Raw genomic sequence first — 114,201 nt, forward strand, 5'->3', positions numbered from 1 at the left:
TGTAGGTCTGGATGCTAACTTTAAACACAGAAGAGTCCACTTGTAGGTGGTGCAGCATGGTGGTTAGAAGTGCTGGTTCTGGAGCCTGACTGGCTAGATTAAGTCCCAGCTTTTGAATTTGGGTAACTTGTTTGTTAACTTGGTGCCTCAGTGTCTTCGGGAAGTTAAGGTGGTCATTGCACCTACCTCATAAGATTGAGGTGAGGAATAAATTAGTTAATGCATGTAAAGTGCTTAAAACAGTGTCTGGGACACTGTTTTGTCCCAATCATAAGTGCTCAGCCCTTAGCTATAATTGTCAGGATGATGATGATGCACAGGTGCAGAGATGGGGAAAAAGAAGAAAAGTAACTTAGGAATGCTAACAGTGCCATGTACTCACATGATCTCCCCATTTGCTCTCTCTGAGTTAGATACTGTCATCATTCCCTTTTTATGCAGACGAGGAATCTAAAATTCAGGGAGGTTACATATGGAAGCAGAATGAATTATTAGACTCATTTCAAGGACTAAGAACAAAATAAATATTGAAAGCCACTGGCCAGGAGATAGCAAAATACTGAGGAGTGAGATGAAAAATAGGCCTGCAGAATCCTACCACCCTTTAGGACCAAAGGAGCAGTGTTCGTGTGTGTGTGTGTGTGTGTGTGTGTGTGTTCACTTTAATCCTCAGCCGAGGATATTTTTTCCATTGCTTTTTAGAGAGAGTTAAAGGGGAAGAGAGAGAAACACCGATGTGAGAGAGGACATCAATTGGTTGCCACCCACACGCCCCAACCGGGTCGGGGAATGCAGCCTGCAATCAAAGTACATCGCCTTGGCCAGAATCAAACCTGGCACCCTTCAGTCTGCAGGCCGAAGCTCTTAACCACTGAGGAAAACCAGCTAAGGCCAGGGGGCAGTGTTTTAACGATCAGGGCTGGTGGTGTGCCCAACCTGGTATCAGGAAACTGTGCTTTGGGAATCCAACTTTTTATGCTAGTGTATTTTCAGTAAACATTTTCTGTTTTCCCTAGTCTATACAACAACTATTTCTGAATTATCAGTCTATTTGATTTGTACTTTGAGAGAGCAAAAAGGAGCCCTGGCCAGGTGACTTGGTTGGAGAGTTGTCCCCTACCCCAAAAAATGTTGCGGGTTCAATTCCCAGTCAGGGCACATACCTAGGTTTCAGTTTCGATCCCTGGTTGGGCATGTACGAGAGGCAACCGGTTGATGCTTCTCTGTCTCTCACCCTTCTACCTCTCTCTCTAAAATCATTAAGTATATCCTCGGATGAAGATAAAAATTTTAAAAAAGGAAAACGGAATCTGTGGCCATCTTCTTCTGGAGCTTTCAGGATGAACATGTCAGTTAGACACCAGGTGAATTGGGCATCAAATGTCAGAAGCCCAAGAGGGAGAAGAAACACGGAGGAAAAGCCTCTTCCCCAAGAGGCTTTTGGAGTATTCTCTGCTCTAACCTTGGAGGGCTTTAAACAGTGTTTCCTGGAGGATGGCCTTTCACTTACTCATCTGTCCAGCATGACTCATCCCCAAGAGTGTTGAGTAAGTGGAATTTTATGGTATTTATGTTTTTGTGACTTTTGTAAACATGGTGATGTGGAAAGAGCATGGACTTTGGAGTCAGACAGACCTGAGATAAACTCCCGGCTTTGTCACTTAGTGGTTGTGTAATTTTGAGCTAGTTCATAACTTCTCTGGGCGTCTTCATCTATAAATTAGAAAGAGTAAATTGTACTTCACAGAATTGGTATGAAAATGAGATGAGGCAGCAAAAATGAAAGTGGACAATATAAACTCTGACACACTTTCCCTGCCGTTCCTTTCTCTGTCAGATTGTGGGTTTGCATGAGCATTTGGCCATGTCTTATATTGATTTTTGTACTTTTCTATTGTTTCCAGTGCAGTGGTTTGTTTTCAGTGAGCATCCTGTAAGTACTGACTGATGGTAGTGCTCATATACAGAAATTGAACAATGGGTAAACAATTTTGTGTTTTTAAATTTAAAAATTTTCAGTTACAGTTGACATTCAATATTATACTAGTTTCAGGTGTATGCATAGTGGTTATACATTTATATAACTTACAAAGTGATCACCTGATAAGCCTAGTACCCACCTGACACCATACATAGTTACTACAATGTTATTGACTATGTTCCCTGTGCTGTACTTTACATTCCTGTGACTGCCAATTTGTACTTCTTAATCCTTTTACCTTTTTCAACCAGCTCCTTTCCCTTTTATGTGTATTTTAATGTTTATTAATCTATTTACCCTGTCACAGAAAAACTGCCAAATATAGATAAATAAGATGTGGAGTCAGGGCTAAGAAATTAGACAGGTTGTTCCCTGCACCAGGCCACCAGCTACTGGGGCGAGTGAGGACTAGCCCTCAGCCCATTCTGCTTGCAGAGGCCTTGAGAGCACTTTGTTTCAGTTTACTCAAAGCAGCCTTGTATGGATAAATCACAGTTTTATCTCTTGACACTAGGGGTTCCTCTTATCAATGATTTTCTGTGTTTTCCTGCTTGTTGTGGCTCAGTTGGTTGAGCATCTTCTGGTGCACCAAAGAAGGGTCATGGGTTTGATTCCAGCCAAGGAACATACCCAGGTTGTGGGTTCGATCCCCAGTTGGGGCATGTACTGGAGGTAACCAATTGATATTTCTCTCTTACATCAATGTTTCTCTCTCTGTCCCTCTTCCTTTCTCTGTCTTTAGAATCAATGAAGAATATATCCTCAGGTGAGGATTAAAAAAAAAAGATTTGCTGTGCTTGATTAAAATTTTTTCTTTTCACCTTTTAATTATGAAATACTTAAAATGTAAAGAAAATAATGTAACACTTGTTTACCCATAAATTAAGATTGCCATAATTGCATTAACTTTTTAAAATTTTTACTTAATTTCAGGGTTTTAAAAAAATTGGAAAAAAAAATATTACAAAGAATTCCCATACACCCTTCACAGTTTCCCAAGTATCAATATTTTACCACATTGCAGCCCTGGCTGGGCAGCTGCATTGGTTAGAGCATCATCCTGATGCACCAAGTTTGAAGGTTCGATCCCCCATCAGGGCACATACAAGAATCAACCAATAAATGCATAAATAAGTGGAACAACAAATTGATCTTTCCCTCTCTCCCCCTTCTTCTCTTTTCTCTAAAATCAATCAATAAAAAAAGTATTTTACCACATTTGCTTATCCTTGTCTCTCTGTACTACATATGCAGACTATTTTTTCTGGACCATGTAAGAGAATTTATTTCCTTCCTCCCTCCTTCCTTTCTCTCAAATAAAATATTTAAATAAAAAATTTTAGACAAGTGTATTAAAAACTCCTTGTGATTGTGGATATATACATATTTGCATGTATTCTGCCAACTTGTGCTCCCTGGCATGGAAGTGAGAGATCCTGGTCAGTCATCTGGACTCCACCCCCTGCTCCCTCCCATTGGTGAGGACTGTGCTTCATGGCACAGCAAAGGACTAGGACAGAAGTCAGGACGCTGACCGAGTGGAAAAGGCGTCATAGAGAAATGGAAGTTCATGAGTTCAAACACACCAAGAATCACGGCGGGTTGACTCCTTTTTGTAAGATTTGCCCTGCAACCTAATCATCACTTGCTATGCTCTGGTATTCCTCCTCTCAAATGCCCTCTACTCCCCCAACCGTAATTCCTCTGAAGTATAAGCCAACTTTTTGGATAACATTCACCAAATTCCTTTTTCCCAGTATTTCAAAACTAAATTTCAATATTCATTTGATACTTATGGGACTGAAAGGTTGGGAAGATATTTCTTAACTGATTCAATAAAAATTGAATATTAGCTGTGCAGTGGTAAACAGAATACACACATGGAGAAGAGTGGAAAAAATAGACACGAGACAAACCCAAATAAATTGTGAAAGTTGCTAAAAGAGGAAAGAACTATTTCTGTAAGGGAGAAAACAATGGGTGGGGGAGTGTGCTGTGAAGAAGTGATGGGGAGGGTGTTCCAAGAGGAGTGACCAGCTCAAGGAAGGTCATGGGCCAGGGCAGACCTTCAGGCCACTGAAGGACTGAAAGAAGCCAGTGAGGTGGGATCATAGTGGCCCAGAGGAGGCGGGAGAGACTGGGGCTACCTCACACAGGGCTGTATGAGCCGTGTTAGAGCTTTTTATTGGAAATGACTGGAGGTATGTTTTTAAATATAACTCCAGCTAGTAGGTGGAGAATGACTAGAGAAGATCAAGCATGGAAGCAGGGGTGCCATTCAGAGGAGCTCTGGCAAATGGAGGTTTGTGATGACTTCAGAGCATGTTTCCCTCTTGTCAAAGAGTTTACTGAAACCAACAGACTTAAACTAACTTCATCTGTAAAGAATTGTTTATACAGTTCATGCTGACCATAACAGGCTAGACTTCACAGGTCTAGAAGGTCTAGAGTTATAACAATAACCCCACCCCCAATTTAAATTTGAATATTTTGTAAAAAAAAAAAAATTTTAATTAAACTTCCATTAAAAAGAGTATAGCAAATTCCCATTACTTTGGAAATTACTCAATTACCCAATGACTGTTAAGTTTGCTGACATTTACTTTATCTGTCACTTTAATTCCTTTGCTGAAATATTGAAAAGCAAATCCCAAATATATAATTTTGTCCCTTCAAATAGTAAGGATCCATCTTTAAAAAATGAGCATTTTCTTACATACCACAAAACCATATTCACAAAACTTATTGCTAACATCTAATACCAATTCTATAACCAAATTTCTTCATTACCTCAAAAATGTCTTTTTATTGTTGGTTTGTTCAAATCAGAATCTGAGTAAGATCCACACAGTGCTTTTCATTATTAGATCTTTTAGATCTCTTTTAACTCAGGGCACTGTTAGCTTCATTTTTCTCCTGTTTTTCTTTTTTTAAAAAAATAATGTCATTGACTTGTAGATTTCTTTTCCTGTAAAATGTCTATTTTGTAATAAAGCTTTAAAAAAAAAATTTAAAAGACAAAATATGGGGTTTGAGCCTTTAAACTTCCAGTAAGTCAGACCATCTCTCTGGAATGTTCTTTGGAGTGTCAGGCATACACCACAGTCCAGTGAACCATAAACATTCACCACACTTGGCACATATATGCAATCTGTTAAATAAGAGTGCTTGTGCTTAATGTTTTAATTTTATCATTAAGTCTTCTCAGGTTCCTGACCTGCTTACTCACTGTGAATTGTCTACTATTATTAAATTAACAGAATCTGAAAATAGCACAGTTTCTCAAATGTTTTTAAAAACAATTAAAATAATGCTTCGATTTGCTAATCTCAGCCCTCTTCACCTCAGAAATTAGAAAATTAAAAATAGTTGAACTGGAGGTAGCATCAGTAAATGCCAAATTCGGTTCCACTTTAAGGATGTGCAAAAGAAGCAGTGACCAAACGATGCATGTTTTTTCACCTCAATGTCTGTCTCTGAGAAGGAACAACTTTGATTTCTTTGCTATCATTAGCCTCTGTTGCCAGTGGAGCAGAGAGTCTAGTCACCTGCAGTATCTAGAATTAGATCATTCGTTCTTTCTGCTTTGTTGTTTCAATATTATAGCATGAATATTGCCAATTTAAAGTAAAAGGATTTAAAAATATCCATCTAATGTTAATCATTTTGAATTATTTATTAGCTTGATGATTCAAATGCAGGGTATAATTCCAAATCAAGCATAAACCATATTTACAAAAAAAAAAAAAAAAATGGATATTTAATGTTATTTCATTTCTACCAAAAAAAAAAAAAGTATCTTCATTGAACCCCCCACATTTGGGACTTAACCTTGGTTCTACTACTTACAAGCTAGAGAAACCATTTAACTTTTCTGAGCCATAGTTTTCCCCTGTAAGACTGACATATCCAACTTAACTTATAGGGACTTAGGGATAATAAATGAGACTGATTTTAAAGCATACCTTGAGTAATTCTGGCTGTGTCTATTAGATCAGGCCCTAAAGTAGGGACATTTGACAGATACAGATTCATTATTTTGAGATGAAAGTGACAGAGGGTTGGGATCCAGGATCCTTGAACCCTCAAGCTACTGTGGCTTCAGCTGCCCTCTCTTAGTCCCTATAACAGATAAGTGTATAGCGGACCAGACCAGAAAGACACCAGCCATAGATATGGGCTGGAGCCTCAAGACAGTGTCTGGAATGAACTGGCCTAAAATTGGAAGAGTCAGAAGAGATTTGAAGAGTCATCTAATCTAATCTCTCAGCCATTTGAGGAAATTCTATCATGTACCATAACTTATTTACCCACTCCCCTAATGGTTGACAGATGCAGATTTGTCAATTTGCCCAACAACAGACATTTATACTCCCAAGCCCACGTTCTGAACAACAGACTGTCCAGCCCTTCATTGTGTTTATGTGAAATAATCACCACAAGTCTAGTTAACATCCATCACCATGCATAATTATTGTATTAAGGGGGAAAAATCCTTCCATACCAATTTATTTTCTATTTATTTTTTTAGTTGTTTAAAATGAATGACTTTTTAAAATTTGAGGTATTATTGACATAGCATATGTCAGGTGTACAACATAATGGCTCTGTATTTGTATATATTGTGACATGATCGCTACAATAAGTCTGGTTAACATCCATCACCCTATATAGTTACAAATTTTTCATGCCATTTCTTAAAGGCTTTAAATCAAAGAGATTTTATTTTATCTTTTAAGCACTTAGAACTTTGACATCTCTCCTGTCTACCCTGGGCATTGCCACTCTGGCCTCCAGGGGGCACTGTTTTGCTTTTAATGCTGTGGAATAAGCGTTACAGATATGACCAGGGAAATATTTAAACAAAAGTTTACCAAGGGCTCCAGATGAACAGAATGCAGATGAGTACAGGGAGAAATATACAACTATATAATGTGGTTTACTAAATGCAGTATAGGCATTTCAACGTTTAACACTGTAAAAGGATTCCTGCCTACCTTGCTTCCCTCTGCATGCACAAAGCACAAGCCATTTTTTTCTACCTGCACTATGTCCTCAGGCAAACAAAATTCTTCAAAAACTAGCCCTAAGCCCTAGCTGTTTTGGCTCAGTGGTTAGAGCATCAGCCCAGGGACCGAAGGGTCTCAGGCTCGATTCCGGTCAAGGGCATGTACCTTGGTTATAGGCTCGACTCCCCCCACCCCCACTCCCCATCTCTCTCACATCAATGTTTCTCTCTCTCCTTCCCCCCTCTCTTCTACTCTTTCTAAAAGGAATGGGAAAAATATCCTCAGGTGAGGATTTAAAAAAAAAAAAATAGCCCCAAGATTGGTAAAGCTAGTTCCAGCTAAGGGCTTGCTTCCAAATTCTAGTTTCCAATCTCATTTTCTGCCTCTTTCTTAGATACTAGACACTAAGCATGTGAGCCCTCATCTAGGTAGATGGCATTGCCTACCCCTTTACAGAGGTTATAGCTTTACCCCCTTGGGAGATACTTATCTATGGGTGTCTTACGCTCCTGCATGTCATGCTCAGCATGCCAAGAATGCAAGGCCCTGATCACTTGTATTATCTATTATTGCATAACAGATTACTCCAAAGCAAAGATTTAAAACAATAAACATTTATTTTCTGACAGTTAGTGTTGATTAGGAATGTGGGCACAGCTTGGCTGTGTGCCCCTGGCTCAGGGTCTGTGACAAGGCTACAGTCAAGGTGTTGGCCAGGGCTGCAGTCATCTCCAAGCTCTAATGGGGGAGATTCTGCCTCAGGCTTTTGCTGGCTATTGGCCAAAGACTTCCTTTCCTTGCCGAGCAGGTCTCTCCATATAGCAGCTCACCACAGGACAGCTATTTTCCCCCAGAGTGAGCCAGGGAGAGGGTGCCCAAGACAGAAGCCATAGTTCTTTTATAACCTCATCTCAAAAGCAAAATCCTGTCACTGTGCTTTATTCAATTAATTAGAACTGAGTCAGTAAGTCCAGGCCACAGTCCACGAGTCAATTACGCAAAGGAGTGAATGCCAGAAGGCAAGAACAATTATGGGCCATATTAGAGGCTTTCTACCACATCACTCTTAACCTAAGTCATTTCTCATGGTTGTATTTTCCAGCAAGCAATTTTGAGGGAATAAGTAACATCTCCCTCTGGGACAGGGCAGGCTTAGGTTGCCTACTAGAAAAGCACTGGTTTCCCCCAAGCTCAGTTTTACCACTGCATGTGTGGCATCTATTTGGCCCCTTCACGTCACCCCCATGGAACTTGGGGGCAAGAGGGATTGATGCAAGCATTCTGATATGCATGCTTCTTATGTTGTACTATGAGTAACAAAGTTATTTTTCTCTGACTCAGATTGTCTCTTTTCTTCCAACATCTGTGAAAAAGTTAACAGGCTTGTAAGTAGGAAAAAAATGAATTAGTAGACCTGATCAGAATTGTGCGCAGGCCTGTGCTAACAGCATTCACATAAGAGATCCATGTACACAATATTCATTTTATTTGACAAACACTTATGTGCCAGGTATTATTCTAAGAGTTTATGGATATAAACTCGGTTAATCCAGGAGGTAAGCACTATTAAAAATCCCTATTTTGCCCGGCCGGCATAGCTCAGTGGTTGAGTGTCAATCTAGGATCCAGGAGATCAAGGTTCAATTCCCAGTCAGAGTACATGCCCAGGTTGCCGGCTCCATCCCAGTGGGGGGGGGGGGGGTGCAGGAGGCAGCCGATCAATGACTCTCTCATCATTGATGTTCCTATCTCTCTCTCTCTCCCTCTCCCTTCCTCTCTCTGAAATCAGTAAAGATATATTTTAAAAAATAAATAAATATCCCTATTATACAGATGAGGAAGAAGAGACACAAAGATGTTAAATAACTTGCTTTAAGTCATGGAGCGCGTGTCAGAGCCTCACATTCAAACAGAAACAAACATAAACCGCCTGGCTGCAGCATCCATTGATCTGCTATATTACGCTGTCTTAAGGGTTGAGGAGGGGTGGGGAAGATTGGGAGAAATGACAAAATAAGAGCTAATTCCTCAAAATAATAGTAGAAATAACAATTTAGAGTCTTTTATTCCTAATATCATAATGTTTTAGCTTTTATTGTTGCATTGTGTATTTGAAGGATAAACTCCCAATCACATTGATAAGTGCTTTGATTTGGTGTGCTGTATTTGGCTTGTTCGGATGCAGTTTTTAAAATATGCTCTATATTCACACTGTGAAGGTAAAAACGCATTGCCACATAAAAACCTGCACGTGGAGTTTATAGCAGCTTTATTTACAAGAGCCAACACTTGGAAGCAACCAAGATATCTTTCGGTAGGTGAATGGATAAACTATGATACACCCATACAATAGAAGATTATTCAATGCTAAAAATAAATGAGCTTTTAAGCCATGAAAAGGTGTGGGGGTCTTAAATGCATATTACTAATGAAAGTCAGTCTGAAAAGGTTATATATACTGTATGATTCCAATTACGTGACATTCTGGAAAAGGCAAAACTTTGGATACAGTAAAAAGATCAGTGGTCGCCAGGGGTTATCAGGATGGGAGGGAAGAACAGACAGAGCACAGAGGATTTTTAGGGCAGTGACACTATTCTGTATGATGCTATAATGGATGCATGTCATTAAAGTCTAAACCCATAGAATATACAGTGCTAAGAGTTAACTCTAATGTAAACTATGGTCTTTGGATGATAATGATGTATCAATGTAGATTCACTAATTGTAACAAATATACCACTATGATGGGAGATGTCAGTAGTAGGGGAGGTTGTGCATGCATGAGGACCGGGGTATATGGGAACTCTGTATTTCTGCTCAAATTTTCTGTGAACCTAAAACTGCTCTAAAAAATAAAGTGTACCTTTTGACCTAGTGATCCCACTTCTAGGAATATATCCTAAGACTCTTGAAACACTAATCAGAAAGAATATGTGCACCCCTATATTCATAGCTGCACAATTTGCAATAGCTAAGATCTGGGAACAGCCCAAGTGCCCATCAGTAGATGAGTGGATAAAAAAGTTGTGGGACATTTATACCAGGGAATACTATGCAGCTGTGAAGAAGAAGAATCTCTTACCCTTTGGGACAATATGGATGGACTTGGAGAGTGTTATGCTAAGTGAAATAAGCCAGTCAGAGAAAGACAAACATCACATGATCTCACTTATATGTGGATTCTAAAGAACATAATAAACTGATGAACAAAATAGATTCAGTGACACTGGAGCATGGAACAGACTGATGAATCTCAGAGAGAAGGCAGGGATGGGTGGGTGGGGAGAGATTAACCAAAGGATTTATATGCATAACCCATAGACACAGACAATAGTGTGATGCAGGCCTGGGGCTGACCGTGAGTGTGGGGTAGAAGGGGTCAATGGGGAAAAAAGGGGACATCTGTAATACTTTCAACAATAAAGATAAATAAAAAAACAACAACAAAGTGTACCTTTTAAAATGCTTTGAAAATTCTAATATACTTTAAAATGTAAAATATTATAATAGCATATGTAGTAACTTTTTGTTAACCTCACTTTATAACTGTTTAAGTCCCCCGTGCCCTTGACCTTGACTTTCTGCCTGTCACCTCCTCCTTTCCTTATCAAGTGTAAATGTCACGGCCTTCCCTCAGGTTCTCTTCCTCTGCTCCACTGTCATTCTCTTGAGCCTTCCCAACCCAGGTTCAGTCCAGCTGTCTGCCTCCATGGCTGTACCAGGGCTGCCGAGCTCTGATGGGAGAAAGTCACAATCGTGAAGATGATGTCTACTATTTAACTTGCAGTCTCCTACATCAGCACATCCCTTGGTGTTTCCTGCAACTGTGTTCTCAGATCAGAGCTTTCTACTTCAGATGCGTATCAGTAAGTTTTAACTGAAGTTTTCTGATTTTGATATTATATTATTTTGAATAAATGTATTCACAGTTTTATACCATTTCTTCTGACTCTACAGAACAGCCACATGCTGCTTAACACAAGGATACATTCTGAGAAATGTGTCGATAGGCCATTTCGTTGTTGTGTGAATGTCATGGAGTACATGTACACAAACCTAGATGGTATAGTCTACTATTGTAATTGTATGTGCTGTACTTTTACACGACTGACAGCGCAGTAGGTTTGTTTACACGAGCATCACTACAAACACGTGAGTAATGTTATAATGGCTACTATGTCACTAGGTGATAATTATGGACACCAGCTCCATTATGATCTTATGGGATCACCATGGTATATGTGGTCCATCTTGGACCAAAATGTCGTTATTTGGGACATGACTATAGTTAACTTATACATATCATTGAATTCACATTATTAACTAAGCTGTTTTCTATTAAAATAACTAACATAATCTGGCTACTAATTATTGCATATAGGAATATGGCAGATAAGCATATCTATCAATAAAGTGCTTATGCATTAGCAAAGAGGAAAGGGAAAAATGACACGTGGGTTAATATGTTTATTTATTTTTTTAATATTAATTTTATTTTTTCCATCACCATTTACCCCCTCTATGCCCTCTTCTGCTTCCACCCCCTCCCCATGGATTAATGTGTGTAGAATTGCTTTGATTATTGGTTATCCAGGTCTCTTTAATAAGCTTCTGTGAAAAAGTTGAGTCATATTCCCTCTCTGATGTGCCTCAATGCCCTAGAACAAGCCTCCCTTGTTCAAAATTAGGGCACCTCTTCACTCAAGGAGCTCAATCAAAATCCAGTCCAATCCACCCACGACTTCTCTTTTCCCATGACTACGGACCTCTCCCTGGGTCAGTATTGATCCTTAGGGTCTCAAACTGGCAGCCCATGGGGCAGGTTTACCTGATAGCTATGGCTTATTTAGCCTGCAGTGTTTTAAGAAAATCTGGATTTGTTCCTAGCATTTTGAAATTATGCCATTTCACATTAAAATGTATATTGCCAGCTTGTATTGAAAAATTAATATACCAACATCGGGCCCATGATCTTACACAGCAACAATCAGCTGATAGCAGCTGTCAGGAGTTCCCTTTAGAGAGATCACACACCTCTTGCCACTCATGAAGACTAATTGTCATTTGCCATTTATCATCTCACTTTCACCTGCTCTGACACTCAGTATCTGTGGTGCCTCCCTGGTACTTCAGGCATTTGAATTTGTAAACTCTTCTACAGCTGGCTTTTGATGCCTTTCACCCAGCACCACCCATTGACATTGGAGATGCTCTGTGGTGCTCTAGGAAGATCATAGGTTTCAAATCCTATGGACGCAGCTCTGTCACTTTCCTGCTGTGTGACCTGGGTAGGGTTATTTTTAGTTGTACAACAAATGATTCCATATCTGTGTATTTTGTGAGGTGATCACCACAATAAGTCCAGTTAACATCCATCACCGCGCATAATTATAAATTTTTTTCTTGCAATGAGAAATTTTAAGATCTACTCTCCTAGCAAATTTCAAATATACAGTACAGTATTGTTAACTACAGTCACCATGCTGAACATTACATCTCATGACTTACTTACTTTGTAACTGAAAGTTTGTACCTTTTGACCCCTTTCACCCATTTCATACTCCCCCCCCCATGGCAATCACTAACCTGCTCTCTGTATCTATGACGTGATTTTTGCTTTGATTTTTTTTTTTTTAATTTCACATAAGGTATTTGTCTTTCTCTGCCTTACATTTTACTTAGCATAATGCCCTCAAGGTTCACCCATGTTGTCCATGCAACCCTAGTTCTTTACCATGTAATGTAACTATTCACAGGTTCTAAGGACTAGAATGTGTACTTCTTTGGGGGACCATCATTCTGCCTATCATAATGAGCATGTTCTTTATATATGTAATTTATAGATATTATGTATATATAATTTAAATTTTACCATATATTGTGTTCTTACTGTGTGATTATCTCACTTAATACTCAGCAGTCCTATGAGGCAGGAGCTACTTTTACAAATGAGAAAACTGAGGCTGGGGAGTTAGGAAATATGCCTGGGTCCAGAGCTGGTCAGCAACGGAGCAAGATTCAAACCCAGGGCTGTCTTCCTCTAAAGCCACGCTCTCAATCACTACACTATACTGAAATTTGTTCAAAGTGTATTTTTCTTTTGATTTTCTAAGGAAATGATTATCATAGTAAAATTGGATTTTTCTGTGGGAGGGATAGCCCGAGAAGTATGTATCAGTTCAAATAAAGATACCGGTTTTTTGTTGCCTTAATGTGCTGCTTATGTTTTTCTGAATTGAATTTTATATTATCACTAACTGTTGTAACTAATTTTGACTTTTCTTACTATGCCCCACACTTCTGAACTGTTAGTACTGATTTTGAAAAGTCAAAGGGATATAGTTTCCTCCAAAGACTGTGAGCTTTAACTTTGCTTATTTGCAGAGTGTAAAAGTAAATGGGACCCCAGGAAGTCACGTGGTCTTGGGTCTTGCCTTGAATACCTTAAATCACCAAGTTTTCTTGCTATTTAGGGAAATTGTATATAATTCTATTTTAGGCAGGCAGGGAATTTTAATTTCTATGAGCTTGGTTTCCAGTAGTACTTTCCTCTACCTGTTCTTCATGTGATGGTTATCCTATGCAAGTAAGTAGCAATTAAAAATAATTTATCCCAGTCATGGGTTGAAATTACAAGTGACGAGGTGAAATTTGACAGAGGTGGTTGAAGCCAAATAAATATGCCTGTAAAACTTTCAAATAGTATGATGCAAAGCTTGAAGAAACACAGTACAAGACAAACGGGGTAAGATAGTTGAAAAGGCAATGTACTGAGGAATACATTCAGTACTGAAAGCAAGCCACATAGCATAAGGAGAAAATTAAGGTGTTTTTCTCATTTCTCATTTTCTCGTGTTCTGGCATGGATACAAAATCTCCTCGGAAGCGCAGTACATCTTTGTGCCTTGAACCTTCCCTCTGTCTTAACTCAGTGCTTTGCAGAGGAAATGTTTGTCGAAGTAGAAATATTTATATCCACGAATTACATTAAAAGCATCTTGCAGATATCTAGAGGAGAAAATAGTAATAAATGGTTTGTTTAAACTACATGAAACTAAGTGGGTGTTCAAATGACCAGTTTCAAATTCAAATCCCAGTCCACAGCAGATCATTATCTGTGTAAAGGCCTGGGAGTGGAGGTAGGGGGAAGAAGCTGAGAGCAGGTGATTCTGTGGCGTTCAGTCCTGGGAATAGTTCCTTATTATATGTTTCATAAACGATGTAGACTACTGTTTGTGGGTGGAGAGTATATTTTTAATTTCCCTCTCTCTGAGCCTAGCCCAATACCTGGGACACACTCGGTACTCAACAAATACTTATTGAATGAAGGGGAAAGAGAACAAAAGCCATTAAATTCTTAGATGACACCACACCAAGGAATAGAAATAGTAGAAGTTTACTAACATCTTGCTTTTTGAATATGTACCCCATCCTTAAAAATGTTTCAGCATGCACACCCACATATAAATTATGTATTTGCGACAGCTGATACTAATATATGTATGTATTGTACAATAGAAACCCCAAATTAAAAATATGAAATAACCAATATATTTAAAATAATTTAATGAGATATTTTATTAATAGTATAAGAGCCTTTTAGCTTTCACTTGATGCTTTATTACCTGGTACATTATAACTTTTTAAAAATCTTTGTTTATCATAGTAATTCAAAGATCGCATTCTAAGTTTAGTTTATTCTTAGGCTACATTTTAATAGCTGTCATAGCTGGAGAAGATATTTCAAAAAGATAGTTATTTTAAATTGAAGGAACGCATTGTTGGCTATAGCTATTCAGGTGCTCATTTTCTTTTTCAATCCCATCAACCAGTTCGGCAAAGGTTTTTGTTGAAATTTGACTAGTAAATTTCCATATTCTGTGCTGTCTATCAAAGATTCTTGCAAATTAATGTAAAGGCATTGCATTTTTAACCTTTTCAACAGGTTAGTTTAAGACACACTGAAATTTATTACTTGGAGAATATTTAAACAAATAGAAAATTGTGTTTCCAAAATGTTTAAGTGTGTATGCATTAGAGTTTTAATAGCGCACACACACATTTTTGTGCAACAAAATTACATACTGATGGAAATATTTCCAAACATCCTTTTCAAAACATTCTGTCCAAAAGCATTTCTTTCAAAACACACATATACTTAAAGGGGAGGGTGAATGGAGTTACTTTCTCATTCATTGCTAAAGCTCTACCTTGAAAGGAAAGTACTGCTCACAGGAAAGGTAGGGAAAGTTAGATCCCTTGTATTTCTGTCAGAGGAAAATGCATCATTTCTCTTGATATTTAAGTATTCTTTTAAGTAGTAATAACAAGTGCTTATATAGTGCTTATTTTGGTGGTAATTTTTATATATTAACTCACTCCGTCCTCAGAACAACACAGCGTAGTAGATATAATTATGCTTTTCATTTTACAGATGAGGAAACTGAACCACAGAGATGTTAAATAATTTGCCCAGGGTTACATGGCTGATGATGGCAGAACCAGGCAGTGTGTATCCAGGAACAATGCTTTTAAGCCTAAATATCTTGAATATTTTGATAGAAGGTAAAGAGTTTCCATGATTTACTCCTCATGCCAGTACAAAGTATTATATAGATTCTATTGAAAGGATTTGTTTTGACAAAATTAACCACATCAATGACCCCCTATACTGCATAAAACTGCAATACACTGATGTTCGATGAAGGCGAGCAAGCAGAAAGCACAGCCTTCTCAGGACAACTCACACAGCATATGGATGACTGACTACATGTATGATGTATGAAGACAAAGGGCTATAGAAGCAGAGAAGTGTCAATATGAATGTTAGACAATAGAGCTTAATTTCTTTCTTTCTAGGTAAAACAAATAGACTTTGGGATCTTTTCTTTCTGAACTATAGTAGGTTGTTTTGAGCACCACTAGTATGTGCACACCTCCACTTTGCATGGTTTTTGTCTTAACAAATATGATGAAATTCAAAGTCACCAAGGAAAAATGCAGTTTCTATAAAATAGGTGCAGAGGCAATAGGATAATCAAAGCCATCTCTTAAATATAATTCAAGGAACATAAGTAGGCTAAACAAGCATTTAGAGTTTACATTTTAAAATCGAATAATGATGAAATACAATTTTAAATGTAAGAATAATTCTAAGTTGCAGTGTAGGAGTTCAAATAGAAGAGCTGCGAGAGAATGCTCTCACTATTCTAAGCACATGATCCTTTATAGAGTTCCAGGTTTCATTGTGGACATCTTATCTAACAAAAAAGTGGAGAATTTGGAAAGAATTGTATGAGAGTCATAAAACATTAAAAAAGAGGTGTGAGAAATATTTAAAGAACTGAGGTTGTTTATTCTAGAAAACCTAGGGAATGTAAGGGTCTTCCGGTATGTAAAGAGCTATAATCCCTTAAAGTCTATTTAAGTCTTTGACACATCTGGTTGAGCCAGACACAGATTCCTTAGAGATTTAGTTGAGGAAATAACAGCAACAAACCTCTTTAAGCCAGAGCCTTTGCATTTGAAATGGGTTTAATCATTAATTGCACATAATTGACAGTAAATAACTGAGTCATCAAATGACTAGTGTTTAAGAAAAGCTATTATTTCCTACTGATAAGCAACAAAAATAATTATTATCTTCAAAGTTCACCTTGTAGGTTTGAGCTCAGAGGCCTAATATGATTCTCTGAGGAACACAGTAACTGCTGACATGACTTATGTAAATGTTATTGTCACCTATTAAAAGATATAGTTTATATATGTAATAGACTATCCAAACAAGAGGCAGAAAAAAAGGGGGAGGGATTTTTATTTTGTTCTCAATACTCATAACAACTAGATTGGATTTCCTTAATAGAGAAGGATAATAGTTTTACTTCAGATAATTAATGATCTTAACAAAACTTAAAGTAATTTCTAGCGATTTTTTTTAAAATCAAAAAGCTGATGCTAGCAGTTTGAGAGTTCTGACCTAACACTTCCCCTTGGTTTTTTTCATGAGTCTAATATAGAAAGTGAGAAAGGCCTGTGATATGAAATGCCTTATATTTGACCCTAGTGTAGTCTTGCTTTAAAATAGTTTTCCCTTTATTACAGAACACACTTGAACTTCAGGCATTTCAGTTTTGAGTTTGAACATGGTTAGTTTGGCCCAAAAAAGATGCTGAACTTTGGGCTACTCCCACCCCAAACACACAAAATGAGCACTCTCTGAACCATTTTCTAGATCAAGCAAACAAGTTAATTCTGCTCTGTGCTAAGGCAGAATAAACTGCCTCAGTTTCAGTTCCTGTGACTGTCTGACTTTTTCTAACTATACCTTGGGTTGCTTTGTGTTTTATTAAATTGTTTTTGTTCAGAAAATTCAATAAATTGGACAGTTTAATTCTCCTATTCTTACTTATTTTACAGCAGCTTTTTCTTGTTATTTTTCTGAGCCAATTCATGGCTAGGACTGTGCCTTAAAGTACCTTCCCAATAAAAATGGTTTTCTTCTTTTTTTAAAAAAGAATTTTTATTGCTTTTTAGAAAAAGGGAGAGGGAGAGAGAGAGAGAAAAACATCGATGTGAGAGTGAAACATTGATAGCTAGCTGCCTCCTGCACGTGCCCCCACTGGGGATCCAACCAGAAAACCCAGGCATGTGCCTTGACTGGGAATCGAAGCAGTGAACTTTTGTGCATGGGACGCCTAAAAATGGTTTTCTTCTTTTTGAAGTTGTGAGATGCTGCAATTGTTATATCAACGGATAAACATAGCTGGAAACTATAGCAACAACTCTTCATGTCTGACCCACTTACGTAGATAAGTCTTTAGTAGAGTGAAGGAAGAGAGGCTGTAAAAGCAGTGCAAATAGTATGAATCAAAAACATCTTTACTTTTGTAATCACGTAATTGGTAGCGTTACTCTTACCTCTCTAGTCTTAGCGATTTATCTGCTGTAAAACAAATATTCTAATGAATACCAGCCCTCACTTCCACTACCAGCTGACTTATATGAATAGATCATTCAGGTGCTGCAATTGCCGTTTTATCAATTTTTCTCCCTTAAGGAAGTGATATTTCTTGTATTGTGATGCCCTTCAACTCTTCCAAAGCTATAATAAAGGAACTACAAACAACAGAGGACTTTGTTATGATATAAAAAAGTCTTGATGGTTCTATATTGGGCACCATTTTAGAGAGATTTTCCGTTTTGAAAAGAGGGTGGAAAAACCAAGTACTCATCTAATTGTGATATATCATCTTTAGAAAAAACACTGTATTACCTGGGTGGGTAGGTTTTCTGCGTGTGTGTGTTTTTAATGCTTGGGTAAACAGTATTGCCAGTCCAATTTTCTAAAATTCTGAACATAACTGTATCTTAATATTTCTTTTATGATTTTTCCTGTTAGTTTTAGAACTTCTACAAAAACACACACACAAAACTCTAAAATTTGACCATTCTTTATACTAGTACAGATGAAATATAAAATATTAGCATTTATATATCTGTGTTAGAGCTAATAATGGTGGTGATAATAGCAGTCAATTGTTGTTATGTTCCATGTATTCTGCTAAGGTCATTTGGTCCTCATAGCGATTTCATGAGACAAGCACTATTATTACCTCTGTGTTACTGAGGAGATAAAAGTACTATTATCATCCTCATATTACTGATAAAATGAATGCTCATAGAGGTGAAATAATTTGCCCAGAGAAGAAAGTGATAGAGCCAGAACATAAACCTGAGCCTGTCCAATTTCAAAACTTGTGCTCATAGTCTCTGCATTATAGATAAAATAGATGAACAAAATGTTTGCTTTACCTGCATGGACAGAACCATATTTCCAAACAAAATATTGGATCCCATAGTCTAGCAAAAAACTTTATTTTAAAATTTTATTTTCACAAAATCTTATGACGGCATAAACATCAACTAGACGTTTAGGTGAACATTCAACAACTTTTACAGTATCAACTTGAATTGGAAACATAATGGAAAATAGAGATATGATCTGTATCTATAGGTATGATTAATCAAGGTGGTCAGCCTTAAAATGCTCCTTTAAAATGAATCCTAAGTGAAAAGGCCCTTTAATAGTTTGTGAATATGTTTACACCCTCTAGTATTCTGAGAAGTCAAGCTAGTAAATTGCAGCTCGCAGATTATAAAGGCAAAATACCCAAATGTGTACCAGCTGAACGTAGTTCATCCACTTTGTTTTCAAATATTCGTGGTGGCAGTGTTGTGTTTTCTTCACAGCAGGACAAGTTTATCATGGAAATATAATGGTTCCCAGATGTTTGTTCTTCAAAAAGAAACAAAGAAAAAAGAAAATAATAAATGTGGTGATAGCCAGGTATTTGTCTCTAAAACAAGAATGATGTCATTTTGTTTGGACTTTATTGACACAAAACGTCCTTTTGGCTGAGGAAGTTTTCAGCACTGTGAATATGGCTTTAATTAAGAGACACACCGATCATTTGTTTTGTTACAAGGGAGGAACTTCTTTAGCTTCTCTGTGTATTGTGTGGATTGCTTTGTGTATGGATCACAGTGAAAATGGAAGAAGGACCACCAGCAATATGTTGATTTGTATCTACTGTACTTTATATCCGTTTCCGTATGCCACTGAACATCCTTGTTTAGCAAGTTCTGTAGGTTTATGATATTTTGAAGTATAAAAGTATTGGATTCACATCCCTTTCTTCTTTTTTTAAGAAGGCCAAGCAGTGCTAACTGATATTAAAAATGAATGTTCTGGCACTGGTGGAGTGGCTCAGTGGTTGAGCATCAACCCATAAACCAGGAGGTCATAGTTCAATTCCCAGTGGGGGCACATGCCCAGTTTGCAGGCTGGATCCCCAGTAGGGGGCGTGCAGGAGGCAGCTGATCAATGACTTGCCCTCATCATTGATGTTTCTACCTCTCTCTCCCTCTCCCTTCCTCTCTCTGAAATCAATAAAAACACATTTAAAACAAAAAAAAAGAATATTCGAACGTTTACCCGTGGGGCAAATTTTTAATTTGTATTTTTTTAATCCTCACCTGAGGATATGTCTATTTATTTTAGAGAGAGAGGACAATGGGGAGAGAAAACAACATTAATGTGAGAAACATCGATTGGTTGCCTCCTGTACATGCCCCCACCTGGGACTGAACCCGAAACCTATTCCCCAAAACCTTTTGGTGCACTGGCGCACGCTCCAACTAAACCACCTGGGCCAGGGCTGCAGGGCAAAATTTTTAAATATCACTTTGAGATATAAGAAAACGTCCCCTGAATTTTGGAAAGGCACAATAAATCGCACTTCCTCTAATGACCTTTGGAAGTTTACTTGTTCATAGATTTGTGGAAAATTCTCTAGAATCATATAATCTGAAGTATAGATCACGGCCTCAAAATCTGAAGCATGATATGCGCATGGGAATCTTTAAATAGTTGAGTCTATCTTCAAGTGATATCTGATAAAACTTGAATTGCAGTAGTGTTTCCAGGCCAAAATCCCCTCAACTTCAAAATCCTAACCACTTTACTCCACATCCATTGAATCATGCAATTCTTAGTACTCCATTCACCTTCTGTACCTCTCTCTCCCTTTTATTTTTAAACTATGTTTTTATTGATTTCAGAGAGAGGGAGAGAGAGAAAAACAATGAGGAGACAGTCATTGACCAGCTGCCTCCCGCACGCCCCCTACTGGGGATGGAGCCTGCCACCCGGACGTGCGCGGCCACCCGAATGGAACCGTGACCTCCTGGTTCACAGGCCGAAGCTCAGCCACTGCGGGCTGGACCTCCTTTATTATATCTGGAAAAAAGGAAAAAGAGACAAATTAAGTGGCCCTAAAATGCAACTTCTATATTTAAAGAATAAGAGTTAAATAGGAGTTGTAATGTGTGCCCTCCTCTGATTAATGGGAGATGAATGGGAATGAAAAAGCAGAGTTAGTAGAAAGAAAAAGAAGAGTGGAAAGGGAATTTCTCTGCACGCAGGGTCTGCCAATTTGTGGCCACTGTATTAACACATAGGCCGAAACTTGGTTGATGATAAAGTAGAAAACTTGAAATAACGCTAAATGAAGCCTAGTCGTTGGATACTTACTGGACTTCCCCGAGTTGCCGGTGTACACCAAGCCACAGGCCCACCCGGCCAGCCCCGGGGGTCCAGCGGTCCCGCTCCCCGCACACGGGGAGTCACCTTCACGACCCGGCCCAGGTCCCACGGCCCACGCGGCTCCCGAGCCCAGGGCAGCGGCCCGACCGCCTGAGCAGCGGGAAACACCTGAGAGTCCGAGCCTCCAGACGGGACCCACCGGCGACCCCGGAACTTGGCGCACACGCGGGGGGACCCGGGGCTTTCGCGGGCGTCCTCGGGGCAGAGGAGCAGAGCTGGGTTCCGCCGAGGGGCGCGGCGAGCCTGAGCGGGGCCACCCGCCCTGCGGCTCGGCCCCGCGCCCTGCGCTCGGAGCGGGCGCCTTCCCGGCGCGCTGCGGGCCGCCCACTCGGCTCTCCCCGGCCGCCCCGCGCGCTCCGCGGGAGGAGCCGCCGGCCGCGGTGACGCGTCAGGGAGGAAGCGCGGCGCCCGGCCGCCCTGCCGGGAAGGAGGAAGCGGGAGTGCGCTCGGCTCCGCGCCCGGCGCGCGGGGAGGCAGCGCCGCGAAGCCGGGGAGGTGCGGGACCGCCGGCCCCCGAGGAGGGTGAGTGGGCGCAGGGGCCGCGCGCGTGCGGCGCGGTCGGAGGCCCCGGGCGGGAGAGACGGGGCGGGGCGAGGGGTGCCCGGGCCTCGACCGTTGCCTCTCGGTGGAGCAGACGCGCCTGTCCCGGGTCTCCCGGCAGCTCCCCCGCCCCGAGCCCGCAATCCTCCAAGTAGGTCGGGAGGGAAAAGTACTCCCGCCCAGCCCCCGACTCGGAGAGTTCGCGCGCTTTGTTCCCTGGAGGTGAATTCAGACCGTGCTTTTCGATCCCTGCGCTCCCGGGCGGTGGCGTCGGACCGACATTGTTAATTAAGCCGTGCGCAGCTTCGGGCGCGGAGGCTGGGGCACCCCGCCCAGGTGGGAGGTGGGTGCGGGTCACCTGCGCGCGGGGGAGGCCTGGGGGGAGCGTGGACGGAGGAGGCCTGGGGGGAGCTCTGACCTGTGGTCAGCGGACCTGCGGTCTGACACTTGAGTGCGTTGCTGCCCTTTTAAGTTCTCTGTGACTTGAACCCCCTCCGTCTCTTTTCAAGTGAATCTGACTGTTGATTCCCGGTATGTACCATCTAGAAGTGCTTTGCGATTTTTAGATTTGGTACTTTTTCGTGGTGGTTACTTGGGAAGAGAAAAGAGAAAGAATTCGTCTCTTGAGACTTAAACCCTTTCATTATTGACTTTTGCACAGTGATTTCTGAGCCAGGAGTAGAATTTTGATTCTGCACAAGAGACGGTATAGGGGACACTTGAGATGCAGGAAAAAATACAGAGAACTGCAGTTTCTAAATCTTTATCAAGGTAAAAAAATACGAGACTGTTGTACTTTTTCATTAGGTTGAGGTGTCACCCAGCCAATCTGAAAAGTGCCTCACTTATTTAACAAACACTTTGATAGTCCTTACTGTGTGCTGGGCTCTTTCTAAGTGTTTTATAAATATTAACTCAAATTGTTAACTCAAAATACTAAATTATAGCGGTTCTAGCAATGAAGAGGCTGTGCACACATCAGATCCCCAATGTCACTGCAAGAGCTGGAAACATGAGAGGAAGTTTTAGGCTTTTTTTTTTTTTTTTTTTTAGGATTGTGTGTGCCTTCTGGACCCCTTGTAAGACAGCCACCACCCTTCCATTCCCTGGGGGAGGGGAGTCTGGAACTACCCCTCCTCTGTACCTCTTCCTTGCAGATCTCAGCCAGCCAGATCCCTAGTATCTTCTACAAGGCAGCCTTTCTTATCCTACATCATGCCCCTGTTAGCTAACTCTGGAGAGACCAGAACTTCCCCCTTTCTTCAACGGCTACTACTTGGAGCCTAATTTTGTTTTTAAAAGGAACTTTTGTTCCTAATCTGTTTGAGAATTGATATGACTGCAGTTTAGATTTAAGGGTCAAGTTGAAAGTGAAATGCACTCCAAGAGAGAACCTTGTAGATGTCCACTTTGTGGTTTGCAGATATATAGAGAAAATATTTTTCCAGAATAAAGTGCCCTCTTTAAAGGCATGCCTTGGCCTGATGATCAGATTAGTGAATAAAACAGACATGGTTCTTGTCATTATGGTGATTATGAGTCTAATGTGAAGATCTGAACGTCATACGAGCCCTCTCTCTCTTTCTCTCTCTCTCTCTCTCTCTCTCTCTCTCTCATATATTTAAATTTCCAGGGAGATTATTAAATGAGACCCTAAGCCTTATTTAATAGGATTATGAAGTGTCCTGGAAGCAGGAAGGCTCACTTTCCCTGATATAATTTATGGCACAACAGACATTAGTGGATTTCATGAATTCACTTAAGTCAAATGACAACTAACACTTTCATGGTTTACAAGATGCTTTCAGACATACTTATTTGCTCTTCAGAGAGACCTTATGAGGTTGGCAGCCGTTTTTGTTCTGGAAACTGAGGCATAGAAATGTTAGAAAGCTTTACCCTGGATTGCACAGCTGGTAAGAGGCAGAGCTTGAATAGAGAGCAGGTATGTGGACAGTGCCTGCACGTGCCAACCTGTAATAGACATCTGTGGAATGAATGACTCCAAATGACTTCATATTTCTTGCTCTTTCAAAACATATTCCTCTCAGGTACCATAATTGACTTGAACCTAAAAAGATTTCCAGGCCTGCCCTACTGAAGGGTCCCGGGTTCCACTCCAGCGGCCAAGGGCAGGTACCTTGGTTTCAGGCTCGATCCCCAGCCCTAGTTGGGGTGTGTGTGGGAGGCAACCAATAGATGTGCCTCTCTCACATTGATGTTTTTCTCTCTCTCTCCTCTTTGTCCCTTCCACTCTGAAAAGCAATGGAAAAAAATATCCTTGAGTGAGGATTTTCTAAAAAAGAAAAAAAATTTCCAGGCCTAACCCAATGTCTCTCTGTTATTTCAAACAGTATCTGTCTGATACACAGGTTTTCTTCAAAAGGATGACAGTGCCCTTTGGACTCATTTCTTAGGATTAATCCTCTCTGGTTTTTTTAAAAAGCAAATAGGTTGGTTATTCTTTCTCCCAAACATTCTTTCCTCCTCTGATTTGGAGAGAGTTTAGACTGGACACATGGTTTTAGGGTTTGTGTTGACAGCTTTCTTATCTCTCCCTGCTCAGTTAAGGTCGTTTTTAAGGACAACAAATCACTATAGGTTTTCCATGTCAGTGAACTCAATTAAGCTACTTAGAATTATGATCAGGTTCAAATACAGTGATCCTAGGTATTGTAATTTTTTGAAGTGTCTGACATTACTAATGTGTTTCTCAAAATGTTGCAATTACTTTAGTATAGATCTGTCTTTTTTTAAAAAAAACAACACCTCAACTATTTTTTTCTCTTTTTGTAATCCTCACCTGAGGATATTTTTTCCATTGGTTTTTCAGAGCGAAAAAGTAAAGGAAGGGAGGGAAGGGGAGAGAGAGAGAGAGAAACATCGATGTGAGTGAGCCACATTGACTGGTGGCCTCCCACACGTACCCCAACAGGGAGCAGGGAGTTGAACCTGCGACCCAGGTTCTTGCCCTTGACCGGAATCGAACCCAAGACCCCTTGGTGTGCAGGCCGACACTCCAACCACTGAGCCACACCTCCCAGAGCCCTCAACTATTTATATCCTTTAAGCATAACTCTGTATTCTAAAGTATGTGACCTCCAGATGGAAAACCTTCAATTAGAGAGGAAACTATGGCCATTACCTGGTGGGAGAAATTGAGAAGAGAAAAATGGGAGATGGGATGGCCTTTCCCATGATGCGTATTAGGTGGTAAGAAACCCTTAAAAAGCCATACTGAGTCATCTGCCTGTCAGTGTTCTTCTGTGTGTGGGTGGAATAAAATACTTTTGAAACCTGCCTTGTCTCAGAAACCACTTTACCTTTTCCAGTCCTCATGTTTTCTCTCTTTTTAAATTCATGTAAATTACTGACTAAACTGCTGATTCATGAAACTCAAATTATGTAACATGTTGTTTCTGACAGAAACAGCTCTCCCATTATTTTAAGGGACTGAATGTCTGTTTTCCTTTATCTGTTCCATTCCTTACGATGGCATCTTTGTTCTCATTTCACCATTTTTCTTTCTTCTATTTCATGGAGGAAAGTAGTAAATGTAAGAGGTGCCGATTCCACAACTTGTAGTTCATGGCAAAGTCATTTTAACTCAGTACTAACTTTTAGTTAATTATCATTGTGGAGGAAGACAACAGGGAAATCAGATGTTTAAGGCTGATTCAGAAGAGTACAATTTTATTGCCTGTCTGAAGCTGAGCCAGGGAGTTTTCAAAGGGAACAGTGTACCATTGCCTTTCCTGTTTCCCACGGGTCCTGAAAACCTGCCTTAGTTTACCTCCTTTTAGCCACTATTTCTTCTATTATTCAAAACCCAAGTCTGTTTGCCTTGGGTGGGGGTGACAGGTGAGCTAAAGAAGGGTGATTATATTAAGGGAATTGTAGGATGAGAAATTGTTAATATGTAAGTATGATGGAAGGTGAAGCAAGAGTTATTAATGAGATCTCATGGTGGAGTATTCATGCAGATTGCTGCTCTGCCTCTCCCAATGGGATCAGAAATATAGGGAAGACCTATATGGGATCAAAGAAAATCTGAATTATAAACATCTTATCAGCATATGATATTGGAAGGCAGAGTTCCTTTGTACCACCAAGTGCAGAAGTGTCATTATAGGTAGCTGTTTCTTCAGAAAACAAAATGCATTTGTTTGCAGATAATTAAAATGTGGAGAGCTGGTTTCCAGGCTTTAAACTGAGAGTAAGGGGATTTAACAGGCTTTTGGTTGAGTAAAGTCCTGGATTTTTTACCTTTTTAAAGCCTTACTCTTTTCTGTCTGCCTGTAATGCTGAAGAGAATGTCATTCTTTCAATGTTTTATGAGTTTAAATAACTGACATTGTATTTCCATAGCATATAATAATGAATATGATTCAAGTTTATTGCTGTTATTCAAGTTCCTGATACATTTGCTGTGCCAGTCAGTATCAAAGATTGTTTTCCTATAGGTAAAATAGACTTAATATATATTCACACACAAAATTGGACTCACTGATGGACTAGCCAGTCTGGATGAAACATCCTCAAGTAAAGTGGAGCTTCCCTAGGACTTGACTAATTGTTTGCTTGAGTTCAAAAATGAGAAAAAACTTTATTACTCTAGTTATTTACCTCCCTGTTTTTAAAATAAAATAGATTAAAGTTAACTTACAATGATCCTGTTTCCAACTCAGCATCCACACATGCAGGCAAACATATATATAGGATCTGTAGATAGACATGATATAATGCACATGTATATTATATATATGGCCAGCTAAAAGGGACTATAGGGATCGTATCCTCAGTTCCCCAAGAAAACACTGTATGTCTGTCACCTTTTCCCCCCATTTTTATTTTAGTTTTGTTTCTTAAATATTCTAAACATTATTTTTAATTACAAAGGCATGTATGCTCTTAAATTCAAGAGGTTGAGAAGCATGGGAAGTGAGAAGGAAAACGAAATCGTCTCCATTTCGATCTTAACCATGAAAGATAACCATTGCTAAGTTTTTATAGCCGTCTAGTCTTTTCCCCATGTGTATATAAACCTGTGTATCTGTAAACATACAGAGTTTGTGGTGGGTTTTTTTTGAAACATATTATACACAATATGTTCTTTTGTTTCTTATTTAACACTTTATCAGGGGCATCGATAAATGTACACCATTAGTTTTGACAGCTGCATAGTAGTCCACTTTATAGTTAATAAATTATCAATTTTCTATTTCTATTATTTATATGTTCACTCTTTTGTACCTTTTAAAATATGTTTAAATCACCACAGTAATACATTTTTAAAGAAAAATTAAAAGAAAAAGAGAAAATAAGAATCACCAGTAAACCTACCAGTCAATAATTACTATCAGCATTTTAGAGTATATCTTTCTAAACTTTAATTTGTGTGTGCATATCCATATTTTCAATACCATTTTAAACAATTTCTTATGAAGGCTTGCTTTGTTGGTTGAAGAATCATGTTTTATATAGCCAACAAACGTCACTGATTCCATGCACTTTTAAACCAGTTATGTTGCTGTGTTTCCTGGCCACCTGCCATACCCCAAGCCTGGATAACACTTGGGAATTTATACTACTGCTCATAAAGGGGATGAAGTGAGGGTGTGTGGATGGACTGACAGATTCATCCAAATCAGCATAAAGCATATCTCCTAATGGAGGTCAGTCAATATTTGTATTTTAAGTGTATCTAAGATAAAAGATATTTAAGAAGAGAAATAACAGAATATTCACACATAATTTAGTGATCACATAAGTGATCACTAAAGAAGCAGAAATAGACGTGAACCAAGAAAAAAGTGTTGAGTTTAGTTAAAAATCAGAACAGCTGATCTTTACAAGTTGTGAAATAGTCTCCTAATAAGTACTTTAAAAAAAATAATTGGTCTAACAAAGCTCCCATCAATGGTAGAAATAGGTGACTTTGAAGTCTGTTGTGATCCTAATATATTATAGGCTCTCAGAGTTAGTAACACTTGACTTCGTATAATTTCATGTATACAACTCCCTAGTTATAATACCACCAGATTTTCCAGGCAGCATCTGTCTGGGCTAACACCTCCCCACCCCCTTTTTCTTCTTCTACTTCGAATGTGCACAAGTTGTTACCCACACTTGGCTCCTATATCTTTTTGTGTCCTCCCCGCCCCCTAACTTTCTGAGAGTTTAGTACTTTTTTCCCTTTTCTTCCAGCTTTTGCTTTTTTAAAAATAATTATTGGGTTTTTTTCATTGTTGTTGTTGTTTTTTTTTTTAAGAGAGAGTGAGGGAAGGAGAGGGAGAGAATGAAACATGGATGTGAGAGAGAAATATTGATTGGTTTCCTCCCATACCTGCCCCAACCGGCAATCGAACACACAGCCTGGGTATGTGCCCTGACTGGGAATTGAACCCACTACCCTTCGGCACACAGGATGATGCTCCAACCAACTGAGCCACACTGGCCAGGGCAACTTTTGCTTTAAGAAAATTTCTCTGTCCTTTTTCTACTCTACTCCTTCATTTTGATCTTGAGCAAAAAAAGATACTAATCATGGTGGTATAGTTAAGAACAGGCCTTTAATAAGGAAAAGGAAAGCTTTCAGTTTGGGAGGAAAGGTAGACATTATAAAAAACCAGTGGTTTCAACCTTCAAAGCCCTTGAGAATACCCAGTAATTCCTCTCAAAATTTCCACAGAAGTCTCCACCCACCTCCTCTTCTCTAAATAAGCTGTGTGTTTTTTTAAAGCACTGGCATGTACAATAAAATCTAAAACTATTTATAATTTTTTTGTTCATGTCATTGCAATAGCATTGCTTTGTGTTATTTTTTTTCCCTACTGAAGATGTTAGCCATATTATGGATTGACTAGAGAGTGTTTTAGTCTTAAAGCTAACTCCTAATTAAGACCACTGCTCCCTTCAGAGAATACATCCAAAATTCTGGATATCTGGTTTAAAAGCAACATCTTTGTTTTGAAGTTGCAGAAGAAGTCTATCTTAAACCAAAGATTAGCAATCTGAGAAGTGGTGTATCAGGATTCCAAACCCTTCCAAAATCTTCCTAGATTTTCATCAGCAGAGCTATGCGTTGGTGGGAAGCATAAATCAGTTATCCATTCTTGGGAGTTAGCGAAGAAGCAATACTGTTTGCAGGAATGTTCCACTGCTTTGTAGACTCTCATGAGAGGTAGAAGGGGCTGACTTCATACCAATTTCAGCTCACCTGTAAAGGTGCTTTGGCCAGATATGAGGAGCTCCATACCGAGACAATAGCTACTTAAACTGAACGGAGACCAAAGGCCTATTTTTTCATAAACATGAATGAAAAAGGTTTTGAAAAGACATTCAGCCTCCAAACAACAGGGCGCTAAAATTCATGATGGCTTAAACATGAATGTTCTTATTATCTGCTTATTTGAACTGGGACCATTGTAAATAAATATTCAGAAGTTAAGACTTTGGTATAATTTTTTTAAATGGTTCTTGGTTTTGTAGTTCTAAGTGTACATAGTTGTGCATAGGTGACATTTTTTAGTCCATTCCAACGCAAGTACCTTTCTCTTTTTTCTAATTGTTCTTTTACCCTCACTCTTTCTTCTCGTGAATATTTGGTTTAAATTTTTTTTTTGGCTGTAAGGGAATGATTTTTTTTAATTCATGAAAGATAAGACACATGAATGTTTTAGCAGACAAGAATTTTTAAGAAATTTATAAAACTCTGTTCCCCTTTCCCCTTGAATTTTGTTTCCCCTTTAGATTTCCTTTATTTCTGATTTTCATTAACAATTATTTCTGTTTCTCTTTTAAAAATCCACTCAAATGTGAACAGAAGTCCCTATCCCACTGAATTTATTTGTTACTTTCACTGGACATTTTAAGATTAGGAATTTGCTTTGGAGATGCAGAATATGTATAAATTGCTACCTCTGTGTAGAAAAACAAGGGAAAAAATAAGAATATGTTTTTGCTTTTTTTGTCTAAGCTTAAAAAGGCTCTGAAGGACACATAAGAAATTAAGTGTTTATTTATTTGGGATTGGGTGGTGAGAACTGGGTGGTTAGAGACAGGGGTGGGAAGCAGACTTTTTATTGAATCTCTTTTATATATTCTTGGTTCTTGAACCATTTGAATATGTAACTCATTGTAAAAGCAGTTTTAAAAATCATGTCTGCAGGTTCCTTGACTTAAAAAAATGTAGGTCTGTGTATTTCCGCAGTACCTTTTCCATATGTCTATAAGTAAAGTTGTTACAAATCTTTTTTTTAAAGAATGCATGTGTGAGGAGGAGGGTTGGGGAATGGTGGAAAAGGTGAAGGGATTAAGCAGTACAGATTGGTAGTTACAAAATAGTCACGGGATGTAAAATACAGCAAAGGAAATATAGTCAATAATATTATAATAACTATGTATGGTTCCAGGTGGGTACTGGAAATATTGGGGGAACACTTTGTAAAGTATATGATTGTCTAACCACTGTGCTATACACCTGAAACTAATTGAATGTAAACTGTAATTGAAAAATAAAAAAATTTTTTAAGTATCTAAAAAATAAAAAGAATGCATGTGTAGTCTTGTCTCAAAGGACTAGTAGTATTTTGCAGGCATCTTAACCTGGCTCCTCAAGTGTTATGACTAAGATTTATTATGAATCCTTCCCTTAGGAAATTATGATGCTGCAAATGAGGCCAAGCCTTAAGTTATTGTTGGCTTATTCAAAGAACCATTTAACTGAAATTATCTGCTGTATTCTGCCAACTGGATACTCAATCATTTCCTAATGAAGCTGTGAGACAATACCAACATAGTCAGTGCAAAGTTAGTTGATTTTTTCCCCTATGTTATCTTGTATCTTATCACCATGGTTATAATTTACCTATTTAATATTATATTAGTTTGGTTCTTTTAGAAAATAAAGGTTGGTTTACTTTTAGTAGTTAAATAATTCTGCTCTTTTTGGTACAGGCTAAGCCAAATAGTCTCTTCCATCAGTATTTTTGTCATTTTTTACCTGTGTTTTACACTGAGGAGAGCAAAGAGAAAGGAACTAATATTGAGTACCTACCATGTGCTGGGTGTTTTAGTGACACTGTTTTATTAAATAATCATACTAACTGTGGGGTAAGTGGGTAGTTTTATTTTACAGATGAGCAAATTGAGGCTTAGTAAGGTTTCGAAGGTAGCCATGCCTGGCCAACACAGGAGAGCTGTTCCGAATAGGTCTACTTGTCTTTACCAGGAGGGCCCCTAAGCCTTTGAGAAGAGGTAAAGGTTGACTCCTTTCCAAGCCCCTCATCAGAAAGAACAGGCAGAACTGATTTAGAGATTACTCAGATTACCATCTGCTGATGAGGCAGTCATTAAATGAGTTTGAAAACTGGCTTTTCATTTTTACTTTATCAATCTGTGATTATATCAATGTTGTAATCTAGAAACTGCTGCCAGACTTCAGGTAGAAAACTGACTGAAAATGTTTTAAATATTATATATGCCTGCTTAATAGAAAAGGGCTTAAAATTCTAAATTTAATTGCTAAATGTGTTCAATTTTGAACCCACAGAATTTGAAGATCTTATATTATCTGCTGACCTGTTACACTCCTGTTACCCAATGGCCAGTGAACTTCTCCAACTCTAACAAATGCCGTTGTCATGTTCTAAAATTCCTTAATGATGATAGCCAGCACCACTTATATTAATCCTTGGAAATAGAGCAATCAGCATACCAAGTAAGAATATAAGATACCAAGTAAGAATAAAAGAACATTTTAGGTCTGAAATCCTATGATTCTTTTACCTAATAAAATCTTTTTATGTTCTGGGCAAAGATGGTGAGAAAGGTTCTGAAGAAATTGAAATGATTAGAATAGTTTATAAAGGTCACAGATAGTGAAAGAAGACAATAAACCCATAGCATACACGGAAGTTCCTTACACTTAATACTTTAAATAAAAGCTTTATTGGGGCTTAATTTATATGCCAGTAAATTCACCTTTTTAAAGTATACAGTTCCGTAGATCAGTCACAAGGTAGAGCAGTCATCATCACTATCTAATTCCAGACCATTTTTATCATTCCCAGAAGAAACCCTGGACCCAGTAGCAGTAACTCCCACCCTCCAGTCTTTTCTTCCCCCAGCCCCGGCAGCTAGGAATCGACTTTCTCTAAATATAGATTTGCATATTCTGGATATTTCATAAAAAATGAAACCATGCAGTATGTGGTCTTCTGTGACTGGTTTATTTCACTTAGCGTACTGTTTTTAAGGTTCATGCATGTTGTAAAATGTAGTATTTCATTTCTTGTTATCACTGAAAACAATTGCATCAGTGTACCATATTTTGCTTATTTACTAATCTGTTAATGGAAATAATCCGAATGGGTTATTTCCATTTTTTAGCAATTATGAATAATACTGCTATAAATATTCAGCTGAAGTTTTGTGTAGACATATGTTTTCATTTCTCTTGGGTGATAACTAAGAGCAGAATTGCTGGGTCCTCTGGTAACTCTGTTTAACTTTTTGAGGAATTGCCAAACTTTTCAGTATCTGCACTATTTTACAACCCCACCAGTAATGTATGAGGGTTCAGATTTCTCCACTCCAACATCTTTTGTCTGTCTTTTTTACTTTAGTCATTTTAGTGGATGTGACATGGTATCTCACTGAAGTTTTGATTTGCGTTTTCCTAATGACTAATGATGCTGAGCACCTTTCAAGTGCTTATTGACCATTTGTATATCTTCTCTGGAGAAATGTCTATTCAAGTCCTTTGCTGTTTTTAAATTGGGATATTTGTCTTTTTTTGTTGATTGTAAAAGTTTTTTTGTATGTGCTAGATGCATATTACTTATCAGATATATGATTTACAAATATTTCTTCCATTCTGTAGGAGAATGGAAATTCTTCCATTTCTTTTTTCACTTTCTTTATGGTTTCCCTTGAGACACAAAAGGTTTTAATTTTGAGGGAGTCTAATATATTTCTTTTTTCATTTGTCATTTGTGCTTTGGTGTCATATCATCTCAGAAATTATTGCCTAACTCAAGGTCACAGAGATTTAATACTATTTTCTTCTAAGAACGTTATAGTTTTAGCTCTTACTTTAGATGTATGATCTATTTTAAGTTAACTTTTATTTATGGTGTGAGGTAGGGATCCAACTTCATTCTTTTGCATGCAGACATCCAGTTGTCTCAGCACTGGTTGTTGAAAAGCCTGTTCTTTCCCCATTGAATTATCTTGGCATCCATGTGAAAAATCAGTTGATCATAAATATAAGGGTTTATTTCTGTACTCTCAAATCTAGTCTATTGATCTATCTGTCCTAATGCCAGTGCCACCCTGTCTTAATTAGCTTAGTGTGTCTTTATAATAAGTTTTGAAATTGGGAAAGTCAAGTCCTCCAACTTTGTTCTTCTTTTTCCAGAATGCTCTATTTTGCGTCCATTGCATTTTCATAAGAATTTATAGTCAGCATGTCAATTTATGAAAGAATGGCAACTGGGATTTTGATAGGAATTGCACTGAATCTATAGATCAATTTGGAGAGTATTGTCATCTTAACTATATTTAGTCTTTAGATACATGAACATGGATTGTGTTTTCATTTATTAAGGTCTTCTATAATTTCAACAAAAGCAAAATACATTTCTCTTCATGTACAAATGAAATATTCTCTAGGATAGCCCATATAATGGGACATAAAAAGGCCTCATTAACTTTAAAGGACAGAAATCATAAAAAGTATGCTCAAGATGGCATATAAGCCTCACCTGCACACCTTGACCTTGACCTTGGGCCCCCATGTTCTTATGGGACCCCCACCCCGTATGTGCATACATAATTAAATTTGGCTAGTTTTTTACTGTTAATGTGTCTCAAATCAATTTCTTAGACTAGCCAGAAGAACCTAAAATGTTGGAGAAAAATTTCTTCCTCCCCAACAGTATGAATACCAGTAAATTCTTTTTCTCAACTAAAAATTCTCTGACAATTTAGCACCATGTATTTGTGAAGACAATATAATTTGACTTTGCCTTGCAGCACATATAGAAATTATTCACTATTTTAAAAGTAAATTATTGCTTTGAAATTATAAAAAAGCAAATACCCACATTTTAGTATTTTTTTTTAAAAAAACCCTACTGTATTTGTAGTTAGAGTTCTCTCTCATTTTTTTTTTTTTAATTTGTTTTTATTGATTTCAGAGAGAGGAAGGCAGAGGGAGAGAGACAGAAACATCAGTGATGAGAGAGAGTCATTGATTGGCCACCTCCTGCACACCCCACACTGGGGATCCAGCCCATAACCTGGCTGACTGGGAATCGAACTGTGACCTCCTGGTTTATAGGTCAACACTTAACCACTGAGCCATGCTGGCCAGGAAGAGTTATCTCTCATTTAATGAATTCTGTCATCTAACAGTGACTGTTTTGGAAGGCCATTGGCCTGGGTAGATAAAAGGTATAGGTCAGAATGTAGAGGAGAAGTTCTACATCATTTCTAGATTACCTAGATTTCTAGATTATCGGAGGGGATGGCAGTTCAGAAGAAACCATATACTGGAGAACAAACAGCAGCTACAGTAGAATAAAAAAGAATGGTAGTAGAAAAAAATATAGAATTGGATGAAGGAGGAGGAAGTAGCTGCAGAAGCCTTTATAGGCCTTGGCAAAGAGGACAGTACCCAGACATGCATTGAGACTTTCTAATCTATATCTACCTCTGGGAGGGAAATTACTGAGAGTGAGTGTGTTGTTGGAACACATCCTCTTCAGTAATGTAGTTAGTGCAGTAATTGAATTACCTCTTTCCATTTGGATCATGTGGCAATATTCTCTGTTGGCAACACTGGATGTCCAAAGGAGTGAATGTGATTGTTTCATTAAGTCTTTTTCAATCTTATGAATTCTCTTAGTTAAGAGATGATAGATGTGAAAATGCTTGGCATAGTGAAAGGCACAAAGTAGGCACTTGATAAATTGCCTGCTTAAAAATTGGCTGATATTACCCTGTCCATAATATTCTATAATATTTAATAGCCTCAGCTAAGGAATTTAGAAGGCCGAGGCTATAGTGTTAGATCTGCCACTAACTTCTTAAGTGATCCTTAGCAAATGACTTGATTTTCTCTGACTGTAAATTACTCAAAATTCCTTCCACCTCTAAAATGCAATGTTTCTATTAAATTCATGTTGGGGGGGGGGCGGGAAACTTTAAATAAAGATTATTCTTTGAACAGAGGTGGAAGTTTTTGTTTTTCTCAACTTTTACAATTTTAACTAGGGTACATTAGATGAATAAGACTCTTTATTGCATCATCTAAAGCCAACCACTGATTTATTTGAAAACAAAGAGTTTCTTTGCAGTGTCATTTAGCCTGGCATTATCATGAATCCAAGAATTATTCTACATTAATCAGAGAACAGTAATGCAGTTGTACTTAAATTTAGAGTTCCACGCAGCCGTTCACCAGAGATGAATTGAGGTGAACAAGTACTTCCAACTTAATTTGCAAAAGTTCTAAGACGCTGGCGGAATTCACTGCAGGAATCACAGCTGAAAACAGGTTGCAAGTGTGGCTCAGATCATGCAAAGCTGTCAGAGAAACTATTGCTGCTTTTTGTTGTATTTGGTTTTTGGATCTGTGTGATTTCTGGTAAAATTTAATGATAATGTAAATTTTAGGAGCATTTCTACCATTTTGCAGTGTTGATGTGTGGTGTGACTGTTAGAGAATGAATCAGTATGGTTGGTCATCTTTGTTTTTCTTTGTCTTTTTTTAAACTAATGATTTTATTTTTTGTTGTTGGTAATCCTCATCTGAGGATATTTTTCCCCATTGATTTTTTAGAGAGAGTGGAAGGGAGGGGGAGAGAGAGAGAAAAAACATCAATGTGAAAGAGGCACATTGATTGGCTGCCTCCTGCAGGCACCCTGATCAACTGAGGTCGTGCCCTTGACCTGCTGTTGACTGGAATCAAACCTGGGACCCTTCAGTCTGTGAGCAGACGCTCTAACCACTGAGCCAGAATGGCTAGGGTGTCATCTTTGTTTTTAAAGGAAGCCAATCCCTGGCTTCAAATAATGCTCTGTGGAATCATATTCTTACAGTTGTAAAGGGAGGAAATTCTCTTTTGTTTCCCTTTACGCTACAAGCAACACTCTGAACATTTTTCTGTAATCTTGTCACCAAATACCAGCCGGGTATTTTACAATTTAACCCAATTCTGACACCCTGCCTGGAGATTCCACAGGTTAAGGGCTTAGTTCCCTATCACTGCCCCTCCTCCACCTTCAACCACCAGTCAAAAGTCCAGGTTGTTACCTGTTCTGACCAACAGGCTATAAATCAGTTTCCCACCACTCCCTCCTCTGGTCCAATTAATTTGCTAGAGCAGCTCACTGAACTTGGGAAAATAGTTCACTTACCAGGTAACTGGTTTATTATAACAGGATATTACTCAGGAATATCCAGATGGAAGAGATGCATAGGGCAAGGTATGTGAGAAGAGACAAGGAAGTTTTCATGCCCTCTATCACGGAACATCACTCTCCCCACACCTCCATGTGCACCAACGCAGAAGCTCCCTGAACTCCATCCTTTTGGGGTTTTATGGAGGCTTTGTTATACAGGCATGGTGGATTAAATCATTGGCAATTGGTGGATGATTCAACCTCTAGCCTCTCTCCTTCCCTAGAGGAGAGAAAATTCCAACCCTCTAATCTAATCAGATTGGTTTCCCTGGCAGCCAGTACCCATCCTTAAATTACCTAGAAGCTTTCCAAAAACTCATTAATATTAACTCAGGTGTGATTGAAAGAGGCTTGTTATATGAATAACAAAAGACACTTATTTCACCTTAGCCAATCTTATCACTTGGAAAATTCCAAAGGTTTTAGGAGCTCTGTGCCATAAACAAACAAAGACCAAATGTATATATTGCTTAATATAAATCACAATATCACAGTAGTATACCTTGTTTAAGTAAAAGCTGCTAAAATTATGAGAACCAAAACAATTTTTTCCACCTCTATTAAAAGAATACACTTTAAATACCTGTTTGAGGTTTCATGGAAAAACTAGGAGGCAAGCCATCCAAATGTACTGTGGGTTTTTGTTTTTTTTATATTTTACACTCTTACTATTAAAGTTCATTTATCATAATTCTCTGTACATTTCCTTAAGTTCAGTTTTAAAAGGAGGAAAAAGTGGAAAACAAGTTGTGAAATACTCACTTAGGTAATGGATGGCGGTTATGAGTCATTATGGTTTATTGTGTAAGTATGTACAGAAGTAGAAGGGCTTCTCTTAAAATGATAGGTTTCCCAAATCTTTAATGAAATAGATGGATGGTGTGTATATTTAATGAAGTCTCGTCTCATGTACTTCCTAATCGTTAAAATATAAAGCTTGGGTCACATGGAAGTTTCTAGGTAAGTGATTGTGTTGGAGACTGTATGTTTGTTGGGCAATTCTATACTACCCTGGTCAGCATTTGCTTGTAAACATTTCTAGGACCCACCAGATGTAGCCCTGTCCTATTGACTTTCAGACTTATTTTTGCAGGTAAAAAAGCAAGGAGCATTTTCTCATGTAATCTGAAATAGTTAGCTAGAGACTTAACATTTTGAGCTTAAAGGGCAATTTTCTTTTATTTTAATGTCATTAAAGTTTACCACTTAGATTTCAGGGTTTTTGTTTGTTTATTTGGTTGGTAATCCTCATCTGAAGATATTTTTTCTATAGATTTTTTTTTTAGAGAGAGTGGAAGGGAGGGGAATGGGAAGAGAGGGGGGGGGAGAGAGAAATTGATGTGAGAGAGACACATTCTGCCCCAATTGGGAATCGAACCCACAGCCCTTCAGTATGCAGGCTGATGCTCCAACCATTGAACCATACCAGCCAGGACAGGTTTCAGTTTTAATGTTTCTTTCTTATAATTAGAACAAAATGAGTCTTTGGACTATGGCATTTAATAGAACCTTGTTCATACTTTAGTGTAATCATATGTAAAAACAGAATACTTCTTTAAAATGTATATGTTATAAAATGGTTACAAGTGGAATAAATGTCATTGATAGGCATTGTTACCTATGGAGGAGCAGATTGCCTTTGTGACTCATTAGCTGTTTTTCGCTCCTGTGAGAGATTATGCTTACAGTAGTTAAGACTGGGGGTCTGGACCTCCCCAGACCATAGTTCAAATAGTGATTCATCCATCACTTAAAAATTAGTTTTTTTCACCTGTAGAATAGGCATAGGCATAGTAATAGGACATAACTCCTAGGGTTGTTATTAAGTTTAAAATAAATAATACTTGTAAAGCACTTAGTGCTTGAGGTACAGTAGGTGTTCAATAAATGTCAGTAGATAATAGTATTCTTAGTGGATAAAATTTTATGGCCTTAACTTTGTTTCTCTTTTGTTAATTACTTCAAAGAAAGGCATATACCACAACTTTTTCTGCATTTAGCCCAAACAAGCTATAAGGGAGAAGATCTGGAAAATAGCAAAGACAGAGTTCTTTGGAGATGACTTCTGACAAAGCATTAAGATGATATCCCCATTGCGCCTAATGTTGTGTCCCCAGGTGTCTTACTTCATCCCATTGCCTTTTGGGGGCTGCACTAGCTGTCTGGACTATTGAAGTTGCTTTTCTGGTTTACAAGCATCTTGTGCTGATGACTCTTACATCCATGGTTCCTATCCTGACCTTTATCCTTTGCCCTTCAAACATATGTCCAGCTGGCTACTACCAGATAACTAGCTTTCCATGGTGCTACCCTACAGGTAGTTCTAAGTCAACATGTATAAAGCAAAATATATCTTCTTTACCTTCTTCCTGATACCTTACATCCACTTTTCACCAATTTCATTTTCCTTTTATTGTCCCTATTCAACTTATGGAACTGGAGAGCATCTAGACTTTGTCCCCCTATCATTTACAAAGTCCTCCTGATTTTACCTCCTAAATACTTCTCAAGCCTGTCCCATCTGTTCTATGTCTACTGTAGTCTCTTGAGGCTCTCATCATCTTTGGCCTTTTTCAGTGGCCCCTTTTAAGAGAGTTTTCTACCGCCACCTTGATCTCTCCCTTTCTCCACCCATTCTCCATATTGCTTTCAAAGTGATCTAAAGCAAAGACCTGACCCTTGTCATTCCTACATGTAAGTACATTCTTCATTTTTGTAATATCAAGCCCAAGGTCCTTAGCATGGCTTGACAGGCTCTTGTGATCCTCTGACCTCTCTTTATCTATTGTCTTTTCTAGGCATAGAACACAGTAGAACCTCAAAAAATGTTTGTTGAGTTAATGACTATAGGTTCCATCTATGCAAACTAAGCCTTTGTGGTTCATTGCTCATGTTAGTCTGGTCATCTGCTCACACTTTAAAAAATGGGTAAAAAAAAAAAAAAAAGGAGGAAAAAAATTCCCCATTCTTTCCTGCATACCAGAAGAGGCTAATCTTCTCAAAGCCCTATTTTAATTGCATGCCTACCTTTCTTAACCTACAATAGCTCTTTATTAGTTCAAGTCCAAACTCCTCACCCCATCTCACGTATTCAAACTAATTGGGGCAGCACTTCTACAGAATCAGCCTGCACAGCTAGACTGATTAATAAGCAGCGTAGGAAGGGAGTATGGATTGATTGTTCTTACTTGGAGCAGCATTTTTTTTTGAGAGAGAAAAAGAGAAACATTGATTTTTGTTCCACTTATTCGTGCATCCATTGGTTACTTCTTGTATGTGCCCTGACCTGGGATCAAACCCGAAACCTTGACTTAGAGGTAGGATACTTGAACCAACTGAGTACCTGGCCAGGGTGGAGCAGCTTCTGGCTTTTCAAATCTAGGCTTTAGTATCAGAGTATAGACTTTTATATGTTGATACACAAAACAAAAACTTTGTATTCATCAAATATTTATTGAGTGCCCACCACAGGGTAGGCACTGTACCAATGGATGGGGCTTTGCTGATAATCAAAATCAGCATAACCTCTGCCTTCATGGAGATTCTGGCCTAATTGTGAAGAGAAACCATCATAACCCAGGGTAAAAAGTGCTAGCATGGGGGAAGTACCCCAGGAACCCACAGCAAGGGCACCTAATCCAGCTGCAGGATCAGAGAAGGCTTCTGAAGATGTCTTGAAACACTAAAGATGTCTCCCCAGAGCAGAGCAGAGCAGACCAGCACAGGCCAGAGCAGACCAGCACAGGCCAGAGCAGACTGGCACAGAAAGGAGCAGACCAGAGCAGACTGGTGTGGACCAGAGTGGGCTAAAGCAGACCTGCATGGAGCAGAGCAGAGCTGTCTAGCCCGAGAGGTGCCTGGCCACAGGGCCCCCTCACAACCATGCTGTTTTCACTGCCGTGCTGTATCACAATTGAGCTGTTTGCAGTTTCCTTCTTCACAATACCCCAAATTGGGGATTCTTATTGGCATTGAATTGGCACCAGTGTTCATCTGTTGATAGTACTCAATACATTTTTAACTTGAAATTTATGTTGTTCGTGTCTCGGAAAAATTCTCTGATAATGTCACCCTATTTCCTCTTTCTAGATCTTCAATAAGTTTTGTGTTTGATTTTTTGGATTCAGTTCTCTAATTTGCCTACTGGTTTTTCCTGTTGTCCATGTTTTGGTATTTTTGTTGTACTTTTTACAAAAATCTCTCAAGTTTATCTTCCAGCCTTTCTATTAAATTTTTTGTTTTAGCTGTCATTATTACTTTCCAAGAGCTCTTCCTTTTTCTCTGATTATGCTTTTTTATTATTTTAATTTGTTAAAACATTTTGTTCTTGTTTTATGCACAGCAGGTCTTCTATCTCTATGAGGGCTTTTCTTTTTATTTTTATAGATAAAAACCTTTTCTCTATTTCTGGTATTCTATTTCCTATTTTTATGTATTCTAGTTTCTTTTTTTTTTTACTTTGGTCATTGTTAGAGGTTTTTCTTAAGTGCTTGATGATTATTTAAGAGTGAGACACTAATAGGGTACATTAAAAACTGAATAAAAGTTCTGTGTTCTGGGTGACACTTATTAAAGTTGAGCCAGCTTTTTTGATGGGGATTGCCACAGATTTCATCATCAGCCGTTTTCTACAGGATCATTCAGTTTTTCTAGATAACAAGTCCTTCATCTCTTGCCTATTGTACCAAATCCTGAAACTCTTTGCCAAATCTGCAGGTTAGGTCTGCTCGCCCCTTCCAGGTGTCCCCTCTGCAAGCCCTCAGGTTTCACCTTCTACCGCTCTGCCCCCTTCCTGCTTCTCCATAGACTTTCTGTCTTCATATTGTATGGAGTTTGTGTTGTGTTGTGTCTTCCCTATTGTTTTAAGGTGACTTCTGTGAGAAAGGGGTGAAACATTTCAAAGTCCTTCCCTGAACTTTTCAATTCACAAGTTTCTCCATAAATAACATTTAAAATGGAGGGAATATGCTAATGTGTCTCCTACACAGGGATGTTGAGACCTAATTAATCAATGTTAATGCATTTATGAAGATGAAACCCTTGTGTTAGTATTAATTACATGCTGTTTTTCAGAGAGCATAGAAAGACTGCTATATAGATTTTAAATTACCTTTTATGATTTACCGTTTCAAAAAAACAGGTTTTTTATTGATTTTGGAGAGAGGGAGGGAGAGAGAAAGAGAAACATCAATGGTGAGAGAGAATCATTAATTGGCTGCCTCCTGCATGCCTGCTACTGGGGATTGAGCCCGAAACCCGGCCTCAACCTGGAATCGAATTGTGACCTCCTGGTTCATAGGTTGATGCTCAACCACTGAGCCATGCTGGCCGGGTGTAACTTTAGATTTTGAGAGGCCAGTGTTTGTTGGTCTCCCATGGCCAGTTTGGATATCTAGAGTATGGCATCAGGAGACAGTTCATAATGTAAAGGATGCTGAATGTGACTTTGTGCAAGTTCTTAGTTCTCATGATATTAAGGTGTGAAGTTTACTTTTAAAATAGACTGTTTTATTCTGTAACCTCATTGAATGCCCTTTTTTTTTTGAGCATATGACCATCATTTCCCATCTCAGTAACTTCAGTAAAATTACTTACAGAGTAGTATCTTACAGATAAAAGAGTATCTTCAAGTAGTTTAAAGAGTCATACAGTTTTTTGAGTAAATAGTACAGAATGCCTGTTTTAGAAAGTCCAAGTCTAAACAAGTAAGACAACTAGAAAAGACTGACATCTGGTATGGTGCCATGTTATGGAGTACGTGTTATTTTAAAATCCTTTGGCATATGTGCCATTTTTGTATAAAGCTAAAAGGCCTCTTATCTTTTAAACTTTTAGCCACTTAGCAATTTACTTTTTAAAAAATCTGTTTAATTTGCTAAGTCTTTATTAAAAAAATTAATGTAACATATTTACAGCATAGCATGGCACTTAGAACACAGGCGTTATTGTTGGACAGGTCTAGGCTTGAATCCCAGCACTGTGGATTGCTGTGTGAATTTGAACAATTACTTAATGTTCCATTTTCCACATCTGTAATAAGGTTTTCTATAGGATTACATGAGAGAATGCATGTGAAGTCCTTAGCACGGGTTTGGCTCCATAAATATTAACTGGTTTGAGGTATGTAAAGCATCCAGCACAGTGCCTTTTCCTCCCACTTTCCTCCTACATACTTAGGATGTTCTGCTGAGTCGAAACTACCAGTAGGAATTATATAATATGGATCTTTTCTTCTAATACTTAGATTTAATTTGGAGATAGTTTTGGTAACTTCAAGAAAAATACTAGTAAAGTAATGTTGATGCCCCGAGCTTCCAAGAGTTGATCCTGTCTGTGCTGAATTAGCACCCTATAAAAACAGCAGTGAGTTGATTTAGGGAATTCCAGATTCTTGAAATGTATTTGCGAAGCTATTCAGGCTTTAGGAATTACCTAGGAGAATTTATAAATATGTCAAGCCTTGATAGATTCTTCCTCTTTATGTTAATGTCCTGTATGTAAATATGCTAGGCTCTCCCTGCCTGTGGGGTATGTTTTGTCTGGGCTGTTACTGGCATCACCAGCATTGGGTTCCTCCAGGACCTGACTTACTGCCCATTCACGCTAGGGACCCACAGGACTAGTCCAGTCCTGCCCGACTTGCATTTCCCTCTAACAACACTGATTTTGAGGTCAATAAACTCTATGCTCTGACAAGTAGAAGGAGCAGGCTCATCAATTTTAATTTTGAAAACTGCCTCCTTACTTTTGTCATCAATCTGACTGGATTACTTTTAGGAAGATGGGGAACTCATCAGTTTGAAACCCAGCATGTCAAAGTTAGCCATTAGGGACTTCAGACTTTGCTATCAAATTATTTCCAGTGAAATTTCGCTAGATATTCTGGTTGAATGAATGCTCATATGAGAGTATGGTGAAGAACATATAGAGTAAGGGATGGATCCATGTTTTACTGTTATTCATAAAATTATTATTAATGCACTTTTTAAATTTAACTACCTTTGATCAGCATATAATGAAATGACTTATTTCATCTGATAAAAAAATTATTATTTTATGGCTGGGATGTTTTTTGCATTTGGAAGACATTCTAAACTTGAAGGTAAATATTATGTAGCTGTATGGATACCTTTTTTTACTCAACTAAAACTCTCCACTTACACTTTTTTACTTAAAATTAAAAGGTTTAACATTCTAGGGACATAGTGGGCTTAGATTTGAATTGTTTAAAATATTTTTTCTAAACTGTTCACTCCTTTTTAAAACATATTATTAAACACATGTAATATTCATAGTAAATGTGCCTGGTATAAAAATAACAATAAATCAAACACCCATATATCTACCACCCAGTTTAAGAAACAGAATATTAGCAATACATTAGATTTCCCATGTTCCCTTCCCCATCAGTTCACCTCCTTCCATCCCCCAAGTAACCATGACAAAACTTTGTACTATTCTCTTGATTTCTTGTAAAACTAGTTTTGCAACATTTGTATTTATCCCTAAACAATAAATTGTGGATTTTTTTTGTTGTTTTTGAAACTTATATAAATGGAAAAATTTCTTCTGATACATACTTACTTTTAACATTGTGTTGCTAACATTTACCCATGTTTATATGTACAGATGTGGTTCATTCATTTTCACTTCTGTATAACATTACGCTATCCCACAGTTTAGTTATCTGTTCTTCTTTTGATGGACATTTGGGTCATTGCTAATTTTTTGGCTAGTACAAACATTGACTTTTTATACATGTCCCTTGTTACACATAAACGAAAGTGGAATTACTAGACCAATTGCATAATTTCTGAATTTTATGAAAAATGTAGTTTGCTTTTCTTTGAATTTAGGGTGGATTTGATATTGAGGTAATTTATTTCAAATCAGTGGTTAGATAATTTTGTATCAATTTTAGCAATTCTTCTAGAGAAAAATAGATTGCTTTTTAAATTTCTCAGAAATAACTGATTTGTTCAGATCAGAAAGTGAGGAATTCCAGATTATTTAGATATGTTTATATAGAGATATAGAGATACAGATATATAGATATGAAATAAAGATATAGTCAATTTCAAGAATCAGAATATCATATAAGAATGGCTAACTTTTATAGACTATATACAAAACTGGACGATTGTCCTGGCATATGCCAATTGAATAATCGAATAACAACCACTGCCTGGAGGTAGTTTTTCGTGTGTGTGCATGTGTGTGTATAAATCTCTGAATATGGGAAGTGAAAAAATTGCCCCCGATTTCTTGATTTTGGGACAAAAAAAGTAATTTTCTGTTCATTCAGCCTGCTTTGATTTCCCAGTACACCTTCTATTGTCTGGAAGAAAGATGAATTGTAATATACTGAATTAATTTTTCACTTTGATATTGGAAATTCTACAAATTCAAGAAAAGATGAGTCAATGAAAAGACAATTTTTTGGCTAGTAATGAAAATTTAAAAAGATGAGTCAGCATGGCCATTATAACTGTCAACTTTACAATTAGTGTTTACTGCCAATACTTTCCTTTGTATATATCTGGAAATGTTTTACATATGAAATTTATGTGAATTTCTGATTTAATTCCCTCTCTTCTGAAAAATCCTTGTTTTACAGCTATCTAAAATTCTCTCACTTTTTAGATTTTCTCTTTTCCTCCCTACCTCCCTATTTAACATATTTATTTTTGGCCCTGCCTGAGCCAAGCACCTATTTATCTAAGTGCTAGAGATGGAGCAAGAAACAAGGTCCAATCCTCTAAGAGAATTTAGAGTGTATTAGGAGAGAGGGATATGTAAGCAGGCAATTCCCAGACATTTTCCTTTGATAAAGGTTGGTTCAGACTTAGTCTAAAGAAGGGGTAAGGGAAAGTCTCCACTATTAAGATATTTTTTATTGTATTTTTATTTTTTATTGATTTTTAGAGAGAGAGGAAGGGAGAGGGGAAAAAACATCGATGTGTGAGAATGAAACATTGATCAGCTACCTCCTGTATGCCTCCTACCAGGGATCAAGCACACAACCCGAGCATGTGGCCTGACTGGGAATCGAACCTGCAACCAGCCAGGGCAATTAAGTATTTCTTTTTAAGCCTTGGCCAGTGTGGCTCAGTTGGTTGGGTGTCGTTGGTGCACTGAAAGGTTGCAGGTTAGATTCCTGGCCAGCGTACATGCCCACGTTACAGCTTGATCCCTAGTAGGGGGCATGCAGGAGGCAGCTGATCCATGTTTCACTCTCACATAGATGTTTCTCTCTCCCTCTCTCCCTTCCTCAATCAATAAAAATATTTTAAAAAAGAAATACTCAATAAATTTAAATTATTGTTTACTTATTTATTTTTATAGATCGTTTTTATACATCTATTTTCAGAACTTAAAAGAAAAATCATTTATTATGAGCTTCCTAAAATACCACTCTGTTTTCTTGTTTGGATTTCAGGAAAAAGGAGAACTGTGTTGCTTCAATTTTTTTTTAATTCCATGAGTCATGACTTTTGGAAACTTCTTACTCAGAAAACATTTAGCAGCCATCGATCACATCTTGTGATTATTTTAATGAAATCATAAGTATGGCATGATATTTAGAACTATGTAAGCAACACAGGGGATTGTCTCTTGAATCCATGCATACTCAAACACTTAATAAATGTGGAATTTTAATACTGGCTTGCTTCAGTATAAGAAAAAACAGTTACACCACATGAATAATATCTGGTTATTAAATATCATTTATTGAAAGGTCGGACTAAGAGGGACTAAAAAGTGTCCAGTATATTTGGCCTTGAGGAGAGCAGTATGCTTTGTGCCAAAGCAGTTGGGAGGTGGGGGGTAGGTGCTAATGACATTGGGTTGAAGAGCAAACCCAGAGGAGGAAGGGAAGATAGCAAGTGTGGACTCTATTCATTCAATAAAACTAGTGAGTGTGTATTAGGGTGACCAACCACCCAGGACTTCAGGGTTTCCTGGGATGCAGGACGTCCAGTGTTAAAACCAAGGCAGTCCCAGGCAAACAGGAGCAATTGGTGAATTTGCAAGCTAGATTTTATGCTAGATTCTGAGGTTGTAAAAAATAGACATGCAGAGAGAGAATTATTATATAATATAATTTAGGATATAAATTTTTAAGGTGCTGTGGGAACACGAAGGGGATTCTCCGCAGTTTGCAGATGGTCAGAAAGAAGTTGTGAAGGAGAAGGTGAAATGAATCCAAAGAAAGAGTAGGAGTTCCCCAACAAAAACGGGGACACACATTTCAGGCAGGGAGTAGTTTTTTCCAGAAAACACAAGTAGTTTTTTCCAGAAAGGGAAGGGGAAGTTGCTAAAGGGCTTGGGGAAGGGAGCCCAGGTGCTTATATTACAGCGGTTTGGGGATGTGAGCATGTTGAGGGAGATAAAATCTGCTGGCCTCTTTGTTTTTAGTAAGACTGGAGAGTGCTGAGGGAGAGAGTGAAGAAAGGGGAATGGGGAGTTTGAAGAGAATGGGGAAATCATAGGTTTCTGAGAATGGCCAAATGTGATCATATTAGGTGGAAAAGCTATGAGAATTACATATAGCATTAAAAGAAATAGCTGCCCTAGCCAGCTTGGCTCAGTTAGAGCGTCAGCGCACGGACTGAAATGATCTTGGGTTCCGTTCTAGTCAGTTGCAGGCTGGATCCCCAGCCCCGGTCAGGGCAGGTGCGGGAAGCAACCAATCGATTTGTCTCCCTCACATCAATTTTTCTCTCTGTCTCTCCCCCTCCCTCCCACTCTCTCTGAAAAATCAATGGAAAAAATATCCTCGGGTGAAGATTAACAAAAAACAAACACAAAAAGAGATAGCTAACACTGAATACTTCCTTTGTTTCAGGCACTAAGTATGTGATAAATATTATCACATTTAATTATCACTACAACTACAAGAGATAGATAGTATTATTATCTCCATTTTATAGATGAGGAAACCAGGCATAAAGAAGTTAACACTCACCCAAGTTTACACAGTTACTAAGAGGCAGAAGTCAGAATTCTGTAGGTTCTATGGAGTCCTTTACTCTTTACCTCTGCATTTAATACATTTCCACATGTGACCTCATTTGACACTCACAACCACTTCTTATGGTATTACCCCCAGGTGAGGGGGCAGAAACCAAGATAAAATCTTGTCCAAAGTCACATGGGTTGTCAAGATATGTGATTAGGTAATGTGTAGGAGACAACAGCTAAGGACACTGTAAATTACTGAGACTTCTTTTCCCCACATTACATACTTTCCCAACTTCAAAAGAAAAGAGTGGGATCTTACCCTCTCCACACCCCAGAAGTATTCTAGCCAGTCATTTGTATATTGGCTGTTTTAATTCAAATTCCCCTGGAAGGCATGGATATGACTTCTAACCAAGTTACAAGATTATTAATAGTGGCTCTAGACTTCAAATGCCCTTATGACCCCCTGAATTCCCATTGCCCTCTGAGCCCTGAGTTTTTAGGAAGTGGTAGTGACTCTTTGAAGATTTGTTTAGCAAGCTCCTATTGCAGTTTGAAAGAAAACTTCAGAAGCCTGGAGGTGGGACTCTCAGAGCTTCAGCAGAATTGGCTGTTAAAGGTTGGGGCTGATCCTTCCATCAAAGGCAAACAAGGCCGCTGGTAGCATGGGGTGGAGTTGGGTTGTATACTTGGGATATTCACAGATCAGGGGCTTTCTGTTTAAATTGTGGCCAGTTTGACTTTAGATAATTTCTTCATTTATAGATGGAGAGTAAGAGATAATGCCAAGTTAAGGAACATTGTTTCATTTATATTGCTAGTTAATGACTGAGCCAGGACTAGAGTTAAATCCCTTCTTCCTTAACCTAGTTCTCCAGTGGGATTAAGAGCTAGTGGGACTCTACCACCAAAATTCCTGATCTTCTGGTACATCTCTTGAGGATGGCGGCTGCCTCAGTACTCAGAATGCTTCCCAGACTGGCTCGCAGATCTGGAATTTTCATCACTGAAACTCTAATGTTGTGACACCACACAGCACTCTCTCACTCACCCATTGAGTGAACCTAGTATGTCAGGCACTAAACCACACTAAACCCTGTGGACCCAGTAGTGAACATGACAAGACAGCCTCTGCCCTCATGATGTTTAGGGTTTGGTAGGAGAGATGGTCATAAAACAATTACACCCAGTGTTTAATTACATTTGTGTGATAAATGCTATGTAGGATAACTATTGGATACTATGTGAATATAATAAGGGCCCTAATCTAAGTCCAGGGTCAAGGAGAGCTTCCCTGCAGAAGTACAATTCAGGCTGATTCCCAAAGGGTAAGTAGGAGTTAGCCAAGCGTTATGGACTGAATCGTGCTCCCCTCCTTTCTTCATGTGTTGAAGTTCTAACCCCAGCACCTCAGAATGTGACTGTATTTGAAGATAGGGCCCTTAAAGAGGTAACTGAGGTTAAATAAGATCATTAGGGTGGGCCCTAACACAGTAGGACTGGTGTCCTTATAAGAACAGGACATTTGGACACAAAGTGCAGAGGGAGGACCATATGAAGACATAGGGGATAATCCAAATGATCTCATCTCGTGATCCTTTGGGGGCCACCATACAACTCCCTCCAGTCATCCTGCATTTTGAATGGATATTTGATGCATGTAAGCTTTTGTAACTTCATGCGTTAGTCACTTGGAAGATATTGATTCACTAATTTATGCACATCTTCCAAATTTGACACATTTCATTTAACAGTATTTTAAAAAAATCACATTTGCTAATATTACCAACTGAGTACATCAGAAAAGTCTTTCAGTGCAGGGAAACAGTCAAGCAGGAACAAATTTCCAAAAGTCAAAATTTCACTTATGAGCTTGTATTTGCCAACAAATACAGAGTTGTTTTCCTTGATGTGACAGGCTTATTTTGTTCAAGAAAATGTCTGCCAAATACCCAAGTTTGGCAAATATCATCATTTGTCAGGCATCCTTTTGAGTATAAATGGTGTTCTACGTAAAAGCAGCTAGTTCAGTTTTTAACTTGAGGAGTCACACAGGAAGGGCTTTCCCTGTGGACAATCATGGGACTTGGGATACAGCAGAAGGACTTTATACATACTTTGATTTTGTGACACAGAATATTGAAAAGAAATGCACACAAGGGTCAAGATTTTTAAAAGTTAATAATTTTTACTGCTTTATCAAGGACATCCTTTGGTGAACTTGGCTTTTTTTCTCTTATTAAACTGCAAGTGAGTGATGGTAGAGAATGCAGTGACTACTAGTATATCAATGCCACGGCCTTGACTCATGCCAGGGCACCAGCTATTCTAGCCACTACTGCTTGTGCACCATCAGTGCTAATGTGAACACAGTGAAAAAGGCAAACAACATCTTCATGTTATTATGGAACAGTTTGACCTCACAGACCCCCTGAAATGGTCTTAGGGCCTCCTAGGGGTCCATGGACTGTACTTTGAAAACTGCTGTTTTAGAACTAAATCATTATAGACCAATTAAATTTTTAACATATGTAGAGTTTTTTTTATATATTGAATTTCTTCCCAGAGAGGTTTATTTTTTGAGCACAGAGTACAATAGAAGAAGGTAAAAATTATGGCTAAAATATATTTTGAATTATATATTCATTTTTGTACCCCTTTTTTTCAAAATTTATCTTTATTGTTGAAAGTATTACAGATATCCCTTTTTCTCCCCCGTCAATCCCCTCCACCCGGCATCCACCCCTTGGTGGGTCTGCCTAGGGCCAGCCGGTAGTGTGTGGGTTCTTGACTTCGTGCAGGAAAAATTTCACAGCACTAGCCCAATTGACTATGAGGGAACATTAATTAAAGCTGGGGACGGTAAAACAAGGAAGGGCTTAGCCTAGAAGAAGCAATAGGAGAGCCTAGGCTGGGCTGCCTTAGCTCTCTGGGAAGTCAGAGAAAAGGGGACCTTGGGGACACGTCAGGGGATTAGCCTGGGATGAGCTCCTGCTGCCCATTGCTCCCCTGGTTACAAGTTTCATGGGGTCCCTTAGAGTTTAGGAGATGCATGTCTGTGGGAGAAGAAGTGGAGAAAGAAGAGGGAAAAGGGAATGATGGGGGGCTGCTAACTGGAGGGAGAACTTGAGCTGGGTCCTTTGTCTTGAGGCTTTTATCTCTTTTTTTGCAGGTGGGAATCTTAGGGGAGGTCTCGGTAACGTTTTAGCAGAATATTCATCAGTTTCCTGGGTGTCCTCCTTGAGGACTGAGGTCTCCACTGATGGGTCATTGTCAGGGCAAGGGGTCGTTAGTCATTGCAGCTGGTCCTAGTGTTGCCCACCTGGTTTTACTGCTTTTCTGGATCTGAAGCTGAAATACAATTGAGGCCTAGATGTTATGTCTAAGGAGGTGACCTTCTGTATCTGCTGTTAATTGCTCTGTCAGTTTGTTCAGCTATCTGTCTGTTTCCCCTATTCTACTTCTCTTGGCTTACTGACATGTTTCAGTTTCAATTAAGATCCAAATAATATCCATATATTACAATTGGTAGTTAATATATCTTTTTAAGTCTTTTAATTTATATGTTTCCTGCCTTTCTTTTTTCCATTACAATTTATATAATGAAGAAATGAGGTTATTTGTCCTATAGACTTTCCCACTAAATTTTGCTGATCGTTTCCTGGAAATGTTATCATGTACCTCTGATTCCTGTATTTCTTTTTTGTTTTGTTTTGTTAATCCTCACTCGAGGATATTATTTCCATTGATTTTTAGAGAGAGTGGAAGGGAGGGAGAGAGCAGGAAAGAGAGAGAGAAACATCAATTGATTGCTTCCCACACATGCCCTGACCAGGGCCAGGGATCGAACCTGCAAGCCAGTTATGTGCTCTTGACCGGGAATTGAACCCATGACCCTTTGGTGTGCAGGCTGACGCTCTAACCACTGTGCAACACTGGTTAGGGCCTCCTGTATTTCTTATAAATTGGAAGTTAGAGCTAGAAACTTGATGAGATTTGGGTTCAAATTTTTTGGCAAGAGTACTTCATAAGTGATGCTGGGTTTTCCATTAGGAGGTCTCAGAATAGTAATACTATTGCCAAAATATGATCAATTGAATAGAGTTTAAAATGTTTTTACAGTTCTTTTTGTCCTTAGGGTTTATCCCACAGGAATATTCTTTGTTTTGAAATAATTCCTCTAATCAGTTTAGTTAAAGTTTGGGGAGCTGTTTTTAACCTTTTCTGCTTTTAGTTCCTACTATATTTTCCTCCATATCTCTAAATAATAAACTTATAACTTTATTTCTTGATTTTTGTCAACTTTGTATATTATCTTTGAACATGAAGTTATAATACTTGAGCTCACTTAGCATTACCCTCCTCCCCTCACTGTGGGCAGGGTCACCATTTTACCCTGTTGGTCATTCTATAATTTCTAGAATTAGTAGCCTTTATTTCTTGTTTTGTCAACAATAGATTGTAGGATTAAACTATTTTTTTTAAGTTTTATACACCTAATGTACTGTGCATGGGGCCCAGTAGAGAGCAATGAACATATTAGATAATCAATACTTGCTGAATTAAACTAAGTTTTTATTATACTCTTTGCCAAATAAAAGGTAGTCTTCCATTAATGGAGACATTAGCTAAATTGATAATTATTAATTTATAAATCATGATATTACATCAAGGATTTAGAGTCAGGAATAGTCATTTTTCTCTTCCCTTTTCCCTTCATTCTCTGTAAATGACTTTGGATGTTACATCATCTTTTTATGTTTCTGTTATTCTATTATTAAAAGATAGGAGTTATTGTGATATAAATTTGGTATGACTAGAGAAAAATTACAAATGAAGAGAGCTCGAGAATGTTTTAATTAGGTAAAAGGTGAACTCACAATAAAATCTTAGAAAATAAATTTATATGAATGAAGGTTGTAGTGCTGAGCTCTGGGACCAAAACTGAAAAAAAACCAACAACCCACAACTTCACCTATTTATAACATAGTCTATTGAATTATGAAAATACTGTAGAAAATAATTTCCCTCCTTAGCATACAAAAGAATAAATAAAAATATCCTTGTAATCTCTGTCTCCACTAATGGACTCTGAATTAGGCAGCATTTTAAAAGAAATATGGATAATTAATCATGGAGTAAAAGTTACTGACCTTTATCCTCTCCTTCAGAGACTCCAATTACAAGTATTCAGGCAGCCTGAAGTTGTTCCATAACACATGGATTCTCTTTTCTTTTAAATTTTTTTTCTCTCTATAGTTCATTTTGAAAAGTTTCTATTGTGTGTTTTCAAGTTCCCAAATCTTTTCTTCTACAATGTTTACTCTTCTGTTAATCCCATCCAGTGTATTTTTCATCTTAGAGATTGTTGTCTTCATATCTAGAAGTTGGATTTAGAAAATTCTTATACCTTCCTTGTCTCTACTTAATTTTTTAGTATATTACTATTATAATAACTTTTAATGTCCTTGTCTTCTAATTCTAACATCTATGTCAGTTGTAGGTTCGTTTCAGTGATTAATTTTTTTTCTCATGAAGGGTCATATTTTCCTGCTTCTTTGCATGCCTTATAATATTTGATTGAATGGCAGATATTGTGAATTTTATCTTGTTGGGTGCTGAATATTTTTGTATTCCTATAAATATGCTTGAATTTTCATTTGAGATGCAATTAAGTTACTTTAAGATAGTTTGATCCTTTTGGAAATCACTTGTATTTTTTGGGGTAGCATCCAAGTAGAATTTAATTTAGGGCTAATTACTCTTCATTACTAAGGCAAGACCCTTCTGAGTACTCTACCTCATTGAATTGGGAGGTTTTCTAGTTGTCCTGGTGTGAACAGCCATTATTCCTGGCCCTCTGTGAGTGTGATACTGTTCCTTCTAAAGCATTCAGATGGTTTGTTTTTTTCCTTGACCATGGGTAGTTTCTCACATGCATGTATTGATCAGTGCTGTTGAATCTCAAGTAGGACGCTCCGTAGATCTGAGATTTTCCGTGCTGTTATCTTGTTTCCTGTACTCTGCCTTCTTAACTCTAGCCATCTTGTTCTCCTGAACTCACAGCTCTATCTCCTCAACTCAGGGAATCTGCTGACCTCTTCTATGGACTCTCCTATGCCGTGGCCTGTAAGTTCTCAAAGAGTAATAAGCCAGGGTATACCTCATTCATTTCCCATTTCTGAGGAATCACTCTCCTTCACGACCCGATACCTAGTATCTTGAAAACTGTTGTTTTATATATTTAGTCTGACTTCTTTTTGTTGTCGTTGGTTTAGATAGGAAGGTAAGTATGGTCCTTGTTACTCCCTCTTGGGTGGATTCATAATTTCTCCCAACGCTCTACCCTTAGTAGTCACCTCACATTTTGAGGAGAACAAGAGAAAAGTTCCAAGAGTCTATAACCAAGAGCTTCTGGTACAACCACTCTGTAAAAAGAAGTGTGACTTGTTTAGTCTACCTTACTTAATACTTCTTAAATCTTCAGAATATTATAAAGGTTTACTGTGAATAGTGATTTATAGATTGTTTGGGCCAGACTTCAGAGCTCTGGGCCTCCCTTAAACATGCCAGTGACATTTTCAAAACACAAGGGGTCTTTGATAGATTGCAAATCAGTTCTCACTCTTAGTTGGTAGTCATTCTGCACACTTGGTTCTGCTTCTGCTTGTGTCATCTGGGTAAATTTGCAGCTAAGGAAACGTTACTCTCTAAAGATTTAACTAGTATGTAGGACCCCCTAACATAGGCAGTTTACTGTGGTTTGAGAGTTTATTTCTAGAATACTAAAAACCTTTCTTTTTTCTTTTTAATTTTTTATGAGTTTATTTGAGCCAAACTGTTGACAATTTCCGGGAAGCAAAATCTCAACAGATTGAGAAAATGCTCCAGAAAATAGCAGTTTTGCACCTTATTTTATACATTACAATAGAAGGAGAAGGCATAAGGGGGTTACATGAAATCCGTTGGTTAGGAAGACAGGAGAAAGCAAAGTGGAGAAATCTCTGGGATTGGATAAAAAGTAAAACAAATAGACGCAAACTTGTTTTACATGGGTGGGTATAGAATAGGTAACAGTTAACAATTAACATCATAACAAGAACAATGAGGAGATTTGTGGTCTCTTGCTCTGGCGCAGTGGTGGTACTTTGAGGGTTCTGGAAAAAAGGAAATTACTTTGATATTCCAAAGGTATGTTATCAGGTATGTTATCATAGAAGCAAAAAAAGACGACAGGCTCAGTTAAGTTTAAGATTAACCTTTGTTAAAAATATTAGCCTAGGACATAACTACCCACCATAAACTGCTTTTATTAGAAAGTTTTAATTTCACACCATCCTAAATGGTTACTTTTGGTCTCTGAGTTTGTAAAGCCACCGTGTAAGCTTCTCATAAACTTGTCAGGTTTAGTATGTAGCCCCTTTTTCACCCATACTTCCTCTTTCAATCATAAATCAATCCAAAGAATGCATTGATGACCAACCTTTTGGTTGGATAATGCAGTCCCACAGTACTAGGAAGGCTCATTCGCAGGAAGTCTTAGTGTCAGTGTTTGTCTTGCTGAATGATGGACTGTTGAGGATGAGGCAAGACCATAACCTTGGATGGAAGTCAAGGTCGAATTTTTCTCAAAAGGGAAAAGCAGGTAAATGGGAGGCAGTCAGGTTCCTATGGGCCTTCATTAAGAAAAACACTCTGGGTCATTTCTGACCTATAAGCTATCATGATCTAAGTTTTGCTGTCTGTCTCACTTCTCTGTGTTATGCATTTAGTATAGCATTTGCTTATAGTTTTGAGACAGGCCAGTAATCCAGATCAGGCGGAATACGGAAACTGAGACAGATAAACAGCAGTTTGCAGCCATCTAGTAAATCCTATCTTCCCTAAACCAGGGACACTTAAGAGTAAATGGTTTGCACTTCTCCTCCCCAAACAGAGGGTAAATAGTTTAAATCACCCTACTCCGGGAGACAGCAGAAATACCAACCACACCCAAGGACAGATGACCTTAAGGGAATAAATCTCATTTTGGTATGTTATCATAAAGCTGATGAATATTCTATTGAGATCCTTCCCTAAGATCTCCCCTAAACACTTAGTCTTTAAAACCCCTCAAACTGAAGATCTAGTGTATGCTCTCCCTCCCAGGAATATACCCGAGCCTCCCTCACCCCCCTCACCCCCTTTCCCCCCCCACAGACATGCATCTCCTAAACTCTAAGGGACCCCATGAGGCTTGCAACCAGGGCAGCCATGGGCAGCAGCAGATCGTCCTAGGCTAACCCCCTGACCTGTCACCAAGGCTCCCTTTTCTCTGACGTCTTAACCAAAGCAGAACAGCCGAGGCTCATTTCTCCAACCCTTTCTTGTTTCACTGTCCCCCACTTTAATAAACATTCTCTAAAATTCACCTGGACTTGTATTGTGAAATGTTTCCTGCATGAAGTCAAGAACCCATACACTACCATCTGGCCATTCAGTGCCAGGTCCCCTTTCCCATGACAGTTTGAAGGCACACCATACATCTTTTCAGTTTTTACAATCTGACCATCAAATGAGTTCCCATTTACTATGGCTCATCTACTTCCCATTGGAAGCACTCAAGTGCTATTCATTATTAATCTGATTCCCACTAGTTGTACAATAGGAAACTGTAACTTTAAGGTTTATTTGGCCATAAGAACACAATGGTGAACATTACAATTGCCATCGATAATAACAGAGGCCAGGAGGGACAGTAAGAGTTTCATAAGTAAATTTCCTGTGCCTCAGCAGCAGTTATAGAGAGCCATGTTTTTATAGCCACTTCAGCTTCTATGTGAATTAATATAGTTAGGAGTCCTAGTTGGGTTAGGGGGTAAGCAAATTCCCATAATTATGTTCTAGTGTTTATGCCTAAAATTCCTGTCTCAATAATCCTTTTCTACTAACTTTCTACAACTTCTCTTGTTCTTAGTTTGTCTTTTTCTACTCATTCAGAAATAACCAACTTATTAGAATAAGCTACTTCCTTTTAACTTATCTTAAAAATATACATATCCCTTTTCTTCCTTTTGTAATAGCATTTCTTCTAAATTTCAAAAGAGAAACCATAAAAAGAATTATAATACCCTTTATTAACAGTTGGACTATATACATAAGGTTTGAGAAAAGCCCAAAGAACAAGGATAATAAGAATAATTATTAATATTAGCAGAAAGGTAAAGGCTATTAAACTAATAAAGTTCAACATTACTTTGTAGGTATACAGGCCTTGTCGATGTCTTGGGAAAACTGTCTATATCTGATGTCGGCGCTTCTCATCCTTGAGAAGTCTTTGATCTCTGCTGTAGGTGGAGGCAAGTGTCAGAGACAGAAGCAATTGTCCATTTGCAGTTACCTGATAAGGTCCCTTCCAACAATGTTGGAGAGAGTCTTTAATTAATGTCTTTTCCAGTAGACAAAAATCTGGTTGTAAGTTGTCATCTTTGAAGTCTCTGTCTCCCGGGAGTGCATTGTTCCATTACTAGGAACAAGAAGGTGGTAAGCAAAATGCAATTGTGGATGTCTTTGTCCTGCAAAGAAAGAAGCAAAGTTGTTGAGTTAAGACTGTTACATCAAGTTAAAGTAATATTTGATGCACAGGGCAAGAGCCGGTCAACTGACAGAAGTGTTGTGTGATGAGAATTCATTGGAGATTCAACAGAATGAGGAATATAAACAAAGGAGGGCCCATAACTATCTTTTATGTTTGCTTACATAACGTGTCTCTAAAGTAGCCCCAGTATCTACAAGAGCCTTAGTAATTTCACCTTTTTACAATAATTTTAATTTCTCCTAAACTGTTAGTAAGGAGAAGGGGAAACACCCTCTAATGGTCCTCAGAGCAGCCCTATGCTTGCTTCTGTTTCTTTTCTCTCTCTTTAAAAATAAAAATAAAAAAATTTATTGATTTTTGGGAGAGAGAGAGAAACATCAATGTGAGAGGGAAACATAGATTAGCTGCCTCTTGCATGCTCCCTACCAGGGATCAAGCCCATAACCCAGGTATGTGCCCTGACCGGGAATCAAACTGTCCAACTCTCAGTGCATGGGATGATGCTCAACCAACGGAGCCCACCAGCCAGGGCTCTTTTCTCATTCTAAATCCCATTTGAGTTTCCTGTAATCCTTCATAAGGTGACCTGGTTTTCTACAATAAAAAAGAGACTCCTCTACAAGAGTTTCCCATCAAACCCTATTTAGTAATTCTGTTGCTTTTGCTCCCAGAAACCAGTAGGTATATTACTTGGAATAGGTCATAATAGCCAGGATCACATGTTCTAACAGTTAAATTAAATACCTTTGCGAACTCATCGGGGTCCCAGAGAAAGTAGGGGAAATCTTTAGGTAGATTCATTAATTCTGTTCTAGTCCAAGGAATGTATACAATTGCTTGTTCCCCTCTGCCTGAGACCAGCTTTTCTCCAAAAGAAGCTACCAGAATTTCTGTTGGTTTTTTTTTCCCTAGTCCATCCTGGTTTGGTTTTCTTTTTTTTAAATATATCTTTATTGATTTCAGAGAGAGGAAAGGAGAGGGAGAGACAGAGATAGAAACATCAATGATGAGAGTCACTGATTGGCTAGCCCGCAACCCGGGCATGTGCCCTGACCGGGAATTGAACCCGGATCGTCTGGATCCTAGGTCCACGCTCAACCGCTGAGCGACGCCCGGCCGGGCCTGGTTTGGTTTTCCATTCTCAGTGTCCCCTAGGTCAATAGAGACCTGTGGTAGAGGAGGTGAGAAGAGAAAGAGGGAGAGGAGAGTAAGTCCAGACAATGAAGTAAATGTTACAGCAGGCTCACTAACCACTGAGCCAAACCTACTAGGGCAGGGCTCAAAATATTTTTAAGTACCTACTATGGGTTTATCACTTGTTTAGGCAATGGGTGAAAAAGAATGGGTAGCTTACTTTTTTTTTTTTTTTGCCATCTCCATGAATGTCAAATATTTAGCATTGCAAGCAAGTCTTATTACATCCTAGTTTATTTCCCCCGGTTTTGAATCAGTCACATACAGCTGTCCATCAAAGCTTTGGTTAGCATGAAGTAACTGGTGTTACTTCATATAATTTCAGACAAAAACAATCTTACTGTTATAGGTAGCCTAATTGTAGATGATTGTATAATTTTTTAGGCTTTTTGAGATATTTAAAGTAGCTTTTTTTTCCTGATTGACAGGGGCCTAGGACATTCAGTAAATAGCTTACACTTTAGTTTTGGAGATAAATATTATAAATAACAGAGAATACAAAACAAGGTCATCCTGTTAAGTGCCCAGTTGAGTGGTACAGATCCTAAGTATTATAGCATTTTATTGCTTAGAGAGGTCCCTGAGCTGAGCTGTTGTAGTCTGGACAGGTAGCTAAGACTAAGAAGAGGTATTCTGAACTGGGAAGCAGTGGGTGTAAATATTCAGTGGTGGGAATGTTGGATGTATGTTGTGGATACTGTACAGTGAGGAGACTGTCGCACAGATGTGTATGCAGAGAATAGTTGGAGATTAGGTGGAAAAAGTAGGTGAGGGTCAGATCCAAGATCCTGAGTTATTTTCTACCTAGATGGCAATAAAAATGAGAAGGGTCATGAGGAGACTATAATAGAGAAAGCCAAGACCTGGTGACTAAATGTGAGGATTGAGAGGGAAGAAGAGTTAAGGACAAGAGTGTTGAGCTAGGACAAGAGTGTTGTTGTTATTAAAAATAGAAAAGTCAGAAAGGAGAGCTTGAATGAAATGATACCAGAGATTGCTAATGTTTTTTCTAAAATCTCCCAATTTCTCTGTGTGGCTTCTAACTGGACAGTTCTTTCCCTGTAGTCCTGTTGAGCCTGGCAGAATGAAATGGAGCATGGAAGGGCATTTAGAGGTCATGGCCTAATCTCTTCATTTTACAAATAAGGAAATTGAGGGCTTCAGATATTGTGACTTCCCGTAAGGTCACACAGCTAGGCTGGCATCTCCGCACTGATTTCTGAAGTGTTTGTGGCAAAGGTTATTGTGTACTAATCCTGCTTGTTGGCAAAGTGACCCTTGTGTTTCCCCGCCATAATTAAATTTGTATTGACTTGATTCCTCAAATAGTTTTTCACCTGCCAAAACCAAATTCATTAACGGTTAAAATAATTCCTTCTGAGTGGTCTGGTTTCCCCCCCTTTATCCATACATGCGGTCGCAAACCTTTTAGTACATTATGGGCATTAATGCCAAACTTGGCATGGGCGGAATGGGTCTCCTGAATTCGAGTGTGACTCCAGCCGTGTCCCGGGAGAATGAGCCTAGCCAGTGCCTTGAGTAACTGAACTCGGTTTTGCCAGGGTGTCGCACCCAGCCCTACACCGTGGCTGGGACCTAGGGAGAGCGCCTTCTTTTCCCTTTCGCCAGCCTGTTTCCTCGCCGCACCGCCGTGGCTCTCTCCTTTCCCGCTGTCCTCAGCCGGGGTCCTGCCTTTCTCCCTCGGGTCACGCTCCCGCAGGCCCTACCCCTTTACATAGTTAGGGACTTCCTTTCGCACCTGGCCCGCAGCTTCTTTAGGGTTCACGGCCCCCTAGCGTGCGGGAGGCGCAGCCAAGTGCGGAGCCCCGCCCTAGGGTTGGGCGGGGTCCCCGGCGAAACGCGGCCTTTGATTGGCGGGGCGGGGCGTGCCTCGGGGGCGGGGCCCAGGGTGGGAAGCACCCGCGGGTCCCCGGGGGCCGGAGGCGGGGCCCGGGGCCCGGTGCCTTGTGGCGCAGCTGTGGCGGCACTTGGTGCTGGCCACGCGCCCGGCGCGGGTCCCAAAGGTAAGCGTGGGGAGAGGTCCCGGGGGCTCGCGGGGCAGTTGGAGGGACTCCGCGGGCGCGCACGGTGCAGGTGTGTGCGGCCGGCCCGGCGCGGTGCCGCTTCCGCGCCGAGGGGCGCGGGGCGCGAGGCCCCTGTGGGAAGGGCACACCGGGTCCGGCTGTGGCTTTGCAGCGCTGGTTCCCGGCACCCTGGGTAGAGAACACTTGCGTTGCGCCGCACACCGTCTCCCCAGCTGTGGAGGGATCTCAGCGACTGTAGAGATTTTATGTTCTTTTGGTTCGCCGTTCAGGACTGTAGGAGGCACTTGGTAGTGAACTTGGAGTGCGGCTTGTTCCTCACTCTGCAGGAAGAGTGCGGCCAGTGATGGGACTGTTACTAAACAAGGACACCAGGGTTTACATAGGCGGTGTATCGCAGAGATTAAGGACGCAGGTTTTAAAGCTCGAGTGTCTGGGTTTGAATCTACTTATTAATTGTGAAAACCTGGGCAGTTTGCTTAAATCCTCTATGCCGTTGTTTCCGCCTGTGTGAAATGGGGATAATAATAGTTCCACCCTTATAGGATTATGAAGATTAAATGAGTTAATACTTAGTGCCTGGCCCACAATAACGTTGGTTATTTTCTTTTATTATGCATTCACATGGGCATTAAACTTCAAAGTTACCACCACCGTTTTCCGCGAAAATGTTGCTGTAAGTGCTTGGTGATTAGTTTGGAACAGTTTTCAAAGACCGAATCCCACTAGAAAAGGTCTGTTGACTGTTGTCTCATACGAAAGATGTGCTCACCCACCTTGTTCCAAATCAAATCCAGTGGTACAGAAATCTGAGTCTTGCGAGTTGTTCCTAAAGAAGGGATGAAAAAAAGCAGCACTTTTAAGTGAGTGTAGCCTCATTTTAAGCACCAAGCTCTGGTAGGTTTGTTTAAAAGACATTCATATTACTTTACACAGAACTCCTAAGTTGTGCTATTTTGGGTGGGTGCTTATTTGTACTGTTATTGTAAAATGAGGTAAAGCAGAGTAGCCAAATACATAGATAAACTAAACATCATAGAAACCATAACTTGCCACATAGAATCTCAGGGATTCTGAAAAATCAGACCAGCTGCCCTTTACAGATAAGGATGGGACCCAAAGACCCAGAACCAATAAATGGCAGAGCTTAGACTAGAATTCAGTTGTGCTGAGCAAGAACTTATAAAATCAAAGGATATTACTTCTAGTTTTGATGATGGTACTATTTTTATTTTTGACAGTTTTATGGTGCTGCCAGTGGTGGTTTTTTTCTCTCTCAGCAACATCCTGCTTGGTAGCTTAATTGCATGATTCATAATCGTTTCTCGGCATCTTTGATTTAAATCACAAGTCTCAAAGTTGCTACATCAATGATTGCTTTGAGAACGAGATGATTGTCTTCTTAAACTTTGTGCAAACATGTTCTAATAGTGCTTTGGTTTTGTTGTTTTAAATGCAGTCCTTTCTCTTATGTAGGGAATGTAAACAACCAGTATAAACAAATTGACCTAATAGGCAGTTTGTTATCACTGTGTTATTGATGAAGTTTTCTTGATGGGGTAGGATAAAGTCAGAAAATGGGACACTGAATGCTAGACCAAGGAAATAGAACTGGGCCACCAAAGAGTTGTATTGCAATTGCTGCCAACTTCAAAAGCCTCATGGAATAAAATTACATGGAGATACTGGTGTGTTAGTTGCTGACTCTTTCTCGGTTCACTCCCTCACCTCTAGGTGTTTGTTTAGATATTACTATCTCAATTAGACCCTCCTATTTAAAATTCCATGCAACTCCACTCTTCCTGTAACATATAGGGTATCCCCCCAAGTGTATACACACACTTTGAATAATTATAAAGGCAGTGTTTATTAAAACACATTTCATTTTCAAAATTGAGCTATCAGCTGTTAAAGTGTGTATACATTTTTTTGGGACACCCTGTCTTTATCTATTGATTTACTTGTTTATTACGTGTTGCCTGCCACTAGAGGGTAAGTTCCATGAGGGCAGAGGTGCTTGCCAGTTGTGTTCACTGCTGTATCCTACATACCTAGAAACAGTGACTGCCACCAGAAGGTGTTAAATGCATGAATCTGCTGCAGACGTTGCCAGCTAGGGCTAGTAATTACTTACACCAATTCACTGTCATTTTGCCCTGCTTTCTCCTACCTCCATTTCTAGTTATTTCTCCTGGTTACCCAGGAATAAAACCTGGAGGCAGTGTTAATCCCTCCTTCTGCCTTGCCCTCCACATGAAATAGCTGCTGACTTATTTCTTCTTTCAGTTTTTATTTGTTTTGTTTTGTTTTGCAAACCTGCCGTTCCTGTTGATGCCAAGCCTATTTCTTCAAGCCCTCCTCCATTTCTCCCATTCTCTACACCTACAAGCTCCTTACGCCAAGTTTCCTTTTCAAATATCTTCACATCCTCACCTGCAGAATTAAATTCAGAGTTTAGCCTGGCATTCAGAGTTCTCTACAACATGGTCTCAAATCCACGTTTCTCTTTCTGTTTTTATTAATGAGCAGTTCTTTCCCCCCAACTGGGCAGGGATTCAGACAGACTGGACGAATGGCTGTTCCCTGTTTGTACCAAGGACTGTGCATTCCTTTCTGTTTTGTGTGCCCAGCCTTCAAAACCTCCCTCACGTGTCACCACCATTCCAAATACCTAGATAAGTTCAGTTGGAAGTGGCTTTTCCTTCCCCTCAATTCTAGTAACTTTTCATAGCCTTGTTAGAGAACTTACCAAAGTCTGTTTTGAATTGTAGTTCTTTGGGCATTCGTCTTTAATTTTGTTACAAATAAGCTCCTGGAAGACAAAAGCACATACACACACACAAACTCCAGTTATTTTTTAAAGGAAAAAATAGGACACATCCCCACCCCACTTAACTGATTTCTAAATGCAGATGAGCTTAGAGTTCTATTTGATAGGCCTTTAAATAATTAAATACTGAGCTTTTACAATGATTTCTACAAAACGGACAGTTAAGGAAGAAGGCAGGGAAATTCAATACTAAATAAAAAGATACAAATAAAGATCATTGCGATCTGGATTCACAGAAGGGAGTAGGTGTAGGGAGAGCAATATACCCAACACCCATATAGGTGAGTAGGCAGAAGTTAAAAAATATACACAAATTAACTCACTCAGGAAACCATTAGGACGAGACAGGCTTTATGGAGCAACGCTTGCAACTTTGGATTTTCCTGTGGGGTATTATTCCTAAACTTTATTTTGTTTTTGCATCTCGACACAAATAATCCTGTCTCCCTGCTTTGTTTTCTGAGCTGCTGGGCTGAATGTTCCCTTCTTTCTGGGCGGTGGAAGTAGTTTACCTTCTTTCTCTTCATTGTTTAAAATACAGTGTTCATACTTCTTTCTTCATTTATTTTCCTGAATAGATTGAGAAGACATATGCCAGAAGCTTTTAGTCCTTCAGAGAAAGGTGAAAGATATAAAATACTTGAGTTGAGCTATTGTTGAAGTTTCCTGATTTAAGTTTGATATCAGCATTTGGATTAATGTGCTTTGCTTCATTTCCATTACAAACATCCTTGTATGTATTCCGATCGAGTGAGTGTTTTTTTTACTTGTGATTTTTTGCCCCCCTTATAGATTGAAGCTTGTTTTTAGAACTTATGTAGACATTTCTGCAATTTATTCTTTTTTCCTATTGTTTCCCAAACCTTGGCTGGCGTTTTCCCATCTGAGGGCCCACATTAGCCTAACTTAGTTTTTTTGTACTTGATTTTTGAGTACTTACAGGTATGGGCTAAATATATTTTATCATTCCTGGGATGAAGCTGCTCTTTCTATTAATAGGAAAGAGATAGTAGGAAAAAAATAAGTAAAGGTTTTAATTTTCAAAATATTAGAACTTTAAGGAAAAAAACTACTATAATTTAAATATGTAATTGGTTATAATTTTTTCCTTTGGGAAACTTCTTCTAATGTGCTAACCAGTAAAGTTTTACTGTCAGAAGAAGAATCTTGAAAGCAAATATTTGGTTTGGAGTAAAGTTTCCTTTATTACACTGTATAAGCATCTGTGTTTACCCTGAGTTTTCTTTGTTTTGAAAAAGCCTTTGGTTAAGGGTGTTGTCAGATAGGATCACAGGATTATTCATACAAATAATAAAAGTTGGAGCACAAACTAATTATATTCTTGGCCTATAGTAAGCATGGTGTAAGTATCTGTTAAATAAATCTATATATTTAGGGAAGATTTCATTAAGAAAATGTAATATATATATGGGAATTGACCTAGGAAAGAGGAAGAAATTGATGATTCAGAAGATTGATGAAGGAATGATGAACCAGAGGTTGCTTTGAAGATCTCAGTTGCATACTTTGGCAAACTGGAATTTCCAAGGGTCTCTCCCCAACTGTTTGTTGAATGAATAAATTAAGCATGTATTGGGGCCCACTAAGTGCAGGGCAATGAATAAGTCACTGTTTCTACACTCTGGTCAGGTAGGTTCTGAAATAAGCAGTATGCAATCCTAGATGGTTATAAATGCAAAAATGGAAAAACCCAGGATGATGACAGAAGATTAATTTGGAGATGGAGCACTTTAGTTAGGCTGGTCATGAAGGCTTGTAGGAGGAAGTGACATTTGAACAAAGCCCTCAATGTGAAGAGCTGAAGGAAAAGTATTTGAGGCAGAGGGGTCACAGGTCCAAGAGACTAGAGATGGGACAGGGCTCACTGTGTGTGAAAACTGGGAAGGTTCTGCTCTGACAGGAGTTAGTGACTAGAGGGGCCAGAGGCCCGGGGGGAATGCAGCTGGAGAGACAGAGGTTAGGCCATGTGGGTGCCTGTAGTCTTAGCAACAACTCAGAGTTTGGATTTTATTCTCAGAACAGTGGGAAGCCATGGGAAGAGTTTAAGCAGAGGAGTGAAATGATCAGATGTAAAGTCACTCTCTACTGTGGGAAGAGTGGATTGGAAGAGGGTTGGAGTGGAAGAAGAGATACCAGGTTGGAGTTTCTCTCAAGAGACTCTATAATGTGATGGTGATTGTCCTCTGTGGTTTGTTTCTGTTTTGGGTGCCTCCTCAATCTGAATTCTCCCAACCTTCTCAGTCAGAACCAGCTTTCCCCTAGGCTTCCTGGGGCTTGTAGGATTTTACCACTATTACTTCTGTGTGAATTCCCCCTTCGCTTTTCCCTTGCCTCATATAATCACCCATCCACCTGTTGTTCTGCCAGTGGTCACAGTCCTCCAAGTATCATCCTGGAGAGTATTCTGTGTTCACATCTTCCTGGAAGATGTGCTGGGAGTGTGAGTCTCAATGAAAAAGCATGGGAAGCCAGGAAGAGGGCTGGCGTTGTGGTGATCAGGAACCCAGGATGGTCACCTTAGGAAGTCAGGGACTGAGCAGAGCATTGCTGTTATACTTACCAGCCCTACCCTGTCAGTTCTGGAACCAACAGAGGGACATGTTCTCAGTTGGAGTAAAGTTAAATCCTTCCTTCTTATCTGGCAGTTTTTATTCTAGTATTGGAAAACAAAGGACTGCCAGCATTTACTTCTACCTCCTCACTCAGCCCCTTCCTTAAATGTATGTAATAAACAGGAGCCAGTTTCAGGGGACCAACAGACTTTTGTTGAGGTTCTTGGACACTTCTGTGGAATTGTTGGGTGTAGACTAGTCATATACATTGTATCCCAACATTGTATAATTTGGACATGTTTTATTTTTTATTTTATATCACTTTTCTTTATCAAGAATCAGGATAAATAAAAATAAATCAAATAAAAAAATGGATAAATCTAGGAAGAACTAGAACTGCTTTGTGATGACAGAATGAAGAAAGAATCAAATGGGGGTGGGGCGGGGATTAGAGGAAGGATATATTAGTAAGGAAAACAGGAAAAGTTATAACTGATTCATCATGTGATGTGTGTGGGGGGGGGAGAAGGTTACTATGTATCTTCCATTGGCAGATCCTGTTAGATTTTTAATCTGTTCTGCAATGAACTAAATTCACAGACATGACAAAGCCGTGCTTTGTTTGTGTTGAAACATTTTGGATATGTTTGGAGCTAGCATTCTGAGAGGAGGAAATAAACAGAAACAGATTATTTACTATTACAGTAGTCTTTTAATAAAACAACCAGTTAGTTTGGGGTCAAAATCTCCTGGGAAGGTACTTTTAATGTAATTTAAAATGAAACCCACCGACTTGGCCTGTTCTCTCCTCAGGAATAATTCTTGTCCCATCTCCACCCCCAATTCCTTTTTTTATTTTCTGGGTCAGTTTCCAGTTCCCAAACCTGTTCCCATACCAGTCCACTTGACACGCCCAGGGTCTGTACACGGGTTTTCTTTTGTCTCTTCCTTGACTGGCCCAGCTCTATCCTTTGGGACTCTTGTACCCAAACACCCATCACCCAGTCCTGTTCCCCTTCTGAAGAAAACTTGTAGCTCCCCAGTCTTAATTTCTTCCTTTTGGAACAGGCTTGTTCTTAATTTTCCTTTATGCTTTAGTGTGAATCACGGACCACCTCTCTCTGCCATGTAAGTTCAGAGTACATACTGATACTTATGAATGTATCTGCTTTGTAATTTGGCTAGGGTCTACTAGTCATTACCAGTCTTCATGATGGGTGAAGGAAATGGAGTTTAGAACCTCTCTGCTTATATTTTAGAGGTAAAAGCAGAATAATCTTTGATCTTCTTATAAGTGTTTTTTGGTTTTGTTTTTAAATATATCTGTATTGATTTCAGAGAGAGGGAGAGAGAGATAGAAACATCAATGATGAGAGAATTGTCATTGATCAGCTGCCTCCTGCATGCCCTCAACTGCGGATCGAGCCCGCAACCCGGGCGTGTGCCCTGACCTGGAATCGAACCACAATCTCCTGGATCCTTAGCTGATGCTCAACCGCTGAGCCACGCCTGCCCAGGCTGTTTTTTTGACTTTCTGAAAGAAAGATGGACAAGATCCAGGACAATAATTGCATATAATGGACAAAAAGATGGACACAATGATGAAGAAAAAAGTGTTTAAAAAAATGTCTTAACTAATGTCCATCTAGTATTTTAAACATTTATCAATAAAATTTTAACATAACATGAACTTGGAAATTTTTTCTTTCATGGAATTTCACCCGTATTTCTACTTTGTATAGACCCCAAGTAAAAAAATTTAAATCTATGAATGTTTATTATTAAATTTATTGGGGTGACATTGGTTAATAAGATCATATAGGTTTCAAGTGTACATATCTGTGATACATGATCTGTATGTTGCATTGTGTACCCATCCAAATGCTTTTTTTTAAAAAAACTCTCTCTCATTTTTAAAAGACCACATCCTTTGGTAGCATCCTTTCTGGTGTCCTCTTTAATTTTTAATGTAACCCTTGATTGTCCTTGTGATGGAACCAACACTCAGAGCCCACTCTGTGCCAGACTCTTGGTTAGATGTGGATGTGTGATGATTCAAGAAGGAAGATGGGCCATTTCTGACCTAGTGCTACACAAACCTGACCCTTCGTGGTAGCAGAGTGGGAACCCTGCTTTTCCGCTGCATGGTTTGCTTTCTGTAAGCCGATTGCTCATGGACACTCGGTGCTCCCTTCTCTTCAACTCTGTATCTCCAAAGGTGGTTTAGAAGAAGGGCATGCATGCGGCGATGCCATAAGAAATTGAGGGACAGGATGTGCGGGCCGGGCTCTCAGGTCAGAGCTCTGTTCACGTCACAGCGCAGCCACCCAAAGCTGCGTGACCACGTGGAAGTACTCCTCATCACTTAGGTTTCTTCATCCATAAAACCAAGATGATGATATTTACTTCATGAGTTGCTGTGAACATTAAGGGATATGTTAGATGCAAGTTCTTAGAACAGCGATTTTCACCTGGTGTGCCGCAAGAACTTTTAAAACATGCAATAGTTTTTTTAGTCAGGGGCACTAGCCTCTTTTCCCTTAGATTGTCAAAGAAAAAAATGACAACAGCCAGCACAACAATAGCCATCTGGTGTGAATGAATCAAAATTATACCTTTTTTTTTTGGTCAGTTTGGCAGAAAATATATTTTTTGGTGTTCCGCAGAATTTTTGTAATTGGTTAATGTGTGCCCTGAGATGAAAAAGGTTGACATCGCCTGGCATTAGTTTATTGTTGACACTGTTGGCACTTTAGGCCAGATAATTTTCTATTGTAGGGGCTGTCCTGTGCATTGTAGGATGTTTAGCATCCTTCATGGCGTGTAGCCAGTAGCAGTCCTCCACAAGTCGTGACAACCAAAAATGTCTCCAGACATTGCCAAGTGTCCCCCTGATGAGAACTAGTATAAATATAATATTTACCAGCTGTTATATTACCCTTGCAAATCACTGCCCCTCCGAAGATCTGGCTGGCCTTTGGAAGTTCTGTTCCCATCTGACCTGCTGCTTTTTGTCTTCTTGGGCTTGTCTGAGTTGATTCACTAGCTGGGTGTTAAAGTTACTTCCTTCATTCTGGGTTAGTATCTGGACTTAGTCTCCTTAGAGCAGTGGGACCTCCTAAGCAAGCCAGCTGCCCCTGGGAGCCAGCCTACAAGATTATCTTGTGATTCCCCAGCAGAGTGAAGGCGGATTCTTTTTGCGATTTCTCCTCTGAAAAACCTAACCAACCTATGAACCCCCGCCCCCAAAAAAGCTCCAACTTTTGTTCCCACATGAACGACGTAGCTTTTTGTTCTATTGTCAGCTGTGGGGGCTCTTATGTCAGCCCTCTTCCCATTCTGTTTTATTTGGCTCCCTGGCCATAAGGTGATTCTGAAGAATTTAAATTGCTTCAGTTTTATAGAAAAACCATACATTTAAATTTACAATAATAGCAGGGTTGCTTTTTCATGATTTCAATTGTAACCACTTAAAAATAAGTTTATGAACCTTCTTTATTGCTTCTTAGAGGACTCTTTAGAGCATATGTATGTTGTAGAGGCAGTGTGGTACAATGGGTAAAGGTCCCGAAGGCAGACCGCCTGGGTTCAGATCTTGACTCCACCCCCTGGGGCAGGCAACTTCATCCTTCCTCCTTGGTTTCCTCACGATAGGTGAGGGCTGTTGCGAGACACACAATGCACAGTCTGGCTTGTTGTAAACTTAGCCACTGAGTATTAAATATTGGTAGGTTACCAGTTTGATTTAGCTTGAAGGAAGGAGAAACCCTACTTAAGGAGAGGCATGTGGTATAGCAAACAAGTCCACATAGGTTTTAGAGTCGGACAGATTTGGATCTGAATCCTAGCTCTATTGCCTGTTAGCTGGGTCCTGGCTTGGGCAGGTGATGTTATCTCTCTACATTTTTCTGGAATGAGATGGGTGTTCTGACTGGTTGACTATGTTTTGGGTCTCCAGGGATTAGCGTCAGTTCAGAGCTAGCGTCCAGTAACCCCTAGGAGGATCACGCATTTCCCATTCCCCAGTGACGGTCACCCTTGTGAATGTCTGGCTGCAGGTCCCTCTTGGGGAAGGTCTGGAGAAAGATTGATGGGATACATTGTGATCGTGTATAAGGTCACAGTAATTTTATATTTAATCTAACATTCTCTGGTCTGACATCCTTTGAATGTATTTGCATATGTGTTCCTCAGATTCCTGCTGGTAAAAAATTGTTGAGATTCTGCAAATGTTTTAGTATAAAGGCAATCTCCTTCCAGAGTAGGCTCTGAACTTCTGAGTTCTTTGGGGATCTAACTTCCATTAGGCAATGAGGGGTGATGGGATAAGTAGTAAGGAAAATTGGCATCCCCTTGTGAAACAACTTGAAAAAGTTAATGGGGGGGCCAGGTTTGGGAAGCTGAGACTTCAGAGGGGCATAGGTTGCTGCTTTCAGCAGGGATGTTCAGCTAAATATGGAGTTCAACATTCTTAGCCTCATTGCGTTTGCCCAAGTGCTTGCATCTGCTCTTCAGGATGACTCCCCTTTCCAGCCAGTACCCTTGTGTTAGCATAAAAGGCTTTCCGGGGTTGTGTGTTTAACTGGCTCTGCAACACTTACCATCAGACTCTGGGCTTGATCCATAGTCCTATCAGCTAGAAGCTATAAGAGAAATCTAACAGCCATAGATTTTCCACCCATCCATCTGCTTGGGAATTTATGACTTTCACATTGTCATCTTTGTGCATATTCTCAAAGTCAACCAGAAGCAGCCACTGCCCAGGTCACAGCCTTTGAAATCAGCATTTTCATCATCCACATGGCCTTTCAGCACCTTGCCCACTGCCTGCACCCGTCCTGTGACACTGTGGGAGGAAGTTTGAGTGATCACAATATCTCTGTGTGCCTGGTGACCGGTTCCCCATCCCCTCCCTCCGCAGGAAGGTGATCACGGTATTCCTCGAACATGCATCCCATTTTGAGGGCCTGTTTCCTGGAGTCATTCTTGGTCCCATGACACTCAGAAGTAACCGAAGGGAATCTAACAAAGGGGCTGTTTACTGAGCTGTCATGGGCCGGGGCAAGAACTAGCAGGGCGTGGAGAAGCACCCCTTCTCTAACAATGTTTGGAAGCTGTTACTACTCCCAGGGCTTCTGTGGCTGTGAAAGAGAGGCCACCAGGTAGGAACTGTAGCCTTAGGTAGAGAAACCACTGCCTGTTAGAAAGGGAGCAGGGAGAATAAATACCTTAGCATCTTCCTCTTCTGGAAGGGCAAATGGAGGGTGTCTAGCACAGTTTGCAAACAGAGATCTCTGGTCAAGATTTGAGGACTGGACTTTTACAGTTAACTGCCTGCTGTTGTACTCTCACGCTTAGGTGTCCCTGGGCACCTTGTATGAAACAGCTTATCTTGTCGCCGTCGCCCCCCATGCTTCTCTGTTCATGAGGCCACTTAATGTCATATCTTCTTTCTTTTTTTAAATTTTTCCCCCATCACCATTTATCCCCTCTGTGCCCTCTCCCACCTCCCCACCCCCCTCAGTCACCACACTGTTGTCCATGTCCATGTAATGTCATATCTTCTTGTCCCTTCCAACTGGGCGCCCTGAGGCATGATGTTCTCCTGTAGTTGTGCTCCTGTGGACCATGCACAGTAAGGCACAGACATACATTCAAACTCGTACATAATTCAGTACCAGCAGGACCTACCACCCTCTGGATCCCACATTCTCAAGGAGCAGTTTAGTACCATTACCTTCACCTCTCACCTCTCGTCATTTCTGCTGCAGATAGAGAAGGAAGGGCTGGTGTGGGTCCTGGGGCTCCTAGACAAGACTGATATTTCTTAGAAGAGCTGTGGGTTCCACCTGCTCTAATTCTTTAGCAGTAGAGTGATGTGACTGGAGGGCAAGGCTAGGCTCAGGTGACTGTCCTGGTCTAATGGAGCGGGAGTCAAAGAAGCTGCTTTTATGGAGTTATAGGGCTCTAACTTAGACAAATGCTGTACCCCAAGCTTAGGAGGGGCTAGTTACATTTCCATGTTTTCTAACAACTAATTCGGCTACATATAAATCCTTCCTGACTGCATTTCCAGCAGCAAATCCAACAAAGTAGGTTTTGAATTATCTTAAAGGAAACACGCTGAATAATTAGATAAACTCATTATTTTATTGAATATTCAATGCCTGTTGATAGATATTTGAAATTAATCACCAAGAGAGACTGGCAAACTAACCCTTTAAAAGTGGATGGGCAAGTTCTTTAACCTCTCTGTGTCTCAGTTGCCTCATTTGTAAAATGAGGGTAACTAGTTGCCTACTGTAGAGGATCCCAATCTAAAGCAAGCTCTGCCTGCTCATCCTGATGCAAAAATTCTGAAAACTATACTTTGAAAAACCCTGCTCTGAATCCATCAAATTAGAGCCCTTTTAGGTAAGAGGTAGCCCTTAGTCCACATGAACTGTGGTATAGAAGTTCCCGGGATTTCTTAGCCGAGGGTGGAGAAGGTGAGTGGGATGCAATGTTTGATTGTGGTTTAGCTATTAAAAGGGATATAACAGAAACTAAACCTCTAACCTGGGCTGAGACGTATGATTAAAAGTAAATTCCTATCAGAATAAGCATAAAGTTGATCCTGTGAACAGGGAATGACAAGTCATGGTATTTTTAAATTGTTTTGCTAATCACTTTTTTTTCTTCTTTTTTTTGTTGGTTAAGGTTGCATGATGGAATTTGAACATTACAAGAAGTTTTATATTTTGGATTAGCTAATCGTGTTTGTCCTCTGCTGACTGTTTCTTTGGACCCATTCTTTGGTACCTTTTGAGACCATAAACCCAAAGGGATTATACCATGGACTACAAGGAAAGCTGCCCAAGTGTAAGCATTCCCAGCTCTGACGAACACAGAGAGAAAAAGAAGAGGTTTACTGTAAGTATGCGGCGTAAAGCATATGGGGAAAAATGGAATATAGAGAATATTCCGGTTTAATGGACCTGGAAGTCATTGATCCCATTTTAAGAACCATTATCTTGAAATTTCCGTAGTATCTTTGTTAAGACATTTATTATTTTCTACCTCAGTTTTAAAAATATGTAGCCCAGTCTTTTATCTCTTTTTTCACCGTAGAGGCAAAGCCCATTTCTAATTTTACTTTTTATCACTGTAGGATCTACTATATGGCTTTATAAAGAATAAACACAGTGAATATTTGCTGAGTCAGTGTATCGGTGACTATTATTGGAGAATAGTCATTTTTCTAATTAGTATAATGAAACATATAATATTGTATTTAGTTCCATTAGTTCTGTTAGTATATACAGAGATCTCCTGCCCTCCTCCCCCTGAAAAAATGTCACTTATCTTGTCTATAACTCATCTAGTCTTCCTTGTAAACCCCCACCCACTGAGTGGTCTGAATGAATTCATTTAATCCACTTCTGTTTAAGCTAAACAGAATCAGTTTGAGCTAAAATTTAGGCAGTTTTTTTAAGTAAAAATGCCCAGGCTGTCTCCAATCTGCTCTTTCTCTTACTGAACACACACTCCTCCACCTTGGCATCTTGGGTTTACGGGAGGAGTGGGGTCCCCTTTCACAGTGTTTGTTGAGTCAATGACTGACCTCACAGTATCGGTTAAACTCTTTGTCTGACCACTCCACTCTGCCTTCTTAACTTAGTGAGGCTGGGACCTAATGGTGGTTTTCCCCTAAAGTCCCAGACCAGGAGCTGTTCTTCCTTCCTTAATACCTCTATACCCTGCACCAAAGCCCAGAGCTGAGACATTGTAATGTGTGTCTGGCCATTTGCTCTCCACCAGTCTCTGTGTTGTGGTAATGTCTTAACAAGCACTGTGCATTTATTCCACATTTGTATAAGCAAATTTTAGAATATCACATTGATAGTAAACAAGAGGTCAGTGTACCTTGGATAAAATAGTGAAATATGTGAAAGTTTTCCTTCCTTTCCCGCCCTTATTTTTACCTTTGGGCCATTCTCTCCTTCAAGGGCATAACCTCCTGCCAAGTTTGAGGGAAGTTCATACATAGCAAATATCAGCAGTAGGTTATCTCAGGTATCCTTCTGTTTTTTCTGGTAGAGGTAGTACTCATATGTCTTTTATGTAGCTCTACACTGTAAAGCTTCTAACAAAATTGCATTGTATCCTGGGATGTTTTGACTTAAACTAAGCCTAAATTATACTTTCATTTATCCACTCAACAAATTGTCATTGAGTTTCTTTGTTATGTCAGACACTGTTCTAGGCACTGGGGATACAGTAGGTAGTAAGAATGACACGGCCCTTGTTCTCAAGGAACTTACATTCTGGTGGGGCAAGACAGATAATAAGGAAATATTTTTAAAACTCAAGATAATTTCCTATTGTAATAAATATTATACTGCTTTTTGTGAAATCTTGTGATTTTTTTTTCAAATAAAAATATTTTTTAAAATTTGAAGAGTTTTTGTTTTTGCCTATTGATTTTTTTTTAATTAAAATATGTTTTTATTGATTTTATAGAGGGGGAGAGAGAGAGAAACATCAACGAGAGAGAATCATTATTTGGTTGCCTCCTGCATGCCCCCTACTGGGGATCGAGCCTGCAACCTAGGCATATACCCTGACCTGGAATCGAACCAGCAACCTCTAGGTGCATGGGATGACACTCAGCCAACTGAACCACACCAGCCAGGCCTATTGATGTTTTTTTATTGGAACTTAATAAGCCCTTGTTAATAAATCCTATTGCTAATTAATAATTCACAGGGCTTTATCTTAACTCCTGTAAATGTATTTGTAGAATAGCTGCTTCAGCCTGGAACCCAGGCTTGGGTTCTAGTCTTGTCTATACTTGGGTAATGATGGGAAGCCACCTTACCACACCAGGAATTAGTACAAGTAATTCAAGAAGCTTGCAATCAGATAAACTTAAGTTTCCGATCCTTTTGTAGCAGTCCTGCTCCAGGCCTATTTGATCCTGAATGATGTATGAGATAAATATGTAGTCTAGTCTTAGAAGGATGGCTCACCTTCACTGGCACCTTGACCAAGTTCTTGACCTACTCCTACACACTCTCCATGTGAGCAGTATCATCTTACAAACAATTCTGACATCTTATATATCCAATACCTTCTTGGTTAGGACCGGAAGAGCCATATCACCACCCTATAGCTCACGTAGGTGCTCTTTTTCTGTCAGCAAAGGTGATTCACCACTTACCCAGATGTCTGATACCAATGACTTTGCTTCACCTTCCAGGTGAATCCTTAACTCCTTTCACTGTCAGCCTGTTGATGTGATCATATCTTAAAATGATGCTACAGAATTCGTACAATCTAATCACATACAGTTTCAGAGAGGTCCTTTCCTCACAGTATTACCTAATTATGAACTTCTAAGTATAGCTTACCAGTCTTTCATGGGAAAGGATAGTTTATATATGTTTGTATGCCCATCTTCCAAAATTAGCCTGGTTTACTTTAACTTGTCTAACAGATTGGGGGCAATTGTATTGTAAACCCCAAAGCAACTCCTATCTCTTTCCCCTAGTCTTACACTGTAAAATGATGAGATTGATTACTGAAGCTATACACCAGTGACCTTTTTCTCATAAACCTTGAAAATACAAGATTTTTGGGGTCTCAAACAGTTTTCTCTACACTGGTATGTTAAATTGTAATCTGAGAGTATCTGTGGGATGAATTATGAGAGTTGATTCTGTATTATAACTGTTGATAATTTGGTTCTGGTGCACAGAGGGTTAGAAGATTTAGATCTGAGTTTCCACAAGTCTGTGTACTTTGGCAAGTTACTTAACTTTTTGGGGCCATCATTTACTCATATGTATAGTGGGGGGTATAATATTTGTTCTGCTTCATAGGGTTGTTGACTATGGTTATATGGTTATATGCAATTATGTGTATATGAAAATATTAAATACATGTAAGGTAGTAGTAGGAAATCTGAGGATAAATTCTTAGTTTGAAAAATACTGGGTAGCCCTGCCGGCGTGGCTCAGCGGCTGAGCATCGACCTATGGCAAGAGGTCCCCGGTTCGATTCCCAGTCAGGGCACATGCCCAGGTTGATGACCTGGAAGAAGGAGAACTAATAATTGAGTATTGACTATGTACCAGGCATCGCTTTTGAAAATACTTCTTGGTTTCAGGATAATGTTACTGCTGGGGAAGAATAGAGGAGAAATATCATCAGTTGAATCTGTAATGTTTTATTCTTGGGGAAAAAATCTGAAACAAGAATGACAAAATGTTAGAATTCACCTAAGTATTGAGTGCATGGGTGTTTACTGTGTTATTCCCTGAAAATTATAGAAATACTTTATAACATTTTAAAAATAAAGCATCACCTTTCAACAGGATGAAATAAGTGTTTCAGTTGGTAGACTTTTGTACCTTGGAGAGTCATATATAAACATTAATATCTAATATTAGTTTCATGAGTATGAAAACATTATTCATATATTTAGTTAATGGGTTTTTTGCAGTCAAATTTTATTGTTATTTTTGTTTGTTTTCACAGGTTTATAAAGTTCTGGTCTCAGTGGGCAGGAGTGAGTGGTTTGTCTTCAGGAGATATGCAGAATTTGATAAGCTTTACAATACTGTAAGTAATGGTCAGTTTACAAGATTTTTATGTAAAACAAAACACCTGAGAAAACTAAAAAATAAGAGATTTTATTTGAATGATTAAGTAATATTCATATATATCAGACAAGCAGAAAAGAGTAAGAGATTCTTCAAAAACATTCTAACTTTGGAATTCTTACACAAAAGGTTGGAGAGGGGGCTCTTGAGAAGGTCCAAATAAAGTACTGAAGATATGAAAACCAGATGTACAGCTTAAAATATATTTTAATATTATAGGATATTAGAAAAAATCCTTTATATCTACCTCTCCAATAATTATTAATCATTATGTTATTCCTGGTTAAATTGCCCAATTCTTAGCTTTATTGTGTTTTCTTCTGTTATTTAGTTTTTCTTTAATGCATATGCAACTGAAACTTACTGTGTATAGCTTTAAATATTACTTAATATTGATTAAGACAGTCTTTTTTGACTGTAAGTGAAGTCGCACTTTTGAAACAAAATAATAGCCAGTAAGAGTTTGTACATGAGAATATCTTCTATAATTTTTTTCAGTGATTTTTTTAAAAATGGTTTATATTGGAAGCTGGGTGAGGGATGAATTGCTAGCTCTATTTGAAATTCTTGGATACCATTATGTACACGACTCGCATTTTTTGATAATTGTACAAACCTTACTGTACTATCAGGATACCTGGGTTATACTCAGGTAAAAATGTCATAATGATAACATAACATGTGTGCACTCACACTGATGGTTTATATGAATTTTTTAGAGAGATGAGACCAGACTTTGTGCAGTGAACTACTAAGAACTGAAAATTTGAGATTTCTTTATATATTTTGCTTAAAAGATACATATAGGCCAGATTTACCTTCTAAAAATGTCTCCTTTTGTAGAACTGTTTATAAGAGGGAGGACTGTAGGGGAAGTCATCTAAAAACTGGGCAGTGTGGAGGTCTGCATGAGTGAAAAGCTTAGCATCCTTGGGATGGTTTCATTTTAAATAGCTGGGGATTAATTAGGTAGAGTTAATATTTGAGTATCTTTAAGCATAAGGTGAAGTAGGAAAGATTGTGTGGGGCATTTTCCCCACCGTGATCACGTTCATTCTCTTTCTATCAAACACCCCATTTTAAGTTTTTTGCAGACAGTTTTTCTTAACATGTAGTTGAGTTTTTACTATCTGTCTTCCTCATTTTTCCAGTATTTCTCTTTTTCCATTATTTTCTCGTTTCCTCATTTTCTGTCCCTGCCTCTCTCTTTTTATATAACCCCTTCCAATTCTGCCTCCTGTGGTGAGGGGTAAAGAAAAAAACAGGGGAATGGTATTAGTTGTGTTCTTTCAAACTACAGAAGTGAGTTGAAACTGGGCCTGGATTTCCCTAACTTTGAAAATACAAATTCTTATGCTTCTTTTAGAATAAAAGACAAAAGTGTAATTTCCAATCTGTAAACATTTAAAAATACTAGTTTAAATGTGTTTTTATGACTGTTGTTTACATTTTTAAACTTTTGATTGTAGAAATTGTTGAACACCTACAGAGGTAGAGAGCCTAGTACACACACAGAAAATAATATAATGTACCATCCAGCTTCAATATTTACATGGCCATTCTTGTTCCATCTCTGGCCCTAGCCAGTAAATTTCATTCATCATATCATTTCATCTGTAAATATTTTAGTATCATCTCTAAAAAAATAAAGGTCCTTAAAAACACACACACACACACGATATCATTATCACATCTAAAGCTAAATTAATGATAATGTCTTAATATCATATAATCACTCAGCATTTATGTGACTGGCTGATAAGTCTATTAAGTGTCTTTTAATCTTCCACCTCTCTTATCTTTCCTTTACAGCTTTTTGTTGAAAAAGCAGTGTCATTTGTTTGCAGACTTTTCAGTCTGGATTTTGCTGATAGCATGCCCGTGGTGTAGAGTGATTAACACATTCTCCTATTCTTTCTATTTCCTGTCAGTTGGTAGTTTGATATATAGTTTCTGTGTGTGGGAGGGGGGAAGGAAGGGCTCTTACCTGAAGCTTATAATAAAAACAAGCATTAACCTGTAATCCAAATTTAAGTTCTTCAGGGCCAAGTTGTTCCTTCTCTGGAGATAAACAAATCTGATGAATGTATTAGAATAGCAATAGGGGGAAGGCTGAAGGAGAGGATGTGGAAAGCAAAATTCATCAGCTTTCTTAGAAAACAATTGTCAATCTGTTCATATAGAAAGAACACAAAGATCACATCTTCCCCTGAGGTAATAAATGGTGAGTAACATGTATTCAAAACTTATATACCAGATTCTAGTCTAAGCACTTAACATAAATGATTTCCTTTAAGCCTCACGACAAATCTATAAGGTAAGTGCTAAAATTATCCTTATTTACAGGCAAGAAAACTGAGGCGCAGAGATGTTAAGTAACTTATCCAAGGTCACAAAGCTTCTAAGTGTTTTATTGGCATGAAATAGGATGTTTAGACAGACTATTGTATTTTATTGGTATAATTTAATATTATACATTTGATCGTGATATAGTTAAAGTATGTCTTACAGTAGATTTTTTTTTTGGCAAATCAGATTGTATTTAATTTTGGTGCCTGTATAACTAGAAGACTTATAAAATTAAGTTCATACAGTGTTATTTTTTAAATTCTAGTTAAAGAAACAATTTCCTGCCATGGCCCTGAAGATTCCTGCCAAGCGAATATTTGGTGATAATTTTGATCCTGGTAAGCAGTAACTTCATAGACCAGCCATAAGTGATGGTTGAAGTTTGAAGGTATAGTTAACACAGTCATTGCACTGTATAGTAATACAAGAGTTTACAAAGGTAGTTGATCTCATACTCTATGAAAATAATGCCTCAGGAAGGTACTTACTGAGTATCTTGGTCCAATTGCAGTATGCCAGGCAGTTTTAAGCACATTACATGTTGTAATTCATTCAGTCCTCACAACAACCCTTTGAGTTGGATATTATTAGTATATCACTATTTTTTAGCTAAGGAAACTGAGGCATAGTTAGAGTCACATACAGCTAGTAAATGTCAAGTTTGGAAGTTAAATTTAAGTAGTCAGGCTTCAGGTAAATTTATTGATCATTAAAGATTATTTGGAGTGCTTTGCTAACCGTGAAGGACACTTTGTTACATCGAGAAACATTTATCAAAAGTATACTCTGTACATAGCACCCCGCAAGCCTCTAAATGGGATACCAAGAAAATGTCCTATTGGTCACCCTTGGGGAGCACAATGCCACAAAGGGTCTCAGCAATCTGGAGCCTGTATGTCTGACGCCTCGGACTGGAGCTTTTCACTAGAATCTGAGAAGTCAATCCAGGTCACTTACAGAGAGACAGAAGTCTCCTAATCCACCAGAAATCCTATAAGAAAAGTCATCTGTCTGAGTCACAGATGAATCCTGACAAGCCAGAGTGCCCTCCCTCCATAGCATCTTACTCAGTTATTTTGCTTGTAACCCTGTAACCTATTAAACCTGCGATTCCTTACAGGTCTGCTTTCTTGGTCCACTTGCTCTCTACCAGATGGCTCTCATGTTGCTTATCTTGACTGCTTTTCCCTGTTTCTTTCCTTCCCAAGCCTTTTCAGTGTGCTGTGTGGAATTCTGCCCATGACGAACAGCTTTCTCTTTACCCTTCATCATTTTCGTATTTCTTTCACATTCTTGCTTTAGTTAAAACTTAGCTTTCCCCCTGAGGCTGCAGGACGATCCCCCTGTAACCCTCTCAACCGGAGGCTCTTTATTCTTTTACACGTTATGAACTCAGGATTGGCAAGGATTCTCATTTCCCCTAGCATATGTAGAATTTTTATTTGCGTTTGTAACTACGTCATTCACAGGAAACTAGAGGATTCGCAAGGCTAAGCTACTGTCCCAAGCCGCACAGCTAAAATGTGGAGAGTTGCTCATCCAGGCTTGTTTGTTTGGCTTATCCCCCTTACTCTACTGTCTGATTAATGTGTGGTCCTTTAAAAACAAAATTTACAAACTTTTATGTGCATTTTATTTTAAAATCACTTGTTTGGATCATTACAAAACTCTTACCCTGTTTCCCGATCTGAAAGGTGTGGGTTAAAGATAAAAGGATCTCTGTGGTCCCTGCAGACTCTAAACAGCCTTCGATTGTGAACATAATCAGGTTGTTCTGGCCACAAGTAGCAGTGTTAGGACAAAAACCCAAGGTCTCCTTCAGTCAGAGTTTGCTTTTTTTATCCCTGTCCTACAGTGTTGGAGATTGTCTCCTCTTGGATGATTTTTCTAGATGCACTGAAATGACAGATATTTATAGGTCAGTTTAATACTTATTCTGGAGACTAAAGCTTTCATTTTATTATTTAAGCATTAAGTCCTTTCAGATCTCTAATGGAAACACCTTTGAATAACAACAGGTACATTCACGTATATTCTTAATTGGAGAGATTTTTAAAAATATATATTTCCAGCTATAATTCTTTTTTTTTTTCTTTCCTCACCTAAGGATATGTTTTTATTGATTTGAGGGGCGGGGGGGAGAGAGAAACATCGATCAGTTGCCTCCCATACACGTCCCAACCAAGGATCAAATCTTAAATCTAGATATGTGCCCTGAGTGGGACTCAAACCTGCAGCCTTTTGGTGCTCCAACCCAGCCAGGGTTCCAACTATAATTCTTAAAGATAATATGTCAGCCTTATAAATTCTTGGAACTTACCCTATAATGGGGCTGGCGTGCATTTTAGTCTTATCTGGAATTTTTTCAGATAGTTGAATGCTTGATGTTGCTCTAAAAATTAAACTTGGAATGCCCCTAAATTCTGACTGTCGCTGGTCTTCCTTTTTCATTACCAACTTCTTTTATTTATCTTCTTTAAGGCTTTCAAAACTGTTTCGGTTCAATAATGAAGTAAAAAATCTAGTAGCACTTAATGCGGCATGGGCTATAGCTCCCTGAAGAAAGCAAATCACTCTTTTGTCACAACCCGTCTTCCAATATCAAATGTACCATCAGTAAATATCCACAGAACAATTTAAAGCTGCTTCCATGTAGTCATTAGATTTTCTTTAAATATCTCACGTAGAGTCATTCTAATTCTCCCTCCCGTTACTTACTAAGTCCAGTTCCTGAAAACAGACTTTCAAGTGTAGTTTTTAACGTAAACCTCACGTATGCTTTACTGTCTGGTGACATAAAGAATGCCCTTGGACCTAGGTGGTTTGGCACAGTGCTTAGAGCGGCGGCCTGCAGACTGAGGGGTCCCAGGTTCGATTCTGGCCAAGGGCACATTCCTCTGTTGCAGGCTCGATCCCCAGCCCCGGTTGGAGGCAACCAATCGATGTGTCTCTTTCACATCGATGTTTCTATCTCTCTTTTCCCCCCTTCTACTTTCTCTGAAAAGCAATAGAGAAAATATCCTCAGATGAGGATTTAAAAAAAAAAAAAGAATGCCCTTGGAAGAGTTTTACAAGATACCTTCCTGAAATTCTTCAAGAAATTCATAATTGAACAAGAAAAAGGTATGCCAGGTGCATCTGGATCTGAGAGACCAGATCTAATTTATATTTGCTCTTTTATATCCAGACCTTACATTTCAGAAAGGTCTCTTAAGAAACGGAAATAAACCTATGTGACTGGAAACAACCCATAATTTGGGTGACAAACACTATACATTAAAACCTTGGTTGAGTAGAAATCATTTTACTAAACCAAAACTCACTCACTGTTAAGTTGAATGTTGTTTACAAGTTTTTTTGGAGACAAATAACATTTTGAGATACTTTCTCAAGTCTCCTGTTTCTTCAGTTTTTAGAATATACAGGTGCTCCTCAACTTACATTACACCCCAATAAACCCGCTGTAAGTTGAAAATATCAAAAGTAGAAAATGCATTGAATATACCTAGTCTACCGAATGTCATAGCTTAGCCTAGCCCAGACCTTCAACGTGCTCCAGACACTTACATTAGCCTGCGGTTGGGCAAAATCATCTTGTTGCCACAGAGATGATTGTGCTGCATATTATTAGCCTGGGGAAAGATCAAAATTCACAGTATGGTTTCTACTGAATTCTAAGCCCTTTTACACCATTATAAAATTGAAAAATCTTAAGTTGAACCATTGTAAGTCAGGGACCATCTATATTTCTTAAGAATTTGGTTTAGGGTGATGGCTTTTTGACACAACAACAAAAGGAGGCATTCTACACTAAACTTATTCTATGCAGTCATATTTAATCCTATAACAGCAGTATGAGGTATAAATGTTGTTATTCCCGTTATATAAGTAAGGACTTAAGTCTTAGAAAGGTTCAAGGTTAGTTAGCTAATACATAGCAGAGATAAGATACTTGAATACAGTTTTCTAATTCTAAGAAATCTTTGTGCGTAACCTCTATTGCTAAAACTGCTGTTGCACGAACCTCAGTCATCAACAGTGAAAACACTTTGAAGATGTTGGACAATTATTTGTTAGGAAAGTGTTCAAGTGTATTTTTCAAGGGTGTTTTTTGTTGTTGTTTTTAGCAGCAGGTGTTTTTTTAGCATCAGAGTTTTGGTGAAACTCAAGTAACCAATTAATCATTCCCAAGTTGCAAGGATTTCCAGTAATTCTTGGGTTTTTTTGTTTGTTTATTTTTTAATTAGCATGATTTTTTTCAGTCACCAGTGTCATAGTGTTAATTTTTATCCCTTACTTGGTAGTACAGGAGGAATTGGACCAAGCAAATGCCTCCGGTTTTTGTAGTGAGTCTGTTTAAAACCTAAAATAGTCATTTTGGGGAGAATTTTATTTTGGGGGATATGTTATCTGCTTTAGTATTTGTTTTGTTTTCTATTGTATATCAAGAAACATAAGAAATAGCTTCTTGATCAGAATTTACTTGTATCTGTTCTTCTATAACTATATTGATAATTATGTAGTCTGACAAAAATAATCCTAATAGCTTATATCTCTTTTAACAGATTTTATCAAACAAAGAAGAGCAGGACTGAATGAATTCATTCAGAACTTAGTTAGGCATCCAGAGCTTTACAACCAGTAAGTAATTATCATTGTGTTCTGAAGACGCACTGAAATCAAACCTAAGAATATTGAATAAGTTACTGGCCAAAGATTTTATATGTTCTGTAGAATGTCAGTGTGCTGTATATAATGTGTGTGTTTGTGCGCTTGTAAACGCTTCCTCAAGCATTTCTCCCTAGTGACTGGAAACAGTAACCTTTATAACTCCTTTTTTGACCATCAACTCAAGGTCCTAGTTATTTTCTTTCTGCCTTTTGCACTTGTATTGGTTTTGTAAATTAAACTTGAAAGGAATTTGCATAGTACACAGATAAAATATTTTGCTAATTGTTCAGTGTTACATTTATTCATACATTCAAACAGCATTTGTTAAGTACTTGCTGTGCGCACTGGGAACATAAAGAGTACTGAGTGCCATTCCTATGTTCCAGAGGCATAGGCTTCCAGTCTAGCGGGAGAAACAGATATATCAACAAGCAACTAAAGCCAGGAAAGTTTTATGATAGAGGTGCTAGAAGATAACAGAGAAAAATATGGCCATCTCTTAGGGAGGTCAAAGAAGGCTTCCTGGGCCTTAAAGGAAGTACAGTCATTCAAGAAATCAACACAGGGAGAGCATTCTAGGCAAACGGAGCAGTATGTGTAAGAGTCTAAAAAAAGCCTGAAACATTCAGGACACTTAAGTTATGACTGGAACACAGAGTAGATGTTCAGAAAGGAGATAACGCCTTTGAAGGAGTTCGCAAGGGTCAGGCCCACGTGCCACCACTCCTGTCCTCTTCCATCGAGAGGCCTCCAGTCCTTCTCAACACAGCATTCCAGGCAGCCACTTACTTGAAGGTGCTTTCCCACCCTGTGTGTGTGTGTCTCTTGCTAATGAATTTAAACTCCTTCTGTAAAGTAGCAGCTGCTGATGAAGGCAGAAAGCGTGTGTCCTATCAGACAGACCCAGGAACGTGTTTTGAGATATGTTTTCATTTTTGAGTCTGGTAAATCGCTCATGGGTGTTCATCATATTTATTGTGATTTGTAATTTACATATATGTTACTTGTATTGTTTTGTATGTTTAAAGTATTATAAAAATTAAAGAGGGTAAAGTAAAATATCTGGGGAGCTTTTTCACGGCTCACTTATCTATGTAGATGTAAGTGAGGGTTGCATTATGGACAGTGATGCAGACACCACACACCTGAACAGTCTTTCCAGATCCCAGCACTGAAGGACTATATTTTTAGCATTTGTTCTAAAAAATGATTTTTTCATATAGATCTTTATATTACCGTTTATATAGTTCTTTACAGTTTACAGTAGTCTTCTACCATTCTGAGCAGGTCCTCTGACCTCCTTTTTTGTCTCACTTAATTGTAATTTACTAAGTTAGTAAAATACTGGAACTGAACCTCCCCTAACTCAGGTGTTCTGCCCATGCTCTGGATTTCCCCTGACACAAGGGACAGGGTTGGGAGGTCTAGTAGCTGCAGTAGCCCTAGGATTAGCCAGTGCACTGAAGAGCAGCTGCCTTTTCATTCAGGGCTTCCAGCAGGTGACAGGGGCATAAAATTGGGGAGGAACCTTGAACTCAGGGTTCCTATATCTAGTGTATTTCTCAGCAAAGAGCCTTTTATTATTTGGCTCTTTGTATAATTATTTTTAAACATTAATGCCTTTTCCCAAGGACAAATTCCATGTTATCTTCAGCATAGATCTATCCTTCTAACCTTTAATTTTTTGCTGTATGCATTGAGATTACTTTGAATTGGCATATTGTTTGAAATATAATTCATACATTGAGATCTTGAATTTGTTCCCTCCTTTGACAGAGAGCCTCACATGGACTAAGTATGGAATACATGGTGGTGCTGGTGATTATTTCTCCTGGTATTTTGGACGGTGTTACTCAGAACCTCTGACACTATATATTAAATTCTAAATATTCCATCTGGGTCTAGAAGAGCAATATCATAAAGATGTTATATTTGGTATCAAAATTCAACTAAAAGCAATTTGATTGCATTGATTTTAACATTATCTTATACAATACACAGTTCTTCAGTATACAACCCAATAGATTTCTTACATATACACCCTGTACCCACCATTATTCCATTTAGGGTACAGGGCCTTTCCAGCACCCCAAAAATAAATAGCCACAAGTTTTTTGAATGTAATTTTAACTGACATTTTCTTCTCAATAAAAGGTGACACTTCATATTTTCTGGATCTTATCTGTTGTTAATGGAACATTGTTAATTCTCATATTCTTCATTTGCACATCAAACTGTTTATAAAATAGTACAAATTTAAGAGAGCAAGAAGAGAAGCTACGCAGCAAGTACATCTTGAACTAGACCTCCTGTGTGGCTAGTATTAATTTGTGAAATCAACTTTAGAAATTGCTTTACTTTAATAGAAAAAAGCTTACTTTTAAAACAACTTTATTAAAATTGATTTTAAAAATCACTAAAGGCCCGGCCAGGCGTGGCTCAGCGGTTGAGCGTTGACCTAGGATCCAGGCGATCGGGGTTCGATTCCCGGTCAGGGCACCTGCCCAGGTTGTGGGCTGCAACCGATCAGTGACTCTCTCATCATTGATATTTCTATCCCTCTCTCTCCCCCTCCTCTCCTCTCTCTGAAATCAATAAAGATATATTTTAAAAACAAAACAAAACACTAAAAAGCTGGAATAAGATATGTTAGTATTTCTATGATCTCTAGGTTAAAAAAAAGGTTTTCTGAGCATATTGGCAGCGCTTGATGTGTTACAAAGTAAAACACAAATTTGGCTAATAAAAATGTTTGAACTTCCCAAATCAAAAGTGAAATTAAAAACCAAAAATATACAAAAAGTTTCCCGTGATAAAGAGCTATAGATAAATATACTTAATATGGAAAGAGCTCATACAGGTAATTCACACTTAAGACACCAAAAGAAAAATGGACAAAGCACATTGATTTACAAAATAGGAGCTACAAATGGCTGATTAATAACTGAAAATTATCCAAAAGAACTGAACATTTCCTTCCCTATTTTGGAAATGCAAATGGAAGCAAAAATACCTTATTTTAGCTTTATTGTAGGCTAGCACATACAGAAAAGAGCAGAAGTCATGACCATACAGCTTAATAAATCATGTGAAAATGATTACATTTGAGTTGCCACCCCCCAGCCAAGCAATAGAATGTTACCAGTACTCCTGAAGCCCCTCACATATCCCTTCTCGTCTCTATCCTTTCCCTCATCCCAAAGGTAATTATTTTCCTGATTTTTTAGCAGCATAGATTAATGTGCACTGTTTTTGAACTTTATGCAAGTAGAATCATACAATATATATTCTTTTTTTTAATTTTATTTTATTTTTGTTTAAAATATTACAGATGTCCCTTTTTCTCCTCAATGATCCCTTCCACTGCGTCCCATCCCCCTCCCCAGTCCCTCTCCCCACCATTGTCCGTGTCCTTGGGTTGTGCTTATATGCATATTCTTTATCTGATTTATTTTCAGTAATGCGAGAGTCACTATGTTGTCACATGTAGCTGTAGTTTGTTCCATTTCTATAGTTGTATATATCCCACTGTGTGAATAGGCCACAGTTTATCCATTCTACTGCTGATGGACATGTGAGCTGTTTCCATTTTCTGGCTATAATGAATAATGTTGTCATTAACATATCTTTTGGTGCACGTGTGCAGGCATTTCAGATGTGTCTTGGAGTAGAAATTCTGGGTTGTAGGGTATATAAAGGGTGGAGCAAAAGTAGGTTTACAGATGTTCGTATGGAAAATAATACAATAATTAATAAGTAGTAGTACAAGAATAAACTGTTTCACGTGCATACTCACAACTATAAACCTACTTTTGCCCCACTTTGTATTTTAAATTTGCTAAGAGAATAGATCTTAAAGGTTCTCATCACAAGACAAAAAATTGTAACTGTGGCGATGGATGTTAACTGGACTTACTGTGATCATTTCACAATACATACAAATATCAATTATATCTCAAGAAGAAAAAAAGAATGATTTGGAAGGAGGTACCTCTGATACAGAGACTTAATCATTGCTTGCGATTGTCGCTAGTCCACACAAGGCCCCTCTTTTATTTTACTCCTTTTTCCCCTCTTTGTCTTTGATCTTCACTGCCAGTTCCTCATTCCCACTGTCGATACCTACTTTAATCTGCTTGTGTTACGTGTCTTTGGCTGTCTGTCTAATGACGGTTGCTTTGTTGCGTGAGTAGTTAATGCATCCACGTAAGTGGCAGTGTCCTGTACTGTCTGTAGCTCCTTGTTTCTGCCGTCCGTCGGTGGTCACCGTGCTCGCTTACCCATTTCCCTAGTGGTGGATGGCTATTTCGCTTCTGATTTATTATTGTAAGAAATGTTGCAATGAGTGTCCTAGTTACATGCTTTTCACTGAACCTGTGCATATTTTTTTCTGTGGTTTATTCCTAGAACTGGAATTTCTGGGTCTAGGAAAACGCATACACAGTTTCACCAAGTCCTGTCAGATTGCTTTTCAGAAAAGTTGCCTCATTGTACATTCTCACCGTAGTACATGAAGGTGTCTCTTTCCCTATACGTCTACCAATTTTTGATATTATCTAGCTTTCTAATTTTTCCATTTAGTGGACGTAAAGTAGTAACTCATTATTTTAATTTGTATTTCTTGGGCTCTTAATGAAGTTAGGCATCTTGATAAATTTTCTTATTGTTTGGGTTTTCCCTTCTGTGAGCTGCCTGTTTATGCTTTTGCCTGTGTTGGATTCTCTATTTTTTTAAAAATCATTTGCTTATTCCTTTTATGATAATGAATATTAATGGATTTTGTTTGACTTCTTTAGTGTAGATGCTATTATAATTATTTTTATTTTCATTTTAAAAGGGAGAAAAGCTGTAGAAATACTTTAAAAAGTCATAATAAAGTTAATTTTTGTTTTTAGTCCAGATGTCAGAGCATTCCTTCAAATGGACAGCCCAAAACATCAGTCAGACCCATCTGAAGATGAAGATGAAAGAAGTACTGAGAAGGTAGTAAGAGGGATTGTATTTTTGAACAGAAAAAATACCATTCCCTAAAGATGGAATTATGGGCACCTTTAGGATATTTAGTTAAAACGAAGTCATTTTACCCATTTTAAGTTTTTTATTCTGTAGAATACATAAAAACATATATTCTACAGAATACATAAAAGCCTCTTACTGATTGCAGTTATAAAATTTATAAGTGAGTACTTTTTACAATGAAAAAATAATACATTAAAGAAGCTTTTGAAAATAGTAAAAAGGGAACTATTACCCATATATCACCAACCAGACCTAGTTATCTTTAACATTTTAGTGATTTTCTTTCTAATCTTCTCTTAACATATAAGGAGTTTTTAAAATTATCTAATTCTAATTATATAGTGTATATACAGTTTTGTATTCCACTCTCTTCAATTTACAACTTCTTTTTTTGGTCACTGTATGTTTTCATCTTTACTATACTTGAATAGAATATTTTTATTTTTTAAAATAAATTGTAATAAATATAATAAGCTCTTGCCTTACGAAGATATTTTCTACACTTAATTTAAAAAAATATGTGGGTAAGAGAAATTACAATAATTTAACTCAAAGAATTAATAGTTAGCAATTCAAATGATAATTGCAAATGTTATAAATATGATAACACCTTTATAATTCAGAATTGATTATTAAGTATTTGTTAAATATATACATAAAAATCAGAGGTGTTGCAGTGAAGGCTTTTTTTTTTTTTTTAATATGTTTTATTGATTTCAGAGACAGGGAGGTAGAGGAGGGAGAGGGAGATAGAAACATCAATGATGAAAGAGTCATTGATCGGCTGCCTCCTGCACACCTCTTGCAATGGGGATCGAGCCCAAAACCCAGGCATGTGCCCTGACTGGGAATCAAACCATGACCTCCTGGTTCATGAGTCGACACTCAACCACTGAGCCACGCCGGCCGGGCCATTTTAGTTTTTATAATATCCTTTAATTATGTCATGGTTCTGTTTTTATAATTTAAAGGATAATATTATGAGTTGGAACATTACTGTATTACAGCTAAAATCTTCATTTGATAATAGATGTTTTCCTTTTTTTGACTGCTGGAAAGTAGTAATGTTTCTCTGATGCCAAAGGGGATTCTCAGTTAAGAGAACAGGTTTAACTTTTTCATCTGTGACAATGTATTGTTTCATAAGAAACATATTATTATACATCAGAATTTTTGTTCTTTATTTTTAAAAATAGCTTGTATTCTGGAGATTGTCATAAGTTTCAAATGAATTTAAGTGGAAATACATATATTTGTCTCTAATAAGAAATTGCTTAGATAAAATTTATTGGTTCTGATTAACTTAAAGAGAAGTTTTTAAAAGCTTATTTCATGTTTAAAGCTTATATGAAGAATAATTATATAAGGCTCTAGTAAAAGTATCCATCTTTATTGGAAAATTTGAAAAACAAAAGCCATCTTTAACCAGGTTTTTGAATGGAAAAATTATCCCTCTTAAATTGTGGTTTCAATGCCCACCTCTTCCAAGGAGCTTTCCCCGGTTTACTTCATTCATTTGCCACTGTGAGCTTAATTTCTGCCTTACCACTTTCCTTACAACTGCTCTTGAAATTTATCATAAAAATGATTATGGATGTTTCCAAATAAGTCTGTATGTTTATTAAGAATTAGGACTTTAGGTTTCTTTAGCATGGCACTACATCAAATATTTGATGCAGTTATGTGTATTTTATTTGAAAACCATTTACTGACCATTGAAGTTCCAATATGAACACTAATTTTTTTTCCTCACTTCAACAGCTACACTCTACCTCACAGAACATCAACCTGGGACCATCTGGAAACCCTCAGTAGGTTTGATTTGTTTCAAACAATCCTTTAAACTTTAGAAGGATCTTTTTTTGTAAATGTTTAGATATAATTTTACCAGTTCGACTGGAAGCCTAAGAGATATAACCATAGTTACAGTGAATATAATAGTCTCCTATGCTTGCCTAATTTACTGCTCTAGCTTTGCATTGCTTTAGTGGAGCTCTGAGGCATTTTTAACCCACAAATTATTGATCAGGTTCCACTGTTTTGCCTCCCGCCCGTGTGTGTGTGTGTGTGTGTGTAAAGTCAGTAGACTGTATTTCCCAAGGAACAGTAAGTCCTGGGAGGTACTTGGGAAGTGTTCTGGCAGAAGCATCCGTGCAGGCCTAATTGATATTCTCCTGGTGCTCAGTGTCATTGGTGCAACCGTAGTCCTTATCCAGCTTGTTCCAGAGTAGTCACGATGCACATTAGTTTATTAAAGGCTGCTAAACTTTCTTTTTGCACTTTCTCCCATAGTCCCATATTTAATTGACCCCAGGGGAAATGTTTTGAGGAACACCAGGAGTGGTAAATATAGACTTTATCTTGAGTGTCAATTTATCGGAAGTGAATACCTAGGACACTGCATACAGAGGATTCCAAGGCCACTTCTTGGCTCAGTTTGAGAAGTGCCCTGACGGATTAGTAATGTCTGCCTGGGTTAGAGAAGGAGTGTTGCTGTCCTCACTTATAATTATTTTTACACCCTTACTGGACTAATTCTAAAGTATTCTATCTTTTATCCCAGGATACTTCGCTTCCCTCACCCTTTTGGTCCACTTAAACAGTGAGTATAGACAGTGAAGAGACATGGTCCAAGGATTGGGTCATGGGACACTTCAGCATTATAGTAAAATCAGAGAGGAGCCAGTAAAGGACACTAAAGGAAGAGTAAATGGGAAGATAGGAGAACGAGGAATGTAGTGTCACACAAGCAGGTGAAGAAAGCTTCTCGAGGAGGAGCAATTGACTGTTAATATTGCCAGTAGGGCAAGTAAGGTGAAGTCTGAGACTCGGCCCCTGGTTCTTATAAGTTGCTGGTGACCATTTGGAGCAGTTTCAGTGGTGTGGTGGGTACAAAGACCCTGCCGACAGGAAAAGCTTCAAGATAGAACTCGAGGAGGGAACAGCAGCTATAGACAGAATTTAGACCGCTTACTTGAGTTTTGCTACAAAGGAAAGCACAGAAATGGGATGGTAACTGGAAGAGCTAAGTTTGAGTTTGAGCATTTTTCCTGCCATCATAGCACTGAGTTGGTCAGGCAGCACAAAAACAGAAATTTACTTTAAACTAGGGTTTGTCACCAGCAGTTAACAGTGGGGCCTCAGTTAGTGTGTTTACCATGAGGGATTTGCATGTTTTTTTCACTATTATATTTGTTTAAAAAATTATTTCAGTATTTCGGCATATTAAAGAACAGAGTAACTAGTCCAAAGAGCACGTTCTTGAAGAAGAAAACATCTAAGCTTAGTTAAGTATTTATCTCCCTAACCTTCCCCTGTTATTATTTAACCTAGACTTGGTGTTACTCTCATGTTTGAATTGACTATTTCTTTCAATAATGAATTGAAGGAAATTTAGACTCTAAATGGAGTCATTCCCCTCTCCTTAGTACAGCTTGGGAATTCAGACTGTGTTGAAGGGAAACAGCTCTTCTGGCTGCTTACGCTCAACTTTCTGCTGCCCTGTGCTTTAACCTACAGACAGCCAACGCTGTTTCTACCTGACAGGATAATAGAAATAAAAGGACAATCCTAGTATTCCCTCTGGCTTCTCTACCCCTGGCTTTCCTACAGTACCATCTATGAGAATAAGCAGAGAGGTCTTTATCTGTAATGTATAATAAATTATTTATATGCAAAACACTGTGATGACTTTTTTCCTCAAGAAATTTTTCTTAGTGACTTTACTAGGTGTTTGAGCTATTAACTTCCTTTTCAGAAGAATTACCAAACTAGAGAGTCCTTGGAATGTATTACTAACTTATATAGTTATTCAGTTTCTTCATTAACAGCATTGGTGAGGTTTATAGTTAATAAGATTAGTTTAGATAGAAGCTACATTGAGTTCAAAACTATAATATCTCATTTTCTTCTAACGATGCTATTATCAAAGTTCCTTTTAAGTAGAACTTAACAAGAGTTAAAGTTGTAAAATATCTAATCAGAAAGTAGATATTATTTATTATTACCTATTTTATATTAAAATGGGTTACTACTAGCGTGAAAGCTGAAGTCATCATGCTGAAGTGTTTTGTATCCAACATTTACTTATTAAAAAGTATGCTGAGAAATGTTTAAAAGTTAACATTTGTCCAGTTTCTAGGAGGCTAATTCTTGTTGTTCGTTTATTTCAGTGCTAAACCAACAGACTTTGATTTCTTAAAAGTTATTGGAAAAGGCAGCTTTGGCAAGGTAAGAGTGTGTTTATTTTCTCATTCCATAAATAAGTACTTAAGGAATGCATGCTTTATACATGCCAGGCCACAAAGCCTGTTGGTATGCAGGACATGGAGTTAAGATCCTTTCTCTGCCTTCAAAGTACTGACAGAATAATTAGGGAGATAAGGCATCTACTGAAATTCTAACATAAAATTCATTTGTTCAAAAAGTATTTGTTGAGCACCTACTATTTGCCAAGCACCATTCCAGGCCCTGTTTAGATAATACTTAAAACTGACATGGTTGCTGCTTTTGTGGTGCTTACAACCTAGTAGGGGAAACAGTCAACTAAAAATATGCAGTCAAATAAATAATTGTAAGTATAATGGGGCTATGAAGGAATCGAAGAATAGGGTGAAGTGACAGAAAACTGTAGGCAGTGGTGTGGACTCCCTACTTAGGTGGGTGGGTCAGTGATTGCTACTTTGAAGAGGTGCTATTTAAGCTGAGGCGGAAAATACAAAAATGAGCAGCTGTGTAAATAATAGTTGGGGGAGAAAGGGCCCTATGAAGACCCTGCTTCTCTTTGGAAGTGATTGTCAGCTGAATCACTTAACTTGACAGTTGTGGCCACCAGGGAAGGAGAATCACTTAAGGCCAGAAGTGCTTTTTTTGCATTATATGTCAATCTGTAGTAAAAATAAATATGCATGTATTTAATTCTAGTTTGCTATATGTATAGCTCTCTGTATCTCTGGCTTGTTTTCTGAGTTCTCTAGACACTAGAAACTGTGATCATGCAGTTAAACCCATGTGTGTTTATTAATTCAGCAAATATGTATTGACCAGCTGCTACATGCTAGGCAATAGAAAGATAGAAATAGATCTGCTCTCAAAATGGTCACAGTCCCTTGAGATGTTAGAGATAATCTGTCACTAATAACAAAAAGCATTATCTTTTGGAAACTTCATGTTTAGTTCTTGCATACAGCATGAGGTGTAGGGTCATAGTTTATTTTCTTCCCTATGAATAGCCAACTGATCCCACATAATTTATTGCAAAGACTGTTCTTTCCCCACTGATCTGAAGGGTAACCTTCATCATATATCCAGTGTCCATATATGCATGGATCTACTTCTAGATTTTATGTTTTATATTTGTTTCTCGATTTTATATTGTGTTTCAGTAGTCTGTCTGTTTATTCTTGCACCAGAACCAGTGTCTTGACAAATGTAGCTTGATTTCCAACAGGACGAGTCCTCCTTCCTTGTTGTTCTTCATGAGGCTCTTCTTAGCCCTTTACATAGCTATATAAATGGTAGAATTAGCATGTCAATTTCCACAAGAGCCTGTTGGATTTTTATTGGGATTGCATTGAATCTGTAGATCAATTTGAGGAGAATTGTCATCTTCACATTATTGAGTCTTCCAATCCATGACCATGGTCTATCCCTTTGTTAATTTAGTTCATTTTTACTTTCTCTCAGTACTGTTTTATAGTGTGCTGTAATGGGCTGGGTTGTATGCACTTTCAAGGACCTAATTACACATCTTTAATTAGATTTATTCATGTGTGTTGGTGTTTTTAATGCTGGTTGAAACATTTATTGAAGCTGAATGTATGCATTACCTATGACGCATTGGTTCTACTCCTAGCTATATATCCAACAGAAATGCATGCACATATGCACAAGGAAAGGCACATGCCAGAATATTCATAGCATCATTATTCGTATACAATCTAAATGTCTGTCAACAAAAGATTGGAGTAAATTGTGTACTGCAATAAAAATTCAAAAACTGTACAACATGCCACAACTTGAATGCATATTAGATAATTTAGAGTGAAAAAAATTAGGCAGAGACAACTTTACGTGATTCTAATTAGATAAAATTCAAAAAATGACAGAAATTACCTGCGTTATTGCAAGCTGAGATAGTGGTTAGCTTTGAGGAAGATGGGGATGAGTAGTTTCTGGAATGGGACCAAAGCGGGGCCAAAGTAGTTACATAATGTGTTCATTTTGTAATAATTTACTGACTTGTAATGATTTGTGAGTTATTTTAGTTATCTGTTATGTTTAAAAAAATTTTAAATCTTGCAAAATGACTAGAATCCAACAAAGTGCAGTAAAACAAAGAAAAGTATAATACACAAAAAGAAGGAAAAACAGACAAATGCAAATTCACAATGTGTTTGAAGAATAGAAAAATATATGATAGGCTAAAATAAGTAACGGCCAGCTAACATTTATTATCTTTTCTCCAGTGAGTGGACTCGGTTTCACTTTCCATTTGCACATTTGTTTCTTAACCATCTGGCTGTTCTCCCAATCTACCAATCAAATAGGAAAAAATGCCTACTTGAAGGAAATGATTACATCCTAATTGCCACATTTTTGGAATTATTATCTCATGATGTACTTGAAGATAAACCAAGGAAAAGTGTAAGAAGAAAAGAACATTCAAAAGAGTGAAATATTGCAGAGAACAAAAGAATGGGGCATGAGAAAAATGCCATCAGTTGAGCACAGGACATTTTCACTCTGAAGATGTTTTCACTACATCTTTCTGAGTAACAAACATTTTTTTCAAATTAATAGACTTTATTTTAGATTTACAGAAAAACTGAGTAAAGAGAAAAATACAGCCCTGGCCTGTGTGGCTCAGTTGGTTGACCCCACGCACCACGAGGTCACCGGTTTGATTCCCGGTCGGGGCACATGCCTGGGTTGTGGGCTGGATCCCCAGTAGGGGGTGTGTAGGAGGCAGCACATCAATTTTTCTCTTTCACTCTCTCCCTTTCTCTTCCTCTCTCTCTAAAAATCAATAAAGACTTTTAAAAAAAATTTTTTTTTGAAGAACCTTTATAGTTTTACTCATAATCACTGTATTAATTTACATCTCCACTGAGAGTGTACAAGGGTTCCCTTTTCTTTCTTTTTTTGTTCTTTTAATCCTCACCGAGGATATATTTTCTATTGCTTTTCAGAGAGAGTAGAAAAGAGAGGGAGAGAGAAACATCGATGTGAGAGACACACCAATTGGTTGTCTTCCCACAAGCCTGCAACCGAGGTACATGCCCTCGGCCGGAGTCTAACCTGGGACCCTTCAGTCGTAAGCCAATGCTCTAGCCACTGAGCCAAATGCCTACGGGCGATAAAAACATATTTTTAAAAAGAGAAAATACAGAAAGTTCAGAGAATTCCTGAACCATCCCCCACCCCATCCCCACAGTTTGCCCTTTTATTAACATCTTACATTAGTATGGTACATTTGTTCCAATTAATGAACCAATATTAATGCATTGCTATCAACTTAAGTTCATTGTTTATTTAGATTTCCTTAGTTTTTACCTAATGTCCTTTTTCTGTTCCAGGATCTCATCTACCATACCACATTACATTTAGTTGTGTATCTCCTTAAGCTCCTCTTAGCTGTGACAGTTTCTCAGACTTTCCTTGTTTTTGAGGACCTTGATGGCTTTGAGAAGTACCAGTTAGGTATATTGTAAGAGGTCCCTCTGTTGGAATATGTCTGAAATTTTTCTCGTGCTTAGACTGGGGTTGTAGGTTTTGGTGAGGAAGACAACAGATGTAACATAAGGCCCAGCAATGCCACTAGGTGTGTCATATCGTCTCAGAGAGCTTTGGAATGTATCATTTAATAGTTACACAACTGGTGGGGCATCTTGAATCCCTTAAAATTACTTGTAAAACCTTGAGCAATTGTCTACCTTTGTATGAGGCAAAAAAATCCTCTTGAGTTTCTCAGGTCCTCGAGAGTGCATGCAACCCAGCCCATTATAGAAACTCAGCTATCTGTGATGCTTCCTTCTCTGAACTCTTTCTTCTGAATTTAAAACCTATAAGAGAAACCTAAAAGTTAAAACAAAAATTCATGTTGATCACCTAGAAATCATTTTCTTCCCCCTTTTTTATGTAGCCATGAAGTTTATAGCCTCAATGTTTTCTAAGTATGCTCTTCGCGACTCGTGGTAGGCACACACACACACACACACACACACACACACACAAGAGCACAAAGATCGCCAGCAGTATAGATTTTGGTGCTTAAATTTAGTAAAAATATCAAATGCCAGCACACAAAGAAATGGTGCCTGGCTATTCAAATGATCAACATCCTTTTTTTTGTTTTATTAAAATACTTAAGGAAAAGTAGATTTATAGAAATAAATTTAGTAGTTTTCAATTTTCAAAACAAAAACATTATATTGTCTAGGTCTTTTGTGGACTTTCTTTTTATAAAATTTAAGTATTGATTTATAGACAAGTGAATTATTCTACTATTAAAGTATTGAAATTTCTAACAGTATGCACAATCTTTAACTACAACAGGTTCTTCTTGCAAAACGGAAACTGGATGGAAAATTTTATGCTGTCAAAGTGTTACAGAAAAAAATCGTTCTCAACAGAAGAGAGGTGACATAAAAGAGCTTTGTTTCTCCTAAGCCCCTTTTCTCAACAGAATTATTTTGTTGTATATAATGCAAGTTGATCCTTTACCTTTTTTTTTTTTTTTTTTAAAATAGCAAAAACATATTATGGCTGAACGTAATGTGCTCTTGAAAAACGTGAAACATCCGTTTTTGGTTGGATTACATTATTCTTTCCAAACAACTGAAAAGCTTTATTTTGTTCTGGATTTTGTTAATGGAGGGGAGGTGAGTTTTATAATTAGTTTTATAATATTGATACTGTTTAGAAAAAAACAGAATAAAGTCAAAGTTTTTCTTATACATTTTTGGAAGGGTAGTCCACACTCAACAGCTATTTGTTGAGTAGCAACAGTATTTAAGGTGCTGGCTAATAAGCACAATGAAAGATGTGAAGAAGCGTATAACACAAAGCTCTTCTTAAATAAGCACATAGTATAGGTGGGAAGGCTCATAAAAGAACCTTAGTATGAAGCTACAGACTTCATGGATAGATTTGCGACTGTGCTATGTAGCAAGAATAATTTACTGAAACAGAATAAAACATGATTTATAATTTAGGCGATTATTGTTTTAATACTTGTATATAAATATTATTCTACCCTGTCATTTTTTTTTATTGAATTTATTGAAGTGACATTGGTTCACAAAATCATACAGGTTTCAAGTGTACAACTCAACAAAAGATCATCTGCACACTGCATTATGTGCCCATTGCCCAAAGCAAAGTATCTTTCCATCTCCATTTACCCCCCCTTTGCCCACCTCCCTCTACCTCCACCCACGTTTGTCTCTGGCTATCACCACATTGTTGTCTCTGAGAGATAGATACATGTGTGTGTGTGTATGTGTGTGTGTCTGTGTATGTATATGTATGTGTGTGTGTGTTTTGCTTAATCCCTTCATCTTTTATTTAGTCCCCCAACACCTCCCCACACACACTGACAGCTCAGTCTGTTTCCTTGTAACCATGTCTCTGATTCTGTTTTGTTTGTCAGCTCATTTTGTTCATTGGATTTCACATATAAGTGAGGTCATATTAACCTGTCATTTTCTAAAATGTGCAAACTATTAATCAGATGAGATGAGTCTCTAGTAAAGGGTTCTGTGGTGGTCAGTTTCGTGTTATATCCCATTGGTGATTAACAGATCTTATAACATAAAAATCCACACCTGAAACCTATGTGATCCTATTGACCAATGTCACTCCAATAAAATTTAATTTAAAAAATAATACAAGCATACAAAGTCCTTAGCATAGTGCCTTTGATTTAGTAGGTGGTCAGTGTTAGCAATTATTAATAAATGGTTGGATTTTCATCTGGGGTAGTTTTCATTAGTATTGGACAGATGTGATCGGGAGATCATTCAATACAGTATTACAGTGGTGTATGCTACGGCTAATGAAAACAGTGGTAGGGATAAAAAGGAGGAAGTAGTTCAAAAATAATTAAAAGATAAAAAAGAGAAGAATTTGTTCCTGGGTTGGATGCAGGGGCTATAGGTAAAAGAGCAGTACATGTGAATCCCAGGACAGCCGCCATTTATCTGCTGTCAGGATCTGGTACTGATCTTCACCCTCACCTTTCAGAAGAGGTTCAGAAAAAAAATTTTGACAATCAGAAGCTAAATGAATTGCAAACAAAAAGGGAAGAACCAGAATATGAATGCAAATCTGATCTGCTGTGAAACCTGACTCTTTCCCCTGTATCTTATTGCCTCCCTTGGCTTAGAGGTCTGGGTAGAAAGTGATATCATTAAAGGAGAGATACAGCAGGAGCAGCAAGTCTGTAAGAGAAGACAAATTGAATTTATTGGCTTATGAAATATTCAAAAAAAGAGCATCAGGTCCTTGCTGTAGAAGCTCCAAGCAGGGGTCTGGGCTAGAGGCGTCCCCATGAAAGACAACATAGAGGTAGTGGTTAAAGTCATTGGAATGGATTAGGTTACCTGGACAGGGTACTAATAGAAAGAATAACAGTGGAGAAACCCAGGACGAGAAACCTTGTTCATCTCTACAGTTTAAGGAGCTAGAAAGGAGAGGAAATGGAACTCTCTGAGGTAGAAGGTCTAGGGAAACATCATTGTCTTAGAAGCCAAGGAACTTAGAGTAGGTTGAGCAAACTTTACCCAGGCAGGTAACCTAACAAGTAAAGGATGGACAGGTTGTACAAAATAAAATCAGAATTACTAAGTATAAGAAATGAACTGGAGAGTCCAGCTGCCCCTTAGCTCTAGCCATTTGCTACCACATTGGAATTTAGGCTCCATGGTGCAGAGCTCCGCATCTTTTTTTTCAAAAGAAACCAAAACTGTGGATTTTTACCAAAAACTTTATCTAGTTTTTATGTGTTACCAATTAATTTAGATTTTTTCCGAAAACAGTATTTGGCTCAAACAAATTATATCTGTGGGTTGTATTTGGTCTGCCAGCCACTAGTTTCCAATCTCTGAATAGTGTTTGATGTTTTTCCAAAGGAAAGAACAGTCAAACTAGGTCCAGTAAGATACTGTAAGTACATGGCAATGTTGAGATCATTGGCCTGCACTGGTGATCTTTTCCAGAGTGGTTGCCTGGAGTGGTGAGGGCACTGCCATGTTGAGGATTGAGGGGTAAATGGGAGATGAGTAAGTTAACAAGGGTAAAGAAAGATGTGTTGCTGAAGAGAGACCGTGATTGCTAAGTAAGGGAGACTCCCAGTTCTGTGCTTTCGTGCAAAGAAACATCAAAATAACAAAAAAAAACACCCTATTTTTGTATTTATAGAATTTTTTTTTCATTCTTTGTGTGAATGATCTTAATATTCATTCTCCACTCCCACCCTCATTTTACAGCTGTTTTTTCACTTACAAAGAGAACGGTCCTTTCCTGAACACAGAGCAAGGTTTTATGCTGCTGAAATCGCCAGTGCATTGGGTTACTTGCACTCCATCAAAATAGTGTACAGGTAAGTTTTTAAAATATTACTTGTAAAAATATCTTTTTATTAATTTACTTCAGCTGATATTCAGGTGTGCTTTTTTCCCCCTTTTAATTTGATAGAGACTTGAAACCAGAAAATATTCTTTTGGATTCAGTAGTAAGTATTCACTTTTAAAAATCTACTGGTTCTCAAGTTTTGTTGTTGTTATGCTTAGTGGACAAAAGTCAGCCTCCAAGGTTCCACGTGATTCCATTTTATATAACATTTTTGAAGTGACAAAACTATAGAGATGCAGATCAGAGTAGCGGTTGCAAGGGCACAGGGACCGAGTGAATAGGGGAGTGCAGAAATAAAGGGTAGCACCAGGTGTTTCTTTGTTCCTTTGGGATTGATGGATAGTTCTCTATCTTAATTGTGGTGGTATGTACACGAATCTGTACATCTGTATTATATAGAACTACACATACTTACACTCACACAAAATGCATGCATGTACAAAATAGTGACAACTGAAAAGTTGGCATTCTGTTTAACAATTTTGTACTGATGTCAGTTTCCAAATTGTGATATTGTACTACGGTCATATAAGGTATCAGCACTGAGGGAAGCCGGGTGAGGGGTACATGGAACTTGATGTGCTGTTTTTGCAGTTTGCCTCTGTGTCTATAATTATTTCAAAATAAAATAGTTTTTTAAATTGTCAGTTTATGTTCACGCATGTTTTATCTTACTGCCCCTGTGTTTCTCAGGGACATGTTGTCTTAACAGATTTTGGGCTTTGTAAAGAAGGAATTGCTATTTCTGACACCACCACAACATTTTGTGGGACACCAGAGGTAAGGAGTATGTTTCATTTGTCATTCACATAATCATGAGTAAAATGCAGAAATGAATCACAAATTGCATGTACAAAAGTTGAAATCTGAAAAGTAGAATAAAAACTATCATTTCAGTTTCTGCCAATTGGAAATAATCTGATAATCATCCCTTCTGAATATTTAAAGTTTATTAATAGTTGGTATTTTTAACTGTGATTGTGAGATACAACCAGATAACCCAACAAAAATGTAAATTATGCTTGTTTTTAATGTTAAAAGTTTACCCTAGACTTCTTTAAGCATTTAATTTTATTTCTAATGCTTAAAAATAAAATCATAAGTCATTGATGAAAATGCCCTAAAATTGTGGTAATGTTTGCATAATTCTAAATGTATGAAAAGGCATTGAATTGTACACTGTAAGTGGGTAAATTACATGGTTTGTGAATATCTTAATAAAGCTCTCTCTCTGGCCGGTGTGGCTCAGTGATTAGAGTGTTGGCCCTCGAAGTGAAGGGTCCAGGGTTCTATTCCCAGTCAGGGACATGTACCTGGGTTGCAGGTTTCGGAGTCTGTGTGGAAGACAACCAATCGATGTGTCTCTCTCGTCATTTTTTTTTTTCTCTCTTTCTCTCTCCCTTCCACTCTTTCTAAAATCAATGGAAAAGTTAGAGCAAATATGGCAAAAGATTGTCATTGCCTATATTTCAGTGGCAGCTTTATTGGTTTCTATTATATTTTACTATTTTCCTATATGGTTAAAATATTTATAATAAAATTGTTTATTTAACAGAAGAAAATAAGACAGTGGATGTGGGGGAAAATTCACAAATAAGAATTAATCCAGATATCCCATTCTTTAATCATGTTAGCTAGCAGAAATGTGTCTTTCTATTTGAAACAATAATAATCTTTATAATTTATGTTAAAGCCTTCTTATTCTCTCTCTCCCTCTCTCTCTTTCTCTCCCTCACATACACATATTTAGTATTTGTAGTGATCTTAGGTGCCAGGTGGTATTTCAACATTATTGTAGAATAATGGCAAATATTGTTGAAAATGTTTGATATAATGGCTCACATGAGACTTGTAATCAAGATCAGAACAATATTTACTCTAATAATGTATTTTTCTTTCTTTCTGTAATCTAACCCTAGTTCTTGTGAATAGTTGTAGCCATTCTATTTTGGTTTATGTCTGAAGAAACATTTTTTTGTGAATATATTGATTTCATAGTTAACAAAATCTTTAAGTCCTGTAGGTTTTAGAAAGGATACACAAGTTTTTTGGTCATCTAAGTCTAAATGTGATCAGAAATTATTAAACCCTTGTAATTTGCCATTTTTTTGGAGCACATAAAAAAAGCTTGAGAAGAAATTCTTTCCTTATTTCATATGGAAAGAGAAAACATATTTTTTGGAATCTAAAATTCAAATTAACCATCTTATATTTGTGAAATAGTGATGAATTTAATGTTATTGCTTTATGTTAAAATGTAAATAGCTGTGTAATAACTTCAAAAATTTTAAATAATATGTTAGAGAAAATTACAATTGTAATTTTCTAAGAAGAATGAAATTCATTCTTTATTCTTTCATTGAATTCTTCACATTTCTTTACATTAGGAATTCTTTCTTTGGGAGAAACAATTATTAGTAATGACCAGAGGAATTTCTAAGATAAATTAATCTTAAAAAGGACTTCTTCCCCACCCCCCTCCCCCCACACACAAAATACCTACTTTACCTACTTCATATTACAAATTCTACATCTGGTGCACTCTTCTGTTTGTCTTAACTGCATCACAGTTTCTGGGGGAAATGTTTGAATACATGTATTTTGAAAAATGTCCCAATGGATTTTGAAGAACCACTGGTATACAATGAAAATACCCAACCAACTGAAAATCTAGATATGTTTTTTGTGTGATAGTAACACCTAAAATTTGTTCAATTTCTCAATTATTTCTAAATTTTGTGTTGTTTATTGAGTTGCGCAAATATTTAATCTTTTCTGTAGTACCTTGCTCCTGAAGTAATCAGAAAACAGCCCTATGACAATACTGTAGATTGGTGGTGCCTTGGTGCTGTTCTGTATGAAATGCTGTATGGATTGGTATGTATTTCTACTCTTTCATTATTTTTCCAGTATATTATAATTGATTTTTCTTTTTTCTTTTTCTCTTTCAATAATCTTGTGGCCATTTAGATAACACTAACAGGGTAGTAGGTACCTGGTAAAAATTAATCCAAAATCATGTCTGCACAAAAAGAAAAGTTTTTTTCCCTAGCCTGTTTGGCTCAGTGGTTAGAGCGCTGGCCCGCTGACTGAAGGGTCGCGGGTTTGATTCTGTCAAGGGCATGTACCTCGGTTGCAGGTTTGGTCCTGGTTGGAGTGCATGTGGGAGGCAACCAGTCGATGTGTCTCTCTCATATCAATGTTTCTCCCTCTCTCTCTCTCTCCCTTCTACTCTCTCTGAAAAGCAATAGAAAAATTACCCTCTAGTGAGGATTAAAAAAAAAAAGAAAAAATTTTAAAAAATGTTTCATTATGTCACTAGTTTATTAATATAATTTTTCTCTGTCATACTAATTACTACTGCAGGTATTCTCCTCTCTCTCACATTTTTTTCTAAATAGACACATGGTTGTAACATTAAAATTATCCACTTTCCATTTAGTTTACCCTGGTCATCACTCTGCTTAACTTCAAAAAAAGGGAAAGAAAAAAGATTTTTGTATTTATTAGAAGATAATGCCTTTGGGATTTTTCCTTGTATTTTGTTTTTATAGGATTTAATTAACACACTGGTGCTCCACTTTTTCCGTCACTTGGGAACTCTCTCTTCCATTCACTATATATACCATGTCTTAAGATTTCATTTAAAACAAAAAAAGTGATGTTTACTATGTAATGTTTCCCCGGTTTTTATTAATTAATGACACATAAGGCCAGGCAGAGCTTCTGATTAACATGAATACATTTGTTTTACTACATTGAGTTAATACTCCAACCCAAACCAAACAATTTAGGCATTTTAATTAGCTTATATATTCTTATAGGAATAATATATGTTTTTGTTTAGACTTTTTGGAATATTTGGAATCTTTCCTAGGCTCCTTTTATGGTCCTATAAGTGTCCAGCACCCTCAGGCTGGGAACCATCCACTCATCCCCCCTGGTGCTGCCCCCACTAAGCTAAATACCACCATCAGTTGAGACCTGCTTATGATGAGACTGGTGGTTGTATTCTTTAAAACAGATACTATTGCAGCTTTTATACAATTGACACCTGTCCACAGGTATTATTGAACAGACTGGCCCTAATTCATTCAGTGAACATGCATTAAGCTCTGCAGTGTGCTGCGTTTTAGAATCCCTTTGCATCGGGAGGCCACACTGCACCCAAAGAGGCTGTGCATTCCTGCAATTGTCCAGACCCAGTCTGCTCTCTGTAGATCAAGGCCAAATGCAAGTATTTTAACCCAAACATTTTGGCATAGTTTAGTTGACACTAACTTTATTTTGCTTTTTTTCCCCAGCCTCCTTTTTATTGCCGAGATGTTGCTGAAATGTATGACAACATTCTTCACAAGCCCCTAAATCTGAGGCCAGGAGTGAGCCTCACAGCATGGTCCATTCTGGAAGAACTCCTAGAAAAAGACAGGCAAAATCGGCTCGGTGCCAAAGAAGACTTTGTATGTATATCTCTCCCACTTTATTTAACCTTATTTATAATTTGAAAATAAAGCCTTATTTTATGTGGTATTTAATGGGATGAATACAGCTCTTAAAGAAGAGCACCATGAAAGCGCAAAACTTGTCCCCACGACTTTCACCAGTGTTTATACATATAGAACTGTACAGAGTTTAAGCACCTGCACCTGCATTGTTTCATTTGATACTCTCTTCTTCGTCCCTCACATCCAGCTTTCACACTGTATTATTTATTTGATTTTTATTTATTAGAATTTTTTCTCCTCTCCCTTCTTTTTAAAAAATTGTGGCATACATTTTTGATTACCTGAACTTTGAGATCATTTTGTTTAACAAGAATTTAAGTGCTTCCTAACTGCATGAGGGAATGCATTTCATCTTGAACTAACATTAAATCAGTTTTTTTCCTGAGAATTTGATATCTCCTTGAGATAATTATGGAATCTGTGGGTTTGGTTTTTTTAAAAAAGCAGGGTAATTAAGTTGCTAGTGTAGCTGTCAGTGTTATGTTGGTGTGTCAGTATTCATGAACTGTTGAGGAACATGAACTTTTCAGTTCATTTAAATTTCTCAGAAATTCTTGGGGGCTCTTTATCAATCTTGAGCTTAAGCTGTGAATAACAACCTTTTCTGCTCCTGATTTTCTCTTCCTACACAACCCAGTTCAGCAGATGGCTCTGTCAACTGTTCTCTATCCAGCTTTGATTGTTTCAGTCAGTCTTGCTAATTCTTCACACCTCCTTGCCCTTTGGTCCTTTTATTGAATTCAGAAATCACAACCCTGGACGAATCCAACTGTCATCTCTGGGCTACTGTATATTGCTGAAGAAAGTTTGAAAAGTGGGCTAAAAGGGTTTCCGGACCCATTTCCAATGTATGTGTGTGTGTGTCTGTGTCTACACTAACAAGGAATTTTTGAACACCAGTAGGGTGACATAGTTTTAAGTAAGTGTTTATAATGAGACATTTAAAGTCACTAAAGAGGCCTTTTTGGTGCTTTGGGGAGGAGAGCTGAAATTACTATATAAACAGATTTCAATGTGTTTAAAAAGAGTCAAATAGGAGGAAGCACTTTGTGAGGTAAAACTTGTCATACAAATTAAAACTAAATACAATGGGGGGAAACTTGGGAAATATACCTAAGTTAAGTGTTTGCTACTGGAAACCATCATTAACACTAAAAAAGTTTGGGTATCAATTTCAATGTGTGTGTATGTGGTGGCTCCCCAACACCAACAAGCAATTCTCAGACACCAGAACTGATAGTGTCAGATAGAATCAGATTCCATAAGTAACGGGCTCAGTCCCATAAGATGACCCTCCACTTCAGAGGCCAGTCACAAGCCCAGGTTGGTACCTGTGTTCTGACCAACTGGCTATAAATCACAGGTTCCTACGACCCCCTCCTTGGGTTTGATTAATTTGCTAGAACCACTCACAGAATTCAAGAAAACCCATTTACTTACCAGGTTACTAATTTATTATAAAGGATATAAATCAGCAGCCAGATGAAAAGAAAGATAGAGCAAGGTCCCAAACAAAGGCACTTTTGTCCTTATGGAGCTTGGGGCCTGGCTTGGTGGCACGTGGAAACATTCTTGTTCCCCAGCATGGAAGCTCTTGGATGAAAGGCCAGTGAAGTGCCCTATTGGATTTTTATGGAGGCTTCATTACGAAGGCATGATTGACTAACTCATTGGCCATTGGTTAATAAGATTACATACGTTTCACCCAGCTGGGCGTGGCTCAGTGGTTGAGCATCAACCTAGGATCCAGGAGATAGCAGTTCAATTCCCGGTCAGGGCACATGCCCGGGTTTCAGGCTCCATCCACGGTAGGGGGCGTGCAGGAGGCAGCCGATCAGTGGTGACTCTTGTCATTGATGTTTCTCTCTCTCTCCCTCTCCCTTCCTTTCTCTGAAGTCAATAAAGATATATTTTAAAAAAACAAAAACATTACATAAGTTTCAAGTGTACAGTTCTATAGTCCGTCATTTGTATGCGGCATTGTGTGCTCACCATCCAAAGACTGGTCTCCCTCTCTCACCATATATTTGACCTCTGTCTTCTTCGTCCTTTGCCCACCTGGTTCCCCTCTAGTAACCATCCTTCTGTTGTCTGTGCCTGTGAGTTTGTTTTTCGTTTGTTGCTTTTTGTTTTGTATCCCACAGGCCTCATTCTTTTGTCTAACTAATTCTTCCTCATCTTCCAGAACTCTTACTTTCTCTAAGAAGTCGTTTTAAACCACCAAACTAGGTCTGACCCTACTTTATACGCTCGTGTGGCACCTGGCAGGGGGAAAAAGCTGGAATCAGTTCTGTGCCAACTTTTGATAGGAGCAACCCAGAGTGGAGTACTTCTTGGTGGTAGAGCTCATCATCTTGGTTTTACCTGTAAAACTCTCCTGCCTAACTTCTTCTCTACCTCCCCCATTCAGATAATCATAATTATTGTTCGTACCTATGTAGTACTTGCATCTTTTTATACCGCTCTTATATTTATAATTTCCATTTATCCTTAAAACAGCCCGTTAAGTATTGAGGCAGAACTGTTAACTCCATTTTACCTATGAAGAAATTTGCTACATGAATAACGTAAACATGTATCTGAAAAGAATTAAATAATGGTTTGGCTTCATAAAATTCTTCAGTGAGTACTTGATATATTCTTCAGCATTAGTTTAAATATATTTTTTTTTCTTTAATATTCTAGCTTGAAATTCAGAATCATCCCTTTTTTGAATCACTCAGTTGGACTGACCTTGTACAAAAGAAGATTCCACCACCGTTTAATCCTAATGTGGTAAGAATATATCCAATTCCTTCCTTCCAAAATAATTAAATGTAGAACTGTAGCTCATCATAATTTTAGCAAAGATCCCCAAATCTAACCTGAATGAAATTGAATCAGTATGTAAATATTTGCAAAATATTTCACTCAGGGTTGTCTAGTACAACTGATAACTTAAAGGTGACCAGTAAGATTATAGTTATATTAGAGCATGAGTAAGAAAAAGATGAGCTGAATAGGTTAAAAAAAAAAAGATGCAAGTTAAAGTAACCATGGGGTATCATTTTCATACCTATAAATCAACAAACATTTTAAATAACACCAATGCACAGTTTTTTCTAGATTGATTAAAAACCAGGTACAGGCAAACATTATTAATGGTAATGTAAATTGTTAAACCTTTTTTGGAAAACAGTAAGACAATATTATAAAAATGTTCATGTTAGCTTGACCTGTTAAATCTACTGATGGAAACATTTACATAAAAACAATTTTATTTTTAAAAAAACAATTTTTATTTTAAAGCGGAAAAGCTGTATCAAAGACTTGTTTACAATAGTAATAATGTGGAAAATTTGGGGAAATAAATATGTTACAAATAGGGAAATTGTTACTAATCATCAGTAGGTCAATAATGATGTTACTATTGATAACTTCACATATATATATATAAGCATATATACTTTTTATGCATTGTATTATATTATTTATTTCTCAAATAAGCTACCAAGTTACTACTATTACTATTTTTCTTATTATACTTGCTTTCTAAAGGGAAACTCAGAAATCTCACATAGCTGGATTAAAAAGTAGCAGAGCAAGGATTCAAATCTGTGCCTGATTCCAAAGTCATTATTCTTTCCATGCTTTTTTATGGTCTGTTGCCTTTTCATGTGAAGTAAATGGTAATAATGATAATAAATATAAAAATGAGCAGACACTTGGAAAAATGAGAACATCGTAATTATCATTTTTGTGACTTATGATTACAGCGGTAAAAATAACAGATAAAGACTGGAAAAGAATATAAACCAAAATTGATTTGAGGTTGCAGGGTCATAGGTGAATTTGCTTTTCTTTTATTTAAAGTTTTTGGTGTTGCTATGAAACTCTTGAAATACATTTTTAGTAAATTAGAGCAGGATAAGGAAATCACTTCAGGAAAGTAAGTGTTTAGTTTACTCATATTTTGTTAAAGGTCAGCTTCAGTGCATAGCTCATAGCAGGCATTAATAGGTGTGATATTGTGCACCTATCAACGTAACAGAATTTGTATATTGACTCATTTCATGTAGCTTATCCAGGAGTGACTGTTTCAGATGTTACTCCATTAAGGACAATTTCTGTCCCTAATTTCTAGTGTTTGCAGTAAGTATCTTGGATCTTTAAAAAGAATTTAAATTATCTTTATATTGAGAGTCTACTGAGTTTAGTTATTTGCAAATAAATGTGTCATCTGGCACATTAAAGAGTTAGGGACTCCTCCTAAGCAACACTGGAAGTGAAAACAGAGTTGACTTCAGAGTCAGATACCTTCAGGCTTGGACCCCTGCTCTTCTGTGACTAAACTTCACAAAGCAAGACCCATAACACAGAAGCCATAAGAGGGGGAAAATGGTAAATTTGACCACATAAAATTTAGAAATGTCTGCATGAAAAAAGCTGCAAATAACAAACAGGGAAAATTCCTTAGTACAGAAAGCATTCTTATAAGTCAGTGAGAAAAAAAGACCAACAACCAGTAGGAACATGGGAAAGGACACAAAATATGCAGTTAACAAGCTGCTGCTTTTCACTTAACAGATTCACAAAGATCAAAAAGTTAGCTATAGCAGATAAGAGAGTCTCATTCACTGTTCTCAGTACTTGTATCCTTTTACTTAACCCTGACAGCAGTCCTATGAAATAGTTCTGTTATTTTACACATAGTTCTGATGAGTGAACGGAGGCACAAAAAAGGTTAAGTAACTTGCCACAGTTTAGTTTAAGTTCCAGAATTAGAGTTGGACGGAGCCCTCCCTCCCTCTTAACGTAAGAAACGCACTGTTATCCCTGTCAGTACTAGCCATGAGCCATAGAGGCATCCTCAAAGTATAAAGTCGGGTAAAAGAACATTTGTCATCTTTTATTAATCATCTTCTACATTCAGATTCTGGGAATTTTATGTATTAATGCATCAGATCCTCACAACTTTAGCAGGTAGGTGGCAGTATTCTTATTTTACAGAAGAGGAGACAAGCTCACAGAGATAGTTTATATAAAGAATTATAGCTAGCATATTTCACAGCCAGAATTCAAACCTTAGTCTTATTCCAGAGCCCATGCTTTCTAGGGTTATGCGAAGAATTTGATTTGATGAAATTGAATATATATATCATTTCTAGCATTTATTTTCCTCTGGGGGGGAATTTCTCATGTAGAAGGATAAAGCATTCTGGGCTTCCCTGGTCTCTGCTCTGCTGTCTGTAGAGCTACCAGGCTAACTATATCCTTAGCTTATAATATCTGCTCTGAATCCCTATCTTTTCACCTTGGTTAGACTTGGTGAATTGAACATTTTAAGGCTTCCCTTTCTCTTAGAGCACAGCTGGCTAGAGCTTTAGGAATGGGCTTTAACAGTGAATCACCTGAATTTGTAACCCAGTTTTGTCTGTAAATAAACTGGAAGGGGATAGGCCATTTGCTTTTATCTAATTTGTAAAAGAAGACTAAGAACTACTGCCTTTGAGCCTAAGCAGACACCATGCTTCATTCCCATTTCCTTGTCCCCTTAGGGCCTTTAGAGCTAAGGGTGTCATAGCTGAATGCTTAATGACCTCTGTGGCACAGTCACCTTTCACAATTTTACTTACAGCCCCTTCATTCCTTCATTAGACGGCTTCACCTATGCAGAATTTTGAGAAACTGGATGGGCAGTCATTTAGTGGAAGCTCAAATGCAAAATGCTATCCTGAAAACCTACCTTGAACCCCAAAAGCTTAAGAGGTGATGCATAGAGAGAAAGGGGATCAGTTGTAGGGACCGAGATTCATATTAACATAGGTAAGGACTCTGTTATACTAGCCTTCCTCTCCCTTATCTCTCCTTCCCCCAAGAACAGGAACCTTACCCATTAGAAGGACCTCACCTAAGTAATAAAAGCAGAAAATGTTTCAAAGCACTGATGAAGTAAGAAGACATCTGAACTTGCCAGGAATAAATATACAAATTCATGAAGGGTTTTTAATGAAGAACTAAATTAATGAAAAAGGCTAAGGTGAATAATAATATTCTTTTGATGTTTTAGGCAGGACCAGATGATATTAGGAACTTTGACGCAGCATTTACGGAAGAAACAGTTCCATATTCTGTGTGTGTGTCTACTGACTATTCTATAGTGAATGCCAGCGTAATGGAGGCCGATGATGCTTTCGTTGGTTTCTCTTATGCACCTCCTTCAGAAGACTTATTTTTGTGAACATTTTGCCATCTGGAAACCATTGAGCAAATATAAGCCTACGAACAGATGAGACTGAAGCTCCTGTTTGTGTGAATATATTCAAATATGTTTAGTGCCTCATTTTTACATGTAATGTTAACAACTATGAAAATGTATTTTCTGCTGTATGCAAGAAAATAGGGCATTTCAAAGAGCTAGGTTTTGAATTAAAATTTGTATTCTTGTTTATTAAGCTTATTTTTAAACAGAAATTTTAAAAGCTGTTGTTCTTAGCATTAACCTATTTTTAAAGAAAACTGTTTTGCTAATGACTGTTTTTTTCCAAGTTTACACTAACCAAGATAGACTGTTTTTCAACAGCCTCTTTCAGTTCAGTTAACATATATTAATGCCTTTGTAACTCTCTACTTTGACCTTGGTTCTCAGATCAGAACTATGCAATTTGTACATGGTTGTTTAAGAAGAAACCATATCTGTCCATAATAAATCACTGCTTGCCATAATCAGTCTTGGTAAGGATTAAAATGTAAAAGCATAGTTAACACATCGGCTGCTAATTAACATTGAATAACTGTTCATTCTGCAGATCAAATTAGGAAGTAACAAAAGGAGGCTCTAACTGGGTAGCTCAGTTGGGTAGACCATTGTCCCGATACACCAAGGTTTCAGGTTTGATCCCTGGTCAGGGGACATACAAGAGTCAACCAATGAATGCATCAATAAGTGGATCAACAAATCAAGATCTCTCTCTCTCCCTCTCTCCTCATCTCTCTTGCTCAAATCAAAGTAACAAAAGAAAATCCTTTGCTTTTGAAATACCAATTTAAATTTGTGAATTATTTTTTCTCTGGAGTAAAAGTAAATGTTCAATAGTTGACATTTTAAATATTCCCAAAGGTCTGAAGGGTAATGAAGTACTGCTGGATTTTTTTTTTTAGGTGGTACCAAAATGAATGTCTCTGTGTCATGTATTTATATTACAAATACATTCTATTTATGTTCTTTTTGTTCTTTTGAATGTTTAATATACTGTTAAGTAGGCCTAAATCTTGGTATTTAGTTTTGCAAATAGCTCTTCAAAACTGTCTCCCTAATTGGTTAAGTGAAAAATATTGAGCTTTCTCAAGTATTGACCTAACTGGGAATTAAAAAGTAGAATAGCAAGTTCTGGATCAATATAAATGTATATAGTTTCGCTATAGTATAACAGAAGTTAAAAATAATTCAGACAGATGCCTAGCCAGTATTTTATGTATCTTAGAAAATGTATGGGAAATTGATCTTAAAGTCATACTAAAAACCAGCTAACTTGTAATTGTAATTGTAAAAGAAAATAGCTACAGAAAAACTAAAAAAAAGAATGCTTATCTTGGAATTCTGATTTTTAGTTTAGAGATTTTTCAAGATATGTAGGAAACATTGTGAAAGAGTTTAGTGACCCAGTTTAGATGCTTCAAGAACAAGCATTCTTTCCATCTATTTTCTCTTGAGAAAGAAATCACAAAAGCATTTTACACCAATACCCTTTGGCTTAAAAATGTTCAGCGGAATCGGGGGAGAGAGGTGTGCTTTTCTTTGAGTAATAATATTTGCATTCAATACACTGAATCTTCCTTTAGAGGTAATAAGATTTTCATAGCAACACTGTAAATATTTGGTTTATTTGTCACTACTGTAAGTTCTGCTTTTACACAAAGCAAAATAAAAACTAGTTTCTTGTATGATTTTTTACTCAGCCACTCCTTAATTAAACTGCCAAAAATTAAAGTGCAATACTGTATATTTTTTAAGAACAAACTTAAAATAGAATGTTGATGTTTTGGGATCTCAAAAATATACAAATCTTACATAGTATAATAAAACTAGCAAAAAGATTAATGATCATCTAATGCCTGTCATTATTTTAAATTGAAATTGGTGATGGTTACAGTAGTCATTACAAAATGAGTTATATATATGTGTGAGGAAGACAAGTAAAATTTTAACTAAATATTTGGACACATAAAAATTACTAGATTAGCCCTGGCCAGTGTGACTCAGTTGATTGGGTGTCACTCTGTGCATTGAAGGGTTGTGGGTTCGATTCCTAGTCAGGGTACATGCCCAGGTTGCAGGTTTGATCCCTAGCTAGGGGTGTGCAGGAGGCAGCAGATCAATGGTTTTCTCCCTCTCTCCCCCTCTCCCTTCCTCTCTCTCTAAAAATCAATAAAAAATCTTTTAAAAAATTACTAGATTGTTCCATACCCCAAGGTGATTGTTCATTTATTTTAAACCCTAAAGTGTACATAGGTGAGTTTCCAGTGGCTTGAATACCTTGAAGTGATATGCCAAGTTTTGTGTGTGAATGAAATTGACTTAGGGTGGGGAGTGCTACGTAGCTTTGTTCAGATGCTCATAAGGATCACTGTTATAAAAAGATAGACTTTCTTCACTCCCACTTTGTTCTTTACTTACCTAATACCAAGAGAAATTAGCATCAGCTCTCTAACTTCCCTGAAAGCATTCCAGTTGGAGATTTATATCATTTATTTAGCATTTTTGTGTCTTACCAATATTGTATAATTACCCATTTGTAATCCTTTAAGCATATTCCTTAGTAGTTGAAAGGTTTCCTACACAAAAGTATTTCTCATTTTACTATTTCTTTATATTACACCCATTTTTTACAGAGGTAATTAAGTCAGAAAAAATATAACTGTCTCAAAATCTAACTTCCTAGTTATTCAAAGTCAAGATAGTTGATACTAATTTAAAGTAATGTTACACAAAGAAAAAAGCCAATGGAGAAGTATAAGTTCAGCATGATATTAGCAATAAAGGAGCCAACCAAAGGGTCCTCTACTAAAAAGTTTATTTTTACATCATGTCCTGAAAATGATGGATCACCATATGAATCTTGAGGGCATAGTGTAAAACAAAGAATAACAATCACTTGCCCGGCTGGCGTGGCTCAGCGGTTGAACATCAACCTAGGATCCAGGAGATCAAGGTTTGATTCTGGTCAGGGCACATGCCCGTGTTGTGGGTTTGATCCCCAGCCGGGGTCGTGCAGGAGGCTGCCAATCAGTGACGACCCTCTCATCGATGTTTCTATCTCCCTCTCCCTTTCTTTCTCTGAAATCAATAAAAATATATTTAAAAATAAAAAAATAACATCACTCTTCATAACCCCACTTCCTGGAAGAACTGGGCACAGCGATTTTAGAAGCCTTGCATGCAAACATGACTTGGGAGTTATTGCTGTAAATTATCCTTTGCAGGAATATATATCATAGATTCATCATTTTTTGTAATGTATTTTCATCATTTTTAGAGGAAACAGATTCCCATGTTAATATTAGTTAAATCTTTGTGAGAAAGTCTGCAATGAGTTGTCCGTATTTTAAGTGTTTTTATGTTTTATTGACTCACGGAATCCAGAGGCTTCCTTACATGAAAACACACTCAAATGGTCCAATTTGATCTTGTTCGTGTTGGATTTTTTCCATTCCTTCCAGATAGTAGTTAATACAGCCTTGCAGTGTTGAATTTTTCTCTTATGCCTCAATGACAGTAGTAATGTGACAATAACAGTTTACTTTGTTAGTGATACATTGATGTTGAACACCAACACTTCATTTACTTTAGTAAGATATCCCTAGCAGTATGTTTCAATTAGATATCAAAAGCAAATAAACCGTTCTTGTTTGCAGATGACATGAATATCTTTGTGGGAAATCCAATAAGATTGCATGATTCAAGGTTAATATAAAAAAATCACTTCTTTATATACCAGCAACAAATTGAAATTTGAAATTAAAAACACCACTTACATTAGCACCCCCC

The 114,201-nt window shown here is 38.0% G+C and overlaps 1 protein-coding gene across 8 annotated transcripts; it reads left to right on the forward strand.

Annotated features, from left to right (window-relative positions):
- Window positions 1–21,540: 21,540 nt before the first annotated feature.
- Window positions 21,541–112,612, forward strand: LOC308547196 (serine/threonine-protein kinase Sgk3). 8 transcript variants are annotated; one of them, XM_081117091.1, is made up of 18 exons: window positions 21,548–21,679; window positions 72,050–72,262; window positions 75,872–75,955; window positions 78,611–78,683; window positions 82,911–82,986; window positions 87,912–87,999; window positions 89,797–89,846; window positions 90,599–90,637; window positions 92,208–92,265; window positions 96,592–96,675; window positions 96,786–96,917; window positions 99,525–99,637; window positions 99,733–99,769; window positions 100,363–100,449; window positions 102,451–102,546; window positions 103,974–104,129; window positions 106,860–106,949; window positions 110,224–112,612. In XM_081117091.1, exons 2-18 carry the CDS (start codon window positions 72,185–72,187, stop codon window positions 110,392–110,394), a joined length of 1,512 nt encoding a protein of 503 aa, XP_080973217.1. In that variant the 5' UTR covers window positions 21,548–21,679; window positions 72,050–72,184; the 3' UTR covers window positions 110,395–112,612. The 8 variants fall into 8 exon arrangements, with proteins under 8 accessions (XP_080973219.1, XP_080973217.1, XP_080973222.1 ...); XM_081117090.1 differs by lacking the exon at window positions 21,548–21,679 and adding an exon at window positions 59,840–59,929; XM_081117093.1 differs by lacking the exon at window positions 90,599–90,637 and having other exon boundaries at window positions 21,541–21,679.
- Window positions 112,613–114,201: the final 1,589 nt, after the last annotated feature.

This window comes from Miniopterus schreibersii, assembly GCF_964146895.1.
Source record: "Miniopterus schreibersii genome assembly, chromosome: 17".
Lineage (NCBI taxonomy): Eukaryota > Metazoa > Chordata > Mammalia > Chiroptera > Miniopteridae > Miniopterus > Miniopterus schreibersii.

Coding starts and splice junctions, on each gene's coding strand:
- LOC308547196 (XM_081117091.1), top strand. CDS start 72,185: ATGGACTACAAGGAAAGCTGCCCAAGTGTAAGCATTCCCAGCTCTGAC. Junction 96,676..96,785: donor TCGTTCTCAACAGAAGAGAG/GTGACATAAAAG, acceptor TTTTTAAAATAG/CAAAAACATATTATGGCTGA. Junction 106,950..110,223: donor CACCGTTTAATCCTAATGTG/GTAAGAATATAT, acceptor TTGATGTTTTAG/GCAGGACCAGATGATATTAG.